Raw genomic sequence first — 121,896 nt, forward strand, 5'->3', positions numbered from 1 at the left:
GATTACAAATCAAATCTGTTTAATGTAAACAGAAATCCAGTTAGGCTTCAACCTTCCACCTGAGTCACCCTGCTAATTAAATTCCTGATTTATCAGCTTCTCTCTCTTTCTCAGTCTCTCTTGTTCTCTGTCTCTCCCTGTCAGATTGCCTTGGTCAGTTCACCCTCATGACTTCCCAAGACAGAATTGAGCTGGATGAATAGCCCCCCAACATCTGGCAGCCCTTGATGCTCCAGTTTGGGGGATCAATTCACTCTAACTTGATCAGCATCGTGGCCAATACGGCCCCACCCGGTGAGAGATACTTCAGTACATGATACACTCCTTGTCATATTTTGCAATGTGAGTTTACTGTTGAAATACCCTTTCCAGAGTATGAGGCATTGATTCTGACATTAAAAAGACCCTGTGAGTTGTGTAAAACTGGCGCTATTATGATTATTGCTGGAGGTCAGAGAGACTAAAGGCACCTGATCAGTGTCACAAAGCCAGTAAGTGGGAAAGCCACGAATATGGATATGATGGTTTTTTCATTCAAAATGTCATGGTTTGGGACTTATTCTTTTCAACTACATCACTAAGAAGATTGAATCTCACTAGCACTAATTGTGAATCTTAAGAGAATCTGATTTTATAGGTAATAATCTGAACCTAAATAATGATGGAGAGAGCATCTGAATGGCTGGTGGAGTCATCTTGGGTTTCATGGCTTTCTGCCGAGTTCATCTTGCTTCTGGTGTCTAACCACAGTGGACAGCTGAGGGCACTGTGTTCCTCAGTATTTCTCTGGAGGCCCAACTGAAATGCAAATGTTTTTACTGGGGTCCTGGGAAGGTGGGAACTAACCAAAACACACCCACTGGCTGCCACTGTAGATGGAGCAAGACTGAGAGACCATAGGGAAGGCAGGACTCAGTGGGGATGGAGAGATTTGAAGAGAGAACCTGTTCACCAGGTTCTAAGGAAGAAGTCTCAGCTAGACTAAGGGTTGCCCAGTGCATTATCCCAACAGCCCAGCCTTGACCTGTGGAGGGGACCAAGGACAAGGCAGAGAAGGACAGTCGTCATCAAAATCACCCCTCCTGCCCAACAATTTTTTCTTGAACTGGCAGGAATTTTGCAGTGTCTCATTTCTTTTTAAGGACAAATTCTCATCAATTTCAGGAACAGAAGTTCAGGATAAAAGTATTTTTGTTCAATGTATATCTCACTTTCCAGTGACTGACATGCCCTCTTTTAATGCTAATTAGAAACCAAACCGAATGAAATACTTGACTTTGACATATTATAGTTATTTTAAAAGACTTTTCAACTCCAGCACCCAAAACACAAAACCAGTTATCCAAAAGGCTATTAGCATGGCCCTCCCACCACCTTGTGGGCACAGGGAAAGGCTAAATTAATCAAAATGGTAATTGCACTGCAAATCAATTACTATTTAGGATTATTCCTACTGAACTTGGGGAAGCCCCAGTGGCTCAAGAGGCAAAGAATCCTCCTGTCAATGCAGAAGATGTAAGAGATTCGGGTTTGATCCCTGGGTCGGGAAGGTCCCCTGGAGGAGTGCATGGCAACCTGCTCCAGAATTCTTGCCTGGAGAATCCCAGAGGACAGAGAAGCCTGGTAGGCTACAGTCCATGGGGTCACAAAGAGTTGGAAACGACAGAGTTGACAAGGCAACTACTGAACTGGACCATAAAACTATTCATATTCACTAAACTGTTTTTCTTTTTTTGCAAAAATAAGCCCTGGCTTATAAGATACCCTCTTATACATGCTCGTGTGTATGCGCACACACACATCCTGGGCTATTAGCCGAAAGGCGATCATCTCCCTCATTTTCTCAAATAGCATATATCATTCGCATGGAGCCAAAGCATAATTTGAATGAAATAGAATGCAATTTTCTTTAGCTTCAAATGAGTTGTAGTGGGAGATAATAATGCTTTCTATTTTTTCTTATCTGAAAAAGATCAGCATTCATATCTTTAAAAAGTCTCCCGAAGTGTTTCAGATTTAAATGCATTGTATTTAATGCAGTTTCTAAATCTTAACTACTTCTGATTCTTTTAACTGCTCAGAAAGACATACTAAGATATTCACATCTCCTGATCTAATGAAATCAAGCCCACAGGCATCAGTAAAAGTCAGGATGCTGCCTAACCTTCTGGAAAGTCTCCCCGGGTCTCCAGTTCTCCATGCTGGAATTGCATCCTTCCAAACTAAAGTTTTTAAAAATTAAAATTTCAATCAAATCAAGTATCTTTTGAGAGAGACCAGAAGAGGGAACACTTGGGTCCAAGTTTTAGGTAAACCATCCTTTAGGAGTAGATATAATTTTACAGTGGACTGGAATAGTGTTTTACTGCTCCTGTGATCTAGTTTGGGCTTCTCAGGTGGCTCAGATGGTAAGGAATCCACCTGAATGCAGGAGACCTGGGTTTGATCCCTGGGTCAGGAAGATCCCCAAGGAAGAAATGGCTAGAAAACTCAAAAAGTTTTGAAGAATAAGCAAAGACATTCTAAATTAAGTTGCATAAATCATTTTTCACACTTTCTACTTGAGTGTCTATGTCTGTATCTCATTGTCTTTCATATTATTTATAGAGGTGCAAACAACTGTTTGATATCTCAAGTGCATTCAGAGACAGCTGGATGGTTCAAAATCCCAGTTCCTGTGTTCTTAACCAAGTAATGTTGCATTCTGTGCCTCTCGATTTCCTCATCTCACAGATTTTGGTCAGTTCTCTAGTTCCTGTTTCATCTGTGCTCATAAATCTGTAATTTTTGGCTTTTTCCTCATTGGGAAAGTTACTCATGCACTAATAAACCACAGAATGTCTATTCTGAGCCTGGTATTTCTTCAGACTGCTGATGGTCTAACAGCAAAAAAAATGACATCACAGATACTTATTTAGCAAATGAGAATGATCCTCTCTTAAGATCACAGGTTCAGTGGGGCCTGAGGCTCAGAATAATCTCTTTTATTAGAAGTTTTAGGTTTCTTTAAATAAAATTAAAATGTCATTAGGCAGAAGTTTTTAGCTCTAAGTCCATAGGAAACAATTTGTTATCTCTTATCTGCTCTTGAATGCTTTTGCTTCTACAATGCCTCTCTGACCCCAGTGGTTTAGTCAAACAGATGTTGGCAGCCATCTGCACAGTGGCCCCAAACGTGAGCCTCAAGGGGAAGAAAGCCATGTTTGGAAGATAATTCATCTAGACTTTAAATGTTTCAGAGCTACTGAATCACAAATCCCTGGTGGTGGGGTGGGGAATGGGGAAGAGGCCAGGGATTGGTAGTTTAAACAAAATTTCCTGGTGCATTTCTTTCTTTTCAAGATACATTCATTTTATTAATCCATCGTTTAACTTGTGCAAAGATGTATTCATGAATTCTTTTGTATACCTGCTCCCCAGGTCAGGAAGATCTCCTGGAGAAGGGAATGGCTACCCACTCCAGTATTCTTGCTTGGTTAATCCCGTGGACAGAGAAGCCTGGCGGTCCACGCGGTCGCAGAATCGGACATGACTGAGTGACTAACATGCCTCATAGTTCTTTCAGTCTTTACTGAGTTTTTACAGTATTGCTTTCATTTTATGTTTTAGTTTTTTGGCTTCGAGGCATGTTGGATCTTATCTCCTGGACCAGGGATGGAAACAGCATCCCCTACACTAGAAGGTGAAATTTTAAGCACTGGACCAGAGAAATACCTCCAGGTGCATTGCTAATGAAAGTTTGCAGGAGGCTATGCTGCTGGTTCGAAGAAGGCAGTGGTACTCCACTCCAGTACTCTTGCCTGGAAAATCCCATGGACGGAGGAGCCTGGTGGGCTACAGTCCATGGGGTCACTAAGAGTCAGACACAACTGAGCAACTTCTATTTCACTTTTCACTTTCATGCATTAGAGAAGGAAATGGCAACCCACTCCAGTGTTCTTGCCTGGAGAATCCCAGGGACGGGGGAGCCTGGTAGGCAGCCGTCTATGGGGTCGCACAGAGTCGGATACGACTGAAGTGACTTAGCAGAAGCAGCAGCATGTTGCTGGTTAGAAAACCACAGCTTGAGAGTCAGTGGACCAATGGACAGTGTTAAGTTTTCTGAGGAAGCCGCAAATGCAGATGAGGAATTTACAGATGTTTTTTGCATATGTTAACCAAAATGGAATGATAAGGAAAGCTACCTTCAGATGATACATTTTGTGTTGATGAAACTGGTCTCTATTGGAAACAAATGTCTTCAAAGACCTACATCTTGAGGGAAGAAACTGGAGCCCCAGAATATAAGGATGCTATGATGTCTGGACTGTGAATGTAGATAAAAATGCCAGTGGAGATTAAACTGTGCCAGTATTTTAATAAGGGTTGCTGTTGTTGTCACTTCTCTGATTAGAAATTTTATGCATAGTCCATTGAACCCTATTTTTGCCTTGAGTCCCGTAGCTTTAATCATGTGATAATTTTCAGGAATACAAATATGGCAACTAGATACAGTAGATAATAAAATAATTAAAATTAATAAAGTGATAATACAGAATAGTATTAGAATACAGCCTCATTAGAGCTAATAATTGGAGAAGGCAATGGCACCCCACTCCAGTACTCTTGCCTGGAAAATCCCATGGACGGAGGAGCCTGGTAGGCTGCAGTCCATGGGGTCGCTAAGAGTCGGACACGACTGAGCGACTTCACTTTCACTTTTCACTTTCATGCATTGGAGAAGGAAATGGCAACCCATTCCAGTGTTCTTGCCTGGAGAATCCCAGGGACGGGGGAGCCTGGTGGGCTACTGTCTATGGGGTTGCACAGAGTCGGACACGACTGAAGCGACTTAGCAGCAGCAGCAGAGCTAATAATATAGGAAGAAATTCTTACCAAATCTAGTGATAATGACCCAAGAGTAGAAAATGGAGAAAAAATGGCAGATGTAGGTAGAATTGAAGAAATGGAGATGATGTGAGTTGGATGAACACTTCTTGCAAGACTGAGTTAAACATTTTCCCTGAATTTGTCCAAACATCATCTCCAGCCGCTAAGCTAGACGTGCCTTCAGTGCCAAAACTTGAGAGATTAAGTTTGGGGACAGAATACCTTCAGCCCTTGATCTCTCCCTTAAACTAAACAAACCTGCTCTCCTTGATCATGCTTTGAACATCATGCTGCTAAGTTGCTTCAGTTGTGTCCGACTCTGTGCAACCCCATAGACGGCAGCCCACCAGGCTCCCCCATCCCTGGGATTCTCCAGGCAAGAACACTGGAGTGGGTTGCCATTTCCTCCTCCAATGCATGAAAGTGAAAAGTGAAAGTGAAGTTGCTCAGTCGTGTCCGACTCTTAGCGACCCCATGGACTGTAGCCCACCAGGCTTCTCCATCCATGGGATTTTCCAGGCAAGAGTACTGGAGTGGGGTGCCATTGCCTTCTCTCATATCTATGCACAAGCCTGCCTAAATAATTGACTTCTAGCTAACTTTGGGATGCTTTGGAGGGCCCCCGAGACCTCCCAAAGAGAGATATTAAACAACCTGAGTTCATTTGGCATGTGAAACTACATGGGAAGCACTGTCAGAAAGAGGGATGAATCTTCCCAAGTTATATTATATGGTGGATGTTACTGGAAGGTATAGTTTGGGCCAAGGCAGAAGAGGAGGAGAGCGAGATGGCATTTGTAGTTGGGCAGGGGGTGATACGTCCCACTGACTGCAATCACAAAATGATATTCAGTGGCCTTTTTCACAGAAACAGAAATACTCCTAATAGGAGGCTGCTAATATTGAACAGGACCTTAAACGGCCAAGAAGACTGAGAAAGAAGAACACAGCTGGAGGCATCTTCCTCTCCGACTTCAAACTACATCACGGCCCCGTAGTAACCACCACAGTGAGGAACTGGCAGGAACACAGACACATGGACTCCAGGAAAGAATAGAGAGCCCAGGAATGAACCCACTCAGCCAAGATGGATTCCATCAAGGAGGATCCTGGGAAGTTGCTAGGACCTATGGACTGCAGTCTCCCATCTCTTGTTGACCTCTCCAGAATCCTGGTTGGTGGGAGCTTGTTAGTTCCTTGTTCCTTACCAGGACCTCCTGTTGTAAGATGACTCCTGCAAGTGTTTTCTCCTCTCTGTTGGACATCATTCATCTCTCTAAATGCTTCCCTCTGGGGCTCTCTGATAAACCCTTGTCCTGCCAACCATTCACCCTCTGTTCACAAGAGACACCTGTTTGTTCTCCATGAAAACGGATCAGAGGGCAGCACTCCTGGGAGGCTAGGAGGAGAAATCCAAGGATCAGCAGCTCTGGTGTCAGATGAGGAAAGAGCCCACAGGAAAATGATCCCTGGAGGAGTACCGAGATTTGAGATCTTGTCCCCTGCGTCCTCACATAGCCACGCATCTCCCTTTACAAATGAATGAAGCAAAGATGTAGCCCCTAAGGTTAAAGTTAGAGGAGGAGAGAGAGATGGTTGTCATCCCTCATCTGTGTGGCCTGAATACCAGCTTCTCTAGGTTCTCCAGCCTATCACACGGGAACGGGGGCGGGGGCAGGTTTACAGGAAGCGAGTCTCTGAGGGTCACTAGCCCGCCAGCAGTTTACACTGTCATCCACATGGAGCTCTATGGAGGACTTATACTTGGACCAAGATGTAAGACTATGCTAATATTTTAATCCTAGGTAAGCTTTCAGCAGCTGATTTGGCTAAATTAGACAATGTGGAAAACGAGTGCAAACTTGCTGAAAATGCGTTTCTCAAAGGAGCGAAGGTGGAGGAATTAAAGACAGAAATCTGGTGAGCTGCTGTCTGCAAAGTGGTCAGAACAGAACTGACTAGTTCAATTAACCAGAAATCACAATTCTAAATGATGAGATGAGGCTGTTTGTGCAAATCTGACCTCACCCCTCACCTCCAACAATGGCTTTTATTAAAAAGCCTGCAGTCCTGTGCTGGTGGAGAGGTTCTCCTAAGTTTGGAGAGAAAGAGTAGATGGAGTTCACTTTAAGTATTCTGGTCCCCATGACCGCCAATAGGTCATTGCTGCTGCTGCTGCTAAGTCGCTTCAGTCGTGTCTGACTCTGTGCCACCCCATAGACAGTAGCTCACCAGCCTCCCCCGTCCCTGGGATTCTCCACGTGTCCGACTCTTAGCGACCCCATGGACTGCAGCCCACCAGGCTCCTCTGTCCATGGGATTTTCCAGGCAAGAGTACTGGAGTGGGATGCCATCGCCTTCTCTGCAATAGGTCATTAGATGGAAGTAAACTGTGGGGTGCCCTTTCTTAGTGGCTCAGTGGCAAAAGAAAAAAAAATCCACCTGCCTTGGTCAGGAAGATCCCCTGGAGGAGGAAATGGCAACCCACCCCAGTGGTCTTGCCTGGAGAGTCCCATGGACAGAAGAGCCTGGCAGACTACAGTCCTTTGGGTGGCAAAGAGTCAGACACGACTTAGTGATTGAGCATGCACGCCTGTGGGACAACTATCTGAATTCACAGTTGACCTTGAGAAACGCAAGGTTATGTGAGTTACAAATACAGTTCCCCATCTGCTGTCATCTTAATCATTAGCTATCAGAGTAACCAAGGTCAGGCCGCTTACTTTTACTTGGCTTGATGTAATGGCTTCTTGCAAATCATGGTTTGAATTCTTATGTGAAAATTACTGATAAATAGAGAATTCAGCCTCAGGGTGCTGGTGAATTGTACTCTGTTAATTCTTCCAGAAATTACTGATAGTGAATGTTTTCACACAGGACACTTGAAGAAAAAAGTAACCTAAGTTGTCCTTATTGACCAATTGCTTCATAATCAGCAAACGTCCAACTTCAGAATCAGCAGGTAGTGTCTTAGAAAGGAGCTCTGACCCATGGGCTGAGTTCCACCTCACAAACCCGAGATCCTCTGATGCCGACACTGTTTGTGAGCTTTTCATGCGATTTAGCCTGAGCTGCTTTGAGTCAAGGCTATCGGTCTAGGGATTTCAAGACACTAGGAAGGCTCATTGATTATTTTCTTTTAAATTATGCCACGTATGTTAGAAGTCACTAGGTAATAAGTTCTGTGAAAATCTCATTTGCCAAAGGAGAGGCAGCCTTGTGTTTATCTTGTGTTTCAGGCAAGGAACAGAATAGCGGCAGGTAACTGGGAAGCATCTAGAAACCATTACTTACCGTGTTTTATGTTCACTGGTGAACGATTCTCTATCTGAGCCATCCTACTTCTGAAATGGAAGTCAAGTCTGCTTCCTGTTCATGCTGGGATAGGATGGGGGTGGATCAGTGCCTCAGCTGAGACATTTGAGCTCCTTGCATGTTGTCATGTATTTTTGTTACATTGGCATTATAATTAATATATTTATGCAAAACTTAAAATTTTTAAGTTTACGTAAGTTTTGAAATATTAATACAAATGAAAAGTAGATTTTACTGTGGTAAATATTTATAACAAATTTATCATTTTAACTAATTTGAAGTATAGTTGATTTATAATGTTGTGTTAGTTTCAAGTATACAACAGTGATTCACTTATACATACATAAATACCTTTTTATTTTTCCCAGATTCTTTTAATTTTAACCATTTTAAAGTGTGTAGTTCAGCAGGATAAAGTACAACCAGGGCAGCTTGGCAACCACCACTACGAAATCCATCTCCAGAACCTTCTCATCTTCCCCAACTAAAACTCTCCAGCCATTAAAAAACAGTTCCCATCCCTTCCCCCGACAGGCCCAGGTGACCACCATTCTACTCTCTATCTGCATGAATTTGACTACTCTAAGGACCTCATAGCTTCACCAACACAATGGACATGGGTTTGGATAGGCTCTGGGAGTTAGTTGTGGACAGGTAGGCCTGGTGTGCTGCGGTTCATGGGGTTGCAGAGCGTCAGACACAACGAGCGAGTAAACTGAAGGACCTCATAAAATGGGATCATACGATATTTGTCCTTTTGTGACTGGCTTATTTCACTGAATATGATGTCTTCAAGGTTCAAGCATGCTGTAGCATGTGTTAGAATTTTTAAGGCTGCATAATATTCCATCGTGTGGATGGACCACATTTTCTATCCAGTCATCCATCGATGGATATTTGCCTTATTTCCTCCGTTTGGCTATTGTCGTTAATGCCACTGTGAACATGGGTGGACAAATATCTATTACACTCTTTGAATGTTATGTGATTGGGGGAATGTAAAACATTGGTGCATAATTCAGAAATATATAAAGAATAGTTTTGAAGTAATTCTCAGATCCCTTACCCATAAGCAGCACATCCTATTACTTATTGAATTAATGTATTTCCACTGGACATTCTACCCTTGCCCCAGACTGAATCCCACACTAGTGAACAGTCTTCCCTAGTTTCCTTACGTGGAGCCATTTGGGTATCCTTCTAGAAAACCAGTTTGGAGTGTCATTTTATCTTCTTCATTGTTAACTGACCATGGACAAAATCAGCCTCTCTTTATGGATACTGATAAAGAAATTTATCAGTTTAAAAGTGAGTACTCCCAAGCATCCAGTATCATGCATTGAATCTGGACTGGCAACTCGTTTCTTACATGATATTTTATATGTTTCAATGCCATTCTCCCAACTCTTCCCACCCTCTCCCTCTCCCACAGAGTCCATAAGGCTAGTGCACTGGGATGACCCAGAGGGATGGTATGGGGAGGGAGGAGGGAGGAGGGTTCAGGATGGGGAACACATGTATACCTGTGGTGGATTCATTTTGATATTTGGCAAAACTAATACAATTTTGTAAAGTTTAAAAATAAAAAAAAAATATTAAAAAATAAAAAATAAAAGTGAGTACTCAGCCATTTCTCTGCTCTTTCCCATTTGGGGGACATCATTTTCTGGGACAGACAAGAATGTAGTTTTTTGGTTTAAAATCTGCTACAAAACCAGAATCTTTTGATGGAAGAGAGAAATCTGTTATGTTTGCTAATAGACAAAAATATTTTTTTTTTTTGTATTATTGTCACTGTGATCCCAACCTTGTGTAAAAGTTTACTCATTTCTGGGATTTCCTTTCTGGTCCAGTGTTGAGACTCCAAGTGTCCCCTGCAGGGTTCCCTGGTGGGGAACTAAAATTCCACAAACTGAGTGGTGTGGTAAAAAAAAAAAATTCATTTCTGCAAAATGATTTTATTTCACATTCAGAAAAGGATGTTCTAAATATTACATAATGCAGTGCATTTAGAAGACAATGATGTGAGCAAAGTATAACTGGAACACATTAATGAGGATGCTCAAACCACAAGCTGTGCACACTTTTCCCTTAAATTACCTTTGTACTAAGAAAGAAAACTATTTACACTAATATGAAGAATATAGATTTTCAATAAAGTAGAACCAGTTATCTTTCAATTCTAAATATAACACATTCTGCACAAGCTGATGATTACTTATTGCAATAATACAAAAAATTCCATCATCCAAAGGTCTCAATGCATTTTCCAATTTTAAAGATTTCTTGAAGCATTAGAAAGTTGATTTCTGAATGTTACAGTGACATTGCATAATTAACCTTTTAAATGTCATATAAATTAGGAATAGAGAATGAATGTTAACTTTCATTTTAACAGTTTTTTTGCAGTTTTTATAAACAGCTCTCTGTGTGTGCTCAGTTGCTTAGTTGTGTCTGACTCTTTTGCGACACCATGGATTATAGCCTGCCAGGTTCCTCTGTCATGGGATTTCCCAAGCAAGAATACTGGAGCACATTGCCATTACCTACACTAGGGGATCTTCCCAACCCAGGGATCGAACCCGTGTCTCTTGTGTCTCCTGCATTGGTAGGTGGATTCTTTACCACTGTACCACCTGGGAAACTTCAATTAACAGCTTTATTGAGATAAAATTCAATAAAGATATGCATGCAAATCACCATGCAATTTAGAGTCTACAATTCAACCATATTTAGTTATTTACCAATTTTTGCAACCATCACCACTGCCAATTTTAGAACATTTTGATCACCTCAGGAAAAAACTCTGTGTCCACTGTATTTGGTTTCACCCCTCTACACACACCCCTCACACTCCTCAGCCAACCACTGATCTACTTTCTGTCTCTATAGCACTTTCATACGAATGAAGTTCTATTATTATTACATGTCTTTTGTGCCTGGTTTCTTTCACTCACTATAATGTTTACAATGTTCATTCACATTGTTGGGTGTATCAATATGATTGCTTCTTATGCTCAAACAATATTCCATTGTATGGATATATCACATTTTGTTTATCTATTTGTCTGTTGGACATTCTGGTTGTTTCCGGGTTTTAGTTGTTATAAATATTGCAGCTATAAGCATCCATGTAAAAGTTTTTATGCAGACAGACATTCTCATTTATCTTGGATATATATACCCAGGAAGGGAACTGCCGGATCATATGATAACTCTGTGTTTAAACATTTGAGAAACAGCCTGTCTTCCAAAATGGCTGTACCGTTTTATATTCCTGCCAGTGGTACACGAGGGTTCTGATTTCTTCACATTCTCACCAGACCTGTTACTGTATGACTTCTGGATCCTAGTCATCCTAGTGGGCATGAAGAGTTCTCATTGTGGTTTTGATTTGCATTTCACTCATGGCTAATGATGTTAAACACTTTTTAATTTGCTTATTGTCCATTTGTATGTCTTTCTTGGAAAAATGTGATGTCTTATCCTTTGCTCATTTTTAAATTGGATTTTTTGGTCATTGTATTGAGTTTTAACAGTTATTTACCTATTTTTAGATACAAGTCCCTTTTCAGATATTTGGCAAACATGCTCTCCCATTCTGCAAATATTTCACTTTCTTAATGGTGTCCTTTGGAGCACAAATACTTTTATTTTAATGAAATTCACTTTCTTTTTTCTTTGGTGCTGTTTTTCATGCTTTTGTTGTTATATCTAAGAATCCTTTGCCAAATCCAAGGCAGGGCATGAAGATTTACCATTATGTTTTCTTCTATAAATTTCTTCTATAAATTTCTTCTATAAATTTGATAGCTTTCGGTTCAGTTCAATCGCTCAGTCATCTCTGACTCTTTGCAACCCCATGGACCACAGCATGCCAGGCTTCCCTATCCTTCACCAACTCTCAGAGCTTACTCAAACTCATATCCATTGAGTCAGTGATGCCATCCAATCATCTCATCCTTTATTGTCCCTTTCTCCTCCCACCTTCAATCTTTCTCAGCATCAGGGTCTTTTCAAATCAGTTCTTTGCATCAGGTGGCCAAAGTATTAGAGTTTCAGCTTCAGCATCAGTCCTTCCAATGAATATTCAGGACTGATTTCCTTTAGGACGGACTGGTTGGATCTCCTTGCTCTCCAAGGGACTCTCAAGAGTCTTCTCCAACACCGCAGTTCAAAAGCATCTATTCTTTAGCGCTCAGCTTTCTTTATAGTCTAATGTTCACATCCATACATAACTACTGGAAAAACCATAGCCTTGACTAGATAGACCTTTGTTGGCAAAGTAATGTCTCTGCTTTGGAATATGCTATCTAGGTTGGTCATAACTTTTCTTCCAAGGAGTAAGTGTCTTTCAATTTCATGGCTGCAGTCACCATCTGCAGTGATTTTAGAGCCCCCCAAAATAAAGTCTTTCACTGTTTCCATTGTTTCCCCATCTATTTGCCATGAAGTGATGGGACCAGATGCCATGATCTTAGTTTTATCAATGTTGAGTTTTAGCCCAACTTTTAACTCTCCTCTTTCACTTTCATCAAAAGGCTCTTTAGTTCTTCTTTGCTTTCTGCCATGAGGGTGGTGTCATCTGCATATCTGAGGTTATTGATATTTCTCCCAGCAATCTTCATTCCAGCTTGTGTTTCATCCAGCCTAGTATTTCTCATGATGTACTCTGCATATAAGTTAAATAACCAGGGTGACAATATACAGCCTTGACATACTCTTTTTCCTATTTGGAACCAGTCTGTTGTTCCATGTCCAGTTCTAACTGTTGCTTCCTGACCTGCATACAGATTTCTCAGGAGGCAGGTCAGGTGGACTGGTATTCCCACCTCTTTCAGAATTTTCCACAGTTTATTGTGATCCACACAGTCAAAGGCTTTAGCATAGCCAATAAAGTAGAAATAGATGTTTTTCTGGAACTCTTGCTTTTTTGATGATCCAACGGACACTGGCAATTTGATCTCTGGTTTCTCTGCCTTTTCTAAATCCAGCTTGAACATCTGGAAGTTCATGGTTCATATACTGTTGAAGCCTGGCTTGGAGAATTTTGAGCATTACTTTACTAGCGTGTGAGATGAGTGCAATTGTGAGTAATTGGAGCATTCTTTGGCATTGCCTTTCTTTGGGATTGGAATGAAAACTGACCTTTTCCAGTCCTGTAGCCACTGCTGAGTTTTCCAAATTTGCTGGCATATTGAGCTCAGCACTTTCAGAGCATTATCTTTTAGGATTTGAAATAGCTCAACTGGAATTCCATCACCTCCACTAGCTTTGTTTGTAATGATGCTTCCTGAGGCCCGCTTGACTTCAAATTCCAGGATGTCTGGCTCTAGGCGAGTGATCATACCATTGTGATTATCTCGGTGGTGAAGATCTTTTTTGTATAGTTCTTCTGTGTATTCTTGCCACCTCTTCTTAATATCTTTTGCTTCTGTTAGGTCCATATCATTTCTGTCCTTTATTGTGCTCATCTTTGCATGAAATGTTCCCTTGATAGCTTTAGGTTTTGTTAAAACCTAAATTTTGCAAGTGATGTGAGGTAAAGGTCCAATTCCATTCTTTCTCATGTGGCTATCTAGTTGTCTAATACCATTTATTGAGAAAAAATTATTTTCTTATTGATTGTTTTAGAATCCTTGTGGAATATTAGTTGACCGTAGTATAGGGGTTTCTCAATTCTTTATTTTTTTTTAATTGGAGTATAGTTGTTTTACAGTGTTGAATTAATTTCTGCTGTACAGCAAAATGAATCAGCTATATGTATACACGTATCCTCTCTTTTTTGGAGTTCCTTCCCATTTAGGTCACCACAGACCATTGAATAGAGTTCCCTGTGCTATTTAATTGATTCTCATCAGTGATCTATTTTATGTGCCTGCTAAGTTGCTTCAGTCTTGTCTGACTCTGCATCCTATGACAATAGCCCACCAGGCTCCTCTGTCCATGGGATTCTCCAGGCAAGAATACTGGAGCAGGGTGCCATTTCCTACTCCAGGGGATCTTCCCGACTTCTGTTTTCCTTCTGCTGAGAAGTTAGATTTTCATGTGATTGGGGTTCTCTTGTAAGTGGTAAACACCTGTTTTGCAGTGGGTTGTGACGTGGGATGGGATTCTTGAGCTTAGGAGAAGCTTAATCTTCTGTAATGAGCAGCGAACATGTTTTGCCCCCAAAAGTGTAAATGTTTTAAATGTATATTTCAACATATTATAGAACTGATACCGTCCCTAGTGGTCAGAGTAATAGTGCCCATAATATTGAACCATGGATGGCGCTGTGGAACACAACTATTCGAGGCAGGAAGGCTTCTATGGGAAGATGCCCGGAAGCAGAAGACTTGGGGCAGGCAGTGGTAACGGCAGAGAGTTAGAGATGGATCCCAGACCACTGTGTTTCACGGGGTTTGGTATTCACCATGGCTGGCTCATAGTAAGTGGTAAATAAATGACCTACTGGCGTGCTTATGGTATTACAGCCGTAGCAAACAAAAAGAGGGATCAGTTAGGAAAATTACTTCCCATGTTAGAGATTTAAATTGGTCATTGTGTCCCATTTCTAATAATAATGATAAGTTGCTACTAGCCTTGCTTTTTAAGGGACATTTGCCACACTCCAGGCACTGTGCTGAGAGATAGACAGATGGATAGGACATGTATACTATGTACGCATCTAGGTATGAGTATGTGTGTGCGTTTATCCTACATACATACACATACACACATATATATTACATAAATGTGTACTGGTATATATTTAATTTTAACAACCACACACAGTATTGTTATCCCCATTTTACAGATGAAATATTAATAACTGAGCTTATGAGCAGGTAAGTAACTAGTTCTACATAAACCAGCAATATGTCTGGGATTTGAACTTCAAGTTTGTCTGACTTTAAAACCCATATTATTATTATTATGGCCACACTGCATGGCTTGTGAGATCTTATTTCCCCAACCAGGGACTGAACCCAGGCCCTCTGCAGTGAATCATGGAATCCTAATGCTGGACCTTCAAGGAATTCCCTAAAACCCATATTCTTAAACCCTGCCTCATTCTACTTCCTACCAAGATGCATGAACTTAGATACACTTTGCCTTCTCTAGCCTTATTTTAGAATCATCATCATGATTTTCTTATGCTTTTCTGGCACAGTTCTTAGAGAGGCAATCTTTTCCACTACCAAAATAACGATGGAAACTACTAGATTTTCCCTTCCTTTATGTCCTTCTTCCACTGGGCATTTACTTGATCAGGGCTATTTAGTAAGATCAATAAGGGCTTAGGTGGACAGAGTTCCTTCAAGAGCAGTTGTCTAGGGGGCAAACCACATTCTCTCATACTGATTTCATTTCAAACTCCTTCCATTCATTCTACCCCAATATTCTGTAAGAGGTATTTTGGCTGAACAGGGTCATTTTTATAAGAGAGCTGGTAAAATTCTCTATGCAGAGAGACCTGAGACAGAGTTGGGAGAAAACTCTTCTTCCCCATCGCCCCAGGAGGCTAGCGTGCCCAGTCTTAGATATGTCAAAGCTGGCACATTTCACAAGGTGGCTAAGTTCTCACAGAGCATCCTGGACACCTGGATGCCCAGGCTTCTTCAAGTCCTGCCAAGCAGAGCAGAGAGCACAGGTGAGTTCTGGTCCTGCTGGGGACCAATCATAGACCGGCAACTCATCCGCTTCCTCCCACCCAGACAGGATCGCAACTGATGATGACCACAGATTCTAAGCAAATGTTGGAATATACTATCTGATGGACTTTTCTGCTGATTTGAATATTTACTACAAATAAAAGCTTGTTATAAAAGATGACAGTTAAGGAGTAACTTTTTAAAATTTATATAATTTTTAATTGGAGGACAATGGCTTTACAAAATTGTGTTGGTTTCTGTCATACATCAACATAAATCAGCCACAGGTATACATGTGTTCCCTCCCTCTTGAACCGCCCTCCCACCTCCTCCACCCCAACCCATCCCAGCCCTCTAGGTTTCACAGAGCACTGAGTTTGAGCTCCCTGGGTCATATAGCAAACTCCCACTGGCTATCTATTTTCCATATGGTAATGTATATGTTTCCATGCTGAATTGAGAGTAGCAGGGAATAATTTTCTTTCTTATTGGAAAGAAAAACATTGCATGGGACGCAGATTATTGGTTCTGAAAGGGTTATCCTTGGATGTTCTATTCCAGAGCTCACCGAGGTGCCTGCTAAAAATGTAGATGCTTAGGTTCTACTGAATCAGAATATGCCAGAATACATAAGGATCTGCATTAACACCAATTCAAGAGATTCTTTTGCCTGTGAAAGTTTGAGAAGTGTTGATTTAGGATAGTGTGTTTTTCAGATTTGCCACTATAATGTGGTATTTCAAGCTCTGTATTTGTGTGTGCCCATTTTGTTTAGTAAGGAGAGATGCCCCCTCACCCAAGTGACTAAGAATACCCAAGCGAGGGTGGGTTTAAAATTACTCTATATAAGACCACAATTATAAATTAAATTACATCCTTCTTGAACTCTTCTGCTGTATATTTGAGTTTTTTGATGTAAGTGGCTGACACATTCTCTATCTTAGCTTTCAACCTTAATTTCCACAAGTAATGTTGGACTTGACACTTCCTTGGAGGAGAAGGTGGTCAGAGCAAAATCTAATCTAAAGGACGGGCACATTAAATCTCAACAAATCCAGTTCAATATTGTGTAAGGGGGACTGGCATGGAGCCTAAGAGAAAACGCTTAGCCATCTTTGAGAAGAAAGAGATTTGTACTGGAAATGTTGTGACGTCCTATGATTGTTCCAGGATGTCTTATTTATTACAACTCACTCATCTGCCATCATGGTTATAATGCTTTAAACAAATTTTGCATTTTAGGTAATGGAAGAGTGTGGATGGAGGTGGGGACAAATTTAATTTTCATGATTGGATAGAGAAGTTAATGGTTAACCTTATGCCCTACCTACTAAAATTGAACAGCAAGGGGCCATTCACATTTATGGAAAAGGACTCGACTTGGTGAGAACACTGAGGTTGACCTGAAGGAAGAAATGAAAGACCTGAATTTTAAGAGAAATCGATCGAGACTGTTGGCTGGGATTCTCCAGGGAAGTGATGGAAGCAAGGTGCAGGGTTTGTTAGTTTTCTGTGGCTGCCGTGAAACCAGTTACCATAACCTGAGTGGCTTGAACCAGCAGACCCTAATCTTGGCACCAAGGACTGGTTTTGTGGAAGATAATTTTTCCAAGGACCTGAATGTGTGTGTGTGTGTGTGTGTGTGTGTGTGTGCGCGCGTGCGTGCACACGCACACAGGGGGATGGTTTGGGGATGATTCAAGTGCATTACAGTTATTGTGCACTTTATTCCTATTATTACCTCAGCTCCTCTTTAGACCATCAGGCACTACATTCTGGCAACTGGAGAGCCCTAACTTAAACAACAGAAGTTTGTCCTGCAGTCTTGGAGGGTATACATTCAAGATTAAGGCAGTGGCAGGGCCACGTTCTCTCTGAAGACAGCAGAGAAGATCTGTTCCAGGCCGCGCTCCTGGTTTCCGGCAATTCTTTGGCTAGAAGCAGCTTACCCCAGTCTTCACATGGCTGTCTCCCCACATTCCTGTTTCTTTGTCCAAATATCCCTTTGTGTGAGGGCACCAGACATATTGCACTAGGGCTCACCCCACTCCAGTATGACCTCATTTTAACTAATTTCACCTGCAATGATCCCCTTTTCCACATAAGTTCACATTCTGCGGTCCTAGGGGTTATGATTTAACATATGGATTTCGGGGGAACAAAAATCTAACACATCACAAGGTATATGAGAATCAGTGAGCTAGCTTCAGAGGAAAAGATGTGAGTAGTACATTGATGATGAAAATGTATTCTAATTCCTACAGTGCTATCCCAGGGTTAATTTTTCTATCTCTTTGAGAAAAGTATTAAATACTAGAGTAGAAAGGTATCAACAGATCATATAATTTTTTTTTGTCTTATGATGCAGAAGGAAAAATTGAAATCTTCAGAAGTCAGGTGTTCAGAGTCCAACATTATGGTCAGTTCAGTCCAGTCGCTCAGTCGTGTCTGACTCTTTGCAACCCCATGGACTGCAATACACCAGGCTTCCCTGTCCATCATGAACTCCTGGAGCTTACTCAAACTCATGTCCATTGAGTTGGTGATGCCATACAACCTTCTCACCCTCTGTCGTCCCCTTCTCCTCCCGCCTTCAGTCTTTCCCAGCATCAGGGTCTTTTCAAATGAGTCAGTTCTTCACATCAGGTGGCCAAAGTACTGGAGTTTCCACTTCAGCATCAGTCCTTCCAATGAATATTCAGGACTGATTTCCTTTAGGATGGACTGGTTGGATCTCCTTGCAATCCAAGGGACTTTCAAGAGTCTTCTCCAACACCACAATTCAAAAGCATCAACATTATGATAGAAAATGGTAGAAAATCTAAAACTTGAATCTAAGTCTTCTTATTCCCAGTCTCTGTCACCTTACAGGGAGCCGAGATACTGTGAACAGCTGCCCTTGAAACCCAACACTGGCTATCATTCTCTGCATGTTAAAGGCATGGGCCAACCCTTTCAGAAAGTAAAATTGGGCACTCCTTAAGTTGCCCCTTTCTGGTATTCACCACATGGACCATACGACACTCTGAGGGTACAGACTGAAGTCTCATGTTGCAGCTTGGACAGGGTCCTGGGCTTTACACATCTCCCCTCTCTTCTCCAGCTCTCCTTTCACAAGTTCCCCGTCTTGTCATCTCAGAGCCCAGCCCAGCTCCAAGATGGTGATCAAAAATGTGTTCACCTAACTTATTTGTTTCTTAATAGGTGATATTTTAATGGTAACAAGCCAGCTCTCTACTCCCTCTTCCTTTACTTCAGAGTCTTGTGAGTTTTCTGAGTGCCTATCTTTGGAGAATAAAATAAGACATCATTCGTGTGGTTCATTTTGACTAAAGAGTTGAGTCATTAGGAAAGAGTAGGCAGTCATCATGGGATTCTTCAAATTGCAAACAGTTGGTCACCGACAATTGTCTGTTCTCAAGACTTCGGCACCTTGGGTGGTCCACAGTGAACTTAACACATTGATGGGTAAAGAGCTACTATTGCAATTGGGATGTTGTTCAGCTTCAGGGCTTGTCTTGAGCTGTCTGGACAAACTATACAGTGTATCTATCACACGGAGTTTTTTCTTCCCTTCCAAATTTCATCTTTTTCAACCTATTCAAAGATAAGCTTGAAACAATGCTTTCATGCTATTTTCACTTAACTCCCTCTGTGCATAGGATTTCAAAAAAGCTAAATATTGATCAGAAAACTCTCCTGGTTTGTCTGAGAAAATATCTGTTCCCTGAAACAAGTTATTACCCTCAGTTGCTTTGGAAGATGCATCAGATTCACTCTATCAAATTTATAATTGGAAAATGGCAGGAGATTAATTATGGAAATGCTTTTCAATTTCAATAGTCAATTAACAGGCAACTGTATGAAGACCACAATAATTACATTGTTCTATAAGCATTGCTCCAGAAGTCTTATTTTAGTTTACTTAGACTTGTCGAAGAGAATCTGATTAGCACTATTTGTTTAATGAATTTGACATTCAAGGGGTGCATGAATTTCCTTTGGATATTGGATTATAAATTAATGCTTATCAAATTAACATTGATTTTCTTTATCTAGGTCCATCATCATAGGGACATTTTTCTGCATGAATACCTGCCATAGTTGTCATTACGTTCAGGTGGAAGATTTCAGAAGAAATGTGAATTCCCGTGGACCCTATTAAACCTATTTTCTTGATATCAATGGGACCTATAGGTCTTATAGATCTTTCCTTTTCCCTTCAATGTGGATATTGTTTTTCTCTGTTCTGACCAACAGGGAATATTTAGTGCAGGCTCCTGGACATGTTCAATTTCAGTAAACCTTAGGACTTATTTCGATATTATAATTGTATGCTCTCAGAAACACAGATGCTAAGTGCATAGTTGGATAAGTTAGGACAGATGTATAAGCAATGTTGAATCAAGACATAACATTCCCATCATTTTACAACAGTATCTTGATAAGCGCTCTCCCTCTACACAGACCTACTGTCGCCTAAACTGCCAGGGAATTTGCAGTTATTTTGCTTCCTTCTTAGAAGTGTGGAAGAATGGGAAAGATAGAGACTATTATGGGATTATCCTTGAGGAAATCAACCCTGAATATTCACTGGAAGGACTGATGCTGAAGCTCCAATACTTTGGCCACCTGATGTGAAGAGCCAACTCACTGGAAAAGACCCTGATGCTGGTAAAGATTGAGGGCAGGAGGAAAAGGAGGCAGAGGATGAGATGGTTGGAGGGCATCACTGACTCAATGGACATGAGTTTGAGCAAACTCCGGGAGATGGTGAAGGACGGGGAAGCCCTCCTTTGAACATGGTGTGTTGCAGTCCATGGGGTGGCAAAGAGTCAGACATGACTTATCGCCTGAATAACAATTGTGGGTTGGTACTCATCGGTACCCTCCCTTCTTTTAGACTTTGGTGGAGCACTGACTCAGGAATGTAAGACCTAGGTCTCACCTCTTAGCTCTTTCCCTACTTAGAGTCATTTAGGATGTCTGAATTTTAGTTTCCTTATTTGTAAGCCAAGGATGCTAAAACCTATCTCATAAAGTTGTTGTAAAGATTAAAATATGTAGGCACCTGACATGGGACTTCCCAGGTAGTCCAGTGGCTGGGACTCTGCGTTCCCAATGCAGGGGGCCCGAGTTTGATCCCTAACCAGGGAACTAGACCCCACACGCCACAACCAAGACCCCGTGCAGCTAAATCAATACTGTTTTAAAGCACCTGACATTAGGAACACACTCGGCTGATATGCCGTTCATCCTTCTCTGGTTAAAATCCTGGGCGCTAGGCATTTTCTCACCCCTTCCCCTACTCCAAACAACCAGTCAAAAAAGTATACTCTAGTCTTTTAGGGTAATGCATTTGAAGGAGGTACTTTTCTAATCAGAAACACTAATCATTGCTGATGTATTAATAAACTTGAATAACTTAGAGCGATTCCCATTCCAAGTAATATGTTTGCATTTTAATTTAAGCCTTTAAGAAGTGTTGTTTTAACCCGAATAAAGGACTTTGAGCTGAAAAAGTCAGGAGACTGGGGAATGGTGTAATGTTTGAGGTCAGGGAGCTCCATTTCTAAATTTCAGACAGTTATGCAGCTGCCTGTGTGCTCAGCTGGCTGCCTTAAATGCAGGTGATTTTTCTTAGAAAAAGATGTGTACAGGTGGCAGGCAAATTTGGAACAGCCTGGTTTAAAGAGGTTCATGCAGGCATTAAAATCAGAGGGTGGAATCGAAGTGCTATAACAAGGCAGCAGCCTTCTCATGCCTGGAGGGCAGTCGCTGCTTAGTGGATGAGAGGTAGAAACCAAAGGTCAATGCTAGGGGAGACCTGGTCAGCAAGCAACCTCTCCCCCTTATGCTCCTATAGGTGAAAATCACCCTGTGGTTTCTGGAAGCACAGGAGTGTACCAGGGAGGGCAGCTTATCAGCTTCCCAAGTAAGGACTGGGAGTTTGGGGTTAGCAGATGCAAACCATGACATATAGGATGGATAAACACCAAGGCTTTACTGTACAGCACGTAGTGCATGCGTGCTCAGTCGCGTCCAACTCTTTTGCCACCCCATGGACTGTAGCCCACCAGGCTCCTCGGTCCATGGGATTCTCCAGGCAAGAATACTGGAGTGGGTTTCCATTTCCTCCTCCAGGGGATCTTCCCAACCCAGGGACTGAACCTGTGTCTTCTGCATTGCAGGTGAATTCTTTACCCACTGAGCCACCAGGGAAGCCACTGTATAGCACAGGGAACTACGTTCAATATCCTAAATCACAGTGGAAAAGAATATTAAAAACATACATATATGTATAACTGAGTCACTCTGCTGTATAGCAGAAATTAATACATTATAAATCATCTATGTATGCGTGCATGCTCAATTGCTTCAGTTGCGTCTCTGTGACCCTACTGACCATAGCCTGCCAGGCTCCTTTGTCCACGGAATTCTCCAGGCAAGAATACTGGAGTGGATTGCCATGCCCTCCTCCAGGGAATCTTACACTTCAGTTTGAGAAATAATTTTTAAAAAGACATGTTTAAATCCAGGACCCCGATGAGCACTATCAAAACATCCCAGATGAGCGTAGTGGAAGGCCCTCTGTTTCCTTAGCTTCCAGGCCCCGAGCTGATGGAATGCTGGCTATGCCTTTGTTTTCTTCTTGGTTTCTTACAGAAAGTGGTTCCTAGCCTCAAGATCCTCATCATGTGGCTGTGACTGTTCAGAGCTCTGCCTTCCCATCCCAAGTTTTAAAATGCTCTTTGCCACTGGCTAGTGCCTGATGTATCTATTTGCTTCTCCCAGGTAGACTGATGCTCAGTCACCTCTGCCTTCATCTACTCATCTAGAAAACAATACGATATGTCTTGGTCACATAAGCTACTCTATGACTGAAGCAATGTGAATTTGTCTTTTCTTTCTCTGCTTGCATGACTGTAGATTCTGGATAAGATTAAAAGCTCCAGAGAGTTGTATGTAATGAGATTCCAAGCTGCATTGAGCGCTGATCCCAAAAGAGAAGATTTAGATCCCTGTTATGAACGCTCAGCTCAAGACCGATGTGATGGTCAAACCTGAGAATTCTTTTCACTATATACACACTTCATTGCAATTATATTTCCCCAATTTCAATAGCTTTAATAAGTCACTTAAGGAAATATGGTTAGTCATAACCCTCGGCTCCCCTTTTTTTGGTAGGCATTTGGAACTCACACTTAAGAGGAATTCTCACTATCAGTATACCTGTCAGGGAGCTGGATGTGTACTGGTTGTGGGCACAAATGAAGTATAGTATGCATGCATACTAAGTTGCTTCAGTTGTGCCTGTTTGTGACCCTATGGACCACAGCCCGCCAGGCTCCTCTGTGGGATTCTCCAGGCAAGAATAATGGAGTTGGTTACCATGTCCTCCTCCAGGGGATCTTTCTGACCCAGGGATGGAAACTTCATCTCTTATATCTCCTGCATTGATGGGTGCGTTCTTTACGATTACTGACATCTAGGAAGCCCCATAGTATAGTATTTAAAAAGGAAGGAAAGTCAAATACTAGCGTCACTAAATCTTTGGCTCTAAATTTCTTTCTTTACACCTGTCTGTTCAGCAGCAAGTTGTCAATGGAAAATATGGAGGGAACTTCAGCCTACAGAAAATAGTTAATTAGACCAAATGAATTAGAGACTGAGGGGAGGGTGCCCAGCAGAACATCATGTTCCCTTGGCCATTAATCTGGTTTATGAAGAGCTGCCTTGGTGATTTCTCAGTATTTTGGTTACAATACCTGCATCAACTGTCAATGGCAATGGCATTCACCAACCAGGCAGCAAGACTGCAAGTAGGCAGTTACGGTGAAGAATAGGTCAGAGTAGATTTTTCTTTCTTAATGTGACTCAAACCTCCATTTTCCTCATGTCAAGAAGAGGCTGGATGGTGATCAATGAATTTGATGAATATGAGCAACGTGAAAGACTACTCAGTAATCAATTTGGCAGCTTTTCTTTAATCATCTTGGAGCAATTATGTGAATGCAATCCATCGGGTGTGTAACTAAAGCATAAGCTTAGGGATTTTAGCAGTGTTCTTTTTGAGACAAAATGCCAAGAAAAAATGGTGTGGTGGTTTAGTTGCCAAGTTTCATCCTACTCTTGCGACCCAATGGACTATAGCCTGCCTGGCTCCTCTGTCCATGGGATTTCCCAGGCAAGAATACTGTGATGGGTTGCCATTTCCTTCTCCAAAACAGTCAGGAAGGTAAAATACTGACCAAGAAAAAAAATTTTTTTTAAACTTTTTGGTCAGCCCACACAGCATCTGGGATCTTAGTGCCACAATCAGGGATTGAACCTGTTCCCTCTGCAATGGAAGTGCAGATTCTTAACCAGTAGACCACCAGAGAAGTCCCACCATGAAATTCTTGAAGCTTCTATCTGAAAACAGGCTGTTCAGTGTGTCAGTGATAAAAACGGAATAGTTGTGCAGTGATGATTAAGTTAATCAAGTCATCTTCAAATCCCTGGGCCTTCTACAGGGCTGTGGAATAAATCTGATGGCTTAAAGAGTGAGACTATTCAAAACAGGCAAGCCGGAGGCCCCGTCTTGACTCAGCATTTGTACCCCAAACCTCAGCAGGCCTTATTACAGAAGATAAATGAGAAATATTTTTCCCCCACCTGTCCTTGCTTTCCACAGAGTGAACTTTAAATCAAATTTTTATTTTTATGTCACTTGAGAGCAGTGAGAAGGGCTTCCAGGTGGAAGGAGATTAAAGTCTGTGAAGGGGTGAGAACAGATAGGCGGTGAATGTATTTTTTTTTTTTATGGTGCCAGGCATTTAGAGTAGCTGGGGCAGAAACAGGATACATGATACACTCCCAGGAAAGAAGGGGTATATATTTGATAAAGAACAGTGTCCCACCACCCATCAGTGAATTTAGTGGACAGCTCTTTGCCACTACATGCTGCTGCTAAGTCGCTTCAGTCGTGTCCGACTCTGTGTGACCCCATGGACGGCAGCCCACCAGGCTCCCCCGTCCCTGGGATTCTCCAGGCAAGAACACTGGAGTGGGTTGCCATTTCCTTCTCCAATGCAGGAAAGTGAAAAGTGAAAGTGAAGTCGCTCAGTCATGTCCGACCCTCAGCGATTCCATGTGCTGCAGCCTACCAGGCTCCTCCGTCCATGGGATTTTCCAGGCAGGAGTACTGGAATGGGGTGCCATTGCCTTCTCCATGGCCACTACATAACATCAGGGAAAAGAATATAGGTGGAACCTAATGCACTGGTACATCCCGAATCAAACAACATCACTATGTGCAGGAGAGAAACCTGAAACAAGAAATAAGGAGCATCCAGTTTAGAAAAGCTGGGCTTCCCTGGTGGCTCAGTCAGTAAAGAATCTGCCCGCAGTTCAAAGATGTGGGTTCAATCCCTGGGTTGGAAGATTCCCTGGAGAAGGTAATGGCAACCCATTCCAGTATTCTTGTCTGGAGAATTCCATGGACAGAGAAACCTGGAGGGCTACAGTCCATAGGGTTGCAAAAGAGTTGGACATGACTGAGTATCTGAGCACAAAGGGCACAGGTAAACTCTTCAGGTGTTCATGCGGAACTAAAAGTGGCCAGATACATGGTTAGTGGTCACTTCATGAACCAAGGCAACAGACGAGCTGAGAAGCAGATTGCTTGGCCCCAGGCACCCAGCTAGGGAGGTGCAGGGGCTGAACCATACAGCCCTCACCTGGCCATGCCTCGTGCCAGAGTTGCATGTCCTGAGGGAGGGGCAACTCTTTGCCCACCCAGGAAGTACAACTTAATGACTGCACAGTACACACAGGTGGAAGCCTGGCTGAGAAACCCCTGTGGTCAGAGGAAAAGTCACTTCCTTCAAGATGAAATGGAAGATCAAAATTAGGAAATTAACTGAATGATGATGGTGGCTCATGATGGTAAAGAATCTATCTGCAATACAGGAGACACAGGTTCAATCTCTGGGTGGGGAAGATCCCCTGGAAGAGGGGATGGCAACCCACTCCAGTATTCTTGCCTGGGAAATCCCATGGACAGAGGCTCTGAGTGTCTCCTGAGGGCAAGGTACTGGACTAGGTGCTTGGGAAAGCATGCGGTCCTTACAGTTGCAAGCAGGAGGGCAGGCACTGAACAAAAGAACTGATACTGTTTAATCCCTGTTGTAACCAAGTTTACGGAAGATGCTAAGCCACCCAGAGGAATTAGAAACTCAACAGTAGTTAGGGTGGAGGAGTGTAGGTCTCTTTCAAAGCCTGTTCTTGAGTCTTCAAATCAGGAGTTATGTGAATGGCACATCCACCTGCTTCCAGTCATCCTTGTATAACCTTTCATTCCTTTTACTTTGGGTGTTGCTCCCTTACCCCAGGGGCCAATACTGATGAGAGACACCCCTCTTAGGTCTAAGACACCTTACTTAGACACCTAGAGTCTAAGTAAGCCCCATCAAAGGGTATCAACTGTGGGTCGCAACCTATCAACGCCGCTTGAGAAGGATTAACTGGACAAATGAGATTATTCTACTGTATTAATGGATGATTGTGTTCATGTCATCGCTGGGGTAACACGTATTTTAAAGGGGCCCTCAAATCCTTAACCTCAGAGATGCACTAACACAGCGGTGATGAGGTGGCAGGGACAGTGTTCTGGAACAACTTGTCTTAGATCATCTTAAGTCATAGCACAAATAAAAAAGTTCTGATTTAAAACTATAGAGCTCGAACACTTATTAGCATATTTTTAAATTCCTCAACAGAATTACGGAGAAGGCCTTTGATGTATCAAATATTAAGCCTTTGATGTATCAAATGCTCTCTGCCTGGAGGGATTAGTTCTTATTAGAAAATTCTGGTCTCTGGTCTCTCTCCAGGCCTTTAACGACTTGTGTATCCTTTCAGTAATAGGCAAGTGGCAGCTGGTGTCGTCTGGGGAAGGTGCCGTGTCTGCAGCGGCAGGCTGCGTGTCCGTCCATGAAAGACAGTTCAGTTCCTATCCTGCCGAGGGTGCTTGGGAGGCAGGGAGGGGGCTCGCTGATTGCGGGGATGTAGTCTGCAATAGCAGGACTGGGTGTTTCATGTATCTTTTTAAGGATGAGTACTCCTTTCTGGAGGAGCTTCCCTGGTAGCTCAGTGGTAAAGAATCTACTGGCAATGCAGGAGACTCGGGTTTGATCCCTGGGTCAAGAAGATCCCCTGGAGAAGGAAGTGGCAACCCACTCCAGTATTTTTGCCTGGAGAATCGCATGGACAGAGGAGCCTGGTGGGCTATCATCCTTGGAGCTGGAAAGAGTCAGACAGGACTGAGCGACTAAACAACTTCTTTTCCAGGTCCCTGGTGCCCATTGAGCCTCTGTTTCCTTTGTCTCCCAGGAAGGAGGAACAACAGGCGGCCTCCAGGTACTTAATGCTTCTCCCTGTGTGTGTGTCTTACACCTGGGCTCTTTGGGCATGGGGCAGAGCTAGCCTACAGGAGGAGGACTTTCCCAAAGAAAAGTCTTAATCTGACCTGATGTGCTGGGTCGCCTTCCCAGCTGAGTGGTTATGTGGAGGTGTCTGTAGAAGGACAGTGGACGCTGGGCAGGGAGCTGACGTCCCCAACACCAAACTGCCATTTCTATCACATCTATATGTGTCCATCTATAGTCTGATCGTTAAAACGATCTGAAATAACTCTGCTTGAATACTGTTCAGTGGTCACACCCTACGTAATATTCACTCTGGAGGAAAAGGAAAAAATGTTCTCACAGGGAGAAGGCTGCTCAGTGTTCCAGGGAAGTGTCTGGGGATACTACTGACGGGGACAGCGGGGGGTGGGGGTGTCTCTTGTGCTTTCTCTCCCCCTCCTCAGGAAACCACTCTGGGTCCAGCTGCCTGGTACAGACTCCAACCCATGGAGAAAGCAGAAACCAGAGCAACTCCAGCTTTGAGCCACTTCTTGTGACAGCTGAGGCTCTCAAGACTGAACGGTTGAGCCAAAGCAGAAGGTCTTTTTCTGGCCGGGGCAGTGACTCCAATTGTCCCCTCCCAGGGCTGCTTACTATGTTGAGTGAATACCTAAGCCATGCTCGGGTTCATGGCTCCCCAGGTGAACCTGGAAGGGCACATCTGTTCTCCCTAAATAACTGCCTGCCCCATAAAGCAGGAAGTGGTTATTCCCCACCGCCCCCTTCCCCGTCTTGGTGAAGTCAGCATAGGTTTTATTACTGATGCCTCCAGAAGTAGCTTGGGTGAGATGAAAGAGGTACGCTGGAGGTCTACTTGGTACTTTGGACTCTCCTCCTGCACGGGGAACACGTTCACAGAAGCCTTTCCTATTGAGCACAGCTGATGGCAGTTGCTGCTGCTTCATTTTCCCTTCCCTTGGGAATAAGGAAAATAATTTTCTTTGTCTTAGCAAAAATCCCCACCCAGATTCAGAAAGGGTCACAAATTATTACAACAAAAATTTGCTAGGTGCCAAGTAGAGTTTTGGGCACACATTGACTCACACCCAAACCCCCCTCATTGTAGGAATCACCCACATCTTTAACAAATAAATTGTAAGGAGTGCTGGGTCACACACAAGACCGAATTGGAAAGCGAGGGTTTGGAATGCTGATAGCCTGATTTTGAGCCTAAGTTCCTACTCATTTAGCTACTTCTTTATGAAAGGACTTCTAAAGAAAAGGAGAACGACAACGGCTGCCTCCCACATTAAAAAGGTTGGTAGATTGGTTTTAAAATTACTAGGTTGCAAGTTTTTTTTTCTGCAGGTTGTTGCTTAGTCTGCTAAGTTGTGTGGGACTCTCTGCGACCTCATGGACTGCAGCCCACCAGGAGTCACTGTTCATGGGATTTTTCATGCAAGAATACTGGAGTAGGTTGCCAATACTTTCTCCAGGGGATCTTCCCAACCTAGGGATCAAACCCTGTCTCCTGTGGCTCCTGCATTGTTGGCAAATTCTTTACTGCTGAGCCACCCGGGAAAGCCAAGTTTTTTTCTCCAGGTACCTAGGTCTATACAAAACTTGTCTCCGTTGAAAATGGCTAAGTATTACGAGTCATTTTAAAACACTTCCCTCATGCTGAGGACTTGGCTAAGTAGATTTAGCTAGACAGTGAGTTTGTTTGAAGTCCCTATGACAGCATAGGCTAGGAAGTCCAGACCAGGGGTCACTCCACTACCAAACCAGGTTCGTTTTGCTTCCACGCCCAGCGAACCAAACCACTGAACCCCCAAAGTTTGCAACAGAAGGAAAACTTATGCACAAAGCGGCCAAAGACCAGAGAAGAAAGTCTTCGATGTGTTCTCCTAGAGGCAGGGGAATGGGGATATTTATGGGATGAGCTGGCGACCCAGGCACGGGGAACTTGGGGAGAGGGGGAAAGGTGATGAGAAATAGGTGCATCCACCTCATTCTGCGCAGGCGCAGCGCAGCCACCGTCCCACATGTTCAAAACAGGGAGTCGGGTGCTCGGGAGGTCAAAGGTCACAGGACACTGACGCATGCCCAGTTGGGAGGGCCGCGGGTCCCATCCAGTTTTAAACCAGCCAGGTTCCAACTAGACGCAGCTGATTTAAGTTCCTGGAAAACAACTCGGGCAACTGGCTCATTTTTAGGCTCCATGCAGCTGCGAGGATGTGAGCTTTTCGCAGCTACGATGGAAAGGACCTTGATTAGCAAGGGCAGGTCAAGTGGATCTGACTAATCATTACCCAGGGTTTCATCTGTACCTGTTACGTGGAAGGAAGGTGAAGGAGAAGGGATACGAACGGCCTTTGATAAGCTTGTCAGGTAGTCACTTGTACCTGTGTCGCTAAAATCCTGGCAGGCAGTTCCCTGCGACGGTTTATAAATACCTCCTCGTATGGACCCAAAGTCAGGATGAAGCCATCAGCTCTACCTTCCTGTTGAACTCTGGAATAAGTACATGTAATAAGTTGCTACTCATATTACCTTTCCAGTAGAGTGTTTTCTTAAGCTACTTAAGCTTTTTAAGAAGGCACTATTGACCTGCTGCTGGTAGAAACTTCAGAAGGATTAGGAGGCATTTTTCCTAAGGGCTTTCTTAGGAAAGAAAAGTTGTACCTTTTCCTGTCTACTTTTAAAAAATGCTGGCTTCTTGGTTGGAGTTGTCTTATGGGAACCTAGAGGCCGGTTCTAGGTCCCCATTGCTCACACTTACATATATGAAGAATCTGTCTGGGGTTTCCAGGGGAAAAAGAATCCACCTGCCAATGCAGGAGACACAAGAGACACGGGTTCAATCCCTGGGTGGGGAATGTCCCCTGGAGAAGGGAATGGCAACCCACCACAGTTTTCTTGCCTGGAAAGTCCCATGGACAGAGGAGCCTGGTGGGCTAAGTCCATGGGGTCATAAAAAATCGGACAGGACTCGGTGTGCAGGCCACACACATAAGACCTATTTCTGGGTGCTAGGACCTGCTGCTTATATGTGCCATCTGGACCACTCTGGCAGGGACCCTACACAAGTGTGCACACTGCATCGCAGGGCCAGCTGTCCACAAATCCAGCTTCTGGAGACAAACAGAGATGCTTAAAGCTTCTGTGAGGACGTTGCCGAGGAGCAATCAGGCTTGACTGAGAAGTCCCTGAATGGATGCTGATGTTGAGGGTGGCAAGTGGCGGATGAAAAGTAAGGGGGCATAAGAACGCAGAAGCAGGATCCCTAGCATGTCAGCCAGGCTGAGGGTGGAGGTGAGGATGCCTCAGTCAGAGAGGGATTTGTTATAACAAGTCATTTTATGTGGCCCCACAATAAATGGATCTATGCTAGCTTAGACTCTTCAGTGTATAATAACTTTGATGGATTAAATTGATCAATCATTTTGCCTAGAGGATTGGAATTAAGGTGATGATATAGCCCTGTGCCCCATTTCAGTAACTGCTTATAAATCCCTTGTTTACCCCAAATTCTGGCGGGAGCTGTTGGTGAAACTGTCACAGGCAGCAGAAGTTTGGAATCGCACCTGATGGTCCTTGAACCTCCAGAGCAGCTTGGTGCAGAAGCCTGATAATTATGTTGATTGAATCCTCATGACTGAGCTCCTTTTCCACTGCTATCATTTATTCTTTGGCGTATAAATGCGTTTTCAATGAGCATCACAGAATGGGCAATACCAGAGAAAAAGAGTGCCAGCAGGAGCTACGCTTCGAGATGCTGTTCCAAGTAGCTGTTGAATTCCTTGAATCATTCCCTCTCTAAGCCCTGTTCCACCCTCCCTAAACCTACAAGCCTACGGCACTGAGATGAAGGAGGAAGTCTGACACCACAGAGAGGCTCCTAGCTGTTCTGGGAGCAACATCCTGACCCTGGTCTCGGGAGCAGCAGCTTCAAGCAGTAGAGCCCCTGTCATGTTTTGCCCATACTTTCTTTTTTCTGTTTTTTAATTTTTACAATGTTGTGTTGGTTTCTGCCATATAACAATGTGTATCAGCTATAATTATACATACACCCCCTCCCTCCCTCCTGTCCCCCCTCACCCATCCCATCCCTCCTGGTTATCACAGAGTACCAGGCTGGGCTCCCTGACTAGACCGTAAGAAATATTTTTGAATGAAACCTTCCTATCCTAAAGTCATAGCCTCTTAACAGTGGGGTCAGCAACTCATCCAGTTTTGTCCAGGATTTGACTAGTCTTAATGCAAAAGTTCAACCTCTGGGAAACCCCTCAGTCTGGGACAAAGTAGGATAATTGGTCTCCCTACTTGAAAGGCATTTAAAATGCATCTTCCTAGGATCCAATGTGATTCTGTATTCATTTTGTGGTCGAGCGTGCTTGTTATAGCCATATTCTACAGGCAGTTATCTGCATGATCAGAATGGCACCAGGGAACACATTTAGCTGAGAGGAGGGGTGTGTGTGTGTGGCGGGGAGGGAGATAAGAGATGAGAGAGCAGGAAGATTAATGTCATGTCAGAGTCGGACTGCAGGGCTTCTTTTACACCATAAATATTGTATGAAGTGCTGATGTAACCTTTACTGCAGCATGACATGGGAGTTGGCAGTTTTTATGGCTCGTGATTAAAGTAAGAAACAAGTCTCTGATTAGATGATTATTTTCCCCCCATAGACCTCTGTCCTTCCCATTTCCAAGAATGCTGTTTTATTTCTGCAATCAGTCTAACTCAAACTCCAACACCAAAATACGTGGGTCACAACCTAGAAAGTGCATCCTAAGAAGCATCTGTTTATTCTTTGCCCCAAATTATTTATAATCTCAGATATTGACTTCAATATGCATGGTGGGGGCAAAAATAAAAAAGAGTTAAGACTTATAAACGCTGCCTCCTTTTAAAAAGTATTATAATTTCTGTGTGTGGGAAAGTCCATTGAAGTTCTCTTCAGGCTGCATAAGACAATATATGGGTCTTTAATGATTTTAGTTTGTTACAATTGCAAATAGCTAAACACAGTCGGCTGAAAAGCAAATTGAGCTCTAAGGAACAGAATTCAAGCTATTGGCTTTTTCCTTCTGCTCTATCCTAGTCAGTAATTTAATTATTTGTGAAACTTTTAAACTCAATTGACTCCTATGGAATTTATCCAAGTGGAGGGTGTTAAGTGTTACACTCATTATATCTTTTGGGCTTGATCCAGCAATTAGCAACTCGGCTTTACTCAATCATAAAGAACTAAGTGTGTTTGAAATGCCTGTGTGCAGTGTTTCGTGTCTTTAAATTATCTCTTTTTAAAATTCAGAACATTGCATCTGCTTCTTATGTGGAAATGCAGTTGGAAATATCAGGTTCAAATTAAGGGAAAAAAATTTTTTGTCTCCTGTAGCTCTTTAAGTGAATTTATTGGATGGGGATTTAAAAACTCAACTGTGATGAGTAGAGCTCAAAATGAAAATGATTCAATATGAATAACATCGGAGGGTTGTTGCTCAGTCGCTAGGTTGTGTCTGACTTTGCAGCCCCACAGACAGTAGTAGCAGGGCAGGCTCCTCTGTCCTCCACTGTCTCCCATAGTTTGCTCAAATTCGTCTCCATTGAGTCAGTGATACTATCTAAAAATCTCATCCTCTACTGCATCCTCCGTCTTTTACTTTCAATCTTTCCCAGCACCAGCATCAGGGTCCTTTCCAATGAATCGGCTCTTCGCATCAGGTGGCCAAATTATTGGAGCTTCAGCTTCAGCATCAGTCCTTCCAATGAATATTCAGGAGGTAAGCCCTCATAAATCAGAAAATCTGATGTTAAAAATAGGTGTCAGTCTAGAACCTTGCTCTGGCAGTTAGATGCCATCTACTGGCTGTTAGTTACTGTTTGATTCAAGTAGCCATCATTTCAATGCAGAGGGAGAATCAATCACCAGGGCTTGTTGTTAAAATGCAGCGTTATACAGCATAGTTATTTTGTAAAAATCAATAAGCATAGCTACATTTTGAAATTCAGATTGTGTGTTTTAAAAAACTGCTATGAACTTAGTCTTCTGTATATTTTACTTTTTTTTTTTTTTTCAGTCTCCCAGGAATACCATGTTGCAGGACCATCTGACTGCTATTGATTCTACAATCTAACTTTTTTCCAGATGTATTATTATGTACAGGCATCAGAATATAGTTCTTTGGTCTTTGAACCTTATTACATTTTGCAAAAGCAGTCAGATCCTAGCTGTTCTCCATGTAGAATGTATTAGGTGCCAATGAAGATGGTTCACGTCCTACTGACAGACACACTCAGACTCTGTCTGCAGTTCTCCATTTAGGAATGATTAGCACTGGTATCTAGCATGAAATTAAATATATAAACCAATTTCTTGTCCTTCACATCTATGAATTCTAGCACTTGAGTATGGGGACTGTGTTTGTGCTCTAGGTAGGAATGTATAGTATGAATCACTGAGTTAACAGTTCCTGGGTATCTTAAATTAGAGGCAAACATACGTATAGACATTCTGCTAGTGTTCTAGAACAGGCATTGCTTAACTGCAGCCAACAAACTAGATCCAACCTACTCCCTGTTTTTGTAAATAAAGTTTTATTGGCACCCAGCCATGCCCATTTGTTTACATTTGTTTGTCTAAGGGTCCTGGTTTGTTGCTTGGTGAAGCTGGGTCACTGAGACAGACACCGCAGGGCCCAATAAGCCTATAGTATTTACTCTCTGGGCTTTCACAAAATTTTTGCTGACTCCTTTTATAGAAACTTAGACTCTTTATTTCATTAAGGCTATCTCTTATTTAAAATTCTGAATCAGCATCTTTGCTTCAGTCAGCAGAAACTTTCCCACAGCTCTGGGTTGCCCCATGAGAGATGATTCTGCCCAGAGAAGCGGAGGGTGGGGTGGTGGACACCCTGCTCCTGGGCAGCTCCAGGCTCCCAGTGACAGCCCAGGGCTGCCCTCTAGGGCCCAGTGCAGGGGAAGGTTTGTTCCTGAACTGAGCGGAGGGGCTTTTTTCCTTCGCCTTTTGATGTCCAATGGCTGAAATACATGCAGAAACGTTGGTAATAAAATTGACCTTTGTGTTCATTGAACTAGAACTACCAGCTGGCTGTGGAGGGATGTGCTTTCTCACAGTTTGGTGAATTGTCAGCAGCTTTGCGTGGTGCAGACCATAACCACTTAAAACAGCTTCACCAGGACTCAGGATCAGAGGCGCCAAAAAAGGAACGAGTCTGAAATACATGAAAAGCAAAAGCCCGTTTGTCTTTAAAAAAAAAAAAAAAAGTCAAATAGGCCAATTGACAGGAATTGGGGGAAATGATATTTTCATATATTCAATACTGTTGTAATATAGAAAAGAGATTCAGGAAACCCCACATGGTAATTTTTCAAATGCCCCATTTATACTAGAGAACTTTCTTTTCGTTAAAACTACCTCCATTGGTGATAACAGTGGAAAAAACAATTTATATCATGTCTTTCAAGGTCCTTCGGGGGCATTATCATTTACATTCAGACATGTTCTGTGGTAGAGAGAGGGAGAGCTATCATTTATCTCCTATTTCAATGAAAAGAAAGACAAGATTCAGAACAGGACATGTCAGAACTGAACTGGGTTTGGATGACAGCTGTTTCCTGGCTGTGTGATGTTGGGGTGAATTATCTCTTGGGGTAAAAAATCTCTAAGCCTCAAATTTTCTCAGCAGTCTCAGGAGATGCTCAGCTCTTGGATTTGTCATCAGGACCATAGGAGAAGATGTATGCAAAACAGCTAACACTGTCGCCTCCATGTTGTGCAGTGAAATGTGAGTGATGCTCATAAGTTACTCCACCTGTCTTGGGACCCATGACACGCAGTGTATAGTTTCCTCACACATGCATGTGTGCTAAGTCACTTCAGTGTCCGACTCTGCGACCCTGTGGACTGTAGCCTGCTAGGCTCCTCTGTCCATGGGATTCTCTAAGCAAGAATACTGGAGTGGGTTGCCGTGCCCGCCTCTGGGAGATCTTCCCGACCCAGGGATCGAACCTGGGTCTCTTATGTCTCCTGCATTGGCAGCCAGGTTCTTTACCACTAGCGCCACCTGGGAAGCCCACCATTTTCTCATATTTTAATACTATTAATAATTTGACTAGGCTAGCCCAGGGGTTCCCATCTTTGGCTGTAATTCACATTTCATGGGAAATTACACACACAGACACCCCTCCAACTGCCTGCACCCTGCCTCATGGCAATCAGATCAGGATTTCTGTTGCCTAAGACCCAGGTATCCATCTTTGGTTCTGACATTTCCACTACATTCTTCTTTTTATTTATTTTTTTTTAAACATAGTTTCTATGTCTTTCTGGAAATTCTCCTTCCCTCCAGGCATGTTGTCATCCTTCCCCACTAGATCTTTTGGCATCTTTTTTTTTTTTTTTGGTCTTTTAAATTTGATTTTGAAATCATTTTAGGTTCACGGAAAAGTTGAAAGAACAACACAGAGGGAGCCTGCATACCTCTCGCAGTGCTTCCTCTACTGTTCATATTGTGTGTAAAACAGAGTCTGATCGCCAAAACTAAGAACGTTTTTGCACGTTATTGTCCACTAAACTGCAGGCGTCATTTGGATGTCACCAGACCTTATCAGCAATGTTCTTTTCCTATTCTAGGATTCCACCTCATATTTTTATAATTGTCATGTTGCCTGAGCCTCCTCAGTTTGTGAGAACTCCTCCATCTTGGTCTTTGAAAACATTGACACTTGAAGGTACTGATTTTTGCAGATGGTCCCTCAATTTAGGTTTATCGGGTGTTTTCTCTTTAGATTGAGTCTATATATTTTTAGCAAACACTGCAGGAGTGATGTACTTATCTCAATGTACTATAACAAGGGCACACCATCTGACGGGTCTTACATTGGTGGTGATGTTACCCTTGATCAAGGTGGTGTCATCTGCGATTCTCCAGTGCAAAGTTACCATTTATCTCTTTGTAGTTAATAAACCTCTTTTGGAGAGACATTGAGACTCTGCAAATATCCCACTTCTCAAAACTTCTGTCCACTGACTTGAACAGGCATCTGTGAGTCTTGGGTTGGGAAGATCCCCTGGAAGAGGGCATGGCAAACCACTCCAGTATTCTTGCCTGGAGAATCCCCATGGACAGAGGAGCCTGGCAGGCTACATAGTCTATAGGGTCACAAAGAGTCAGGCATGACTGAGCAACTAAGCACGGCACATGGTAGGCAGGATGTGTGCGTGTGATCAGTCGATTCAGTCCTGTCCCAACTCTTTGCGACTCCCTGGCCTGTAGCCTGCCAGGCTCCTCTGTTCATGGGATTTCCCAGGCTGGAATATTGGAGTGGGTTGCCATTTCCTACTCCAGGGGATCTTCCTGACCCAGGGAGCAAACCCATGTCTCCTCAGTCTCCTGCATTGGCAGGCAGGTTCTTTACCACCGAGCCACCTGGGTAGGCAGGATAATGGCCCCCAAAACATGGATACCCACATTCTGATCCTCAGAAACTGCGAGTATGTTAGACTACATGGAAAAGGGGAATTGAGATGGCAGATGGAATTAAAGTTTCTGGTCAAATGATGGTAAGAAAGGAAGATTATGCTGGATTATCCTGATAAACCCAGTGTAATCACAAGGGTCCTTCAAAGTGGGACAGGGAGGCAGAAGAGAAGAGGTGAAGATGGACATGGGGTGACTAAAGCAGGGTCACAGAGCCCCCAGGTGCTAGCTATGAATATGGAGGAAGGGCGCCCCCAGCCAGGGGGGCAGGCGGCCGGGAGGTCACTGAACCTGAAAGCACAGCCCACTGGAGATGTTTTTTCCCTCCTTTTAACTCAGAATCTGCCCAGTAGATTAGTGGTTCTGATAGTAGTTAGCTACCAACAGTGACCCATGACAAGTTTCCCCCGGTTCCTGATTTCCTATAAAATAAGAACAAGGTACTTGGAAACGTATATGTTAGAAGATTTGCCTGTTGAGTTCTGTGTTCACGCCCCAAACTTTTCTGGGAGAATGTCCAGAGTCCGTGATGGTAAGTTATATCTCGGCTCTCCATTGTTGGAAGAAATATTTTCATCTTCCTGTCCAGTTCTGAGGTCTAAGTTTTTGTGCCATATTTCAATTGCTTTGACATTTCTCTTACAGGGAGGTTGTTTGCAACCTAAGTGAACCCGCCTGGATTTCTGGCACGTATCTTAGTGTTTTCTTTCATTATTGTTCATGTGTAATGGCTATGATTCTCAACTGGGGATTAGGCATGCCCCTCAAGGGACTCATGGCAATGTCTAGAGATCTTGTTTGTCACACACAGAAGACAGAAGTGTTCCTGGCGTTCAGGGATGCTGCTAAACTTCCCACAATGCACAGCGTGTGCCCCGCCTCCAACAGAATTATTTGGCCCCAAAATGTCAATAGTGTTGATGTTGAGAAATCTTGGCCTAGGGAAAGCACCTCTAAAAACAGTAAGTTTTTTTTTTAACTTATGCTTAATTTTAGATGAAATGTATAGCTTTTCATCATGCTTTATATTCTTATTAATTAAATGATGCTTGTCTACTTTTTAGTTAGCATTAAATAACTTCCTCTATATTCCATTGGGCTTTTCTGGTGGCTCAGACAGTAAAGAATCTGCCTGCCATGCAAGAGACACAGATTTTATCCCTGGGTTGGAAAGATCCCCTGAAGAAGGGAATGGCAACCCACTCCAGTATTCTTGCCTGGAGAATCCCATGGACAGAGGAGCCTGGTGGGTTATAGTCCATGGAGTTGCAAAGAGACAGACATGACTGAGCAACTAACATATTACACGGCTATAGAAAGATTTGTTCAGATCTATGTAAAGACTATGGTGACAGTCCCTTTGGGGCAGAAATCTTTAGCAAAACTGCTCTGTGCTCCAGGGACAAGCAGCAGCAGGCATCTGGGTGCCATCACTGTGAATGTTCCAAATAACAGGCTCCTGGAAGCATAAAGCAAGATCACAGGACACCAACAAAGATGGATTGTTCTGAAGATACAGATGCAAAGTGCATCTCAGTCGGGTCCCAGAAGGCAGAGAGGTCAGTAGGCACTGACACTCTGTTTCCTGGGTAGCAGAGGACGCTGAGAAGCCAGATGACAATATTGCTATCGTCAAGACTGAAGGAAGGCAGTTCATGAATGAGGTGTTAATTTTAAATGGGGTCTTCACTACTGATGGAGAGCCTTTGCTCTCAGCCAGATCCTGCGCTTCTGCCAGTTCAGCCAAATGCAGTGAAGGGAGGAGGTAAGGGAGGAGAGAGGGCAGAGCTGACAGATGGCAATTGGTGAAGAGCTGAGTCAACATAAATTATATCTCAGCAGTGAGCAGGGAAGCAGAAGGGCGTGTGCCAGGGCTCAGCTTACCATGGGGCTGGTGCATGCGCCAAAGCACAGCTGGCAGACCACTAGGCATCTCACAGGGCTGGGAAGCAAGTGCAAAGGGGGAGAGATGCCCTTTGAGGGAAAGCCACCTGGATTTCACTTAGTGGGGAGGAATGTATTTGAAACGATACAGTACTTAAAAGTCATGAACATTTGAAATATCAGAAAGCTGCAATTATAGACTACAGACAACCAAGGGGAAAAATTGCCGATAACTATGTTGTTGTTATTTAGTCGCTAAGTCATGTCTGACTCTTCTGTGTCCCCATGGACTGTAGCCCACCAGGCTCCTCTGTCCATGGGATTTCCCAGGCAAGAATACTGGAGTGGGTTGCCATTTCCTTTGCCAGGGAATCTTCCCGACTCAGGGATCGAACTTGAGTTTCCTGCATTGGCAGGCGAATTTGTTACCACCAAGCTACCAGGGAAGCCCCACTGATAACTATATATGTTAATATACATATACTACTTGTAAATATCTCTATGACTAAATACTTAGAAACAAGACTCACCAGTTCAAAATCCACCTGTTTAATTGTGTCTCAAATGTAACTTATTTTCTGACGTTGAGGAGAGTTCATCTAAGTCGCATATGAAATGTCCATATAATCAAATTTTTTTATCCTGTAGATTTGACACTTGCTTCCCTGGTGACTCAGAGGTTAAAGCATCTGCCTCCAATGCGAGAGACCTGGGTTTGATCCCTGGATCAGGAAGATCCCCTGGAGAAGGAAATGGTAACCCACTCCAGTATTCTTGCCTGGAGAATCCCATGGATGGAGGACCCTGGAAGGCTACAGTCCATAGGGTCTTAAAGAGTTGGACACAACTGAGCGACTTCACTTTACTTCAGTTCTTCACTTCTTAGAGATTATATAATTATACAGTAACATTAACTTTCCAAAATATCAAGGGAAATAAAAAGTCAACCTGTCAGCCTTAATACATTATAATAATATATAATACAAAGTACTATAACACAGACATGAATAGACATATGAATGACTGGTAATTATTGCTTTAGGAGTTAAGTAAAATGGAAATATGACAAATATCAGGTGCCTGTGAAGTAAAATTCTTTTAACAAAATCTCTGGGTGAAGATTTTTTTTTTATTACTTTAAAAATCTGTAACTTAGAAAAGTCTGAGTTTTTTTCAGTGTATTGAAGCTTACAAACCAGAACCAGAATATCCAGACCAGCAGGTGGCACTAATAGAGAAACCAATGGTCCCTGAGATTTTTCAAGGGAATTTAAAAATTATAGAAGGGGAAACTTCCAAAGTGAATGTAAAATAGGTTAAAATCTTGCATCTCCATTATGCCCATCAAAGCAAAGGAATGGATTTGGGGGAAAGGAATAGAAGGCTATGACACACACTCCCTCCTTTTCCCTCTCATTTTGAATTACTGTTGACTGGTGGACAAATTTTATAAGCCTTGAAGATTGTCTCTAATCCACAAATATATTGTCTCAAGTTTCCGTGAAAACCTTTATTAGAGATGCTATTGTAGCAATTGTTCAGATTGGACAGGCTGCAGGCAGACCTCACAGGGGACTGGCAGAACACCGACAGGGTGACTTTCCCAAGGAGCCCTTTGTGGCTCAGAAAGAGTCGGGCTGCCCTCCTGGACGCCCCCACCATTTGAGGGTTTTGTGTAGGACCAACATTTGGTGAAGGTGGAAAACGGTATTTAATATTTGATGAAGTCATCCTCGGCCAAGGATTCATGGCAGGTGTGCATGAGAAAGCATCGGAAAGAATATGTAGAGCCAAATACACTAAAAATTATCAGACATTCTCATAGCCGCTCCCGAGGTGTCTCTGAAGGGTAATTACCTTGTGCCCAAGATGGAAATGAAATGGGGAAAAGCATTTTCATATGAAAGTGCAAGAAATGATTTTACTGTTGGTGGGAGTTGTAAGCTCCAGATGCATTATTATTATTGTTTTTGCTGCTTCCAGCTTCTTTCTCCCCTTTTTATCCAGATGAGTTCTGCATTATATACAGGACTTACAGAGGAACAATAAGAGACTTTAATAATTCATATCTGAGGGGAGTGAGAGAAGGGCACTTCTTATTATGAGGACATCGAATGGATTGCTTATTCTAGCGCCCAGGAAATGCTACAGACCATTCTAGTTCCTACTGAAAAGGCCTGTTCTTTTCTGTCTTGGAAATTTCTGATATTGGAGGGTCAGTGATTCCTGGACAAGAACCTCTTTGCTAAACTGTCTGTGCTCCTTTGGAGTTTCAGCTGAAGATGTGGGTGTAATTTTGTCAGCCAGTGGGAGGAGAAAAGGGAGGGGAGGAGAGGAAGGAAGAATCTTGGAGAGTCAGAAAGGTCATCGCCCCGTCGTGCTCTCTGCGTGTTCTGATGTGAACTGGCAGCGGACTCCTGCCCCAGGAAATAGCATCGCCAGTGGCCTTAACCCAACACTGTTGAACAGACATAATGTGTACGCTCCTTTCTCTGGACCACGTTCTATCATCTGAATCTGAAATGGCAGCTGCGTCGAAACACGTTTGCATTATGTAGACCTAATTCCAGTTTTTTAAATGCTGATTCAAAACCCTGTGTAACCAGCAGCAATCAGTTACGTTTGTCAGTTTCTTTGACTACAGTGTGTGAATCTCTCAACACACCAGGACTGGATTCCATGCCATCGCGTGATAGAGAAGCTGTGTTTTCTGAATCATTGGTAATAGTAACTACCATTTATTGGACTTACAACATCCAATTCTATAGCAGACCAGACATGAGGTGGGGACTGGGGATGGGCGGGTTGGTTTGCTAAAGTCCTGCTGAATTCGGAATAGATTAAAACAAACACGCTTGTTCAAGCAGCGTAAGCAAACACGGAGAAAACATCTTTGGCTATCTGTGGAGAAAAGTTTTGTGATAGATCAGTAAAATACATACCCCTTAATCTGTGAACTCATACAGGGTCCTAGCATAAGGAGTAAGGAATGACCCATGACCACATGCGTGTGTGTGTGTGTTTGTGTATGTTTGTGTTACACAGTACAATTTATGATCCCCAAAGGAAACAACAAATAACAATGGCAATAGAGTGAAATGTTTATGTCTGATTCTGCTTCCACCACTTGGAAAAATCACCAGTCCTCTTTAACATCAATATCTTCCTGTATAGAATGAGAATAATTATGATCCCTACTTTATAGGGGTGTTGTAAATATGAGATTAGTGATGTCAAGTACATCCCATAGTTCTGGCACACACTGTGTGCTCAGTAAATGTCACATAGTTTTACTATTACTGCCTTAAAATACCGTTCCACTGTATGAGCAATTAAAACGGTATAGAGTGGTAAATTTATTTGCCTCAAAATGCATTCATAGTTTATTAAGTAAAATGTTAAGAAGACAATATAACTAGTTCCATTTTTCTAAAGAAGAAAATCTATCAAAAAATTCTGTGAATATACACACATCATTAACATTCAGCAATGCAGGTTATCTGTGTATTTTTTTTCTTCTGTGTATCTTTATCTTCTAATTTGTCTTCAGTGACTGTGACCTGCATGAGAAGTTTTCCTTCAGAACGGAACAGTGTCATGACTGACACCAGAGGGCGCTGACACTTGTGAGTTTCTTTGACGCTAACTTGAGGGTGGAGCCCATGGTGAGCTGTCCAGGGGCTGAAGAAGGCGAGAGCCTCAGCCCAGAAGAAGGAAAGAATGGTAGCTTCCCTCCAACAAGCGAACAAAAAAATGAATACCTGCACATTAGGAGCTACTGATGCCAGGATCCCTCCCTGGCAATTTCTATCTCCCTCTCTGCAGCAGGTCCAGGCAATTCCAGTGTATAACCAGTACAGCAAGGTCCAGAAGCCTGAGGAAACTGAAATCCATCTGATCCCGGGCACCAGGCAGGATCGGGAGATTTGCCTGCAGCTCTCATTCCCGCAAAGTTGTGGTCCATCTGCCCCTGCTCCACAGCAGCGACCCTCCTTCCTGCCTCTCCTGGCCCCCTTCTCAGCTCTGGGGAGGACTAGGACTCCCGGGTCTCCTCCACCAGACCCAGAGCACAGAGCAGGGGTGGCCCCAAGAGGACCATGTGGACCACAATCAACCCTGCTCCCTGCTGAGGCTCCATATTGTGAGTTCTCCCCAAAGCTGAACTCCTCGTTCTTCACTGCAGACCCAAGCTCCCAAAGATGCTGGTGGCATGATGAAGCTCCTGACTCACAGCTCTCCCTGTGCCCTGCTTCTGGCCACAGAGAACAGTATCTGGAGCCCGGGATAGCTTGGGGGTGGTGGGAAGCCTGCAGTCTGATTCCTCAGGCTGCATGACTTGGGGCAAGCATACCCGACGGCTCAGGAAGCAGGCAGGGGAAAGAAGTGGGTTGAGGACAGAAGGGAGCATCGTTGGTGGCTGTGATTCTCTGCCCACAGAGTGTGGAAGGCTAGCTGGGCTCTGCCCTCTCCAGCCCCAGCCGTCCCTCACGCTGCATCCTTCTGGTCCTTGGCATCCTGCTGAGTGTTGGGTTTACCTGGGGGTGAGTGACCGCAGAGACGTCCTGAGGTGTGCAGTCCCCATTCTCCTGGTGTGTGAACAGAATACCAGCTTCTTGTGGAGTTTTCCAGACATCCACATGCAGAATATAGGACGGATGTAACCACATCATGGTTTAACGGAGATCTCAATTCCGTGCTATTGTTTTCCTATCTCTTCTCCCCCCTCAGCATACCCCAACTGGTGCTGACTTGATTGAAATGGGGGAGCAGGACCCAGTGGTATTAGAAAGTCTGCACCAGTGGTGCCTATTTCCCCCAGAATTTCATTGGTTTGGTTTCATCACTGAAGACAAAGGAGCTTTAGCTGCCGACCTCGCTGGGATCACTTTTGGCAGGTTTGTGGTAAAGATCTGGTGGACTGTGGCTTGGAGAATGCCAGGGAAAGTAAGCTTTGTGCATCCCCATCCCAGTTAGTTACCAATAGCTGCATGGCATACCAGCCAGACCCTGGGACATAAAACAATTGGTTATCCTTTCTCACCATGCTGTGCAGTGGCTGTGGGGTGCCTGGGGCTCTTCTGATGACCTCCTGGTGCCACCAGGACAGTCTTTCTATCTATTTGATCTTTCATCTTGGGCTTCTTCCAACCATGATGGTCTCAGGGCAATATCCCGAGATAACCTGGCAAGTGGTCTCAGGGAGAAGGGGCAGAAGCTAAAAGGCCTTCTGGGACCTCAGCTCAGGAACGTGAACATCACTTCCACTGCCTGCGATTGGTCCAGGCCAGCCACCATGGGAAGCCCTCCATCTCTTGATGGAAGAAGTGGCAAAACATTTTGGGCCATATCTAATGTAGCACAGGGTTTCTTGTTTGGGGCACTAATTGACATTTCGAGACAATTAAATCTTTGTCGAGTGGAGTGGGGAGCCGGGAGGCGGGGGAGAGAGAGGACTCTCCTGAGCATCATAAGATCTTAGCAGCATCCGTGACCTCTGTCCACCGGATGCCAGGAGCATCCTCACACCCCAGGGGTGACAGCAGAACTACCCCCGGACCTCGCCAAGTGTCCCCAAAAAGGAGACCAAATGTCCCCCAGGAGAGAATCACTGATCTGTTGAAGGTGTGGATTTCTTTTTCTAAGATGGATTCTCTCTTTCTTGGTGTCAGCACCTACTTTGTCAGGACAACACTGACTCAGGTCTGCTTGTGTAAGTTAATATCTCCATGGGGACTAACTCACCTGGCCAGAACAACAGGTTCCCCTGCCAAAGTGTGAGTGGATTCGGGGCCCCCTCTGCTGAGCAACGTGAACTGCCCCATCACACGTGGACGCTCTCTTGCCTTCCTCCTTCCTTCCTTCCCTTCTTCTTCTTTTTTGTTGCCCACAGTCACATCCAGTGAGTTCTTCAGGCTCTGTGGGGCCAGGACAAGCTGGTGGAGCCACTTCAAGGGACAAGGGACAAGAGTTCAGTCTGTGGATGGCCGTGGAAGAAGCATTTTCCAGGTCCCTAGGATGTGAGTTACTTCATTTCTATTCACACACTTAAAAGATTGACCACAGTTTGGGGGTCATATTTGTGGAATGGTATTTTATATGGCAGCTCTTTGTAATTTCAACAATTATTTCTTCCCAAGCAATGATGAATTTTCAGTTTTTTTCTTCACTGCTCCCTTCTCCCAAATACCAGAGATGTAGTTAATCTTTACCAAAGAACAGGCCATCTTAACGTCTCCAAATGCTGGATGCATTTCTGATTTGCAGATGGCATCTATGCCCATGCTTTAACAACCCAGCTTTCTTTCCAGCTCGGCGGGGCTGTTTGTGATGATGCTAATGTCAGCTGAGAGGTGTTGCTGACACCATTATTTCTTGAAAGAGACTGAAGGACCCAGCATCTTGGTGTTCAGAAAGCATCCCATTTTGTCGCCTCAGTTCTTTGATGTTGCCAGGCATCACTGAACTGTGAGGAGCTGAGAGCAAATTCACATTCCACTGAAAACACACTTTGCTCAAAAAAGAAGGAACATAATTTGTGGGGAGAACGTTCTGTTTATGGAATCTGACCCACAGAGGAGCCAGTGGTCAAAACCTCCAGCAGGACTCTGCCAGGATTATGAGACCCAGAGCGAAGTCCTTTTACCACTCGCCTTAGAGAGGAAGGGCTCCCCAGATTTCTTTGTCACTGAAAACAAGAAGCCGATTTGGGAAACCGGAGCCAGGTTGCACGAGTTATGTGACAACGCTAACAACAGCTACGGCACTGTCTTCACAGCCCTGATGAATTGCTGCCAGATTTTAATTGGAACCTACCCATGAGAAAGACTCTTTTGACATCTATAAATAATCACAACACAGCGGAAATGTAGCAGCTATAGAAATAGTTACAGCAAATATGAACTTCCTTTGGAAAGCTGCAAAGTCTTTTTTCCTTTTTTCTCTCTCCTCTTCACCCCTCATCAACTCTTCCTGTTGGTTATATCCCAGCTTCCTTGTCTCTAATGCGTGTGTGTGTGTGTGTGTGTGTGTGTGTGTGCACGAGCGCCTGCACACTTGTGCACGCCCAGTCACTCAGTCGTGCCAGACTCTTCGTGACCCCATGGACTGTAGCCCTCCAGGCTCCTCTGTCCTCTGCCTCTGGGGATTCTCCAGGCAAGAACACTGGAGTGGGTTGCCATTTCCTTCTCTAGGGGCTCTTTCTGACCCAGGGATTGAAGCCCCATCTCTTGCAACTCTTGCATTGGCAGTCGAATTCTTAATCACTAGTTCCACCTGGGAAGCCCTTGTCCCTAGAATGACCCCCTAATCTACGTGTGTTAACACTGGCCATGCAACATTTGTTCACTTCTGTTCTTCTTCAAAATCAGGCTGTGGTATTATGTGCCTTGGTTTTTAAAAGCTCGTGTATGTTATTTAAAATTTCATTTTTATTAGCATGGTGGTTTAGGTCCTTAAGTTCTGGGGGTGAGAGTGCTATTGAAGTCACCAGACAGGTGTCTATTAACCTCCCCAGGGGTTGTTTACTGTACCAGCCTGTCATTCACCCCCGCTGTAAGGCTTCAAAGGTCGCATCAGATCTTTGAGATGCATGTGTCCTGTTAGAAGGGTTAAGACTTGCTCCTCAACAGTCAGAGACCTCTTCCTATACTTCAAGAACCCAAGGACCCAGCACCAAGAAGAACATGTGGATTGAAAATAATTTAACATTGAAAGATCTCCAGGCAGACTCAGGCTCTCATCTTTAAACAAAGCATGGGCTTCAGTGTTGAGCTCTTTGTTTTTCAGATGGTTAAACAGTCTCATATGTGGCCAGGTGAGCCCATTTCACCAGGTCCAGCATGTTGGGGGGCAGGACTCGGTATTTTCAGTGACATAAAGCGTGGTTGTATCATATTAGGTAGAAGCATGATATTTTTCAGTCTTTATTTGGAAGTTAAATATGATCCGGGAGGTGTATTGAATGGCAAGTCAATGGCAGACAGACTGTTATTTTCTCAACTGTGTCAACTTGGTCAAGCTGGATCTTTCTTTTCTAGAATGTTCTGTGCTGTATGATTCTGAGTTAGGACTTGGCCAAAAGACCGATTTGCAGAAGGAGGAAGTAAAGAGGCTGCTGTCACCCTGGGATGGTGTGGTGGGGTTACACAGATGCAGAGATGCTGGGGTCTGAGGTTTGGCCTTTGCTCTCCTCCACCCCACGTCCGCTCTTCCAGACTGATGACCCTGGGGGACAGCAGCAGGGCCAGGCCCACCCCCAGATGCGTGGTGGTACAGTCACGGGGGTGTTGATACACCAGAGTCTTGCCTCACTCAAAATACTTTCTCAAGCCAGCTGAAGGAATTTTGAGTCCCAAAGTGATGAGGGAAGAGTGCCCATCTCAGGAAACCCAGACAACTGCTGGTGATCGGTCATAGTGAAAGTGAAAGTCACTCAGTCGTGTCCGACTCTTTGTATAGACCCCATGCACTATACAGTCCATGGAATTCTCCAGGCCAGAATACTGGAGTGGGGAGCCTTTCCCTTCTCCAGGGGATCTTCTCAACACATGGATCGAACCCGGGTCTCCCGCATTGCAGGCGGACCCTTTACCAACTGAGCCACCAGGGAAGCTATCAGGTGATTGGCCATAATAGCTGGCATTTATTGATCACCAACTACAGGCCAGACACAGGGCCTTATCTACCTTATGTGCTTTATTTCCCTCGAAAACCTTTTGAAGTAGATACAGTTTTGCAGGTGACAAAATTTGGGGGTTTAGCTCAGAGCTGAAAATGCACGTTCTTAACAATGGATATGATATGTATATATGTGCACATATGTATATGTATATTCCCTGGTGGCTCAGATGGTAAAGAATCTGCCTGCAGTGTGGGAGACCTGGGTCCAATCCCTCTGTTGGGAAGGTCCTCTGGAGGAGGAAATGGCAACCCACTCTAGTATTCTAGCCTGGGAAATGCCATGGACAGGGGAGCCTGGTGGGACTGTAGCCTGGCTACACTCCACTTGTCACATAGCAAATCTATTTGTTTGCATGTCAGTGTCTGCCTCTAGAATATGATAGTTCAAGCTCAAGAAGTGCATCCTTTTCATATTTCTCTGTTAATCACACGGTCTGAAAACGAGATTTATGATAGATATTTGTAGAATAAATGGACAAGTAAAAGTGACAGTAATGGGAAATGTGATCGGCCTTGGTAACATAGATCAAGAAAAGTTGGCAGTGACCCTTGCAGTGAATGTTTGTTCACATGGTCAGGATGTGAGCCTAGCTACATTAAAGAATTCAGAAAGATTACAGATTACAGAGAGGGATTATTGATGTCGATGGGCATAGTAGTGATAGAAATGTTTATTATCTAGCTTGCCTCACACATTGACCAAGGAGCACTGGGGCAGGGCACTAATTTTACAGAAAAAGCATAGAATACCTTGAAACGTGGAATTTTTTTTTTTAACTTTAGGGAGCAGAGACATCTTCTCAACGGTAGGGGGAGCAAGGTGCAGAAAAATGTAAAATTGTAACTCAAATGAGAAGCTCTCTGAGTCACCTAGGGATAAAAGCACGAGAAAGTGATTTTACATGAAGCAGTCTGAAAATGGGGTGTTGATAAATTTTAAAGACTGACTCTTTTTGAAAATGGTTTTGGAATTGCCCACCAGAGCAATTCTAGCACAAAGCAGTTCAGGGAAGATTTCACAAGGATCAATGTAAGTGTTCAATAAGGATAAAGCCGGATAGATGGTTTTTAACCTAAATCAGATGATTCATCCTTCAACAGTGGTAAAATTCCCACCATGTTTATGCCAATTAGACCCAGCCTTGAACCTTTTATTGTGATCTTTGGAAAACCAGAATTGAAGTGAATGTTACTGATGCTATTTAAATGAAGTGCATGAAATAGTGTTATCAGATAAAATTTGTGTTGCTTTTGCTGTTTTTGTTGCTGTTCAGTTGATAAGTTGCAGCACTCCAGGCTCCTCTGTCCTCCTCTATCTTTCCGAGTTTGCTTAAATTTATGTCCATTGAGTCGGTGATGCTATCTAACCATTGCTGTGTTTTGCTTAGGATTATATTCTGCCTTGAAATTCGAGAAGTTCATAGACTGGTTCTAGAAAGACTAAATCAGAGAAAAGCAAGTTCATGTCAAGTGTGTGATCCCCACCAGTGACTGTTCTCGGTGTGACACGCTGAGTTCTTTAAATACTCTTCCTAGCAAATCTTCCCTTAAAAATGCCCCCAACTGGCATGCATTAGAACAAACATGAGCTCTTTCAAAATTTATTGTGACCATCTCTGAATTTTCTAATTAGAGTCTAGGGGGAAAAAAATCCTGTCTATTCAAACTGAGCAAGTTAGTTGCATAATAAATTATTCCTATTTTATTTTAATTATGCATATTTGGTCTGCAGACAGTTCCAGGGCCTGTAAAATTGACATTTGTTTGCTTTGTTTTACTTTCAGGGCTTTTTTCTAGTTTCATTAAGCCCACTTGGCAAGGCCCAGAGCTTCTAAAGCATTTAGGTCTTCACTGAGGTTCATAATAGTGAAAATGGCAAGCCACTCCAGCGTTCTTGCCTGGAGAATCCCAGGGACAGGGGAGCCTGGTGGGCTGCCGTCTGTGGGGTCGCACAGAGTCGGACACGACTGAAGTGACTTAGCAGCAGGATGTGTAAGGAGAATACCCACTACACGATAGGAAAATAAAAATACAGCATCTGAAGTGACCATGGAGTCTTACATATCTACTTTGCTGCTTATAAATATGAGCACCGTTTCTCCTAAGCCTGGGCTGCGACAGTATTCTGTGACATAGAAATGAAGTCTTGCTCTTTGGTGATTTTCTTAAGGTTGCCATCTATATCATAAGAACTATTATCTGCTTGAAGCAAGGGTTTTCTGGCTATGCTGTTTTTGTCCATAGAACTCAAGGTAAAGCATACATGATCTCAAGGAAGTTGCAAACATGACCTTTCTCCATGTTGGAGCGGGACCACAGGGGTACACGTGAACACATCCGAGATCTCCCTTCCTATGTCACTTCTACTCAAAGACCCAGGAATCCTCCCACTTGATCATTCTACCATCAATCCTAATTTTCATTTCATCAGCCTGATTCCCAAATCTGTAATTCCAGGCCAAGACCTAGACATCAGTCTCAGGCATTCATATAAGTTTCAGGACATAATGGTACAAATACCCCAGATTTTAAGAGGTCCTTGGGCTCATTTTTCTCAACCATCCCCCCTTCCTCTGCCTTGAAGATGGATTGCACAGAACTCTTATAAATCAAGAGATACGATGGCTGGGTTATTTATTCTGAGACCTGGTTTAATACCTTATCACTGTCGTTCTTCCATGAATTAAGTATGCTGAACCATCCTGGGCAAGAGAGAAAGCATTTAAGGTGAGACCTGATTGTTGTTAATGCTGTTCTTCCTAACATGAGTCAATGAAATCACAGATGAATGAAACACAACTGTGACACTTCTGGGACCTCATCATTTTCAGGGGATAGAAAAGGCTTTGCTTTCAACCACCAGCTCCAGGGCTTAGAATCCATAAGAGCCTTTCAGAGTTGGAACTAACAGGTTCCTTCTAAATGACTGTGGGAGCATGGCTAAATAATTATACGTCTCAACCATTGTGTAAAACCAGTTTAATTAACATTTTTCAGGCATGTCACATTTATACAATCACCAAATAATTTTCTAAAATTAGGCTGCATTAGAAATTGCCACTCATCAACTTGGATTATTTTTACTCATGGCCCTAATCATGCCTGAAAGAAGTTTTTTCTTTTCATATTATTTTATTTACTTAATTTTTTACTATTATTTGGTAATTCCATTGAAGATGATTCATCCTCACAGGCTAGCCAGATTCTCTGTTCAACTTATTTGTAAGTGTTATGTTTAATTGCCATTGACTTAATCAAAGCTGACATTAAAAAAAAAAGCAGCTATGGCATTATTAAATTTCTTTTTTCATTTAATTTATAACAAAAGAAATCTTGGAAAGCATCCACCCCTAAATCTCAACTTAGAATATATGATAAAAATAAAAGAAAATTTTTAGGGTCCAACGTTCATGGCATTAAGAAAGGCAGATGTTGCAAACATGCATTTTAATTGTGTTTTGGCAGCACATGTTTTAAGAAGATATCATTCAATTTACTCTCTGAGAAGACAGTTTTTAAAATGGGCACAAATAATTACTATATTATTAGTAAAGTATTCAGATTATTCTTTGGGTTCCTTTAAGCCTATTATAATTATTGTCATATATGTTGTTATTATTATTATGACTTTCATTATAAATGCATTCTTTTTTCCCCTAAGTTAGTAATCCCAAGCAAGACTAATAAATCAGGAAATGTTCCTAGGCATAAAGCTGAAATGAAGTTAGGAATACAAATGGAAGGAACTGTACAATAAAATGTGCAAGCAGTGAAATAATATTTTGTGCTCCAAACACATTGAGATGTGTGGTTATATAAGCAGAAGGATTAGCATTTAGGTCACCAAATTAGTCTTTTGAATTTTCTTGCTCTATCCAGAATTCTATTTTCTTCCTGACATCATTTGCCAGGCCATATTAACTATAGCATTTTAGCTCCCAGTATTTTCAAATTTTAAATCTCTTACCAATAAATATATCTCTATGAAAGATTTATGGCCCTGATGTTGACACTGCAGTTGATAATATCTGTTGAACTTGATCTGTAATGCAAAATTCTTACTTTGATGGATTAGAGAAAAGAACACATTTTATACTTTTGTTTTGACCATTTACCCACTAAAAAGATTTCAAAGAAATCAAAATGTGAGAAATTCAAATAAAATAATACTGTTTTTTTTTTACTTTATTAGAATATTTGTATTGAAAAAGTAGGTTTTCTCCCCTATCTTTTAGTTTGCAGGTTTATGTGTAAATGAAGTATTAGGTTACATTTATACAGTGCAAAACCATTATTCTGGCTGAATCTGGTTTCAGTAACTATCCGCAAATGACTGGCTACTTAGAAATTTAAAAGCTTAGCCCTTTGGTGCCAATTCATAAAGAATATTCAGATTTATCTTGTTCTTATTTGCATCAGAACAGCTAGGTTATCTTTTGCTTTGCTATGAACATGGGTGTGAAAAAATAGGAATGGAATGCTTTCTTAACAAAGATAAATTATTTTTGCTTTGATATAGATGATGTTGCAAATTAATGTGGAAATACATTCCGTTGTCACGTCTAGATTCTGGAAAGTGCCCTGCAGCTTGATAAATAGCCCTGAGTTCATGTTCCCAGTCCTGTTCCCAGTCCTCAGGGCAGGGTGAGCAACATGACATTATCCACCTTGCTGGAAACACACACACAGCGCTGTGGATTCCCCATCCCAGTCTTATCCCTCCCTACCACACCGAGAGAAGTGATATCCAGGATTTGAACATTTAAACTATTGATAAATGGTTATCGTAGAAGCATTATATGATTCAGCAAAAATAATTTTTGCTCATAAAGAGAGCTTGGTTTAGTTGCTAAGTCATGTCTGACTCTTTGCAACTCCATGAACTGTAGCCCACCAGGCTCCTCGGTCCATGGGATTCTCCAGACAAGAATACTGGAGTGGGTTGCCATTCCCTTCTCCAGGGGATCTTCCCGACCCAGGTCTCCTGCATTGCATGCAGATTCTTTACCACCTGAGCCACCAGGGAACCAAATTAAATGTCTAATAAATACCAAATGGTATAGTATATACTTTTTGAGTACTTTAATGCCCAAATCACTTTAATCTTGATCCCCAAAATGCTTCTACTGCTTATAGAAGGAGATGTCTGTCTGTCAACCTTCCCCATACATAGATAGATAGTTTTATTGTTGTTTTTCATTGTTTTGAAACAGGTCACTCTCTGCAAGTTGGGGGATTCTCTGGAAAAGACATATTATCTTGTGATGTTGTGTTATGACAGTCTAGCTTGTTCAGTTGCATTTTGCCTTCACACAGTTGCTCAGGCTGGTTCTGCTGTTTGACACACCTATTGTACCTTTTTGCACCAGCTGACACTTTCTTCATTTCTTGAGATTCAGCTGCAGGGTCCATGTCATAGTGGTCATATTTCTTACATTGTATTGAAGTGACTGGTCACGTGCCTGTATCAACAACACAATCGCAAACCCCGTGGTCTGGAACTGTGTTTGCTTCATAAGCACCAGCCTTCCCACCTTGCACCGTGCCTACCTGCCTCCTATGTGTGTGTGTGAGACTCTTTGCAACCTATGGAATATAGCCCCCCAGGCTCCTCTGTCCATGGGATTTTCCAGGCAAGAATACTGAAGTGGGTTGCCATTCCCTTCTCCAGGGGATCTTCCTGACCGAGGGATAGAACCCAGGTCTCCTGCATTTCAGGCAGATTCTTTACCATCTGAGGACCATAGAAGCCCTAAACATCTGAACTGATCTGAAAATGAATTTGGTTACCCAGAGGACAGCAGCTTCAGCTAAAGTTGTTTGTTCCTACAGGTGAAATTGTTTTCTCTTGAGTTATAAGCTATGTAAAATGGAGTCAGGCAATTATCACGTACAGCAATGGCCAAAGTCCTACATTGAGACAAAGTAGTTTTTTAGCCTGTCTGGCTTTGATGGACCTGATGGGGAAACAGTGGAAACAGTGTCATATTTTATTCTTTTTGGGCTCCAAAATCACTGCAGATGGTGACTGCAGCCATGAAATTAAAAGACGCTTACTCCTTGGAAGGAAAGTTATAACCAACCTAGATAGCATATTGAAAAGCAGAGACATTACTTTGCCAACAAAGGTCCGTCTAGTCAAGGCTATGGTTTTTCCAGTGGTCATATATGGATGTGAGAGTTGGATGTGTAAAGAAGGCTGAGTGCCGAAGAATTGATGCTTTTGAACTGTGGTGTTGGAGAAGACTCTTGAGAGTCCCTTGGACTGCAAGGAGATCCAACCAGTCCATTCTGAAGGAGATCAGCCCTGGGATTTCTTTGGAAGGAATAACGCTAAAGCTGAAACTCCAGTACTTTGGCCACCTCATGCGAAGAGTTGACTCATTGAAAAAGACTCTGATGCTGGGAAGGATTGGGGGCAGGAGGAGAAGGGGACGACAGAGGATGAGATGGCTGGATGGCATCAGTGACTCGATGGACATGAGTCTGAGTGAACTCCGGGAGTTGGTAATGGACAGGGCGGCCTGGCATGCTGGGATTCATGGAGTTGCAAAGATTCGGACACGACTGAGCAACTGAACTGAACTGAACAGACCAGTTACAACAACTTGTGTACTTTCTCCCTTTGAAAGTATGGATATAGTTTAAAGGTACTTGAGTTTCTCATCAGAAAACAATTCTTTGTAAATATACAGATACATTTCCCTCCTTCCATTATTAAACATTATTAGACATTTAGCAGTCCCTAATATCAAGTGGATTAATTTCAATAATACATAGTTAGTTTGAATTTATTAAATATTGGAAAATATTCAGCCACACATTTGCTGAAATAGTATTTTCTAAGGACTAAAAGTTACCAAAATGTTTCATTTAAAAACACTTGTCTTATAAAGAAAGGTGAGCACTGAAGAATTGATGCTTTTGAACTGTGGTGTTGGAGAAGACTCTTGAGAGTCCCTTGGACTGCAAGGAGATCCACCCAGTCCATCCTAAAGGAAATCAGTCCTGAATATTCTTTGGAAGGACCGATGCTGAAGCTGAAACTCCAATACTTTGGCCACCTGATTTGAAGAACTAACTCATTGGAAAAGACCCTGATACTGGGAAAGATGGAAGGCGGGAGGAGAAAGGGACGACAGAGGATGAGATGGTTGGATGACATCACCGACTCAATGAGCATGAGTTTAAGTAAACTCTGGCAGTTGGTGATGGACAGGGAAGCCTGGCATCCTGCAGTCCATGGGGTCCCTAAGAGTGGGATACCACTGAGCAACTGACCTGAAATGAAAATTTACCATAATGTTTCATTTTAAAACACTTGTCTACATACAAATAATCTGTAAACAAGTGTAAGTAAGTGCTTGTTTGTGAAACAGAAAAGCTTTCCCAGCTTAGCTTTATCTTTTCTGTCTTTTTGCAGGATGTCAGCTCTTCCACACCTGGATCTGCCCACTTTTTTCCTCTCTTGTGGTTGACAGTCAACGGTCTCAGCCTTAGTGGCCTTGGCCACAGTGTAGGATCAGAAGCTCAGATAAAGTGACACAGGTGGTGAGACAGGGCATGGGCTTTATGATGCTCTAGGTGGATGTGCTTAAGCTTTTTTAGTCTTTTGACAGTAACATTATGAACACAGAAAAAAAAAAAAACTATTAGTATTGGTTTAGCCAAACATTCTGTTTGCCATACAGGGCTATATTCCAGGCTGGCACTGTTGCTGGGGTGAGGGTTTTCGGAAGCCCATTTAAAATTGAATAAATATATCTGAGATTCTAGAAACATGAGAGAACCCTGGCTCAGGGATGCAACCTAAATTTCCAGGGTTGGGCCATTTATAGTTCCTGCTGTGGTTCTTGCCCAGAGGGACCCAACACCAGAGCAGGGCTTTTCTGCCACTGCAGAAAATTAGCACACCGGAAGAGGTTGCTCCCCAGGTCTTTGGAGGTGTCAGGCAGCTGTTTGATTAAAATTATTAGTACAAATGGACTCCCCAGTTTGTGGTGACTTAACTGAAAGTGTTAGTTGCTCAGTTGTGTCCGACTCTTTAAGACCCCCTGGACTATAGCCTACTAGGCTCCTCTGTCCGTGGAATTCTCCAGGCAAGAATACTGAAGTGGGTTGCCATTCCCTTCTTTGGGGGATCTTCCCAACCTGGGAATGGAACCTGGGTCTCTGGTATTGCAGGCAGATTCTTTACCAGGGAAGCTGGTGACTTAAATCCCATAGAATTTTCATATCTATTAAATGGAAGTCATTCTTTTTGAAGAGAGGACCTAAAAGATGATTTTGCTAAGAGAAATGAAGGGAGAAAAGCCTTAGAATGCTTTTCAGAGTTTGTCATTCAAAAGTTTAAATATTCACCCATGATTTTGTGTCCTAAATCAATCAATCAGACAATGGCCTGAGTCTAAAGAAAACAAATTCCATGAAGATCAATCCTGTTCCTTATGTGACTGTAAAATGTATTCGTATATATTTATATTTTCATATCTTGGCAAAAATACTATTCTGATTAAAATGCAAATTCATACTTGGTTTCTAATTTAATGTATTTGGCAGATTTTTTTTAAGTTCTCTAAAAAGTTTCAAAATTCCATCATTAAAAACTATACAAAATGACTCAAGAAAAACTAGTATATAAAGAACTGTTGTTGACATGGTTCTGAAAATCCACGAGCACATGCTCCTCACTTTCTCCCATGCTGGCTCCTCTCATAGAAAGGGGCTGGGACCATGGGGGTGGGAGTTGGGGGTGGAAAGGGTGGGAAGGAGCTAGCTTGGCCTCTTCGATGTCACCAGCCCACCATAAATGGAAATGAAATAACTGACCAAAACCAGCCAAGTAAGCTGGTTTGCATAGGCATTGTTTGTCACAAAATATTATGACTCCAGACCATGAGGAATACTCATCCAGTGCTCGTTCATCCCATGGTCTACTGGGGACCATTGCAGGGGCCTCCATTCTCACTTTTTAAATTCTCTTTTTTCTAACATGTCTAAATTATACAGATTTTTTTTCCAGTATAATAAGTTTATATGGTTGTCCCTAACAACTGAGCAGTAAATTTAGCCTACTAATTACTTTTTTCTATTTTGCCTTTAATAACAGTAGTTAACATTTACCAAAGGTTTATTTGTGCCAGGAGTTGTTCTAAGTCCTTCACGGATGTTAGTTTATGTAGTTTAATTAAATAATTAATTCCAAGATTATTTCCATTGAACAGATGTGGACCCCAGGTCCCATATTCCGAACCAAACCCCAAGTCAGGCTTCCAGCCACCATGCCGTGTTGCCTTACTCTCTAGATTTCAAACCTAACATTATTCTGTTAATAAACAGGAAGGTCATATGAAATCATTCTGTTTAGCAGTTGATTCTATTTTAAATAAAGCTCTGAAAACTTTTTATAATACTCTCTACCTTCCAAGCTGGTTGTCAGCCCTCTGCACAGGTGTGAATCCATTTAATCCAGTCCTGTGAGGGGGGACACAGTTGTTATTCCCAATGTCTGAAGAAGGAAATGGAGACCCAGAGATGCTGAGTAGTCTGATAGGAATTCAGGATGTGGGGCAATGCATATGCCAATTATTGCAATTCTTTTTAACATTCTAGTCCTGCCACTGCTGTTTGCCTTCGAACAAATGACTCTTTCTAGTTCTTATGTATAAATAAAGGAGGGGGGCTGATTCTGTCATCTCTAAGATCTCTTCAACAAATGCTGCAAAGTTGACTTTAAAACAGCTTTGTCTGTCCCAGTCTGAAGACTTAAATGCAAAGTCCAGATTTTAAGTGGCTGTGCATTCTGATTCTTCCCTGGATATCCCTAACAGTGGTTTCTGGAAAGGAATCAAGCAGGATGCTAAAAACGTAGACAATATTTTGATGGTCTCTAGAAATGCCAGCTTCAGCCTGGCATATGCCAACACATACAGATAATCCTCAACATTGTAAATCCTGGCTCCACCGTGCACCAGCTGTGTAACCTGGGTGAGTACTCCATCATGCCTTGTGTCTTTCCCTGTAAAGTGGGTGTAATAATAGCCCTATCTCCATAGAGCTGATTGAGGGCTGAGTGGGGAGTTATTGAGATCAATGTCTAGAGTGTGCAGAAGATAACTTGGTCCATAGAAAGTAGTAAGTAAACATTTAACATTATTATTGCAGAAGATCTCTGCTCCTGTGAACAGGAAGGATCATGTACCACTATGATCATAACTGCAGAGGATTCCTTCTGAGGTCTGATGACAGCCTAGATTTGGAAAATTGGGCTCATTCTTTATTTCCAGGTTAAAAAAAAAAACTCCATTTAAATTGCTCAGTAGTTAAGAGAGATGTGACTTGATACCGAGCTAAATTAGTTTGCTGAAGTTACTCAATTTCAGAGGGCCTGTATCTAGATCAATGTGAGCTAGAAGTTTTTATTTAATCTGATCAATATCATGAGGCAATCAGCGTTGTTAAGTCCAGGCAATTGGTGGGACTGAATTTTCTGAAGTTTGTAAGATATGAATGTTCTGCCCACCCTTATTTAGTCAAATTAAGCGGCTGTGGGTTTATTATTTGCTAAACATCTGATAGTGTATTTTTTGAGGACTAGGAACAGCATTTTAGAGCACTAGAATGTTTTTCCTTTTAGACAACTCATCAGATTCTCTCAGTATATGAAGTACCCAGTGTGCAAGATAATTGAGAAGAAAAATGAGGAGATTTTTAAATACTTTGGTTAAGGGCTATAAAATAATTGAGACTTGAAATTTAACACTACCTGACGGTGTGGTTTTGTTTGTCACTCTTATTAGTGGGAACTTACTTTTGCTCTATGGAAGAGTCAAACAAATTAATCCACAGCTTTAAAGTGTGTTATGAGCATAATGCAGATTCAATCTGGGAGTAAATTAGGCCCTTTAAAAATTGATCACAGAATGTGACACTAAATGGAGTTGACGAAGTATTATGTTCACTTGGCAAAATTGTCTGTGCAAATATGATAGGATTGTATCCGGGACAAAACAAATACCCTGAATTTAAGTAAAGATTTTAGAGCTGAAGGCAATCATAGAGATTATATCATCCACCAGAGGCCCAGAGGAATTAAGCGATTTGCCTAAGGTTACACAGATAGTAAGTGGATCTTCCAGATTTGAGCCCAGGCTTTCTAGAGCTTAGTGGGAGGGAGGCCCACTCTCCTGCAGCATGCATTCAGACACTGTTATCACGATAACAGTCTCAGTAACTACTGTCTTTGAGTACTGCTCTGAACCAAGCTTTCGATCAGGCTCTGTCCACATAACCTCCTTGTTCCACCCCTCATGGCTCTATGTGGAATGTCTGGTGGTTTTTAGTCGCTCAGTCGTGTCCGACTCTGCGACCCCATGGACTACAGCCCCCCACCCCCAGGCTCCTCTGTCCATGGGATTCTCCAGGCAAGAATACTGGAATGGCTTGCCATTTCCTTTTCCAGGCCATCTTCCCAACTCAGGGATCCAACCCTCGTCTCCGGTGTCTCCTGCATTGCAGGCAGATTCTTTACCCATTGAGCCATTGGGGAAGCCCTTGGTATGTCTAGTTATCCCCCTTTTATAGATGAGATCACAGAGACCCAACATTTGTGACTTGTTCACGGCTACACAGCCAGCAAATGCCCAAAGCTGCAGTCCAGCTTCACCCCTGAATCTGCATTCTGTCCCTGGGACCCACTGTTTCACCCCTGGGGGTCAAGAGGACCTCATCTTTGACAAGATTTTCCTTGAAAATCAATATTTTAAATTCCTGCAATGCTAGCCTCAGCTACCCATAACTGGAGAACCTGTTTCATCAGACTGGTACACTAATTACTGTGTTTGTCTACTGGTCTTGAAAACTAATTGACTTTTAATAATATCAAGCATAAACAACCTACCACATTATTAAAACATGACCTGCTAGCCTTTGTAGGACATGGATTCAAGATCTTGAATTTAAAAGCAAAAATCAAATAGTCAACTGCCAAAGGATGGCAGAAGAACATGAAGCCTGGGTGCTCTGTAGATTAATCCTAAAGGTAAAGTAGAAGCATTGTTGAAAATTACTGTTTATTTAATATTTCATTTGGAAGAGATGCTCCCAAACGTTCAATTCTACTCTGTATTTAAGTTTAAAATATGCTTGAAATGACTGAGGATGGCGCTGAATCACAGTAGTAGTGTCATAGCAAAATATCTTAGGTTTACCAGCTGAACTGCCCCATGCTTTACATGTGTTAAAGTATTAGTTCCGAGGCAAAATGAGGCAATATTATGTTTAACTGTTTGTTTGGAAACTTGTTTTATTAAAAAAAAGATTTTTTTCATGGTAATGCTATTTTCAGTACAGGTGTGATAATACTCCATAAAGTATTGTGTACTTGATATAGTGAATTGAGGAAGGTAACGGTCCCACTCGATGCTGGCCTCTAGTCTCCATGAGATACCCTAGTAGCAAAATGTAAATACCCTTTTCAAAAATAAAGAGGCCTTTGTGTGGTGGGATGAGCAGACAGGGGTGGGGCAGGGAACTGTGATCTCTTCAAACTCATGCTTTTGGCTTTGACTTCACTGAGTAAAATCAGTTCTCAGAGAACTGAGACAAACCCTTCTATGCTCCCCAAAAGCACAGAAGGAAGAAAGCTTGTCATTCACGAGCAGCTAGGGACAAAACCAGCGGCAGAGTACAGGTCAGGGGGATTAGAGATTTAAAAAAAAAAAAGTTGGAGTAAAGTGCACAGTTACTGTCAAAAATATATTATTTTGATCCTAAGAAAATTAAGAGAATTTTATCTAAGGAACTAGATTGCTGACCTTTTAATACATTTGGTTTTCAGAGAACATACAATCACCATCGGACCTATAAGACTAGTTTGCTTTGAAAAAAAAATTGCTTGGAATTATCTACAGGAATCTCGTGAACGCAATTCAAGGCTAACATTCTGCAGCTCTTTGGGTAGTGGGCGATTTCCGCGGATAAACCCCCTGCTTCCTGCGGGCATTTCTCCTATCTTCTCTCTCTCTTCCTAAATGCCAGCACTCTCCAGTTCTCCGTCCTCAACCCCTGAGGCGTGAGACCGTGAAATCATGTAGAGTTTCTCCTTGTTTGTAAACTGCCTCTGCACCGGCTGGGACGGCTCGGCCTCGGGGACCTCCTGGCCGGGATCCTCTGGGGGTCTCTGCTCCGGCCCCGGGGCGATGGCAGCCTCCCCGTCTGGGTTTCCACCGGCCCGCAGGTCCCCCATCGACTCCAGGGAGGTGCCAGTCTCCCGCAGCGGGGTGTAGCCCTTATTGCTGCAGGACGGGTCATCAGAATGGGAACTCGGCGAGTCCGGCCGGGCGGGGGACTCCGGGGAGGCCGCGAGCTCCGGGAGGCTGGAGTCCAGGTCCGCGCTGCGCGAGGCGGACGGGGGCTCGGGGTACGAGGCCGCCCGGTAGTCCGGCAGCCCGCTGGTGCTGCGGCGCCGCAGGGCCGCGTGCCTGCCGGTCCTGGGTAGGCGGCCGCCCTGCCCCCTGGCGGTGCGCGCGGCCGCCGGCTCCTCCGGCTCGCGGGGCGCCCAGCGCGCGCCGCCCCGGGCACCGCCCCGGAGGTCAGCGAGGCTCAGGTCGAGCGGGATCTCCCGGGCGCCACGCTCCCCGGGTGGCCGCTGCCAGCCGCGACTCGCGGCCCCCGCGGCCCCGTCGCGGTCCCCCGGCAGGGGTAGCAGCGCGAAGGCGCTCAGCGACGAGCCCACGAGGGAGCTGGCAGTGCTCGGGCGCCCCCAGGTTTCGGGAGGGCTGCCGGGCGCCGGGCTGCTGCCGCTGCTTGCGGCCCGGCGACGGCCGGCCACGCCCGGGCGCTCGCGGTAGATGCTGTACACGGCCTCCGCCAGGCTCGGGGGCTCCCGCGGGCGGCGCGGGGACGAGACCAGGTCGGGCGGGGACGCGGCGCCTGGGGTCCCCCCGCCACCCCCGCTCCGGGCCGCGGGGTGGGGCCAGGCGCCGCGGGCCAGCATCGCTGCCGCCCCGAAGGCGTCCCCGGCGGCGCCGCCGCGGGTCCCAGGCTTCAGCTCCAGGCCCCGCGACTGCACGTAGCCCAGGAAGCCGTTGAGCGGCGCGGCCCCGGGGGGCGCCGAGGCGGGGCCGGAGGACGAGGCGGCGGCCGCCAGGTCTTTGGCGCGGAGGCTGTGCACGTCGATGACGGTGGAGTAGAGGTCCCGCAGGTTGATGATCTTGGTCTCCTTGTCCCTGTTCTCGTGGAGCACGGCGTTGGCGCAGATAAAGAGGAAGATGCCGATGCCCATGATGAGGGGCCCGAAGACCTTGAGCTTGTCGGAGTGCAGGTAGCCCGAGAAGACGCGGAAGAAGAAGCCCACCGACGTGGAGGATGACGGGGAGGGGGCGGGGGACCGCGCTGGGGGCGTGCTCCTGGGCGCGCCCACCGAACTGGCGGTGACACCTTCCGGAGGCGCCGGCTGGGTCCTGGACCGGTTTCTGTTGCCCCCGCTGCTGCTGGTCACGGAGGGGACGCGGGGGCCGCTGTCCCCGGGCGGCGGCGGCGGCTGTTTAGCCCCCTCCCGGTGGGCCCCGTTGGCCTTGGGCCAGTAGCCCACCACCGCCAGGGCGATGCCCACCAGCAGCACCACGATCCCGCAGAGGGCGATGAGCCCGGAGACGGAGCACAGCTTCAGCTTGCCCTTCACCACCACCACGTCGTTCTTGCGCCTCTTCTTGGTTTTCCGCTTGCGCTTGGGGACCTGGCCCGGGGGCCGGAGGGGGTCCTGCTTCCGGGCGGAGATCCTCAGGAGGCCGCCGGTGGCGATCATAGCGAGCGGTGGAGAGTGGGGCTAACCCGGGGCCGGAGGCCTGTGCGGGGGGCGGGGGGGTGGGGTGCACCAGCTGCCCACTAGCCGCTCCTCCACCTCCTCCTGCTGCAAAGCAGAGGAAGACAGTCAGAAGGTGTAGGCTTGGCTGCGGCAACATCCCACGCGCTCTGCCATAGTCCGGCTCCAGGATCCCACCACGTGTGCGAGCCCCCACCCCACCCCTTCCCACATACCCGGGCCATGACCCGCTAACAGGAGTGCCCTACGTGGAGACCAGGGGGTGCCGGCAGTGGATTAGGGACGAGAAGCGCTGTTGCCGTATCTGATCCGAGACGGTTAAACACACTTGGAGAGGACGTCTTCTTTTCTCCCCCATCCCCCGAACACTGTAGGTACTATTCCAGCAGTGCTCAATTCAAAAGCTCCAGGCTGACAGCCAACGGAGTTCTGACCATGAGTGAAAACTAACGTGGGGACTCAGCGCTCGTGGGAACGGGCTCTCCTGGTCTCCCAAGGGGGGGCGCCCCAGACTTCCAAGTCTCTTAACTGAGAGGAGGGTCTGTTTGTCTGTGGGGCCTTCAAAGTCCCTGAAACAGTCACAAAAGTTACCGATTCATAAAGACAAAAAGAAGTCCTTTCACTGGACGGAAATGAAAAGTCATATCATGGCAGGCGGCTTATTTACCCCAGGTAATTAATAAAGAGTTCACGGCTGGGGGAACACCGGAGAGCTATGTTAGTACTCCGACCATGAATCCTTCCACCAACTTGTCTCCAAGCCATCACTGTTCTCAAGCAAGCTGATCTTTCTCACAGCCCCTTCCCTCTCATCTCATTCCTGCAACATCTGGACAGCTTCTTGGGGTGGAATATTTAGTTTTAGGTAACAGGTTATGTAACTGCGCTCTTCTTTCTGGTCTCTTCTCCTCCCTCAGAGGAACTCCCTTAAAGGTATCATGTGCTAGAGTCCATGAGGGAATTTAAGCAGTCCTCCCAGCATCTCCAAGAGAAAGATCTTTTTCTCATGTGGGAAAATTCCAATCTTAAAAAAAAAGAAAGACCTGCCATCATAGCTTTCTGACCCCTTATTAATGTGCCAACAGCACATTCTGAAGAATCCAAATATTCAAATGAGGAGGCAATTAACTATGTACAGCAGTCTACATAATAATGATGGCTTGTAGGATCTCCCAAGGGAGAGCAGTTCCCATGTTTTTCTCATGAGGTCAGTTTTAGGAAAGGAGGGGGGACAACAATCAGTGGACTATCTTACAGGAAGTTTAGTGGTTTATAATAAAGCCTGGGTAGATAAACAGCACAGATGCAACTCTGTGGATATCTGTCAGCTTCTAAAAATTTCAGTCCTGCTGGATCCCCAGAGTAACACATTTTCTGTTCCACTGGTTGTGTTCCCTCCTATAATAGAGATGCTAAAATTAAGGGCATTGTATGAAATTGAAAGGCTTAGATATCACTCACAAGCCTTTGGGAATTATATCCTTTATAAAATAATTCATGTTTTAGAATAAACTGCCCTTTGAAAATGGGGGGTTGCTTAGGTTGGTGCCTGGGTGAACAGCTTTGCCCGTTGATCCCCTCTATCATACCAAGACAAGAGCATTTCTCCACTGGTGGAAAAGCAAATGGCAATCAGCTATTTACAATGCTTGCAAATCAATATCTCCTTGGAACTTGGTTGGCTTTCAGTAAGCAGGAATGTGAGGTGGGCTAGAGAGGGGTTAAACACTGGGTAGGTGAGAGAGGGCTTAGAGAATACATTTACAAACGCTTTGAATTTTGTTTTTAAGTAGGAGCTGCACCAGTAAGCAGAGACTGGGGAAAAAACAAAAACAAAGCAGAATCCAAGAGTAGCTTACTGTCCATTCTTCCCCCCAAATAAGCACATTTATTATGTAGTTGTAACTGCAAAGACTGCTTTTTTAAGTGATACACAAACTCCAGCATCTTTAATGTAATAATCTGGAGATGAGTGATTGTCTTAAGAAGGACTGGGGAGCCAGACATTTTAGAAGCAAAGGCAGCCTCAGTTGGCGAGGTGGCTCTCCCAGAAAAAAGAGAAGCGCTAACATTTTGTTGGGCACTGATGGGGATGCTGGATGTCTTGGGGGAGGAAGGTCCACACATGTTTTTTCTCCTCACAAGGCAGCTTTGGCTCTGGGTACAAAGTAAGGAAGACTGGAACGGATTTCAACAATCGTTTACAGAAGATCTTTAAAATTAGTTTAATAGCCAGTAATTAACTCCCTAGTTTATTATTCCTTCAGCTCTGCTGAAGCCTGAACTCCTTTATAACGTGTCTCCATCTGACGGGGAAATACTGACAAAGGTCAGATGGCGAGGAAGAACCACCTTGGAGGTTTTCTTCGTGCATAATGAAGGAAAACAAACTTAGCATTCGAGCTCGGCTGCCCTAGCAATTTACAGCCTGGTGCTGGTCTTTCCGCGGCAAAGTAATGGAGGCTGGGGGAAAAGAAAGGAGGGATGTCTAAAAATACAACTGCTTCCAAGAGAGACGTTCAAGTTCTCGGCTCGTGACGGATTAAGCCCCACTCGGTGTCTGCTGCTCCGAGCCCACAGGACTGGAAGCGCCCTGCCCTGCCCGGGTCCTCAATACCCCCGGCCCCTCCCCGGCAGGGCAGCGAGCCCCCCTTGCCCTTCCTTTTAGGTCTGCTTATTTATGTTGGAGTCACATGAGTGCAGCAGCTGGGAGTCCGCCTCTGGAACGAAGCCAGGCGGGAGCGAAGTGAGGGCAATCCTGAACTCGCTTGTATCCCGGCAGCGCGTGCCGCGTAGCCCGCCCAGGAACACGAGTGTCCCGAACACCCGCGCGGGGGACCCGGGCTGGGGCCGGGGGCTGGGGAGGGGGCGTCCGGGGGGACGGACAGAACGACTCAAGATGGCAGCTCTGGAAGCCAAGAATATCGCTCACTTACCCGGGAAGACGGGGGCAGGTCGGGGCCGGCGAACGGGCGCTCGGGCGACACAAAGGAACCATGGAGAAACTTTTCGAGCCAGAGCCGCCGGCGGAGCGCGGGGACAGCGCCGCGGGGCCCTCGGTGCGAGCGCGGCTCAGCATCCCGGCGGGGGCGAGCGTCAGCCCCGGGTGCGCATCCCTCTCCGGCGCCGGGGCGGGAGCCATTTCCCGGAGTTTTCAAGAAGTGTCAGGTTCTCTGCATCCCGCATCCCGCCCGGAGCCGCTCTCCCCGCCGCCCCGGCCCCTAGTCCGGCCCTGCCTGCTGGTCGGCCCCGCGCCTCTTTGTGTGGCTGCTGCGCGCCGGGCACCGCCGGGTGGAGTTGAGCCCGCGGCGGCGGCGGCGGCCGGGAGAGCGGCTCGGGGCGGCCGGACCCGCGGCGGTTGCTAAGAGACCGGAGCCATGACACAGGGAAATCGCTGCAGGATGGCAGTCGGTACCCGGCCCGGCTAGGCGGCTCGGGGGCGCACCCGCCCCCCGCCCCGCCCCGCCTCCCGCCTCCTCCCTGGCTCCCGTCTCCCCGCCTCGCCGGTCTCCCCCTCCACACTTCCTCTCCCGCCGGCGCGCGTCCCTTCGGAAGAACCGCTTCCCCAGGAACGAGGAGGCGCGAGGGGAGGCGGAGGAGGGGGCCCGGGCCGGGGGCGCGCGGAGAGGGCAGGGCGCGGGGCGCCTCAGCCTCGGCCCTCCCCGCCCCTGGGGCGCCCCGGGACCGCCGCCTGCCCGGGGCTGGAGCTTTGTTCTTTCCCTCCCAACTACCTGTCTGAGCCGCGGGCCGGAGGGTCCCCAAAGGACGGGCCGCTGCTCCCGGAGGGGCTCCCCATCAACATCCGAGGGTAGCGCCCGCGTCTCCTTGCCTCCCTGCCACCCCGCCTCTCCTCTCCTCTCTTCCTCTTTTGTTGCCTCGACTCCTGGACACGACACAGCCTGCGCTGTCTCCCCCCTCCCACTCGGGAGTTGGCAGTGTGGACGCACAGCGAACACAGTAAGTTGTCCCCCAGCGAAGTCAGGCCGGGCCGAGGGGAGCCGCCCCCGCCGCGCCGCGCGCCCCGCGCCCCGCGGGGCTCGTGGCCGCCGCTGTCCGCTGTCCACGCGCTCCAGCCCCGCCGGGCTTTTGTGGCCGCTCCCCCGGACTCGGGCAGCTGGGGCTCATCGGAGATTAGAATCGGCTCCGGGGCTCTCGCTTGGCAGCCCCTCTTGCTCCGACCCGCGCGCTCATCAGCAAGCTTGCAAAGGAAAACTGCAATTCTCCAGGAATCAGGGTTAGCATCAGAGACGGGAGGTGGGGGGAGGGAGGCCGTCCGAACTCCCTACGTCATTTTTGAAAAAGCGAGAGGGAGAGAGGAGTCTTGTTTCCTGGCTCATCCCTGCCCTCTCAACTGTAAAGTAAAAATGACAGGAAAGCGAGCATTTCAAAGTGGAATTTCCCCATGGAGAATTGAGAAGAAAGTAAGAAAGATTTCAATTATCTATTGAAATAGGACAGCCAGGGTTCAAGAATAAAGCAACAGAAGAGCAGGTGCTGTCTGAACTTTGGGGCCCAGACAGAAATATATTGCTGGGGTGGGGTGCGGTGGTGGTGGTGGTGGTAGAGGCTGTTGTGTATTCTGAGTTTGCCTGTTCAAGGGTTCACGAAGCCCACCCGGGAGGGCCTTGCAGCCCGCAGCGTCAGGGACAAGATTGTTCCTCCAAGGTACACGGCATCCTCTTGTGTTTACCGCTAGAGCTTGCATTTTGCAAAAAGAACAATAAAGACCAGACATATATGGGTTTAAAGACAGAAATGTGGACACTTGATGTGTGAGGTGGGTGTGGAGACGGTGGGGAGGCCGGAGGGGGTAGAGGAGAAATATTTCCCTCAAAGGAAACCATGCATCTGCATGTTTGGAAGGTGGCGTCCGTCTCCCTTTCCAAGCAAATATTGAAGCTGGATAATGATGGGGTGATCAGAGCCCACCTCCTTCTACCTCTGTTCCTATTCAGACGCTAGAAAACAAGTCAAAATGAAGGGAAAGTTTTCAGTTCCACAATAGAGTGTTTCCTTTCAGAGAAATCACTGCAAAGGAGAAATCACCTGGTCTAGTAGTCATTTTCAAGGTGCTTTTTTTTTTTTTTTGGCTCGGAACATCTAGACTTCAGGCAGATTCTTTACCCACTGAGCCATCAGAGAAGCCCTCCAGACTTCTTGAATGCCAATAAAAATCTGGTGATGTGCACAAAGACTGGATCTGAGATATCATTTCATTACACAACTGGCTGCCAGGGGCCACGGGTGGCAAGTCCTGTCCTCATTGGCCTCTGCTGAGCTGTGTAAACAGGAATGGCATTGCAGAACTTCATTAGGGTCTGAGGTGGATTAAGCCATTAACAGTTTCAAATTTCAGCAGAAATGATAGCCATCATTGGCACAGTTAAAATTTATCTGAGGGATTTAGGGAGAAAGGAAAAAAATGCTTTTCTAGACAAACAGGCCTTGGGACATACTTTTCTTCTGTGGATGACTGCAGTAAGAGTCATGGTTTATTATTCAAAGGCTTCCTTCCAAACTGGAGTTCTTTGGAACTTTGAACTGTTACATTTCACCTGAGTGTATCATCTTCAGTTATTTTCTTTGTTTTCAGCTCAGGGTATCGGAGGAAATCAGATCACATCTGGTTTCCAGTGCAGTCCTTTATCCTCTCTGTAATAATATCATATCAACATACATTCCCACGGGTTTGCAAGTGATGTGGTTATTTTGAAAAGAACAATGGTTCTCTTCTGGAGTTACTTTTTTTCTGATTTCACTGGCCGTTCAATTGGGGTGATTTCAGAGGTTGTGGGACACCCCCTCTTTCTCCCTGCTGGATACTGAAGGGTGAAGACTACCTACTCATAAGAGTTCATCAGTGTTTATAGAACTGAGGGCTCAGCCGGGCATTCAGAACATGTGGCAACAGGAGAGAAATGAGGGCCTTGGGAAAAAAGAAGAGGAAAAAGATGAACTTAGTTTTGTTGTTCAGTTGCTAAGTTGTGTTCGACTTAGTGTTTGTGACCACATGGGCTGCAGCATGCCTGGCTTCCCTGTCCTTTACCATCTCCTGGAGCTCACTCAAACTCATGTCCATTGAGCCGGTGATGCCATCCAACCCATCTTATCCTCTGTCGTCCCTTTCTGCTCCAGCCTTCAACCTTTCCCAGCATCAGGGTCTTTTCCAGTAAGTCAGTTCTTCACATCAGGTGGCCAAAGTATTGGAGCTTCAGCATCAGTCCTTCCGATGAATATTCAGGGTTGATTTCCTAGTCTAGGATTGACTAGTTTTAACTAACTAAACTAAGAACAGTATGAGCTTAGATTAGTTGGATTAAACTCTGAACTGAAGCCTTTCATCTGCTCTTTCTTAAAAATAACCCTTATGTAGTATATGTAATTCACAATCAATTTACTTCCCTTGGTCATGTCCTCAACCTGGACTGGCTCACCTGTCTGTATTTGCCTGGGGGGCTCAGGAGGAGATGTGGTGGTGCGCAGCCTGCCAGGGTCCTTGGTGGTGAATGTGAACAGAACAGGAGAGAGGATAACAGTGTGCAGTGGGAGAAGCCTGCCCGTGTCTGCAGCCCCGCAATTCCTGCTTCTCCCCACGCTCTGATCTCTCAGGTTTTTCAAATGCAGGAACCAGGTAGTTTGGAGGCGTGTGTTCTGGAACCAGTTCGTATCCTCCACACACTAAGTATGGAATTTAATCAAATAAGTCAGTGGTGTTGGCTTCTCTGCCTCAGTTTCCCCATATGTATTGGGATCATGACACATGCTTGCCTCATAGCATTATTGTGAGGATTAAGCAAGGTTAGTTCACGTTCACTAATGTTTGTTGCTGCAGTCGTGTCCAACTCTGTGCGACCTCATAGATGGCAGCCCACCAGGCTCCCCCGTCCCTGGGATTCTCCAGGCAAGAACCCTGGAGTGGGCTGCCATTTCCTTCTCACTAATGTTTAGCATGTGATTAACACTCATTGGGCTTCCCTGGTAGCTCAGCTGATAAAGAATCCTCCTGCAATACAGGAGACCCTGATTTGATTCCTGGGTCAGGAAGATCCACTGGAGAAGGGATAGGCTACCCACTTCAGTATTCTTGGGCTGCCCTTGTGGCTCAGCTGGTAAAGAATCTGCCTGCAAGCGGGAGACCTGGCTTCGATCCCTGGGTTGGGAAGATCCCCTGGAGAAGAGAGATGCTACCCACTCCAGTATTCTGGCCTGGAGAATTCCATGGACTGTATAGTCCATGGGGTCTCAAAGAGTTGGACATGACTGAGTGACTTTCACCTTCACCTTAACACTCATTACATTTAGCCATCTTCCTTGGTAGTCTGAACCTCTTCTCCCACCTTGTTACCCTCCCTCTCAAGTTCTGTTCACATTCACCAACATTGATGTGGGAAGTCCCTACCCTTAATCACTCTGAAATGTGGCTACAGGATTGGCTATTGTAACTGAGCAACGTTGCCCTCATGACCCACATGGCCTTGGCTCAGTGTCACTTAAGAAGCCCACTCTCTAGGGGGGCGGGGGTGAAAGCCCTCTCCCCATTGCCACCTCAATCATTTTGCAATTACTAGGGCCCTTTCATTTCAGTGCTGGAGAACCCAGATTGCAAACTCAAGTCACTCTAGAGTCAGCGTAGGAGTTTGCAAAAACACAACCAAGAGGACATTCTTCAGACTGGACGTTTCAGGGATTCACAGAAGAGACTTCAAAGCTTTTTTCTGGCATCGCCGCAGAAGGAAAAAAAACACTATCCCAAGGTTGAGCATGGGACACCAGATATCTCACTCCTCCTCTTTCCTACTTCCTTCTCCATACCCCAGCCAATTAAAAAACATGACAAACAAAAACCCAATCAGAGAAAACAATAAACCAAGCACCAGATTTAGCAAATAAAATCTTAGGTGGAACATACACTCAGAAGCTCTCTGTTGTTTATCTGAAATGTAGATTTCACCAGGCACAGTCTTCGATCTGCATCCCACCATTACATACATTGTTAGCCTCAGGCTTTTTTTTCATGGCACATACAAAGGATAATACAGTTTGATAAAATAGGAAATGCAACAGTGGGTTAAAGCCCCATTAGATTTCTTTTGGAACAGAATAGGCAAGAAGACACCCGGCAGAGCCTGGATGAAGCAGAACTTGGAAGCCCAAGGGTGGGAAACTGTTTCTCACAGTTCCAGATTACACGGTTTGTGTTTCCAGCCCTTCCCCAGCGACGCTGCTGTCCCAGAGGGACGGGCGTTTGCCTCTGCCTCCATTCCCCAGAGGCCCACAAATGAACCTCTGGGAGAAGGAACTCGGCATCACTTTCGAGAACTTCTGTTTGAAAACTAAGGGTGAACTCATGCTGTGTCAAGGTCACGATCCAGCCTGTTTTCCTGTGCTTCTGAAACATGTCAGAGTTCAAGCCAGAACACTTCCACCACAGAGGAAAGGGAATGATGAAACATATCAGCCAGGCACCTCTACCTCCGTTCCAGACAAACGGGGCGTGTGATAGAGACAGCCTTCGATTTCTGCCTCCAGCCCCATTCATTCTTAATTTTGCAAGTCACCAAGAGACTGACTGGGGGTTGTCTTCTCTAATAAGAAGGTTCCTTTCTGTACATTCACTTTCCCCCGACGGCCTGTATTTTCTATCATTTTCCATGGACACCATCAAAGCTGGATTGTGTGCCTCATAAGATAATTGAGGTCTGAAATGAGAAACCAGGGTGTGTTGGCACAGCTGAAAGCACATCAAAGCCGAGCTTGGAAAGGGCTTTGCAGAGAGGGCACCAACAACAGAACAGCCAAGAAGAAGCTTACAACTAAATGTGCTCTGTGTTCCCAAAACATATGCCAAACGTCCACACCAAGGCTGTCCCCATTATTTCTAATAATCCATGAGCACTCCAGATAGAAAACTTGTCCTACTGAAAACTAATAGGAACTCGAATGTCGGAGCTCCTTTCAAAATTAACTGTGATGTGAGCTGCTGTGAGTTCCCAGCAGGAAGGGAGAAACACACAGACACGGAACTCCTTTTCAAAAGTAAAGAAACCAAGACTAGAGCTTGGATGACGAGTCTCAGACTCATCCTGCAAACATTTTATTTTAAGTGCCTCTTGTATACCCAGCTTTTTGATTCTTGCATTTATTCACTTAACAAATATTTATTGAGCAGTTGCTAGGTTATAGTTATTCTTCTAGGCACTGGGAGTAGAGTGATGAACAGGTAAACAAAGAAACATAAGATTTCAAGACTAGAGCTTGGGTGACAAGTCTCTGACTCATCCTGCAAACATTTTTTTTTTAAGTGCCTCTTGTGTACCCAGCTTTTTGATTCTTGCATTTATTCACTCAACAAATATTTACTGAGCAGTTACTATGTTATAGTTACTCTTCTAGGCACTGGGGGTAGGGTGATAAACAGGTAAACGAGGTTCCTCTCTGGGAAGGGGGCAGGTAGGTAATAGAAAAGTTTGAAGCAAACAACTGAGAAAATTTCAAAGCTTGATGAGTGTTATGAAGAAATTAAAAGAGGGCGCTGTGACTGGTGAAAGGAGGCAGCAGGAGAGAATAACTTAGATCAGATATTCAGGGAAGATCTTGCCAAGGAGTGGTGTCTGTACTGAGAACTGAAGGCTGAAAAGGAGCTGACCATTTAAGAGTATTCCCCAGGAAAAGAAAAGATTAAGGGACATGGCCCTGTTAGCCTGTAATTTAGTTAAGAGTCATCAAAAAATAACTAGTGACCAATGCAGGGCAAGAGGGCAAAATCTCTAAGCGCTAGAGGACTTTAGAAGATAATGATCACTGGGGAGAAAAAGCTAGGTCAGGAATACCTCGTGGCTCCCACCCTTGACCTGAGGTAGATTTGGGTCAGTGGAGGGAAGGCATAGAACTGGACATGTGAGCAGTCGGGACATGAACATAAGCTCTCTGATGAGTATAAGAGACCCAGGAGTAGGGGCCAAGCATGCCACTGATGTTAAGATGCTCAGAATGGGAAGAGCCCTTCAGATGCTCTAGTCCCTTGCTTCTCTCATGTGGTCCATGGACCAGCAGCATCAGCACTACCTGGGGTTCACCTCATCTCCCATCTTTACAGGCATCCAGGTGTGAGAGAAGGAATTTTGCCTTTAACTCTTTATTTCACAAAGTGCACGCAGATGTACATAACGTCTGTGACCAAATATGTGTTTCTTACACGGGGCAGCAGCATGTTTTTTAGCTCAAATGAAAGAAGAAATTAAAACCTGTGTCTTTTGGAGGTGTCTGTATCAGTCTAGGAAATAGGTTTGGTGGAGGTGAGGCTTGAGTCCAGTTTTCTGAAAGATCAAGTTCACTCTACTCTGGGACCACTCTTTGGGTTCAGACCCTTCACACTCAGGTAGTCCTGCCCCTTCTAGTTATGGGATGTTAGATACATTATTAGATACCCAAGTGTCTGATTGTCTGACTCCTCTCTTGCAAGGTGGTTGTGGGGAGGAAACGAGATAGTCGGGGGCAGCTTGGGGAAGAAAAGGTCCTCTGGTCCCCATCATCTCTACCATTCCCCAGAACACCTCTAAATGAATATATAGAAGTAAAAACTGAGTACTTGCTATGGCAAGGTTTCTCATCCCATCCTATCGCTAAGCCTGTTCTATGTGGAAATTTTGGGGCCACTTCTGTAGGTGTTGCTTGGGGTACAGGTATTAATGTCTGTGAAGCCTTAGTCAGGTGTTAGTGCTGGTGATGATGGTGGGGAATCTTTACAGGGCTCATCGTGGGTCCTGGAGACAGAGTGGAGGGCAGAAGCCACCTGCGAGGTTTGGGTCTGATCCAAAGACAGAGAAGAGTTTCCCAGAGTGCCTTGCGGTTCCCAGTGAGCCCAGCCAGGCAGGGGCTGGTGACTGACACGCTCGTCTCATCTTTGGAGCCCCACGCTGCTCCTGCAGCCATTGTGTTTTGGTTTGTTTGTGGGAATTTCCTGAAGCATGTTTGCTTTTCCTTTGCCTTCGGTTGCTGAGCCTCAGCAAGATGATCACTTCCTCCATAGATGGGACTGGAAATGGCTTTAATTGTATTTGTAAAGCTTGAGATAAATATTTTCATTTCCTTTCTGATGGAAGCCAATGGTATTTTCATATGCGTATCTCCTATTCATTGTCTCAGAAGGCAGGGTCTGGATCCCTTTTAATTCTGTTCTCCACTTTCCAACTTAATTCTCATCAAAGCCAGCCCCCCTCCCCTCCTGCAAAAACAGAGGCTGAACAACTACTTGTGTGGGTGCCGGATATTGTTCTTGTCGTATGTTTGGAAAAATGCAAATGTTTGTGTATGTGACTATGGACTTGTGAAATTAAATTGACTGACTAGGGTGACTTAAGAGACCTTTATTATACCTGTCCAAGGACAAAGTATTGACCAATAAAAACCTGTATTTCATTTTAAGTATCTTTTTGAATTTTGGTTTTCTCAGGGTAGATGCCCAGTAGTGGGATTGCTGGGTCATATGGTAATTTTTGTGATTAGTTTTTTAGAGGACTCTCGTACTTTTCTCCATAGGGGCTGTATTGAATAGGGATTTCCTCCAACATTGCCTCCAACATTTCCACCAACAAAGCAAGAGGGTTCCCTTTTCTCCACACCCTCTCCAGCATTTATTTTTTTTGCAGATTTTCTGATGATGGCCATTCTGACTGCTGTGAGATGTAGATACCTCATTGTGGTTTTGATTTGCTTTTCTCTAGAGCTATGTTGGAGAAGGCAATGGCACCCCACTCCAGTACTGTTGCCCGGAGAATCCCATGGATGGAGGAGCCTGGTGGGCTGCAGTCCATGGGGTCGCTGGGAGTCGGACATGACTGAGCGACTTCACTTTCACTTTCCACTTTCCACTTTCATGCATTGGAGAAGGAAATGGCAACCCACTCCAGTGTTCTTGCCTGGAGAATCCCATGGACGGAGAAGCCTGGTGGGCTGCAGTCTATGGGGTCGCACAGAGTCGGACACGACTGAAGCAACTTAGTAGTAGTAGTAGTAGAGCTATGTTGGGAGAAGGCAATGGCAACCCACTCCAGTACTCTTGCCTGGAAAATCCCATGGACGGAGGAGCCTGGTGGGCTGCAGTCCATGGGGTCGATAAGGGTCGGACACGACTGAGGGACTTCACTTTCACTTTTCACTTTCATGCATTGGAGGAGGAAATGGTAACCCACTCCAGTGTTCTTGCCTGGAGAATCCCAGGGACGGGGAAGCCTGGTGGGTTGCCATCTATGGGGTCACACAGAGTTGGACATGACTGAAGCGACTTAGCAGCAGCAGCAGCCAGTGTTCTTGCCTGGAGAATCCCAGGGACGGGGAAGCCTGGTGGGCTGTCGTCTATGGGGTCACATAGAGTCAGACACAACTGAAGCGACTTAGCAGCAGCAGCAGCAGAGCTAAGTTGAGCATCTTTTCATATGCCTCTTGATTGTCACCTGTACGTCTTCTTGGGAGAAATGTCTGTTTCGGTCTTCTGCTCACTTCTGATTGGGTTGTTTGTTTTTCCGATATTGAGCTGCATGAGCTGCTTGTATATTTTGGAGGTTGATCATCTTAAGTATCACTATGAAAGGAGTCCTCACCAGAATATATCTCAAGGTCATATTGGAAACTTAGATCATTGCTTCCTTTCTGAAACAAAAGAGTGGGGAAAAAATTATGCCTGTTATGTCAGGAGAGAAGTTGATATTATAAACCTATATCATTTTATTCAAAATATGAAGATAAGTTAAAATGTATCTACACTTGGAAAATGGCTCAGATATTTTAAAATTATGTTTTGAAGTGGGCTTGGGTTTCCTCAATCTCACACCTGGGCCACTGCAAGCATTCTGTGAGCCCCAGGCTTTGCTCCACTGTTCAGGTTATATGGTGGCCTCACATAACCTCACAGTGCTGGAATCCCCGCTGCTGACTTACTGATCATGTAACGATAGAATCTGCATATTTGGGACTCAAGATCATTGGAAGCCAAACAATCACAATGAACAATTAGTTTTGCATTTTAGAGTTAATTTCTTAATGCACACCCCCTTCGGATGACCCCATTGCAACAACTATAATACATTCACATTCCTTTTAGAGTATAAATACAGTCAGAGCAAAGGAGAAGACTGCCTGCCCCAAATGACCATCACAGAATACATAGATATCTAACATATAAAGCCAGTAACTCAGCCTTGATAGAGTATTTTAACCCAGTGAAACTCTTGTCAGAACCACAGAAGAGTTACATGATTAAAGTAGGCTCAAAGTAATATTAATATAAATTTTTTTCTGAAGGGAGAAAGCATGCAGTATTTTCCCACACTTAATTTAGTTTTGAATTTCTATAAAATCTTACTGACAACAATTTCAGTTGGCTTCTTTATATTGAAGAAGACAGAAATACCACGACGTCGGAAAAGTATCACAAGAAGTTATTTTCCATCGAGAAAGATGCCACCATGATTTCTTGACAGGCAAAATAAAGTGATTACACAGTTTTTTGCAGAAGGGAAACACTGGTATGGTATACTGGAAAATGATACGCAGAGAAAGCAGAGGTAATGCTTCAAAATATTCCTGGTTTTTATTATTCTCCAGAGCCACTTCCTTCCGGGATTAGGGTTGGGCCACCGAAAGGTCTGTAGCATTCTGACTGTTTCCAGCATATCATATAAGAGCTTCATTTATTCCGCTCACCAAAGGGAACCTGTGTCAGATTGCTTTCCAATGCCTCCCAATCACTTATAACTTCTGGCTTTTGATGACATTAATATGAATGAAATGATAGAAAAATTATACTTTATGGAAATTAAATACCAATCAGTGTTACAGCTCTAACCTTTTTTTTTTCCCCAAGGAAATGATGTTTTTCCCATTTACAGAAATAAGTATATTATCATCAAGACAGAATTCACAAACCATAGGAGGAGGATTAGAAAAGATGGTCATTTGCAGCAATCACTTTAAGAGGGTACACATCAGACTGTGCATTTAATGGCTGACTTTAGAAGTATTAGAACTTATAGACTCTCTATGGCTTACCCTAGTAGGCAGTGAAGGAATCTCTCCAGGAATCTGCAAAGGCTGAGGGTACAGGTGAAAGGGGAGTGGGGCCCAGGGTGGTACACAGAATCATGTATCTCAAGTCAGAGGAAGTTACAAAGCTCCAAGGATTCCATCAGTGGAGCCAGCTTTCTGGTTTTCTGTGCCTGTCTCTACCAGCACGTAGACATGGAAATGTCAGCTAGCCTTTCGGGCTCTGAGCAAGATGGGATTCTAAACCACTTTGAAACGATACTTTTTGTACCCTTTTCCTGGGTGATCCTTCAGTGTGCTATTTATTTAAAAGATGTATAAAATCAAACTGGATAATTTGATTCCCTCTTTGCTTTTGCAGCCATTAAAAAAAAAGTCTCAAGGACACGTTGCATAACCTCTTGGACACCATACATATTAATGCAGTATTTAAATGATGCATAATATTGAATAGTTGGTATTGAACAACGGGATTTGAAGAAAACACTAGCTGGCTTTTAAAGACACCATCCTGTCTTCTGGTTCATCTTATTCTTACTTCAAGCTGTGGAGACAGGGTATCAGTCATTTTTGTAATATTCATTCGGCCACTGTGTTTTCTAGAAACTCTGGTCTGCACAAAAGGTAGTAAAATTACCATGTCCACAAACAGAAGCTGCTGTGTTTGGTTTTTAGATTTTGGCCTCACTTGGATTCAATTCTCAGACTTCTTCAGGAGATGGGATGTTTGAACATCTCAGACCTCCTCTTGGAATATTTTCAGGTAGCAAACAAAATTAATTCATGTATGCTTTTCGATTGAATCACGAACCATCTAACATTAGAGTCTTACATAAGAATCGAGTAAGCATCAAATATTGAAGGAATACTTATGGAAGAAAACCTTAAAACTGTGAATCTTTGTCTGATAACATTTTTCCCCCTAAAAATTGGGCAAGAACACGATCACTTATTTGCACCATGGGACATTTTGACCTAGTTACAAACACCAGTGTATTCTCCCAGAAAGTAATTTTAAAAACATGGGTTTAGTGATCTTGATGCTTAGATAACTAAGACTCTTTGTCTTCAGCTATTATTTTTGCTTTTGCCTCTTTGACCTTCAGGCTCATCCTGCAAACACATCCCTGTTTCTTATTCTCTCTCTGCTGTGGCCTCTTTTGGCAGTACTGCTTTTCAGGTTTCCTTAGCCCATTAACTACCTTGTTTCTCTGGACAATTCCCCAGGGGTACGTTTGGCACTTTTCCCCAGTTGACTCTATCCCCCCTCCCGACGCACCCCCCCCCCCCCCACATACATTTTCTTTGTCCAAGCAAATCCTCTGCTATCATTTCTTTATCCTTGCAGTTGTCCAAGTAGCTCATTCACTGGGTCTCACCATTAGGAAGGGTACCGTTTACTCCCTTCGTCTGATCGTTAGTGAACTCGCAGAAGGTTCCCGATCACCAGGGGAATTGCTCTTCTGGTTATTTGTATTCAATCCCTCCCTATCCTCAGAAGGACAAGCCCCTGGGGGCTTGTATTGTTTGAAGGCAGAGAAAGGGTTCAACCCACTCTGAGTCCACCTTTGAAGAAACAATTTCCTGCAATGTCTCTCTCTACTTACCTAAAACAAGTAAACAATTCCCATTGAGTTCTAACAACTGTCAGTTTCCAGCTGCAGGATTGTGTAAGGAGTGTTCAGTCCCGAGATTATCTAACGCGTTTTCATCACAGGATTGCTGTATGAGGTGGACGATGGGGGACTAACTGTAGAAATCTCTCGCAGGCTTTCAGGGGCCGGGGCAGTGGCGGGCGGGGGTGGGGTGGTGGGGTGGGGATGTTCCTATGCCCCACCCCGAGTCTCACAGGAATCTCAGACAGACTCTGAGCTCTTCAGCTTCTGCAGGGAAGCCCTTCTTCTTACCAGAGGGCCTTCCTCACTGTCCAGTCTCTCTGGCCCCCTACTCTTCTTCTCAGCAGACCCCCGGGGTGCCGCTCACTTCCTCGGGAAGTAGCCTCCGCCATCCCCCGACTCTCCTGGGGGGGTGCGGTTTTCTCTCCCCAAACTCATTCTCCATGTGGGATGTTTCTTCCTGGCTGCCACCTTTTTTACACCCTCCAAACAAATGTGCCAGCATTGCTGAGAGTTCTGCTGTCAATCACGTGGGCTGAGCACCTGCTTTATATGAATAACACACTGAATAACACACGTAAAGAATATACAGGGATTTACAGGATCTAACAAACCGCTGAGATCGTAATGGAAGTCCTATTGGCTTCATCGCAGGGCATTTTATCTCTGAGTGCGTGGGTCACCCATCGTCCCCTCCTGGCCTCAGGTTAGCAAAGATGCACAGATCCATCTGTACTTTGTCAGAGCCCCTCTTCCTGGCACCGCGGACCAGAGGAGTCAGGACAGAACCTTAGGTGCAGGCTTGTCTGAAGAAAATGGGTTGGTCGAATCTCAGAGACCTTCTGGGTTGGAAAGATCGTCCCCGAGCCCACCTGAAACACTGATTCCTTCGATTCTCATTCTCAATGCTGTCACTGCTCTCCCGTTACATCAGCTGTTCAAAGCTTTTGGGCAAATCAGCCCTTCCTTCAACTAGAAAGTATCTTAAGAGAACAGCTACTAGGTCTTATTCATTGCCATGCCCTTAACACCAAAGAAAGTGACTGGCAAGCATCTGTCATGTACTTTTATTTATTTGTTTGTTTGGCTGTGCTGGGGTGTCAGTTGCTGCATGAGGATTTTTGATCTTTGTTGGGGTATGTGGGATCCTTAGTGGCGGCTTGTGAACTCCACTAGTTTTCATCACAGGATCGCTGTATGAGGTAGGATGTGGGATCTAGTTTCCTGACCAAGGATTGAACCCAGGCCTGGAGCAAGAGAGTGCGGGAGTGCAGAGTCTGAGCCTCTGGACCACCAGGGAAGACCCCCTATGATGTACTTCCCCTGGGAAGTGTACAAAAATGAAATGGAAATATTAACATCCAGTTAACCTAAGTAGAAAAATTGGAAGGAGGTTCTAACTTTTGAATAAGTGCAGGAGCACCATTTTTCTGGATGTCAAAACTCAATATGGTAAAGATGCCAATTATTCCCTTGTGTGCTCAGTCGCTCAGTCATGTCCAACTCTGTGACCCTTTGGACTGTAGCCCAGGCTCCTCCGTCCATGGAATTTCCCAGGCAAGAATACTGGAGCGGGTTACCATTTCCTTCTTCAGGGGATCTTCTTGACCCAGGGATCAAACCTGCGTCTTCTGCATTGCAGGCAGATTCTCTACCTGGTGAGCCATCTGGGAAGCCAGTTATTCCCTTAGCTGAATGCAATTCCAATAAGAATCTGACTTTTCTTTTTAATATATCAACATTACTCTAGGGGTCTACTCAAGAAACATGAAAACACATTTGCACATAAAACTTGGACATGAATGTTCATGGCAGCATTATTCATAACAGCTCAAAAGTGGAAACGTCTCACACACGCATCAAGTTGTAAATGGGCAACCAAAGTGTGGTGCATCCATACCATGAAATACCACTCAGCAATAAAGAGGAAATATACATGCTGCAACAGGGATGAGCTCAAAATTGTTATGTTCAGTGGAAGAAACCACGTGTAAAAGATCATACAGTGGACACTATCAGTATGTTTAATATTAAAAGTCTGGAAAAGCAAATCTATAGAGATTGAAAATAAATTTGTGGTTGCTTCACCCTGGGAATTGAGGAGTGATTGGAAATAAGTACAAAATTTCTTTGAGGGGGTTGGGAATATTCCAAAATGAGACTGAGGTGATGGTTGTACAACTCTGCAAATAACACTGAAAACCATTGAACTGAATACCCAAAATAGACTGATTTTTTATTATGTAAATTATGTATCCATAAAGCAAAGGTTTTTCTGCGTTTTTCTGTGTTTATATAAGAATGGAGAGAGAGGTATGCAGAGCCAAAGCACTTTTAGGGAAAAAAGAAAGCTGTGACAGGACATTAATTATTTTCTTTGGGAAAAGCCTTAGAAGGAGAATTTCTGGATTAAAGGATATACACAAAGTGAATAATAACAGTAGTTGAAGACCATACATGCATATTGATAATAAACAACCCAGGGTCAAACTTCACACCTTAAGTAAAATGTAATCTAAAATATATTAGAGTTTAGTATAATTATAACGTGTTTAAAGCAGACATAGGAAAAAATCTGTGGGTTACTTTTGGGCTTGATGAAGTGTTCGTAAACATGCATAATCCATACAAGAATTTAAAAAATCAATAAATTGGGCCTCATCAAAATTAAAATCTTTTGCTCTGTGAAAGACCAATCCTGAGTGTGAAAGAATAAGAAAGAAATAATAAGAGTATGAAAAAATAAGCTACAGACTGGGAAACAATATTTGTAAATTACATAGCTGACAAAGGACTCATATCTATAATATCTAAAGGACTCAGAACTCAACAGTTAAAAAAATGAAATCCACTTAGAAAATGGGCAATAGAGATGAACAGATATTTCACCAAAGAGGATGTCTGGATGACAAATAAGCCCACAAAAAGATGTTCAACCTCACTAACCAGTAGGAAAATGCTAATTAAAGTCATGATGAACTATCACTACATTTCCCTAGAACAACTGAAAAAAAAAATGGCAACATCAAATGTTCGTTATGATGAGATGAATAGAAGTTTCATACATTGCTGCTGTGACTATAAAATGGTACAGTCACTCTTAAAATTATTTAGTGGCTTTTACAAAAATTTAACACACTCTTAACATATGACCCAGCACTCATAAGTCTGGGCATTTATCCCAGAGACATAAAAACTTACAGCCACACAAAATCCTGGATACAATTGTTTATAGCAGCTTCATATGTAATAGCCAAAAATTGGAAACAACAAAATATCCCTCAAGTGAATGGCTAAATAGATCTTCATACATCCACACCATGGAAGATGACTTAGCAACAAAAAAAGAACAAACTTTTAGAGAGGCAACAACTTGGATGAGTCTCCAGGTCAAGCTTCTAAAAGAAGCCAATCCTGAAGGGCTCCTATTGCATAATCCACTTTCAGGAGCCTCTCTAAATGCTAGTATTACGGAGGTGGAAAACAGGTTAGTGATAGTCAGGGGTTATGGATGGTGATGGGGTGGGGAAGGTGAAGAGGGAGGGAGCTGTGTGTAATGAAATGCTAGAAGAAGGGAGATCTCTGGGGCTATAGACTAGTTTGGCAACTTGATTGCTTTAATGCAACTCTATACACATACTGTATCAGTGGCAATTTCCTGGTTTTGATATTGTACTATAGTTATGTAAGATGTTGTTACTGTTGTTTAGTGGCTAAGTTGTGTTTGACTCTTTGTGACTCCATGGACTGTAGCCCACCAGGCTCCTCTGTCCATGGGGTTTTCCAGGCAAGAATGCTGGAGTAGGTAGCTACGTGTTTCTCCAGGGATTCTTCCCAGCCCAGGGATCAAACCTGGGAAGCCCTATGTAAGATAGAACCACAGGGAAATACAGGGTGAAAAGTACATGGGACCTCTCTGAACTATCTGTGTAACTTTCTATGAATGTATAATTATTTTTAAATTAAAAATTTAGAAAATTGGTAAAGAAAAAAGCTGTGCAGATACAAATGTATTATACAATATAATTAGAGCAAATTATTAAATTTATAATAATTAACTAATATAAATAATTTAAAAGATATAGATGGATAAATCAATGAAAGATTTTTAACATGTCAAAAATGATAACTTTTGTGAGCAAGTCAGGATTCTTTAAATAAATCTTGCTAGGAGTTATTCAGAGAAGGCAATGGCATTGCCCGGAGAATCCCATGGAGGGAGGAGCCTGGTGGGCTGCAGTCCATGAGGTCCCTAAGAGTCAGATACGACTGAGCGACTTCACTTTCACTTTTCACCTTCATGCATTGGAGAAGGAAATAGCAACCCATTCCAGTATTCTCGCCTGGAGAATCCCAGGGATGGGGGAGCCTGGTGGGCTGTTGTCTATGGGGTCGCACAGAGTCAGACACGACTGAAGCAACTTAGCAGCAGCAGGAGTTATTCAGTTTTAAAAAAAGAAATTAGGTTCCTGCTTTTCACTGTACTCTAGAGTGAATTCCAAATGGATTGAACAGTTAAAAGTGAAAAAAATTAGACCATTAAAAAATTAAAGAAAATGTGAATGAATATATAGTGGATCACAGGACAGCAATATTCCTTTTAACCAGGAAAGATCAAAGTCATAAAGAGAAAAAATGGATAGTTTGCACTATATAAAATTTTAACATTTTAATTAATATCAAAAAGAAAATTCAAAAACAAAAAATGAGGGAAAGAGTTTCAATATAGTCACCAAAGAGTTGATATCCTTAACATATATAAAAGTGTTTCCAATATCTAAAAAAAAATCTTAATTAGAAATAAGGGATAAAGAGAAAAAAACTGGCAATTCCTAAAATAAAAATTTCAAATATCAAAAATAATTTCACTAGTAACAAAAATAACAAATTTAGGAATATAATTTTATTTATTTTATAATTAATTATTAATTGTAGTTCAGTATAATTATTCACTTTCAAAACAAAATTAGACCAAAATTCCTTTTTTTTTTTCATAAAGGATAAAATTCACTGTTTCTCAGAAATTAAGAAAACCTATTTGTGTGAAATGTAATATGTGTTAAAAAGTGTATACTCTGAAGTTTCACTTTTAGGGATTTTGTTTATTTTTAAAATTTTTTGTGGGGATGGGAGGCTGCTCTGGGTCTTCGTTGGGGTTTGAGGGCTCTCTAGTTGTGGCTCTCAGACTTAATTGCCCTGTGGGATGTGGGATATTAGTTTTCTGACCAGGAATTGAACTTGTGTCCTCTGCACTGGAAGGGGAGATTCCCAACCACTGGACCACCAGGGAAGTCCTTTTTTAGGGATTTAACTTACTGCTAATAATAACAATGGTCAAAAAATTTTTTCGAAATCAATAATAGCTAATATAGGTGGCATTTACTATGTGCAGTCATTTTTCTAATCTATGCATGTTTTAACTCATGTTAACCTCACTGAGGTGAGAAAACTGAAGTTCTTGAAGGTTAAATCATTTACTCAAGGTCACACAGCTGCTGATGGGCAGAACCAGGATTTGAACCCAGCAGCCAAGCTCCAGAGGATGTGCTGTTAACTACTGAACTATACTCCCCATCTTCCTATGAAAATACTTGGAGATCCATGCAAAGATGTATGTATAATACATGGATGTTCATCACCATTTTCTTTACAATGGAGAACACGAGAGTAACTTCAATATAGTAAAGTAGAAAATCGATTAGCTAATTGAGAAGCTTTATCTATCCATTGTATTGAAAATCAGCCTCCATTAGAAATGATGCTGTCAAGTTAGGCTGGCAGACTTTTCCTGTCAAGGGCCAGGTGGTGGGGACATTGACCTTGCTGGCCATATGGTTGCTGTCAGAGTTCTCCAGTCTGGCTTCGCAGCACTAGGGCGTGCAGACTTCGTGGGGACCAGTGAGATTCAGGATGGTGTCTGAAAAAGCTTTCATGCGATTGATGAAAGGACACCTACAAGCCTGGAGATGCTGTCCGGCTTGCTCAGGATAATAGAGCCCAAAAAGATCCTGAGTCCCCAGTGCACCCCTGAGCCAGTGCCCCAGTCCTGCCCTGCCAACTCCTTGCATGTGAGAAGCAAAAAATCCCCCTTCATTTGATAAAGCCTTTATTGGTTGGATTTTTGTAATGAGCACTCAGAAGCTTCCTTAACTCGTATAAAATGGAAGGGAAATTAACCATTTTCAGTTTTGCTTCAGACGAGCCCTGACCTCTCAGAACTTCAGTTTTCTACTTGATGGAACCTAGAATGAAGGGCAGTGTGGAGAAACCTATCGGAATTGCACAGAGCTCAGCTCTTCAGTGGGGCTTTCCAGGTGGCGCTAGTGGTAAAGAACCCGGCTGCCAATGCAGGAGACTTAGGAGACGCGGGTTCTATCCCTGGGTGGGATGATCCCCTGGAGGAAGGCATGGCAACCCACTCCAGTATTCTTGCCTGGAAAATCCCATGGACAGAGGAGCCTGGCAGGCTACAGTCGATGGGGTTGCAAAGAGTCGGACACGACTGAGCAAGTAACCCACACACACAGTCACCTCTTCAGTGAAGGGGCTTCATAGGTGATGTTTCTTTCACTTCTTTCCTTGTGTATCCTTTTCCTTTTAGAATTCTTGGCTTCATAATAAAAGAATAGAAGGTGAATGTCTGTCTATCTACCAATCATCTGTCTGTCTCTATACAATCTAAGTACCACACAGCATGAAGTGAGAATTAGAAATAACACTCAACAGTGTCATCTCTTAAGGTGAAGCTTTTGAGACAGTAATGGATTCTTTCCTATATACATTTTTTCTTTATTGTTTTAAAAGTATTTTGTAGTCCTCTCGATTCTACGGAGATCTTTACAAGGCTTGCTTTCTTCCAACCATTGGTGTTTTTTTGTGTTGACTCCTGTGTTGACTCCTTTGTTAGTCAAAACAAGGGGTCCTCTGAGGACTTGAATTTTAAAGAGGATGCAGAACTGAGCATTTGCCTTAGGATACACATCCTAAACTTTCCTCCTCCTGCTTCTCTTTTTAAAGTGCCTCCGATGGAGCCACCAACATGGCCAGTCCTCGTGGGTGTGTATGTCTTTCCTTGGAATCTTTTGTGCTAAAGCTTAGGCTCCAGGAAGATTCCTGAGAAGGACCAGGATTCTGAGCTTCCGAAAGCATGTTAAGTTCCTTCCTTGTCTTGGGCAAAACCTTAAAAGCCGGAGAATACAGGGCTCCCTTCTTACAGCTACAGTCTTCCTGGCTTTACACCCATAATTCTAAACTAGGAAGGTGAATATCCTAAAAATACACCCCGTATCCACTTGGGCCTGGCTCTTTGGGACTTCCTAGGTTTCATCCAGTGAATTTGATCAGTCAACCAGTATTAACAGGAAACATCTGGATGTGGGTCTCGGAAGACTGACCAAAGCCTTCTGGAGATAACATGCCTCCCCTTCCCCTCTGGACCCCTACCCCCAAGTCACTCAACTAACCTGAATTTCAGGGGTGGGGAACCTAATTTAAATGTTGACAGACACATCCTGGCCAGCGGGTCTAAAGAGCTATTTGAATGTTCAGCAAAAGATGCAGTATGCTGGAAAGGTGCCAGATGGACCATGGAGCAGTCTGCATGGCCCTGGGAGCAGCACCGCGTGAGTAATAGGGTGCTGTGCGCTCCTTTTATCAGCCTAGACATCATCTTGTCAGTCTGTTAGGACAATACAACCTAATAATAATTCTCAGAATTTGTCAGAGGCAGAGATCTTCGCACACCTGGGTTTATTTTCAAGGCAGCCCCATCAGTGCACTTTGATGGATTATTTCCATTGTAAACATGGAGAAATCAAGGCAGCATCAGAGACAGAAAAAGATGAGTCAGAGTGAGAATGAACCCAGGTGACAGTCTGTGTATTTCTTCCTTCTGAGTTTGCTACAAAAACATTATTTATGGATTGTATGAAATGATTGCCCCGAGACCAGCCCTTCAATCAAAACACAGCACCTATTTGTAGCCCCGTTTATTTTTAACTGAGCGGAGGTGGCTCAGAGCAACAACTGAAAAGGTGAAAAGTCACCACTTCCATCACCCATCTCTCGGGTTACCTACTGAGAGCAAAATGTCTGAGACCTTCTCCTTCTGGCTTTGGTTAGAGATGCTTCTTCCTCCTGGGCTCTGAGCCTTTTCCCAGAGGACTTCCTGCTCCTCTGCTTAGATATCTCTGAGCAGACATGGGCATGCCATGTTTCCTAAATGAGTTGCCTAAGACCCAAAAGGTTATTTTAAAATAAAAATATACACCCAAACTCATTAAAATAATGGCAAAGGAAAAGTAGGGCAGAAGGCGATGACTGAATGACTGAGAAATTGCTGTTACCATGGTAATAACGGAGTGGGCGGGGCTAATTCTGGCCCTTCAACATGTGCACCACTGGTTCTCAAATGCTAGGAGGCCTCAGAATTACCTGAAGGGCTTGTTAAGAGTCAGGTATCTGACCCAACCTCCACATCTGCTAATTCAGTAAGACCTTCTAATTTGCCTTTCTAAGAAGTTCCCAGGTCTAGCCCAAGGGCCAGATCTGTTTTGCCCCCTGCTTTGGCAAGGTGCCTATGGCTCAGGGGTAGAGAATCTGCCTGCGGTGCAGGAGACTCAGGAGATGCGGTTTTGATCCCTGGGTTCAGAAGGTTTGGGAGGGTCCCCTGAAGAAGGAAATGGCAACCCACACCAGCATCCTAGGCTGGAGAATCCTGTGGACAGAGGAGCCTGGTGGGCTACAGTCCCTGGGATTGGGAAGAGTTGGACAGGACTGAACAGGAGCAACCTAGTAATGGTTCTTATGGATGAAATTTTGCAATTGATTCCCTGACAGGGGACACTATCTTTGAACACCAATTAAGCAAAATGCTGTTCCCTGCAAAAATGATTTCATTCTTTTCATTAGTATTAATGGATCTAGATTATAAAAATGTATAGCCAACGTGATGGCTTGAACTTCATCAGTCAAACTGGGGATGCTGATTTCCTCCCTTGTTATATAAGTACTCACATAATATCCTCAGTTTTTCCTATTGGCCCAAAAAGCTTAAAATATTTGCTCTCTGGCTCTTCACAGAAAATATTTGCAGCTCCCTAGTCTAGCAGAGGCTGCGGATCTGGGAATGACGTTGAGGACCACTGCTCCAAACTGATTTAACTAAACATCCCTCCTGCTCCCTGGCACAGCCCGCCCTGGCCATCACACAGTGTCCTGAGACACACTCCTCAGTGTTTATTGTTCCGCCCGAGGCAGGGAAGCTGTGGGGCCAAACAATGTGGCAAATGCCTTAGCGTTTGTATAGAAGAGAAGAGAATAGGGATTCGAAAAAATACAGTCTTTAGCTCTCAGCAGATTTTAAGGGAGAAGAAATTTGTCTTGGGTGCCATCCCACTTCTTTCTATAAGCCTTGCCTCCTTGGCATCCCAAGAACTTGGTACTCTGGGGATTTTCTGACTGTTCAAGGTCCCCAGCCTCTTCTCTTCATGCGGACCTCCCCACCGCAGACCCCACAACCACAGCTCTATAATCACCTCCCAAGCTAAGTGATGGGTACATAGTCTGTAGAGTACATCTTCCGAATTTGTAAATCTCTTGATTCATTTCAAGTGTTTGTGGCACAAATGCTGGCCTTTTCTGTCCTTTAATATACAATTATAGGGGCTTCCTAGGTGGCTCAAATGGTAAAGAATCTGCCTGTCAACGCAGGTGCAATCCCTGAGTGAGAAAAATCACCTAGAATAAGAAATGGGAAGCCACTCCAGTGTTCTTGCATGGAAAATTGCATGGATAGAGGAGTCTGGCTACAGTCCATAGGGCTGCAAAGAGTTGGACTCGACTGACCACATACGATTGTAGGTTTTAATATTATTTGGAAATGATTGCACTGAAAAATGTCACTTTTAAAGAAATGTTGACCTTTTTCTTGCCCCCACTCTTCAGCTCTGCTGTCAATAGCGGATTTTTGGTATTAAAAACTGCTGAAGGTAAAGTTTTATTTCGTAGCTTGTCTTGAAGAAGGAGCACCACCAGGCTCCTGCCAACTCATGGAGATAACAATTTTCTCCAAGAAATACTGTGGCATCTTGACTCTTTTAACCAATAGATAAGTCAGCCCAGATCCTCATCCTGGCTGTTCCGTGGGCTCAGACTGTAGGCAAACCCCAAGGAAAGCAGCACGATCTCACAACACAATGAAGATTGCTTTTGCTATCATGTTTATTTAGCATGCCCCATGGCAGCAAATTACTCACCTTTCTCCCCTTTTTAAAATTTGAGCCACAATTTGGAAGCCTCTGGCTTTTGTGAAAGCTGGGAGAGGCCAGTATAGTAAGGCAGTTAAGAGACCTAGAGTCAGAAGACCTAAGTTTGAGTCATGACTTTATCACCAAGGGTGTGAGCTTGGGCACAAGGCATGGCTGCTCTTCACACCAGCTCCTTACACGTGCAATGGTGTGATAATCATAGCCACTCAGAGGTGCGTGTCAGAATTAAAATAGGTAACTTGCAGAGAGGTTGTAGGACAGTACTTGGCACGTAGCTTTGTGAAGGCTCCATAAATTGTAGCTTTGGTGTGAGTTTATAAGAAGTTCTGTATTAACCAGAATTTAATGATGTATGTATCTGTGCTCCCCACTAACCCATCCATCCATCCATCCCTCCCTCCCTCCATCCAGCTATGATAAGCCAAACACTCGCCTGGATGTGGGGATCCAGTGTGAGCAGGCCAGATGAAGCCCCAGCCCCTTCACAGCCTCATTTTAGTGGATTTTGGGTTCTCAAAGATGGAGATCCTGTCCATGCAACTCCGTCTAGAGCCCAGCATGGCACTTAACCTAGGAGAGATGCTTAACAGTGTTTATTAAAGAATGACTGACTGGGTAATTGACACTTCTACAAAATGAAAAGTCAGCTGTGGTTAGACTTCCTCTCCGCTGGCACTGGGACCGGGTCACTCCTTGGAGCAGCATCTCCACAATGTGCTGCTGGAGTGAGATCAGAGCTGCGGGAGGCGGGGGGGCGGGGCGGTCCTCAGCCTTGCCTCAGGGGCCGTGCCAGGAACTCTCTTCCCAGGGAGCACAGATGGGAAGTGATGGCCCCTGGAGAGATGGCGGTCATTCAGACAGCGGTCTTCATATTAATTGCAGGATGTAATTCCGCACTGAATTCCAAGGGGCAGTCACACGTAGGTGATTTTCCTATGTAACTCAGTACTCTTTTCATTGCCATGATGTATCAAGCTGACTGTTAGTTCAGGGAAGGAAACTCCGTATTAGGCTGCATTGCACGCTGAGAGGCAGAGAAAGCTTTCAGATTATGGAGCAATTAATTAAAGAACAATCATGAAAATGTTCCTGATAATTCACATCAAACAGCTACTCACTGTTCTTTTATTATTTTGGATAATATTCATGATTATTGTTTAATTTGTTTTTAATAAGGATATACAGTTTTATGTAATCCTTCTGTAATTGTGAAGCAGTTTAGAGGTTCAGGTGCTCTGAAATTCTCCTTTATTCAATTATCCAACTTTTCAAAGAATCCCATTATGTAATTAACCCAGTTTATTAATACAGACATATACATTCTGTCTCTTTATTACATGTAAACCTAATTATAAACACCTGATTTAAATTTTTAGCTTCATAGCAAAAGTCATATTTCCATCTCTTTGTGATTCTAACTAATTTTAATAGGTCTACAGCCCCTACTAAGGAAATCCATGAATAGTCAACAAATATTTCTTGGGCAGTTACCTGGTACAAGGTACAGAGTTGGAATTTGGGAGCTAAGTATGTGAAGAAATTGATCAAAGTTTGTCCTGGATCTCTAGGCATTTTTAGTTTTGTTTGGAAAATAAGATAGCATAGGATGGTAGCTAATCATATAAGGCAATATTTATTGAGTGTCAAACAAGAAGACAAAAACAACTGCTGTAGAAGTTCACAGAGACAGCAGTCTGCACGATCACACTGGTCGTGGATTAAGTGCCCACTTAATCGTGTCCACTTCCTGCAAGTTTGCCTGAGGAAACAGAAGGATGGCAGGTTGAACCCTTTCCTTTGCTGCTCAGAGTGTGTACTGAGAACCAGCAGCTTCAGCAACACCTGAAAGTTGATGGGAAATGTGTGCATCCTAATTCCCTACAGACTGTGATTCTGGTACCTCACCTGGCAGATGAGGTTAAGGACCCCGTGCCAAGGAGATTATCCTGAATTATCCAAATGGGCCCAACATCATCACTACAGTCCTTAATAGGCTCAGAAAAGGAGAGATGATGACAGAGGCAGAGTGTGAGAGTCAGAGGGATTCAAAGCTGCCTCCCTGCTGACTTTAAAGATGGAAGGAGGCTGTGAGCCTAGGGAAGCAGCATCTTCTGAAAGGAATACCAACTCTGCTGTCCCCTCGACCCGCGTGTGGTGAGACCCATTTCACACCATCTCCGGAACTGTAGGATAATAGATTTGTGTAGTTCTAAGCCAATATGATGACAGTAAATTGCGGGAGCAGCAACCACAGGAAACAAATATAGTGAGAGTGGCTGGTGAAGATGCATCACTTCTTCATGTTTTTTAGTTTGTGAAATGACGTGTGCTCCAGAGCCTTCCACGTGGTCCTAATAGAGACCATAAAGTTCAAAGCACTTTAACTCAAAACAGAGCTGCCTCATCCCTCACTCAGAGCCTGCTCACTCTTGATGTCGCACACAATGCTCACAGCTTTGTGAACTAGTTATCCAGTCTGCAGCAGATTTAAAATAACAAATGAGGAGTTTTCGGAGCAAAAATAATGATGGTTACAGTCTGTGATGATGGATGACCTGGCTGCAAGGGAAAAGATAGAAGACCCACAAAGAGGCTGCAAGAGGCAAGTGCTTAGCAGTAGGGGATGCTGAGAAATGTGACAGCTTGTGGAGGAGAAGCACTCAGCGACATCACAAGTCATGACTCACCGTGTGACTTGTGACCCTGAAAGGTGGAGAAAAGGTTCAGTCATAACTAAGACACTTCCCCATGTGTGGGGAGGTGTGTGCCCTATGTTTGAAAGAGATATCCATCAGCAGTAGTTAAAATAAAACTACTTTGATGCTTTAAGGCAAGGAATCTGCCTGCTAGTGTAGGAGATGCAGGAGACGTGGGTTTGATCCCTGGGTCAGGAAGATCCCCTGGAGGAGGAAATGGCAACCCGCTCCAGTGTTCTTGCCTGGAAAATTCCATGGACAGAGAAGCCTAGTGGGCTACAGTCCATGGGGTTAAAGAGAGTCGAACACGACTGAGCAACTAAACAGATGCTTCAAGGCAGCCACTTATCTGGAAGGAATTCTTCTCTAATGATATTGAAGACTGTGATATTTTGCCGCTTATCTCTTCTTCTCATAAAAATGATCATCTAACATGGTTTTCTAGAAGATAATGAAGCGCTTCTCTACAGGACTTGATTCCTATACCCTTCCCTGAAAATGGCGTGAAGTGACGAATGGACTTTTGATTGCAGTTAGAAAAGGCCACTCCTGCCTTCTCACCATCCCTGGAGAATAGCTGTTGGTTGGAGGAGGAGGTCTCAGCAAGCTTCAGAGTTAAGTACTTCCAATACAATTAGACAGAGTCACAGTTGACATTTAAACATTTTTTCATTTTTCCCTTTTAACCACCCTATAAGCATTCACTAATTGAGCCTCCTCAGGCACCAAGGTGAAAGAATTACTTCCAATATTCTGCAGATGAAAATAGTTCATGTGAGACTTTGGCAAGTTTGCCTCTAGATGCAAAGGAGCCATGTGTCTCCCACAGGCCCTCTGCAGCATTTTAAGGCTGGCGTTACTGAAAGGAGACCATGTTTCCATACATGGCACTCAGTGTTCCCTGGAGACAAACTCTTGCCATGCACGTGGTCTCATTGTGTGTACACTGAATACCCGGTGGTACCCATGCCAGGTAGCCCTCCTTTCTCCTCAGCTGCTCCTCCTCTAGGCCACACCCCATCTTTTCTCCCTTGGACCAGGGCAGGTCGGGGAGGGGGCGGGAAACCTCCTGACAGACCTCCTGCTGCACCCCCCATCCCACAATCTCTTGCCTCACAGCAGCTGGAGCAATCTTGTAAAATCTGAAATCAGATCAATGCCACCCCCCATTGGTATCCCCCGGTGGTCCGCATTGCACTTATGATCAAGGTCAGTCTCCTCAGCTGGACTTCAAAGCCCTGCGGTGTCTGGGCCCAGCCACCTCTTGAAAGCTGACCCTGCTCATTTACACTGGCCTTTTCCTCAGCTTTGATCATTGCAGGCCCATTCTCACCTTCCGACCTTTACACTGGCTGTTGCTCTGATCTTCTTCCCATCTCAGCTCAGATGTCACCTCCTTCAAGTCTTCTCCTAACAGTCCACACTGGAGGACTGATGTGAGCACCATCGTAATTCAAAAATGCACATTAATTTGAACATGTTGTTAAAGGTACCATGTGTTTTGGCCATTTGGACTTTTCCCCTCAATTTACAGTAGTCCATGAAAGTGTTTGGCATTAAAATTTGGTCCTGATACTTGAAAAGTTGTAAAAAGGATAAATTCCAGCCATGAAAGAAGACATAACTATTAAATAGGAACACAGTATTTTTTAAAAAGCCACTTTATACTAAACATGAAGCCAGTAGTATAACCTGAGATAGTTATTAAGCATATGTGTTTAGAACATTTCTTTTTTTTCTTTTTAATTTAATTTTTTATTGAAGGATAATTGCTTTACAGAATACTAATTACATTGTGACTTTAAGGATGTAGATCCAAATACCTAGCACAGAGTCAGGCATTGATTCATGGTAGTTCCTTGACCCTCAGCTATGGGATCGTGTGTTTTTCTAAGCTTCTCAAAGCCGCCTGAGACTCTACCTTTATTCATCAGAGCTTCATGGCAACACAGTCAGAGTCTATAAAGAAGAGAAAATTACTATCAGTCTTACTGCAAGCAATTTATCTATCAGTCAAATTGTGAAAGGGAAAAGGTATCCTTCTATAAAATTTCCATTTGGGGAGCAAATAAGTTTATTTGTTCCGTCAATGAAATGTGAAACTGAAGCCTTATAAGCTGCAAAAGTACTGGATGGTCTCTGGCAAAAAGAGGCAGAATGTTTTTTAAAAGATTAAACACACCCAAACTTAAGGAAAATGTGTACTCTGTGACGGGACGGTGCTGTGTGCAACCACGTTGTCGGGGGGAATGTGTCCCTGTACCTGTGATGCTGTTGTGTTTGTCTGGTGCCTCCATGCATGTAGGGGCAGGATCTGGAGAGGGTGGAACCACCTGCACTCTTGCAGGAAGAGTTGAGGGGAAGAATTCAGAGGACGGTCCAGGAAGTCGAGGGCGTGGGAATGGGGAGAGGGGGCTGGGTAAGACATGAGGGAAGGGTGGTGAGAAGCCTCCTCAATGCAGATGGTGGACAAAGAATGGCCAAAAGGGTATTTAAGGACAGGAGCATACACTGTGGGATGCTCTCTCATTTGACATATGTGGAATGCGTGACCTTTCCTCTTGATCCTCCACCTTCAATAGGGCTGGCTTTGTCTAGCGGTGTGTGTGTGTGAGTGTTGAGTCAGAAGCTGAATTTCTCATCCGTTTACCGAGTGAAAAAGTGGCCACGAGAACAGGAATTCAAGGTTAACTTCCATCAAGAGATTAGCCTGGTCTGATGTGGTTCCTAAGAGTTTAGGAAGCCACAGTGACCTCTGAGTTATGACCCCTTTAAAGCTTCCAGGGGTTTGTGGGTGGGAAAAAGCAGTGAAGGGCTCATTTTAGTGCCTCCTTGTAATGAAAGCTGTGGGTGCTTCACCGATTGTAATTTTTAACTGGAAAGCTGGAGTGTTTTTCTTATTGTTTACAAATCTTTGTTTGTGAGAGTTGGACCATAAAGAAGGCGGAGTGCCAAAGAATAGATGCTTTCAAATTGGTACCGGAGAAGATTCTCAAAAGTCCCTTGGATTGCAAGGAGATCTAACCAGTTAATCCTAAAGGAAATCAACCCTGAATATTTGTTGGAAGGACTGATGCTGAAGCTGCAGCTCCAATGCTTTGGCCACCTGATGCAAATAGTCGACTCATTGGAAAAGACCCTGATGCTGGGAAAGATTGAAGGCAGGAGGAGAAGGGGACGACAGAGGATGAGATGGTTGGATGGCATCACCAACTTGACAGACATGAGCTTGAGCAAGCTCCAGGAGATAGTGAAGGACAGGGAAGCCTGGTGTACTTCAGTCCATGGGGTCACAAAGAGTTGAAACGACACTTAGTGACTGAACAACAACAACATCATTTAGAGGACAGACTCCCATGCTGCACACCACCACTGGAACACTTTTCATTCTCTGTTTAGTAGACTCCTACCAAGGCACATGTTTGGGGATAATAGAAACATAAATTGAGTTTCATTGAAGAAAACTCCCTAAGGTGCAGTGTTCTCGCCTGGAGAATTCCACAGACAGGATCCTGGCAGACTACAGTCCATGGGGCGCAAAGAGCTGAACATGACTGAAGTGACTTAGCACGCATGATAGGGTAATGGTTTCACAAACATTCGAAAAGTAAGAGTAAGTGCCTCGAAGAGAAACATTGGTCTTCCAAGAAGCCATCAGAATTGTTGATGCTGTGCCAGACTCAGCGTGGTATAAGAGGCAGCCACCACAGATATGACGTCACTGTTATTTCGAATTCAATGCAGTTTATTCCACACAGCACAATTTTAAGAGGGGAAAAATAATTTTGAAATGATCTAGTTAAAGATTCTTCCCTGTGGCAGCACCTGAAAATATTAGAACTCAGGCAGATAACAGTGAGAGAGGGACTCCTTTCGGGCTCTAGTCTGAATTTCTATTTTCAAGTTATTGTGGTTCTTTATTAAGCCAGGCTGTTGGCTTGAGGCTCCTAATATCTCCAGTTCTCAGTGACTTTATTTCATATACATTTCATATATTTTAAATGTGCCCCTTGAACACATTATTATGAAATGCTATATGAGAATGTCAATCTCCAAGTAAAAAGAAAAGAAGTTTTCAGTTCTGTGTCTGGGAAGATGACTCAGTGACTTGGAGAGAAATCTACTGCTGCGCAAACAAATATAGTCCTGAAAGAACTGGCTGCAGTTCTATCTCCTTTCCTCTAGGAAGAAATCCTTCTATGTCCTTTAGGATCCAATGACAATTATAGGAGTCTGTGCAAGGGTCTGAAAATAGGCAGAAATATGCAGCTGGCACGTTAGCCTTAAAAGGGACCATCGCCTATATGGAGAATGAAGCTTGCGTGTCGGTTGGAGTTTGAAATGAGTCATCATCATCTATCAACAGTGAAAATTAGAGAATGCTGTTGCTTTATCAAACCTGACAGTCCAACTTTCTGGAAATAGGCAGCTAGCAAGATAGCACATAAGTGATGATGGGAAACTTCTTCAAGAGGAAGGGAGAGTGGGGACTTCCCTGGCAGTCCAGTGGCTAATACTTTGCCTTCCAGCGCAGGGGGTGAGGGTTCAGTCCCTGGTCGGGGAGCTGAGATCCCCCATACCTCCTGGCTAAAAAGCCAAAACATAAAGCAGAAGCAATATTGTAACACATTCAATAAAGATTTTAAAAGTGGTCCACATCAAAAAAGTCTTTTAAAAAATGGTCAAAAATTAAAAAAAAAAAAAAAAGAGGAAGAGAAAGGAGATAGTGATGACATTCCCTTGGTTCCTCTGTCCCACCTAGGGCTTCCCTGGTGGCTCAAATGGTAAAGAACCTGCCTTTAATACAGGAGAGAGACCTGGGTTATCTTCTGGACTTGATCCCTGGGTCCAGAAGATCTTTTGGAGAAGGCAGTGGCAACCCACTCCAGTATTCTTACCTAGAGAATCCCACGGACAGAGGAGCCTGGCAGGCTACAGTGCATTGGGTCGCAAAGAGTCCGACATGACTGAGTGACTAACACACCACACACACCCCCACCCCTCTCCTTCTCTCACGTCAGTCTTCCCCTGTGTGTATGTGTTTAGTCACATCTGACTCTTTGCGAGCATGGACTGTAGCCTGCCAGGCTCCTCTCTGCCTATGGGATTCCCAGGCAAGAATACTGGAGTGGGTTGCCGTTCTCTCCTCCAGGGGATCTTCCTGACCCAGGGATTGAGCCTGAGTCTCCTATGTCTCCTACATTGCAGGTAGATTCTTTACTGCTGACCCATTAGGGAAGCCCTCCCTTCCCCTAGTTAGTTCCATTTTCCCTGATTAATTGGACGCCCCCCACCCCGCCCCCCGAGACCCTCCATGCCATACACACATTTAACTTTAACTCAGCTTAAGAAATCCCCAGCCAGAGAATGTCTAAAGCTATCTTCAGGTTGAAACGGTCTCTGTCCACCACTCATGTAGTTATGGTTATGACCCATGATGGCAAAGAATGTGAAACTCCTTCCAGACCAGTAGCCGATCTCCACTGGAGCCAGGTGATGTGTTCCACGAGACAGATCCGCACATCAGACGGCATGTGTCACCACTGAGTCACACCAACAGCTTGTCTGTGGTTTGTAAAGGACAACGCTGATGGTCAGCAGGCTTGGAATGGGCCCTCTTGCCGGCTTCATCACCCTCACTATCACCACTTGGAACCCCACACTTCTTTCCTATCAAAGATTTCCGAGACTCCCTAAAAGGGACCACTGCTCCTGTGGAGAATGAAGCCTGCATGTTTGTTGGAGTTTGAAACCTGCCATCATTATCTATCAGTTTTGAACATTAAAGTATGTTGCTGCTTTATCGAACCTGACAGTGCAATAAAAGTGAAAAAAAGAAGCAAGTTATTTGCGTTGCTGGAGCATGGTTTTTACTTTTTTACATTTGGAGTATGGTTAACATTGTCCATGTAGTTTATTTCCAAGAAGTCTGCAGCAAATTAATGCTTCTGGGCTTCAGATTTATAAGGATAGTTTGTATGTATTGAAAATCTACCTTATGTCAGATACACAGCTTGACATTCATTATGTGCTCTGCTGTGCTAAGTCACTTCAGTTGCGTCCAGCTCTTTGCGACCCTTTGGACTGTAGCCCACCAGGCTCCTCTGCCCATAGGATTCTCCTGGCAAGAATACTGGAGTGGGTTGTCATTTCCTTTTCCAGGGGATCTTCCCAACCCAGGGATGGAACCTGCATCTCTAGTCTCTTGCATTGGCAAGCAAGGCTCTTGACTGCTAGCGCCACCTGGGAAAGCGACATTGACTATGCTTGATCTTAAAGGATCGTTGCCTCCTTTCTAAGGATTGGTATGTTACCTTTACTTTACAGATGAGGAAACTGCAGCTCAGGGATGCTGGGTCAGGCCTCTGGTGAACACCCACACAGGTGGTTTAGCTTCATAAGCTAGTCTTTCCACTACATGATGTTTCCCTCTTTATAAGAGAAAGAATGCTGATGAAAAACCGTGGGATAGTCATTTGCCACCAGTCAGAGGGCAAATGGGGGTCATATTTTATTTTGCTGTAGATAAAGAATTGGCTTAATAGGAAATCAAAAGCGTTGGAAAATATTTGCTCCTCCAGATGGAAACATGTTACGGTTTTATTTAATAGTTTTATGAGCGATTTGGATCAGAAAGTACACAGTGAGATCTCTGAAATTAAAGATGGAAGTGAAATGTCAAACCGACAGGGATAAACCGTAGTACGATCTTGGGAGATTTCATGAGTGGGTAGAGAAATAAAAAATGAGCTCTAGCGTGGGTGAGTTAAAGCAGTATATTCAGGGGAAATAATATAAACTTGGCTTATGATACCTCTTGGTTTCAATATAAGAAAAGAAGCTTAGAATCAATATAAAATATTATAAATACGTATTTCATATTTTAAAAAAAAGGTTTTTGATTAGTTATTTTTTCACCGTCATAAGGGCTTCTCAGGTGGCTCAGTGGTGAAAAACCTACCTGCTAATGCAGGACACATAAGAGATGTGGGTTCGATTCCTGGGTCAGGAAGATCCCCTGGAGGAGGGCATGGCAACCCCCTCCAGTATGCTTGCCTGGAGGATCCCATGGACAGAGGAGCCTGGTGGGCTACAGTCCATGTGGTCTCAAAGAGTCAGAGCATGCACACACACACAAATAAAACTGGCACTGCACACTCACGCACACACAAATAGAATTTTAAAAGAGAAAATAGTTGACACCGGGAAGTTGCAACATCCTGCTCTGTAAAATTTCCCCCAAAGTAAAATATATGTAATTTCCAGTAGTACAGCATATTTCACATCATGAAATTCTTTGGGCTTCATTGAAAGAGAGAGGTTCTCCATATACATTCACAGCAATTATTTTGGAATCTAGTCTTTGTTTTCAGATTCCTGGGGAATATTGTTCTTAAGATTTAGGAAAAGAAGATCAGTTGATCGGAATGAAGAGGAGCCCTTTGGGGGCCCGCATCTGTTTCTCTCCTCTCTGTAGTTTCAGGCAGTAGATGGGGGTGGGCGGGGAGAAGGGGGGCTTTGGGGATGGAGAGCAGGTGTGCAGGTGCGTGCCTGCTCACACACTTACACCACTTGGAACGAGGAGATTGCTTTAAACAAACTGCAGTGATTTACAACAAGCTCTTAGTTGTCTGAAGCTTGTTCACCATTTTGCGGGTCACCAGGCACACGCATGTCAGCACAACTTAGCTGGGCCCTGGGGGAACCGGGCACAGAAGAGCATTCCAATGTTCTAACGGCGTGTCAGATGCAAAAGGATGTGGCGGGGCGGATGAGAAATCTTCAGATGATTGACCTAAGTGCAGATGCTGGCACATGCCTCACTCTATGCTCATCAGAATAAAACCTCCTGCCTCGAAGGAGCCAGTGGCCGACCTGTAAGGTCTTAACCATGCGTAATTGGGCTGTTCTGGCTCTCCTAGTACTCATGTTAGCCCGGTGCGGTAATGAAATTTGAGACGTCTTTGCAACCCCTAATACTGTATGAAAGGATGCTTTGTCAGCTGGCTGAATGGCCTGGTGTGTGTATTCATATATTTTTTTCTTTCTGTAATGCTTTGAAAATAGCTCTTGGTGCCTTGTGTAACTTTTCTGAACTCAGTCTCATGTTTCTGAAAGAAAACACACACACACACAAAACCCCCATCTTCCCCCTGTAGTTTGTAGACCTGCTCGTTGGTCATCCCCGTGGGGACAGCCTCAGACTCGGTGGGCCCGGAGCTGACTTGTACTGGATCCAAGAGCTCATGTTGCCTGTTTTCTTTCTAGTTCTATACTCAGCGGTGCCATGTGGGCAGCTTGAGATCTGCCATTGAGAGTCCTTACACCATGGGAATTGGCACACGGTGCAGACCAGGCCTTTTATTTTTTCTCCTGAAGTCAGTTGTTAAAGACTTACCAGCATCCATCCGCTCAGGGTCCTCTTAGACCGCAGTTCATTTCCCCTAAGATAACCTTCCAAAGCTTGAGGTAGGGTCCTCTTAGAGACTGTTCTGCTTGGAAGTTTGCCTGGAAAGTCATGCCAGCAATTGCACCCAGTGGCTTCTAGGCAGTTCTGTTTCTCTTAGCATAAGACTGAGTACGAAGTGTTTCTTTCCAAAGCTAATAGGAACATGGTTCAGTTCAGTTCAGTCGCTCAGTCGTGTCTGACTCTTTGCGACCCCATGAACTGCAGCACGCCAGGCCTCCCTGTCCATCACCAACTCCCGGAGTTCACTCAGACTCACGTCCATCGAGTCGGTGATGCCATCCCAGCCATCTCACCCTCTCTCGTCCCCTTCTCCTCCTGCTCCCAATCCCTCCCAGCATCAGAGTCTTTTCCAATGAGTCAACTCTTCCCATGAGGTGGCCAAAGTATTGGAGTTTCAACTTTAGCATCAGTCCTTCCAAAGAGCACCCAGGACTGATCTTTAGAATGGACTGGTTGGATCTCCTTGCAGTCCACAACATGGTTATGCCTCACCAAATAGAGTATCTTTTAAAAAAATTCCAACCAAAATGTGTCCTTTTGCTGACATCCTTGATTCTCTTCTGTTGTAAAATATTGGCTCCTCATTGTCATTTCAGAATAATTGTAATAAATATAAATAAAATAATTGGCAAACATGCTTTTCCTATCAATCAAGCAATGAAATATTTAATGGGTATTTCTCATATGTAAGGGGCTTCCCTGGTAGCTCAGATGGTAAAGAATCTGTCTGCTGTGCAGGAGACTCAGGTTTGATCCCTGAGTTGGGAAGATCCCCTGGCAAAGGGAATGGCTTACCCACTCCAGGATTCTTGCCTGGAGAATTCCATGGACAGAGAAGCCTGGCAGGCTACAGTCCAGGGGTCACAAAGAGTTGGACACGACTGAGCTACTAACACTTTTAACTTTTCCCTTTCTCATATGTAAGACACTGATAGCCTATATGCTAGATACAGAGGATAATTATGTGGCCTCAGTTATCCTCTCAGGAAGTATGGATACATAATTTAGAGTGAGACAAGACACACACATGTGAAAATTATGTAAGAGAAGTTCCACAACACGTATAATTTGAATGTATCCAGTAAGTCTTCATCTTAAGGTCAGTCTCAGTACATTGTCACATCAACACATGCACAAATACACACACACACACACACACACACACACACACACACACACAGGGTCCCGTTGAAGATTCTTATAAAAAGTTTGGATGCCAGAAGACAAAGGTGGGAATTGCATCTTACATTATAAAGCGAAGATTTCTAAAAATCTTCTTTGAATATTTTTCCTCTTTCCCCAAAAATGACCCCTAGAGATCCATCTATGTCTTCTCCTCCCCTTCCTTCTCTGCTTTTCTTTTTCTCCTCCTCCCAGGCCACACAACTGGCACTAGTGGTAAAGAGCCCGCCTGCCAGTGCAGGAGACATAGAGACGTGGGTTTGATCCCTGGGTTGGGAAGATCCCCTGGAGGAGGGCATGGCAGCGCACTCCAGTATTCTTGCCTGGAGAATCCCACGGACAGAGGAGCCTGGTGGGCTGCAGTCCATGGGGTTGCACGCAGTCGGACATGACCTTGCGACTGAGCACATAGCCAGGCCGTGTGCAGATTGTATGCTCCCATCTCTCCAGGTATTCTTGAGAATTTGGCAAAACAAGGATCTTTGGGGGAACCTCCTTCTCCCTCCTTAGAAGGCAAAAGAGGAAAAGAGTATAGATTTCATATGACTTCATGGGTTTCTGCCACAAATGAGATAATTCAACAAGCATCATAGGGAATATTTGAAGTCAGAGGTAACAAGCTGGGAGTTTTAAATTCAGAGGCAGATAAAAAGAGAAAAGGGTCATTTTAGGCGGTGGGAAAGCTTTAAGAAGGAGAGTGTGGTAGGTGACTAGAAGGTCTCAAAGAGGAGTGTGGTCACTGGCCCTATGGGGTCAATATTCTAGGTGTGAGCAAGTGACCGTCTCTTGCTTTTATCTTATCATTTGCTTTCACTTCTTCAAAGTGATCCTGAATCCACTATTCTTTTTTTTTTTCTTTCCCCGAAGAGGAGGGGTCACCTGTGCTTCACATAGACTAGAAGCATAGGCGGCCCTGTAACGGACAGACGGAAATCTGTCTGTGAAAGACAAACAGACTTCAGGACATTGCCAGGTTGGTACAGAAGTAGGTTCATGCTTCAGATCTTTGGAGATTAACCAGGGCTCCAAGCGCTCATGGACTGAGTGGAAGAGTTTCTCCAAATAGCGTTGGGATCGCAGTGTCTTCTCCTTTACTGTGCCCAGTTTTACAAACAAACCTCAGGAACTGGCCAGGCAGTGGTGCCACCAGCCTGTTCAGGTCACAAAATGTCAGCTACCAAATTCAATGGTACTTTTCTTTGTTAGAGTCAATCGACTAGAAAACATTTTAGATCGGTTTTTGCTCTTCTTGTCCATGCAGACTCCAGTGACTTTGGGGTAAAGAGGGAACTTGGCCGTGAACTCTGTTGTCAGCAAGTTTGCAGGGTTCCGGGCTTGAGGATTTTCAGCCTCCTCCTTCCAGCCTGGTTGATTCGTTATGGAATCTCACTCCACAGTTATGAGTCATTGAAAAGTGAAAGTATTAGTCGCCCTTTGCAACCCCATGGGTTGTAGCCCACCAGGCTCCTCTGTCCATGGGATCCTCTAGGCAAGAATACTGGAGTGGGTTGCCACTTACTCTTTCAGAGAATCTTCCCGACCCAGGAATCAAGCCCAGGTCTCTTGCCAGATTCTTTACAGCCTGAGCCCACCAGGGAAGCCCTGTGAGTCATTATGAGGACCCAACGTTACCTTGGTGAATCTCACACCTTCCTGTGTCTTTGTGATGATAGAGTTGTGAGCCTGGGACCTAGGGAGTCTGAGGCATTATGGAATTTCTCTATGCACTCGTTAAATTCACAGCTACCTGATTTCCTTCATTTTCAGGCCTGAACATCTGTAATAATCTAAATAGCCTTTTTCCTGCTAACAATCAGCTCAGAAGCACTCTCACTTTCTGACAGCATCAAAGACACTTGAGTCATTGAACCGCATCTCACCAGGGCGTCAGGGATGGTTGGCTTATCTGGATTCTGGATGCTTTTTCCATCTGCAGCAGCAGCTCCTTCCGACCACATGACCTTGAGTGAGTTGTTTAACACCCTCCTGAACCTGAGTTTTATCACCTTCTGATCGAACTAAGGTCACATCACGCATCTTCCCAGGCTCTTCTGAACATCCAGATTAGCTAATACCAAAGACATCACTTGGAAGCCAGAAAGCTCCCTCCAGTGTATTAATAACTTAGATCCTCCCGGCTGATGAGAATAGTAGGACCACAGTGAATCACATGTGGCCCCAGGAGCTGGCTTTCAAGGTCAATTCTCAGGTATCTTTTGTAGCATTTAAAAATGAGTGACATGCAAAAGCATTAGGGGTTTTCTTAACAAGGTTATTCATTTTCTCCGAGCTTCTCTTATGTTGCCCCCAAATTCAAGTAGTATTGTCAACATGGCACATTATTACGGTTTCTTTGACATAGATAAATTTGGGGGAAAAAACAGTGGTAAAAAATTTCACATACAATTAACAGTCTGCTTTCTGAAGAGGATTGTCTGCTCAACTGTAGGGGTTTTGGTTTTTCTGTTTGGGCCATGGAAACATTGCCTTCAAATAAATATCGAGCAATTATTCATAGGGGGCGTCCCATGTGGCTCAGTGGTAAAAAATCCGCCTGCCAATGCTGGAGCCACAGGAGATACAGGTTCGATCCCTGGGTCAGGAAGATCTCCTGGAGAAGGAAATGGCAACTCACTCCAGTATTCTTGCCTGGAGAATCCCACGGACAGAGGAGCCTGGCGGTCTACAGTCCATGGGGTCCCAAAGAGTTGGACACGGCTGAGTGACTAAACAACAACAAAGCCAGTCTCCCCATCTGCAGGATGAAGGTAGGAGAAGAACTTCCAGGCAGGGTTGCCGTGAGAATTAAGGAAGTTGATGAAGAAAAGTGAAAGTGCCACTATGCTATTATTGTCGTTGCTGTTACTGTAAGCAGCAGCAGCTGCAGCTTATACTAGGCTAATTCTCCTTCCTAAGAGCCTCCATGGAAGGAAGATGGTCCTGCGAACTCCAAGAGGTCACAGCTCTGGTCTCCAGCAGCTCTGGGCATTCACGCAGTCGGGACTTTTCCCCAGGGTTTCATCCCACGCCCAAGGTAGGCGGTGGCTCGGCTCCACGCATAGGCTCTGGAGCGGAAGTCTCTGCTATTTTTGTTTTTTTTTAAGGGACAGAGCAACCGGCTGCTGGGTTGCCCTCAGACCTCAGTTCATTGATGACACTGGTCTCTGAGCAGGAGCTGGAGGCTGAGCCCAGGAGTTCAGTGTTCCCAGGGAAGGAACTTGGCCAGCTCTCCATCTGCAGAAGGGAAGGGGGGTGGGGTGTGCGGGGAGCGGGGATGGGGAGCTGGGTTCTCCCCACCTTTGGACCCGTGGCCCTTGGCTTCATGGGCCCTCACCTGGCCAGCGTGCACTCCAGTCTGCCCTGCTGTGGACACATAACTTTGAACAAGTGTTTCCTAAGGGACAAGGTGACATTGTCTTTTCTTCCCTTCCCATCCTGGGAGCTGGGCAGAGGGCTGGACGCAGGGAGAACAGCATGGTTCCCATACCTGCCTTGGAGCTCAAGGACCCTGAAGGAACTGAATGGAAGGGAAAGCAGGAGTTATTGCCTCTCATTTACTCTTTAAAAAATATAAAAAGACCCCTGAACCCATGGTCTGGATGACACCAGCCACATGACTGCTTCCTTTTGTCATGGAAATATGTTGCATAAAAGACTGTTTCCTGGACTGGCACCTTGAGGCTGTCCATCTCCAGCAGCAGAGAACTGCTGTCGCTCCTAGAAATAGGAAGCCCCGGCCCGGGAGGAGGTGGAGTCAAGTCTGCCTGACTTTGCTTTTCTGAGGGTGACTGTGTCAAGTTCTTGGCTCTGTGGCAGAAGTGATGGCTCAGCCAGTGCTGCCCAGTAGAACTTTCTGCAGTGATGCAAGTGGTCTGGGATCCGTGCTGAGCCCATGGCAGCCGCCAGCCCTGTGGCTAGTGAGAAGCTGAGTTGTTGGCTTGGGTTTTATTTTGAGGCATAATTAACATGGCTCAGCTGGTAAAGAATCTGCCTGCAATGTGGAAAACCTGGGTTCGATCCCTGGGTTGGGAAGATTCCCTGGAGAAGAGAAAGGCTATTCACTCCAGTATTCTGGCCTGGAGAATTCCATGGACTGTATAGTCAGTCCATGGGGTCGCAAAGAGTTGGACACGATGGAGTGACTTTCACTGACATGTCACATTATATTGGTTTCAGGTGTGAAAGTGTTAGTTGCTCAGTTGTGTCCAGCTCTTTGTGAGCCCATGGATGGTAGCCCACCAGGCTCCTCTATCTATGAGATTCTCCAGGCCAGAATACTGGAGTGAGTAGCCATTCCCTTTTCCAGGGGATCTTCCCAATTCAGGGATCGAACCCAAGTCTCCTGCATTGGCAGGTACCTTTATTACCACTGGGCCACTTGGGGAGCCCCTGTTATATGGATACATGATAAAATCTCAGCTGGGATAATAATAAATATGAGAAAATGATATTTTTCTTTAAAGTTGACAGTCTTTTAAAGAAAAAGGTAACTGGAAAAAATTATTTAAAGTGATTTTACCAAATTTTATCTTTCCTCAGTCTCAATATGTCTCTCTCTCTATATATATAGTGTATATAATTCTTAGCTATGTCATTAAATAATAGGTCATTATAATAGATGATACTTTGTGGAATCATCTCAAATTAAAATTTGTTGTTATAAAAGCATTGGTCATGTAATTAGAGAAAAATATGAGGCATCGATATTTCAATTGAGGATACAAAGTTATTACTATTTTCAGACAATGTAGTTGTTTACACAGAAAGTACAAAAGAATCAATTGGGTGAAATTCTGAAACAACAGATGGTAATTCAGCTAGGTGGACTGATTTAAAAATTAATATCCACATTCAGCAGCATTTCAATAAACAGGCAGTATTTAGCTATAAAATGTAATGAGGCAATCTACCTCATTTATAAGACTGTAAAAAAAAAAGAACATCTAGAATGAACTTAATAAGAAATGTGTACACCTATATATTTTAAAAACTGTAATATTTTCTTGAAGGACATAAAAATATAATTGAATAAATAAAAAGACCTATTTTTTTCTTAATACTGTAAACAGATCAATTTACCTGAAATTAATCTGGACATGGAACAATAGACTGGTTCCAAATCTGGAAAGGAGTACGTCAAGGCTGTATATTGTCACTCTACTTATTTAACTTATATGCAGAATACATCATGAGAAATGCTGGGCTGGAGGAAGCACAAGCTGGAATCAAGATTGCTGGGAGAAATACCAATAACCTCAGATATGAAGATGACACCACCCTTATGGCAGAAATTGAAGAAGAACTAAAGAGCCTCTTGATGAAAGTGAAAGAGGAGAGTGAAAAAGTTGGCTTAAAACTCAACTTTCAGAAAACTAAGATCCCGGCATCTGGTCCCATCACTTCATGGCAAATAGATGGGGAAAATGGAAACAGTGAGAAACTTTATTTTTGGGGACCCCAAAATCACTGCAGATGGTGACTGCAGCCATGAAATTAAAAGACACTTGCACCTTGGAAGAAAAGTTATGACAGCATATTAAAAAGTAGAGACATTACTTTGCCAACAAAAGCCCATCTAATCAAAGCTATGATTTTTCCAGTAGTCATGTGTGGATGTGAGAATTGAATTATAAAGAAAACTGAGTGCCGAAGAATTGATGCTTTTTTTTTTTTTTTAATTTTTATTTTATTTTTAAACTTTACATAATTGTATTAGTTTTGACAAATATCAAAATGAATCCACCACAGGTATACATGTGTTCCCCATCCTGAACCCTCCTCCCTCCTCCCTCCCCATACCATCCCTCTGGGTCGTCCCAGTGCACTAGCCCCAAGCATCCAGTATCGTGGATCGAACCTGGACTGGCAACTCGTTTCTTACATGATATTTTACATGTTACAATGTCATTCTCCCAAATCTTCCCACCCTCTCCCTCTCCCACAGAGTCCATAAGACTGTTCTATACATCAGTGTCTCTTTTGCTGTCTCGTACACAGGGTTATTGTTACCATCTTTCTAAATTCCATATATATGCGTTAGAATACTGTATTTATGTTTTTCCTTCTGGCTTACTTCACTCTGTATAATAGGCTCCAGTTTCATCCACCTCATTAGAACTGATTCAAATGTATTCTTTTTAATGGCTGAGTAATACTCCATTGTGTATATGTACCACAGCTTTCTTATCCATTCATCTGCTGATGGACATCTAGGTTGCTTCCATGTCTTGGCTATTATAAACAGTGCTGCGATGAACATTGGGGTACACGTGTCTCTTTCCCTTCTGGTTTCCTCAGTGTGTATGCCCAGCAGTGGGGTTGCTGGATCATAAGGCAGTTCTATTTCCAGTTTTTTAAGGAATCTCCACACTGTTCTCCATAGTGGCTGTACTAGTTTGCATTCCCACCAACAGTGTAAGAGGGTTCCCTTTTCTCCACACCCTCTCCAGCATTTATTATTTGTAGACTTTTGGATCGCAGCCATTCTGACTGGTGTGAAATGGTACCTCATAGTGGTTTTGATTTGCATTTCTCTGATAATGAGTGATGTTGAGCATCTTTTCATGTGTTTGTTAGCCATCTGTATGTCTTTTTTGGAGAAATGTCTATTTAGTTCTTTGGCCCATTTTTTGATTGGGTCGTTTATTTTTCTGGAGTTGAGCTGTAGGAGTTGCTTGTATATTTTTGAGATTAGTTGTTTGTCGGTTGCTTCATTTGCTATTATTTTCTCCCATTCTGAAGGCTGTCTTTTCACCTTGCTAATAGTTTCCTTTGATGTGCAGAAGCTTTTAAGGTTAATTAGGTCCCATTTGTTTATTTTTGTTTTTATTTCCAATATTCTGGAGGAAACAATTCCATTCACCATTGCAACGGAAAGAATAAAATACTTAGGAATATATCTACCTAAAGAAACTAAAGACCTATATATAGAAAACTATAAAACACTGGTGAAAGAAATCAAAGAGGACACTAATAGATGGAGAAATATACCATGTTCATGGATTGGAAGAATCAATATAGTGAAAATGAGTATACTACCCAAAGCAATTTATAGATTCAACGCAATCCCTATCAAGCTACCAACAGTATTCTTCACAGAGCTAGAACAAATAATTTCACAATTTGTATGGAAATACAAAAAACCTCGAATAGCCAAAGCGATCTTGAGAAAGAAGAATGGAACTGGAGGAATCAACCTACCTGACTTCAGGCTCTACTACAAAGCCACAGTTATCAAGACAGTATGGTACTGGCACAAAGACAGAAATATTGACCAATGGAATAAAATAGAAAGCCCAGAGATAAATCCACGCACATATGGACACCTTATCTTCGACAAAGGAGGCAAGAATATACAATGGATTAAAGACAATCTCTTTAACAAGTGGTGCTGGGAAATCTGGTCAACCACTTGTAAAAGAATGAAACTGGAATTGATGCTTTTGAACTCTGGTGTTGGAGAAGACTCTTGAGAGTACCTTGGACAGCAAGGAGATCCAACCAGTCCATCCTAAAGGAAATCAGTCCTGAGTATTCATTGGAAGGACTGATGCTGAAGCTGAAACTCCAATACTTTGGCCACCTGATGAGAAGAACTGACTCATTGGGAAAGACCTAATGCTGGGAAAGATTGAAGGCAGGAGGAGAAAGGGATGACAGAGGATTAAATGGTTGAATGGCATTGCCAACTCAATGGACATGAGTTTGAGCAAGCTCTGGGAGTTGGTGATGGATGGGGAAGCCTGGTGTGCTGCAGTCCAGGGGGCTGCAAAGAATTGGACACGACTTAGTGGCTGAACTGAACTGAACTGAACTAATCCATAAATCCAAAGTAATCTTCATCAAAATACCATCAGTAACTTTTATAACTTGGAAACCTATTATTAAAGTTATTTGGAAATGTAAACTTGTGGAAACTATATATCAGTGGATTCCCCAATATGCAACAAGAGTTTTGGGGAAGGAGGTATTAATAATGTTTATCTATAGACAGCAGAAGTGAGAGGTAAGGCATTGATCCAGTGCCTCAGTTTTTATTTCATAACCATCTATGCTATTGAAATTTTTAGTAGGCGCATGTGTCACTTATATGATTAAGGTGGTAATTGTGTATTTTAAAAGGACATTTTCCATGATGTAGAGTGGTGATACTAACCCTTACTGCTCATGGGAATCAGACAGGGAGCTTTAACATCAAAGCTCAGATCTCATCTCCAGATTTGAGTTCAGTTGGTCTGGGGTAGGGGACCAGGCATCTGTATTTTTAAATTTTTATTTATCATTATTTGTGATATTTTATTTGTTTATTTATTTGGCTCTGTTGGGTCTTAGATGAGGCACTTGAGCTTCTCTCTAGTTGTGGTGAGCAGGCTTAGTTGCTCTGAGGCATGTGGGATCTTAATTCCCTGACCAGGGATCAAACCCATGTCCCCAGCATTGGAAGGTGCGTTCTTAACCACTGGACCACCAGGGAAGTCCCTGTATTTTTTTTAGAAAGCTCCCAGTGACTCCCCTGTACAGCCAGGGCATAGGGTTGCTGCTTTGGTGGCCCACAGTGGTGTCATGCCAACTGTGGTCACAACCCATGGTCATGAGACCAATTTAATGGGTTCAGTTCAGTTCAGTTCAGTTGCTCAGTCATGTCTGACTCTTCGTGACCCCATGGACTGCAGCACACCAGGCCTCCCTGTCCATCGCCAACTCCCAGAGTTTACCCAAACTCATGCCCATTGAGTTGGTGATGCCATCCAACCATCTCATCCTCTTTTGTACCCTTCTCCTCCCACCTTCAATCTTTCCCAGCATCAGGGTCTTTTCCAATGAGTTAGTTCTTCGCATCAGGTGGCCAAAGTATTGGAGTTTCAGCTTCAGCATCAGTCCTTCCAATGAATATTCAGGACTGGTTTCCTTGAGGATGGACTGGTTGGGTCTCCTTGCAGTCCAAGGGACTCTCAAGCGTCTTCTCCAACACCACAGTTCAAAAGTATCAATTCTTCAGCGTTCAGCTTTCTTTATAAAAGTCCATCTCTCACATCCATACATGACTACTGGAGAAACCATAGTCTTGACTAGAAGGACCTTTGTTGACAAAGTAATCTCTTTGCTTTTTAATATGCTGTCTAGGTTGGTCATAACTTTCCTTCCAAGGAATAAGCATATTTTAATTTCATGGCTGCAATCACCATCTGCAGTGATTTTGGAGCCCCCCAAAATAAAAGTCAGCCACTGTTTCCACTGTTTGCCCATCTATTTGCCATGAAGTGATGGGACTGGATGCCATGATCTTAGTTTCCTGAATGTTGAGCTTTAAGCCAACTTTTTCACTCTCCTCTTTCACTTTCATCAAGAAGCTCTTTAGTTCCTCTTCACTTTCTGCCATAAGGGTCGTGTCATCTGCATATCTCAGGTTATTGATATTTCTCCAGACAATCTTGATTCCAGCTTGTGCTTCTTCCAGCCCAGTGTTTCTTATGATGTATTCTGCATATAAGTTAAATAAGTAGGGTGACAATATACAGCCTTGACATACTCCTTTTCCTATTTGGAACCAGTCTGTTGTTCCATGTCCACTTCTAACTGTTGCTTTCTGACCTGCATGATTACTGGAAGAATCATAGCTTTGACTAGATGGACTTTTGTTGGCAAAGTAATATCTACTTTTTAATATGCTGTCTAGGTTGGTCATAATTTTTCTTCCAAGGTGCAAGCGTCTTTTAATTTCATGGCGGCAGTCACCATCTGCAATGATTTTGGGGTCCCCAAAAATAAAGTTTCTCACTGTTTCCATTGTTTCCCCATCTATTTGCCATGAAGTGATGGGACCGGATGTCATAATCTTAGTTTTCTGAATGTTGAGTTTTAAGCCAACTTTTTTATACTCTCTTCTTTCACTTTCATCAAGAGGCTCAGTGGGTTGGGATCAACAATTAAAAAAAAAAAAAAACTGCTATTGACAGAAATGTGTGTGTGTGTGTGTTTACACACTGGGTTGTGATCTAAAGCATCTCTTTCTGTGGAATGAAATTTTAAAAATTCAGAAAGCCACTGCCTCATGTGACTCAAACACTTCAGACCTTCTAAAACAGTATCAGAGTTGGTGTGAACTAATATTAAAGGCTTTCCACAGCCTAGAAATTATATTCTAATTCTGGCTTTTGTTCATTTATTCAGTCATTCATTGATGATAGTCCAAAGATAAAAAATTCCATATGTAACACTGGTGCTTATATGATGAACACAGTGTCTGACTTAAGTAGATGTTAAAAAAATTATGATAATGAAAGAATGAATGAAATTATTCATTAAATTATAATAAATTATTAAGTAATGCTTTGCCTCATCTTCCCAGTTATTTTTTTATAAACTTGTTTCTCTTCTCCCTTCTAACCACATGCTCCTAAATGATTTTTTCTGGATAGAATAAACCAAGAATACTTGGGCAGACATCCCAAGTTCAACGTGAAGGCTGAGGTGGGACTTTGCTCTTTGCTGACACACTCACCCAAGTGAGGATAGCGCTTGGCTTGCACTGGACCACCCTCACCACACAGACCGTGGTCCCATCCATCTTATCACAATCAAAGCTTGGATCTGTGGGCAGGACATAGATATTCATAAAAGACAGAACCAGGAAGAATTTGGCTGAAATGGATGTGCTTTATTCAAAACAAGTTGTGTCTTCTGAAGGTGAGGTCTTCGGGAGAACGTTCCAATTCTCTATACAACTGAGAAAGGTATCATGTGACTACAGTCTCAGCCCTGAACAAGGTGCTGCAAGAAATATGAGACAGTATCAGAGTTGCTTTAACCAGGAGATGCCAATTGTAAGTGAGAAGGAAATTCAGGTTGGGCAGAAACCAAATGAAATGCACCGAACAAGAAAGTCTGTAGATAGAACAGCGAGACACATGGGACAGGAACTGTAGGAAGCACAAGAGAAGTGCTCAGTAACATCCTGAAGCCTGAAAACTGATTCTAATTTGCCTAAGGCCTCTTCATTAGGAGCTTGTGTTGTGTAATGTTTTATAAACCATTAGTGAGATGACAGTCTCCAGGAATTCTTTTCCAGGATGGCAGGCCTCCCTCACTCATTCCAGGAGTCAGTGCATCACTCCATGACTCGATGGATTTCTGGGCTGTTCCACATTGTGCCTCCCAGGTCACACTATTTTGAGGGTTGACAGGGAGGAAGTTGAATAGATCTACATCATGGTTAACTTTTAGCAGAAATGAATCACAGGTCAGAGTGACATCAGCTGGCTTCTCAATGACTATCCAGAGATACTGAAGGGAAGGCCTTTCTAGAAGCAAACAGCTAAGAAGGTACATGGGACAAAGATTAGAAAAAAGCAGAATTAGTAGTAGAAGTGAAACTTAAACATTTCAAAGTTAATCTATGAAAACAGACCAGAAGCAGGGAGGATTTAATCCCCAAAAGAGAAGACTGAGGAGTGATCTCATTAGGATCTTCAAAAATACATGAAAAATGATTTTATAGGGACTGGAGAACTAGCTCTTTTAAATCTTAAGCTGAACTTTGAATCATTGAGGCTCCTTCTGAAAAACTGCATCTTTGTTTCTACTTTACTTAATATTTCTCAAATGCCTCTTCCTTACCGTCCAGTTGTTAAATATTAAATTCAATTGACCTGTGTATGTAGGGCTCTGGGTAAGCCCTGAGAGGTGTGGAGGATTTTATAGGAGTCATCTTTATTTCCAAAGAGGTCTCGAGTGAGGCTATGCAGCATATTAGATACTTGCTTTACTAGGGAGTTTTGGGAAGGAGATACTGAAGGAGAAAGTAGTCACATGACCCAATTGTTCTGTTCTGTTCCATGGTTCTGTGTTCCATTCATCTATTACTCTATTTTCAGATTCTCATTGAAGTCTAGAAAGTCATGAAGTTGCTGCTGAGGATGGGTGTGTGTGATGGTTTCCTGTCTCCGAAGAAATGGAAATGGGGCTAAACAGGTTTGTGGAATCAAATACCTGTTACCAGTATAATACCAGTAAAAAATGGATTTTGAAACTTTGAGCTTGAGCTTTTGAAATCAGCAAGCTCTTTATTGTTTCCTCTTGAAGGCAGATATTTCCAATGTCTTCCCAGAATGTAGACAGGATCTTGAAATAAGTTTCTATAACCTAAATTGACTGAGAGTGCTCCCAAGTTCCAAAGGACTCTTCAAGTGTCCAACAGCTACCCAGATGTGGAAAAACTGGTCTTTCCCCCGCAAAGTTCATGATTCCAACTCAGATCTTAACACACAGTTTCAGACTTTTCAGGTTAAGAGAACTTGCCTAGAATGAAATAAATCACTAAATATTGCTTTTCCTAAAATGGCACATCCTTTAAGGCTAATCAGTTTTCAAATTAACATGCACCCAAGTGATTAATTTGATAAACGGGGACACTGAAAACAGCTGTGACACAGGACCTACTCTTGGAATGTTGTGTTGGCATCCATAGAAGGTCAAGTCCTTCCACCTTCTTATTAGACCCGTTTCATCAAGAATTGTTATCCTTATATTTCAGCATTGCACTCGACAATCACATTATTAACCTTTAGCTTCCCCCTGGGAGGAAATTAATTGGTTGGATAATTTTTTGGGGGGGGAGTGGCAGAACTACTGAGCATAGCAATATGAAAACATATTCACATTTTAAATGCTTCTGTATGCATAATAAATACTAGAACACCACCGAGCTGAAATTAATGAGTCTGTATTTGAAGCATGGCTGTATTTAAAATTACCTGCTTGATGACAATTTTACTTAATCACATTACAAGTATCTCTGATTACTTCTTGTTAATTGCTACTTCCATTCTGGAGGGAAAAAGGTCCAGAAATTTCCAGGTAACAGATTACTTAATTGCTAACATCAACCTGGCACTCAAAATAACATTCCCTCCCTTGACCCAGCCAGTCAGCAATGTGTGTGGGCGATGGCACCTCTGGTGGAAAATTGTTTTAGATCCTGTGGGGACATATGAGGGCATGTCTGCTGTTTACTACAGCAGAAGAAGAAGAAAGGCCTAGGCAAAAAAACAGAAACACCTGGGTCTGTGCAGATGTGTGTTGTTGTCGATGTCACGTGGACCTGGGTGCCAGGGGCCTCCATCCACTGGTGCTGCCTGATAGCATGTCTGTGAGATCCGTGGACCAGCAAGGTACCATTTCCATTACACGAGACCCTAGACCTTTCTCCTTTTCTTCCCTCCTATTCATATTTTTATGCTTAGGGTTTCTTGTCTGTCTCCACCCACTTGAATTTAAAGCCCACAAAAGGAGAGATTTTTATTTATTTGTCTGCAGATACATTCCCAGTGCTCATTACACTTGGCACATCATGGTGTGCGTGCTCAGTCGCTCAAGTCACATCTGACTTTGTGACCACATGGACTGTAGCCCACCAGCCTCCTCTGTCCATGGGATTTCCCAGGCAAGAATACTGGAGTGGATTGCCCTTTCTTCCTCCAGAGGATCTTCCCAACCCAGGCACATGGTGGGCTCCCAATAAATAGTTGTTGAATGAATGAATGCAGTAATTTCCACAGTGGATGAAGATAAGGGCCTCTCTGTTCAGGTGCATTTGTTGATTCATTTAAAGAAAATTTCTGAATCAATGTTGATGCAATTCTGGGATATTTCCTTCTATTCTTTGACTTCATTTTCCAAAGCATAGCCGTAAAACTTTCTAGAAACCCAGAAGGACAACCTCAAATTTCAAACTGATAAGGCTAGAGAAAAACAGATCTATTCTTAAGGAGAGAAATGAAAAGGAAAAAAAAGACTAAGCTGACTATTCTGGAGGAAAACTTGACAAACTCATTGAAAAAAGTGAAAGAAAAATATTCAGTCACTAACACCAAGGAAGCTGTCTGAGTGCACTTCCTTTTGTACAAGAACTATTTATTTAATTGGCTGCACTGGGTCTTCGTTGAAACATGTGGACTTTTAGTTGGGGCATGCAGGATCTAGTTCCCTGACTAGGGATCGAACCAGGGCTTCCTGCATTGGGGAATGTGGAGTCTTGGCCACTGGACCACCAGGGAAGTCCCAAGCTTCCTTTGGTAAAGTATTTTTTGACTGGCTTGACTCTCTTTGTTGGAGAGGCCAGGCCAAATGAAATTCGAATTGCTTTCTGTTGGACAAATAAAACCTGGGCTGCTCTCTGAAGCACAGTGTTTGCAAGCATCTTCAGAGCAAATCCTGAACCAGTTTATAGAAAAACAACCACATTAGTGGAAGCACATGCCAGTCACACCTGATCCTTCTCACCACAAGCTGGTGAAGCTACTCATGCATCTTTGGGAACCAGATCCGATAAACATGCTTCCTATTTCTTTCTTTATTTTTTTAAATGAAACTAGTATTGGCCAGTAGTTCTTGATTTTTTTCCTACTAAAAGACCCTTGAGGACCCAGCATTTCATGTAAAACATTGACTCCTGCATGTCCAAATAGGCCCCGTGTGTTTAACACAGTTGTTATCAGTTGCAGTTCAAGGATGGTGAAAAAGCCATCGTGGGAACATTCTTTTAAAAAAATTTTTTTTTAGGAATTTTAAACTAAAAACATTTTTTAAGAATTTTAGATTCAAATTTTTCCGAATTTGACCTGGGATTTCTTACTACTTTGTATACATCACGAATCGATTTGCCTTGATGCTGGATTCCGCAATCAAAGGGAACAAGATCTGATTTCAAGCTGAAGTAAATGGGGAAATAGATGGGTGGTGCCTGTAGGCAAAATTGCACAGAACAACTCAGCCTGACTCCCAGAACCACTCAGCCTGACTCCCAGAACCATTTGGAGAAAAACTCTTACTATTTTAAACTCAGTCTCATTTCTCCAACCTTTGACTTTGCCTTTCCTTTTAAGTCGTGGTTTTGGCTTGTTCTTTTTTAACCCCATATCCCTTTTCCCTGAATTTTCTCCATCTCTGTGTCACTCCTGCAACTGCCATCAGCAGACAGTGATCCGATGCAGCAGCTTTGCCCCTAATAGTTCTGAGGTCCTGAGGGAGGGACAGCCCAAGGTGTCCACATGGCATCTGCATGCCCGCCGCCCCCTGCACCCATCACCAAGTTTCACTGCTGCCTTTAAGGACCTCCTGGTGTATCCCAGCCTTAGCCTGGGTACCTGGGCTTTCGGCGGGAGTGGCTGGGCTGTGTTTATTGATCACCAGATTCAACATTTGTCATCTGCCTGAAAGGATACATGAGGCAAAGACTTGAATGTGCAGGCAAGCTCCCCGAGGAATCGAAGTGTGAGCACCAGCTCACCAACTGGCTCATCAATGGTCACTTGTTGGATTGTTTTTTAATTACTCTATTTAGCTCTGCTGGGTCTTGGTTGCTGCACCGGCTTTCTTTAGTTGTGATGAGTGGGGGCCATTCTCCAGTTGCAGTGTGTGGGCCTCTCACTGGGATGGCTTCTCTTGTTGCAGAACATGGGCTCTAGACAGCACAGGCTTCAGTCGTTGTGGCGCACAGCCTTAGCTCCTTTGAGGCATGTGGAATCTTCCCAGACCAGGGATTAAACCTGTGTCCCCTGCATTAGCAGGCAGATTCTTTAAAAAAAAAAAAAAAACACAACTTTTTGTTTTGTGTTGGTGTATAGCCGATTAACAATGTTGTGACAATTTCAGGTGAACAGCAAATGGACTCAGCCATACTTGTACATGTACCCACTCTCCCCAGACTCCCCTCCCATCCAGGCTGCCACATAACATTGATCAGTTCCCTGTGCTATGCAGTAGGTCCTTGTTGGTTTAGCTATTCTATAATAAATACAGCAGTGTGTATATGTCCATCCGCAGATCCCTCTCTCTTCCCATCATCCTTCCCCCTGGCAACCAGAAGTTCGTTCTCTATGAGTCTGTTTCAGTTTTGTAAGTAAGTTCACTTGTATTATTTCTTTTTAGATTCCACATGTAAGGGATGTCATATGATATTTCTCCTTCTCTGTCTGACTTACTTCACTCAGTATGACAATCTCAAGGTCATCCATATTGGTCAGGCAGATTCTTATCCACTGGACTACCAGGGAAGCCCACTTGTTTAATTCTTGAACTCTATTTAATCAGTTTTAACTCTGTCTTCCCAGCAGTATATTAAGGAGCTGGGCTGTGCTAGCTTCCTGCCACAGCTAGAAACTGAAGGGCAGAGAGAGATAGAGTGTAGAGCAGTATGTATTTTTGAAGAAAGACTTCCTGTGAATATATTATTCATTAATATGTTTATTCATAAGGAGAATATATTTATAAGGATTCTGAATATTCAAAAATCTATTAACAAATAGATTCTTCATGAATATATTTACAAGGAGAGATCAGTTTTTAAGAAGAATGTATTTATAAGAAAATATATTCATGACGAATATATTCTTGAATATTAAGAATGTATTCATAGGAACACTTTGTATTCAAGAATACATTTTTATGCCCCAGGAGTTGGAAAGACAAACTGAATATTCTTCAAAATGATATGGAGCAAAGTGTAATGCAATCAAAACACAGTATTTCAAAAGGAACGAGTGAGTGTGGAAGTTGGTCACGTGCTGGGTGTTTGAGAAACGTTTCCAGAGCAGGTACCTGGTTAGATACAGGACTCAGGATTCAAGCCTGGGTCCGGCTCCAAAGCCTGAGTACTTTTCCCTCCATGTCCCTGCTTCCAGCCCTCACCCAACAGATGGAGATTCCACAGACCAAGGTGATTCAACCAAGGAATCCCAGGGATATCTGAGACTCAACGTCAGCCAGGGGAGGCAGTCTCAGCTCAGAGCCCTGTCCTAAATAGGAGTCAATTTCCTACACTGTCACTTTTTTTTTTAAACTTAAAGAACTTGCCTGAAATGCAGAAGACCCAGGTTCAGTCCCTGGGTCCGGAAGATTCCCCTTGTGAAAGGGATGGCTACCCACTCCAGTATTCTTGCCTGGAAAATCCCATGGACAGAGGAGCCTGGTGGGCTATAGCAGTCCAAGGGATTGCAAAGAGTTGGACACGACTGAGTGACTAACACTTTCACTTTTTCACTTCATAGCCGATTAACAATGTTGTGATAGTTTCTGGTGAACAGCAAAGGGATTTACATGTATCCACTCTCCCCCAAACTCCCCTCCCATCCAAGCTGCCACATAACATTGAGCAGAGTTCTATGTGCTATATACAGTGGGTTCTTGTTGGTGATCCATTTTAAATATAGCAGAGTGTACATGTCCATCCCAAACTCCCTAACTATCCCTTCCCCCCATCCTTCCCCTCTGGGAACCATAATTTGTTTTCTATGCCTGTGAATGTATTTATTTTGTAAATAAGTTCATTTCTTTTTTTTTTAATTAACACATCCATTATGTATTAACCAATTTTCTTTTTACATTTTTTATTTTGTATTGGGGCATAACTGATTAATGAACAATGTTGTGATAATTTCAGGTGAACAGCGAAGGGACTCAGCCATATATATACATGCATCCATTCTCCTGCAAACTCCCCTCCCATCCAGACTGCTAGATAACATTGAGCAGAGTTCCTTGGGTTATACGATAGGTCCTTGTTGGTTATCCATTTTAAATATAGTAGAGGATACATATCCATCCCAAACTCCTGGTTATACAAGGTTAGCATCTAATCCCAGAGGAAGGAAAGGGATGTACAGAGGTGATTAAGGGTCGGTTTTTCCTAGAATGTCTGCTGGTTGTTGAAAGCGACAGAAATTTATTTTTGCAGAAGTTACCTCAAATTACAGATGTTTAAAGACCATGGTCCCAGAAGTGCCAGCCCCCTTAGGATTCTTGCTAATGATCTAATTTCCAGCATTGCAATATATATGAGGGCTCCTTTGTGGAAACTTTCTAACATCCTAGAAGCCTGTATCTCCTGATGCCCTGGTGACAGGTTTTTGCTTTGTCCTCGACTCACTCATGTTCCCGGTGGGACTCTGGAGGAGAAAAGGGGAGTGGGGGTGAGGCTGGTACCCAGGGTGGTGGAGGCCTTCACAGCATCTGGGTATTTCTGGATGCTGCCTGACAGCGAAGGGTGGTGAGGGCAGGGGTGGTTCCTGGCAGAGCAGAGGAGCTCACCTCCCAACACTCCAGTTCCAAGCCCTTCGGGAGACCACAGGGACAGGGGAGGGAGCTGGCTAGAGCTGGTTCTGGCGTGGTGGACTCATGTCCAGGACGATCCTAGGGTCTGCCCCGCCTGCTCCTGGGCCCCCGACATGAGCCACACTAAGAGTGGGCCCCTTGGGGTCAAACTTGATGCAAATTTGAGTATATATGTGGGAGATTCCTGCAGGATTGTTCAGAAAATGGATTGCGGTTGCTTTTCTGAGACCTATTTAATGGCTTCTGTTAGGTGTCCAGCAGCTTACACATGTGTTGCGTTGGTTACATTCACGCATGCGTACATGCTCAAAACCAAATTTAAAACAGCTTGATTCAAGTTGAGCTTGGATCAGGTTCTTTCTGTCTGATCGTTCTGTCTTAGAGGGACACAAAGTTCAACCCTAATCTGGCTTGGAATTTTCTGTCCTGTTTTCAATCCTTCTGTGGAAATGACATGTATTAAATACACAAACTGCAAATCTCCTGTCTTCCACGGAACCTACATAAAAGCCATTTTGAGATGCTTTTAATTTAAAAACCTCTCAAATCATTAACACCGTCCCTGAGGAAACATACCTCGGGCGTTCAGTAAGGGCTGACTTCTCTGCTGGCTTGGGGTGCAGGGTTACTCTCTACGGTCCTTCAGGGGATGCGGGGAGCCAGGCTATGATATTCATGAAGGCAGTGAGGCAGGGGTTTTTATCTGTTTATTATCATTTAAAATATATGACAATTGTAATGAAGCAGAAGCAGGTATTTTAATTGTATGTGGCAGTTTAAAAAAGAAAAACCAAACAGAAAAAATGCACATCAACCAATAATACAGTAAAATGCCATGTAGGCAAAGTGAGACTCTAAAGAATGGAATCTAAGCACACCTCTGAGAGAAGAAGTTCTCTTTTCCTCATTGACTTGAAGTTTGATAAACTCTCCAAGCAACTTTCTTAAACCCTAAGATTCTTAACTGAAGCAAATGGGTACCATTGGATTGATTCTATTTATTTCTTTTCTCTCCCACCAACGAAAATAAAAAACAAACCGCATCCCGCCCCCAAACCCAACCAAAACAATGGCGCCTCCATTCCACGGGGCGTTGGTAGCTCTTACTGTTTGGTATAAGAAAGGAGGTGCTTGTCTTTCAAAACTGTGAGGCTGACTTTGCATAGCTTCAGTCTCAAATATAGTCACTTACACAAAACAAACCCTTGCTCATAACAAAAGACTTGTTTAAACGAGTACTAGACACCCAGCTCTAGACCTCTTCCCTTGATGAAGCCTCTGTCTGTAGACAGGTACCCAGGGCCCTGGTGAACACAGCTCCTCCTGACAGGCAGGTGGCCCGTGGGATGTCAGCCTCCCAGGTGGCCCCCAGAGTGGAAGCTGTGAGGATGTGGATGGGGGGCGTTTGTGTCAGGACTTGGGTCCCCGGCAGTAAGGGCACCACAGGCAGAGAGTCCTCAGGAGGGTCCTCCTAGTTTCTGCCAAGTATCCTGCTGGCTGTTCTCATGGGACCCGGGCATGCTCCCGGAGACCCGGCGGCACAGCTGAGAAATGGTTCGTGGAACCTAGATAAGAATTAATGGATCATGAAAACGTGTGCTTATTACTGATCCGCAGTTTCCTGAGTAAAGCACACACATCTCACATGAAGTCATTAAAGCACCAGGCCTCTGCCTCTTAGACTCCCTGCACCCAGAGGGCAGATCACAGCCAAGCTCAGATGCTGAGCTGACGAAAACATTAACGGTGTGTGTCTGAAAACCATGTTGCTCATATCCCACCCTAGAGAGTTTCATCCTTGCAAAATGAGAAGCGGCTTCTTGGACGGTGAGGGACCAGGATAAAGATGCATCCCGTGGGCTTCTTGAGTCTGTTCCTGTCACGCATCAGAGCCACGGTGGTGACGGTCAGGGTCCTGCTGGGCCTGGGGGCTTCGGCATCACTGGCGCTGGATCAGCCATCCAATCTTCCAAACGTAAAAGCCACGGCTGCTTTACAAGGTCCCGTTCATACTTGGGCATGTCCATGGGAACACCGAAATCAAGTTCCTGCGGCTGAGGTTCCTGCTGAAAGAACAAGGCACGGCGATGGCCATGGTCCCTCAGGTACAGCATCCCCCCATGGCCTCCTGGTCTAAGATGGCATCCTCCCCATTGAGCTCCTGGGAGGTCCTGAACACGAGGATGGAGTTGTAAACCTTCAGGGCTGGATCCAGCTCGATCTTCATCCACCTGGATAATGTCCGTCTGTTAGCAGCAGGAAGACTCTGCCATCGATGTGCTGTCAGTAAATAAATGCTCACAAATAAACACAGCCTGCTCCTCCAGTCTGTTTGCCCCCCTCCAACCCCCCCCCCCCCCACTGCCAGGAGCCCCTGGGTGCTGAGCTGCGACCCAGACGCCATGGGTTCCCAGAGCTCAGGGGACCACGGAGCACAGCAGCATCTTAGTCCAACTGCTCTGACAGTAGGTTCTCCCCAGAACCCTGAAGCTAAGTTACATTAAAAGGTGTTCATTCTGTTAAATGTGAACTCAGCGTACACAAATTAGGCTAAACTTCTACTGTTACATTTTAAAATTTTTGGACTGAATTTGTATCAAGGGCCTTAACAATAACCTGCTTTCATATACCAAGTGAATCTCCAGGAATACGTCACATGAAGATGATGAGTGGTGAGGACACGCTGGTGTTATTTATGCAGTGAAATACTGCAAACAACTGGACATGCCAGGAACAGCAGAGGGAAAGAAATTACGGCGTCACCGAGGATGGGGGACAGGCAGTCACCAAAATTCACGTCTCAGTGTAATAGGTAATGACTTGGGAAACTTTCTGTGGGTTGTGAAGTAAGGGAACATGAGCTGATGACCTAGAAAGATTTGTTTTCATTTGTAAAATTAAATGTGTGTGATCACTGTAAACATACACAGAGTTGAAATATTTGAAGTCTTTACAGCAAATGTGAAGTGATCTTTGGCCAGATGTTTGGTTTGTGTTTTCTCCTTTAACCTTACTTAAAATGCTTTTTGTGACAAACACCATTATAAGCAGAAGTACATTCAAAATGAATGTGTTATTTATTAACTTTGAAAACACGTCGTGGTGGTCTGGAATGTCTTGGCTATCTTGAGACTGCGTGATGGCCAGTAGCCACTGTGCACGTTGTGTTTCCAGCTTCTAGAAGCCCCAGGATGGTTTCAGAGTTCGAATCTCAGGGACAGGCCCATAGCCACGCCGGCTATTCACATGGGCAGGCCCAGGAGGCGTCCTGAGTCCAGAACCAAGAAGGCAGAATGGAGTTTGCTGTAACACCCGTCCAGGAACCCAGCCCTGTGGTTCTAACCCTTTTGGTTCACAACACAACCTCCCTGTCAGTGTCCCCCTGAGGAAGAAGAGATCCCCAAGGAC

The 121,896-nt window shown here is 44.0% G+C and overlaps 1 protein-coding gene and 1 long non-coding RNA gene across 2 annotated transcripts; one reads left to right on the top strand and one right to left on the bottom strand.

The window, feature by feature from the left end:
* Positions 1-59,562: 59,562 nt before the first annotated feature.
* On the bottom strand, positions 59,563-65,529 carry TMEM200C (transmembrane protein 200C). The gene is made up of 2 exons (XM_027525669.1): positions 65,045-65,529; positions 59,563-62,195 (listed from the first exon to the last, which is right to left on the bottom strand). Exon 2 carries the CDS (start codon positions 62,088-62,090, stop codon positions 60,312-60,314), a length of 1,779 nt encoding a protein of 592 aa, XP_027381470.1. The 5' UTR covers positions 62,091-62,195; positions 65,045-65,529; the 3' UTR covers positions 59,563-60,311.
* An 81-nt stretch (positions 65,530-65,610) lies between these two features.
* Positions 65,611-121,553, top strand: LOC113882676. Its single transcript, XR_003508417.1, has 3 exons — positions 65,611-66,065; positions 112,254-112,350; positions 120,275-121,553. It is a non-coding gene; the product is annotated as an uncharacterized LOC113882676 (long non-coding RNA).
* The last annotated feature ends 343 nt before the right edge of the window (positions 121,554-121,896 follow it).

This window comes from Bos indicus x Bos taurus, chromosome 24 (genome assembly GCF_003369695.1).
Source record: "Bos indicus x Bos taurus breed Angus x Brahman F1 hybrid chromosome 24, Bos_hybrid_MaternalHap_v2.0, whole genome shotgun sequence".
NCBI lineage: Eukaryota > Metazoa > Chordata > Mammalia > Artiodactyla > Bovidae > Bos > Bos indicus x Bos taurus.

Excerpts from the sequence above, each read along its gene's own strand:
- TMEM200C (XM_027525669.1), bottom strand. The coding sequence starts at position 62,090 with ATGATCGCCACCGGCGGCCTCCTGAGGATCTCCGCCCGGAAGCAGGAC.